The sequence below is a fragment of the Mchenga conophoros genome, linkage group LG22 (genome assembly GCF_057382185.1).
Source record: "Mchenga conophoros isolate Kocher_MC1m ecotype Shallow Benthic linkage group LG22, M_conophoros_male_GT1.1, whole genome shotgun sequence".
In the NCBI taxonomy this organism is placed as follows: Eukaryota; Metazoa; Chordata; class Actinopteri; order Cichliformes; family Cichlidae; genus Mchenga; species Mchenga conophoros.
The window spans coordinates 14,985,936-15,107,942 of record NC_140546.1 but is presented as its reverse complement, the minus strand read 5'-3'; the positions used below and the strand labels follow the sequence as shown (position 1 = coordinate 15,107,942).

General features: G+C 41.6%; 6 protein-coding genes, 5 long non-coding RNA genes and 1 other non-coding gene across 15 annotated transcripts; 7 read left to right on the top strand and 5 right to left on the bottom strand.

Moving 5' to 3' along the window:
• Nucleotides 1–10,588: 10,588 nt before the first annotated feature.
• On the bottom strand, nucleotides 10,589–25,870 carry trim46b (tripartite motif containing 46b). Of its 2 annotated transcripts, none has more exons than XM_085262270.1 (12): nucleotides 25,221–25,870; nucleotides 22,516–22,777; nucleotides 22,222–22,411; nucleotides 21,343–21,541; nucleotides 20,648–20,794; nucleotides 19,820–19,915; nucleotides 19,227–19,480; nucleotides 18,281–18,402; nucleotides 17,740–18,078; nucleotides 14,136–14,365; nucleotides 12,292–12,359; nucleotides 10,589–11,967 (listed from the first exon to the last, which is right to left on the bottom strand). In XM_085262270.1, the coding sequence occupies exons 1-12, from the start codon at nucleotides 25,311–25,313 to the stop codon at nucleotides 11,544–11,546; spliced, it is 2,424 nt and encodes an 807-aa protein (XP_085118396.1). In that variant the 5' UTR covers nucleotides 25,314–25,870; the 3' UTR covers nucleotides 10,589–11,543. The 2 variants fall into 2 exon arrangements, with proteins under 2 accessions (XP_085118396.1, XP_085118397.1); XM_085262271.1 differs by lacking the exon at nucleotides 25,221–25,870 and adding an exon at nucleotides 24,422–24,640.
• A 2,133-nt stretch (nucleotides 25,871–28,003) lies between these two features.
• Nucleotides 28,004–29,499, top strand: LOC146549129 (uncharacterized). 2 transcript variants are annotated; one of them, XR_014890476.1, is made up of 4 exons: nucleotides 28,004–28,453; nucleotides 28,598–28,684; nucleotides 28,768–28,927; nucleotides 29,269–29,499. It is a non-coding gene; the product is annotated as an uncharacterized LOC146549129 (long non-coding RNA). The 2 variants fall into 2 exon arrangements; XR_014890475.1 differs by lacking the exon at nucleotides 28,598–28,684 and having other exon boundaries at nucleotides 28,034–28,453.
• A 359-nt stretch (nucleotides 29,500–29,858) lies between these two features.
• On the bottom strand, nucleotides 29,859–38,519 carry LOC146549128 (uncharacterized). Its single transcript, XR_014890419.1, has 2 exons — nucleotides 38,251–38,519; nucleotides 29,859–32,430 (listed from the first exon to the last, which is right to left on the bottom strand). It is a non-coding gene; the product is annotated as an uncharacterized LOC146549128 (long non-coding RNA).
• Nucleotides 38,520–45,615: 7,096 nt separating this feature from the next.
• On the top strand, nucleotides 45,616–47,230 carry LOC146549127 (protein S100-A10-like). Its single transcript, XM_085262352.1, has 3 exons — nucleotides 45,616–45,773; nucleotides 46,690–46,839; nucleotides 46,974–47,230. The coding sequence occupies exons 2-3, from the start codon at nucleotides 46,711–46,713 to the stop codon at nucleotides 47,133–47,135; spliced, it is 291 nt and encodes a 96-aa protein (XP_085118478.1). The 5' UTR covers nucleotides 45,616–45,773; nucleotides 46,690–46,710; the 3' UTR covers nucleotides 47,136–47,230.
• A 5,421-nt stretch (nucleotides 47,231–52,651) lies between these two features.
• LOC146549126 (ictacalcin-like) lies at nucleotides 52,652–54,719 on the top strand. The gene is made up of 3 exons (XM_085262345.1): nucleotides 52,652–52,754; nucleotides 54,058–54,203; nucleotides 54,417–54,719. The coding sequence occupies exons 2-3, from the start codon at nucleotides 54,066–54,068 to the stop codon at nucleotides 54,555–54,557; spliced, it is 279 nt and encodes a 92-aa protein (XP_085118471.1). The 5' UTR covers nucleotides 52,652–52,754; nucleotides 54,058–54,065; the 3' UTR covers nucleotides 54,558–54,719.
• A 4,184-nt stretch (nucleotides 54,720–58,903) lies between these two features.
• LOC146549125 (uncharacterized) lies at nucleotides 58,904–59,864 on the bottom strand. 2 transcript variants are annotated; one of them, XR_014890471.1, is made up of 3 exons: nucleotides 59,660–59,864; nucleotides 59,497–59,586; nucleotides 58,904–59,419 (listed from the first exon to the last, which is right to left on the bottom strand). It is a non-coding gene; the product is annotated as an uncharacterized LOC146549125 (long non-coding RNA). The 2 variants fall into 2 exon arrangements; XR_014890470.1 differs by having other exon boundaries at nucleotides 59,497–59,864.
• Nucleotides 59,865–61,493: 1,629 nt separating this feature from the next.
• LOC146549124 (uncharacterized) lies at nucleotides 61,494–67,969 on the top strand. The gene is made up of 2 exons (XR_014890416.1): nucleotides 61,494–62,219; nucleotides 62,662–67,969. It is a non-coding gene; the product is annotated as an uncharacterized LOC146549124 (long non-coding RNA).
• Nucleotides 67,970–69,282: 1,313 nt separating this feature from the next.
• Nucleotides 69,283–73,801, top strand: LOC146549123 (uncharacterized). The gene is made up of 4 exons (XM_085261685.1): nucleotides 69,283–69,312; nucleotides 70,544–71,002; nucleotides 72,772–72,875; nucleotides 73,744–73,801. The coding sequence occupies exons 1-4, from the start codon at nucleotides 69,283–69,285 to the stop codon at nucleotides 73,799–73,801; spliced, it is 651 nt and encodes a 216-aa protein (XP_085117811.1).
• Nucleotides 73,802–85,113: 11,312 nt separating this feature from the next.
• On the top strand, nucleotides 85,114–87,173 carry LOC146549122 (ictacalcin-like). Its single transcript, XM_085262408.1, has 3 exons — nucleotides 85,114–85,218; nucleotides 86,502–86,650; nucleotides 86,864–87,173. The coding sequence occupies exons 2-3, from the start codon at nucleotides 86,510–86,512 to the stop codon at nucleotides 86,996–86,998; spliced, it is 276 nt and encodes a 91-aa protein (XP_085118534.1). The 5' UTR covers nucleotides 85,114–85,218; nucleotides 86,502–86,509; the 3' UTR covers nucleotides 86,999–87,173.
• A 5,796-nt stretch (nucleotides 87,174–92,969) lies between these two features.
• LOC146549121 (uncharacterized) lies at nucleotides 92,970–93,593 on the bottom strand. The gene is made up of 2 exons (XR_014890367.1): nucleotides 93,423–93,593; nucleotides 92,970–93,304 (listed from the first exon to the last, which is right to left on the bottom strand). It is a non-coding gene; the product is annotated as an uncharacterized LOC146549121 (long non-coding RNA).
• Nucleotides 93,457–108,026, top strand: snx27a (sorting nexin 27a). The gene is given in 14 exon segments (XM_085262100.1): nucleotides 93,457–93,915; nucleotides 96,848–97,073; nucleotides 97,506–97,698; nucleotides 97,940–98,004; nucleotides 98,712–98,816; nucleotides 98,913–98,991; nucleotides 99,276–99,439; nucleotides 100,898–100,987; nucleotides 101,668–101,817; nucleotides 102,484–102,612; nucleotides 102,877–102,936; nucleotides 103,111–103,159; nucleotides 103,624–103,674; nucleotides 103,677–108,026. Coding segments are annotated over 14 exon segments (1,713 nt in total). The 5' UTR covers nucleotides 93,457–93,604; the 3' UTR covers nucleotides 103,718–108,026.
• A 4,669-nt stretch (nucleotides 108,027–112,695) lies between these two features.
• trnak-cuu (transfer RNA lysine (anticodon CUU)) lies at nucleotides 112,696–112,768 on the bottom strand. The gene has a single exon. It is a non-coding gene; the product is annotated as a tRNA-Lys (tRNA).
• Nucleotides 112,769–122,007: the final 9,239 nt, after the last annotated feature.

The window sequence follows — 122,007 nt, the reverse complement described above, 5'->3', positions numbered from 1 at the left end:
AAGCAAATAGATCTCATTTTTGAGATCTATTTGGGTAAATAATAAAAAAGAAGCAGACAGGGTCTGCGCACCGTCAGTCTTTGGGGTTTAATCCTGTTTTTGCATTTGGCCCTGCACTTGTTACTGTTAAGCAGACATGACATGATACACACCAGACTACCAAGGTCAGGTTTCTCCATCGCCATGATAAAGTGAATCCTGGTGGAATTACCCATGACATGCCACATCATTACATACATCATAGCGTGTGCCGTGTCCTGCCTGGAATACACTGGTGTGGGCAGCGCTGTGAGCGCGTGTGACTCTCAGTGGGAACGGTTGAGCTGGCTTTTCTCAGTGTATCTCCCTGCCAGCTCCTGTTCCGTTCCAGTACTCAGGAAACCTGTCCTCCAATCGAGCAGGCCTGGCAGACACAACACAACAGCCTGTGAGAAGGAGGGGCATGAAAACTGAGAGAATGAGATATTGAAACTTGAAAAAAAGAAACAGAGTGGGATATGCAGAATAAAGCAAAAAATAAAAATAAAGGAAGACAGGGGGTGTGTAGTGAAAGAGTTATTTTTGTAAAAGAACCAGAAAGAAGGGGTGGGTGGGGGCTTTCGAAGCTGATAGGACAGGAGTAGGACCAGACACAGAAAGCTGAGAGGACCACAAATAAAAAAGAAAGGCCTGACAAAGTATGTGAACGAAAGAGGAGAGGGCAAGAGAAAAAATGAGGGGAGGGAGGGAGCAGACAAGGGAAAGAGCTTTAAACAGGGGGTGAAATCAGGAGATTTGCAGGTGCAGCTTGAACAACCAATGACCTTAATGGTGCATTAAATCCAGCTGTTGCTTATCCAGACTTTCCTCAATCCCTCTAACACCTTCAGCTGCACAAAAGCCTGCATGCAGCATCTCAGTTCTCACAATGGTGAGTGAATATATATATATATAGCAGTGCAAGTAAAAGGAATGAGAAACAAAAGCATAAAGACGGTGTGTGACAGGGATTGGCAGAGACGGTGATTGTTGAGGAGATACTTGGTATTTAAGAGCAGAAACTGCAGTGATTGTGTGACTCCAGCCAGAAAGCAAGGATAAGGCCCATAGATAAAACAGGAACAGTGGTAATGGAGCGTTGTGTTGACTCTATCTCCTTGACTTTGTCAATATTAGCCGAGTGAAAGGTCCAGATAAGAATGTGTGCTACTACAAAGCTATATAAGGATCTAGATTGGTTAGATACTAATTGTGTAATATCTCAAGTGTGTGAAGCAAGCTGGGGAGATTAAAAAAAAAAAAATGCTAAAAAAAAGCCAGAAGGAGAGAGGAGGGGGCGAGTGTGTGTGGACTGTCAAAATGCTGTTTAAGATAACAATAGAGCCTGGATTCAAAAACAGGAACCCTCTGTTTCCTGAGCTGGAGACTGTAGCTGTGTGTAATGTTGTCATTAGATGTGAGTGTTGATGTGCTTGAGAAAAAGCAAAGAGTGACCTACAGTCCAGTCCATGCACAGATTTCTTTTTTTTTTTTGGTTGGTGACCAAGAACAAGAAGAAGTGATACGTGTCTGGGAATCCAAACAAGGGGCAAAACAAGATGAAATCTCTCAAACTCAGGGTTTTTTCCATGAAAACGTGGGTTGGAAAACAACTTAAAAATTAGTACAGCCTGGCTGGAAAATGCTAAACCAATTAGCAAAGGCTTAGAGCTCATCAACCTCAGATTTACTGATGAAAGATGAAGAATCATCGGAAAAAGCATGGCCCATTTCTCCTTAAACCTCTTCAGGAACTAATTTAATTGCAATATTCATTAAAAAACTTTACAGTGTATTGACTAGAAATGGAAAATTGTGAAGTGTATTTACATTTTTAGTAATAAAACTGAGTTGGCTTTTTTTTTAACCCTCTCAGGCTCAAATTAAACTTTTTGTTGCTAATGCACAACCAAGTCCTGCAGTGGTACTTCTGAGTAAAAAAAAAAAAAACTCAAAATATGTATGTGGGGTAATCAGGTTGTTAGTTTTTAACTGTTGCAAATCGGCAACGCCTGCCTTGAGAAGGTTAATCTACTCTTTTACTTAAGTGTTTAAATGTAATTTATGTCAATGCCACAGCCTTGACGTGATGTCTAGGGGAACACTGGGAGTTACTGGAAATATGGGACCAAGCGCAACAAGGGGAAAAAGCAGCGGAAACACTCTTAAGTGTATTAAAGTATGACTTTTATTTACAGTGAGATAATTAACAAAGACAAACCAAGTGCAAAAAACAAAAGGAAGCAGATAAGTTTCAGAGCCTTCCAAGGCCAAAGAAATAAAAGGAAAAGAAAGCCCACAACGCCTAGGGAAACAAAACTCAGTTGGTCTATGGAATCAAATCGTTTCTGATGTTACCACAAAAACATGAGAAGAAGAAAGCAAGAAACAGATTGCCTCCCATGAGTTATCAAGTACTCCGGGGTCATAACAGGATACTTGTCAACAAGCTCAACAATAGATGGCACTCTGAGGATGAGTGGGACATGATGTCCAGCCCCAGTGATGGTCTGATGACCTTTTAGGCGTGGGTGATCCAGGCACTGGGGTGTGGCTGACAACCCTGAAACACAATGAGAGCAACATCGCTCGTCCAAAGAGAGGTCAGAAAAAGTGTTGTCCTCGAGGGTAACACTTCGAGTATTAAACTTTAGATGTCAGAAGTCTCATAAACAAAAAGTAACAAAAAGAAATGCTAAATGGCTAAATGCTAAAATGCTTACAGCAGAGCCTCCAACTCTATATTAGATGTTCAGTGAGGAGCACCACCATAATCCTCTCTTTTGTTAGATTTTGAGAGGCACGGAGCGAGAGAAGAGACTTGTTATATTTTAAGCTGACAATAAATGAAATGAAATGACCTGAAAGAAGAATCAGATGAAGAACAATTTTTAGCTAGGTCTTCCTGCCACTAACAGTCACTGTTACCCGTCACCACAACCTGAAGCTTTAATGTCTTTGTTTTTGAACAGTTTTCAGTCACATCTTTAGGCAGATACGTGATAGATCGAGTTTCAAGTGTTAATCTTTACATCGTGTATAATGGTTTCAAGTCTCAGTGCAACAAGGTGTGTGTTATCCCAATAAGACCATTAGTTTAGGCCTGTGTTGATGTGTCCTTAAACAAAGCTACTTCTCGGTTGTCTCCTTTGTTTTCGGCTTCAAACGGCACCTTTGTGCCCAGATGGATCATAACGAGTGAAGCTGAGTTTGTCTGCTAACTTTAAAGTTTAAGAAGAGGCTCTTCAGACAGTTGAGGTGGCTATGAATCAAAGTAGGGGCATCAGGGTGGAGGACCCGGCTACCCTTCTCATCGGGTGTCCTGGACTTAAAGTGGGACTCCTGAAGGTTTTGACATTGATAAGCACACAGCTCATAAATACCCTTGAGCCGCGATCATTATGGACAGCCAGGGCCTGTATTAAATTGCAGACATAATAGTTGTGGGATCCCTGCGCTACTTAGGGCCCACTTAATGAAGTCTCGGGCTACTCCGTTGGGTGTAAGGTCAGAGTGTGGTCAAGTGTGACCATCCTTAACCATGTGAGACCAGCACTTGCCCTCGGTGGCCCGAGTAAAGAGACACACCTGTTTCAGCTGCTGCTGTGATGGCAGCAGTGAAACAGTGGAGGAATGTGGCCCCCACCCTTCACCCTTCACCCTCCCACGCCCCCCCATTCCCTCTTCTCCTCTCTCTCCACGCTATCAACGCTGTCCTAATGAATCTCATCACACAGCCTGCGTTTGTCCCACTAGTGCTTTGTTTGTTGACCTTTATAAGACGTCATTACTTGTTATCTTCATGTGCAATTCTGCCCCATAACACAACCCCTTCAGCCACATTCATAGGCCACAATATGTGTGTGTGTGTCAATGTGTGTGTGTCTGTGTGAGTGTCTGATCAAATGCTTCTTGTCAGTGTAACAGCCATTAACAACGGGCATAAGCTTGATGATGTCCCCTTCCTCCCTCCATCCATTCTCTCCTCTCACCCTGAAACACAGTGTCCTTTAGGATTACCGTTATTGACAGTGGAACTAATTGGCACATGGCTATGAAAGTTCCCCCACCCACCCCCCGGCCATTTTAAATTGGACTGCACAATTTCCTTCAACATCTGATAGGCAAGTATGCCCACAGGACCTGAGGAGGTATTGATTATAAATGTATTAATGTGGGTCAGTGCTGTGCACGCAGCAAGGGGCGGATGATGGAGAGCTGCATGTCTAGACTGGAATAAACTGACCTCGTCTTGTGTTTACATAATTGATGGTAATGGCAGGAAGGGGGAATTCTGTCTAGTAGTCCGATCTGCTCACTACATTGTTTTCCCTTGAAAGAGGCGATGCAAACAGCTCTTTGGGAGATGCTTCTGTATTGCTAAATTAAATGCAGCTATAGACCATCAGGAAGACAAAGCGCATTGATTTTAGTGTAGACATGGCAAACTTTATTTCACTATACTGTATTAAGGAGGTCTGGGATAAACTGAAACAAGCATTAAATAGGCAGATCTGCCAAACTGAACATCAAGTTAAAGACAAAAAACTAATTACGCCCAGTCGATGGATGCGAGCATCACTGACTGCATTCAAGATATCGCTTTTGGTGTCTCATTATGCAGAGAATGACCTTTCTTGTTTCTTTTCTTGCTTTGCATGAATGGGGAAATCGCATAGATTTGGTCATCCAAGCATAAATCCATACGTTATTGATTTACTCTACAAACTAATTATGCATTTATAGCAGCTACAGAGTTAAGCTATTGCGCGGTACGCCAAATGTAATCAGCGCCTGGCGCTTGAAAGGTGAAGTAAATAATTTATTTCACATTTACAGGTCAGTTTTGCAATTGAAACCACACAAAGATACGCCATTGTTGATGCCGCTGGTGACTGCCATTGACCTTATGTTGAAATGCTACAGGTCAAGGATTGGAGGACTATGGATTTGGGGTGGGAAGTGGCAGCTCAATGAGGCCACCACATCAGACAGGCTGTCTGTCTGTCATTACCCATAAATGAAGTTGATTGGGTCAGACTGCTGCTCTGCAGTCATGCCCATCTTGACACAAGCCATATTGCCCCGCCACCCCTCTCAACCCAAAGATCACGACTGCTCAACCTCACAGAAATCTGACCCCGAGGCTCCTCCCTGCTCCTTAAGGCACCTGCCAACCTTTCACCCCTTCACTGGGTGAGCATCTGGAAGGTGATGAGGCACAGAAACGAAGGCCAGGGTGGGCTGTTGCAGGGTGGTAACAGATAGCCCTAAGGAGTCATTAGACTTCAGAAAGCTGGTCCTATTTGTTTTCACAGATTAAATACCTACTCCCCCTTCTCTATTACATGTTTTGAGTGTGTCTGTTGGTATTACTTCCCACGTCTCCTTCTTTTTGTGTTTTTTCCCCCCTTCATGTCCATCTTTCTTTAACAGTGCACACACAGATCAGACAGGCTATGATGTGTGCACAGCTGGTCTTGACAGAGCCGTCCAGGAAACGTGTGGTTTACAGATCCCCTGTTGACACGCTGATTTGAATTGCCTTTTTCCTTTTCAGAAACCTGGAATTTTTACTGTGCAGGGGACATTGAGGTCCGACTCAGCATGTTTGACCATGGTGGAAAACCAATCTCAGTGTGCTGCGTCCTGACTGACTGACTGATTTACTGAGTGGATATGTCACAGTGCATACTGTAAAGCTCAATCCAAAATCTTGATTTCTTACCACACATGCACTGGCCCCACACCTGCTCACACCATTTGTTACAAAGATTCTGTACCATTAGTTTCTTTAAAATGCTATTCCCACGCCTCGGTTTTATGGAAACAGTAATATCCAAGTTGTTAAGTTACAGGCAGAGACTACAGACATACTAAATCTGAAGCTACGCCATCCTAAAAGTTACACCTTAGGGCCAAAAGCTATGCAATAAAGTTTGGTTCACTTCACTCACTTGATTGAAAAGACAGGATTTTAATGGTTCTAACCAGTGAACCATTCTTTTCAGGTTAGCGTAAAATCAATCTGCAACGTGAGGCATTCACATTGTTGGTTTAAGAGGTTAGAGTGATAGTTCAGCATTATGCAAAATACAGTTGCTTACTTTCTTGTCAAAAATTAAACTAAAAGATCAAATTTTGTGTCTAACAGGAGGAAACAGCCACTGTGTATACCAGAGGTTTCCAGGGGTGTCATATGTGTCAAACCCATTTTAGTTCATGGGCCACATGCAGTCCCAGTTCACTGGCCTGTAAAACCCATGCATAATAATATGTATAAAATAATAATGATGATAATAAGACGAAAAACCTTGAAAATTTCCCCAGTGGAATGAAACATTAAAAAGCCCACATTTAATGAACCAGCTTTTTACAAAACAGACGACGAACAGCCTGAAGTGTCTCATTGAAAACAAAATACTCTAAGCTTAATTCAACAGTACATCTCAGTTTTTTCACATTTGCTCATCTTCACATGAAGTAGGCCACTTAGATCCTAACAACAACCAAATTTTACATCTTTATGAGTCAAATAACTTTTGTCAACATCTTTCAAAACTTGTAAAATTACCCAGACATTCCCAACCTCTGCAGTAATGCTGCAATCACCTAATTTTCAGCAATAGCATTCTCTTCCTTTGAAGTGCTGTAATTATTAATGACTTTGCTGCACTTTTACACATTGCAAACCCATGCGCTGGGTCCAATTGGATCCTTTGGCAGGCTGGCTCTGGCTCCATATGTTTGAGGCTCCTTCTCTAAGGAGTCACTACTTCTAGCCAAGAAAAAGCTTCAGCTTTATATTTAACAGACGTACATGGGAGTGGTAACTCTTAACATCTAGGCCTGTAATGTACAGTATCATGCCAAAAACATGCTAGTTGTAGGGCTGCGCGGCGTATGTGTCACGCCTTCCACTACACACTCATTGCATAATGCTAATTGTATCATTCAATTGAGAATACAAAGCTTAGTAAACAAATCCAATAGAGTGGGATATGCCACCGGAGTGTAAACATTAAATTGACTTAGCCCTGTGTCTTCCCTCACAATTGCAGTGCAGTGGGTTACAGTGGCCATATGGGCTCTGTCAAGCATTACTGTCACCCCTCATTTAGAATAGTGAGGAGAGATGGCCCTGCTATGCCCCTCAAATCCTCTTAGCCAACATTTAGCTGATTGATTTTTTCTCCCCCTCCTACCTCGATTTAGATCATCAATGCGATAAAAGCAGGAAGTTGTATATTATGAATTCCATTTCGTCTCATGTGGAGATGGATGGACGGGTAAAAGGAACATAAATGTTTCAGCAATCACTGCGTCTGGAAGAAAAATATCCAGGCAGCGTTATTAAATTTAAAGGCGGCGCAAACTCAGTAAAAGAAGCGAATGATCTGAGTGTGATTCAATCCTTTCGGCAAATAACCTGTGTCACATGGAGGAGGACTCGTCGCCTGTTGTGATTGCATATATATAAAAAGTTTGTCCGGTTATTTAAGAATAAATGTACTTCTTCAATTACATAAAAGTTTTGCTGCTGTGTTTTAGTGGGAGCTGGCAAAATCAACTTTGAATCACATGCGCATTATAATGATGTCTTTTTAAAAATTATTCACCCCCCTGTCTGTTTAATTCTTAGTGCCGGCCTCCATCACAAAGAACCATGGTAATAGTTTTGACTCAGCAGAATAGCATTAAGTCGGTTCCTCTTAAACAATGTATTCCCCTTCAGGCTATAGAAACCACTCTGTGCATTAAACAAACATCTCAGGCCTCTTGAACATGACGTTCAGCTCCATGTTGGCTGGGTTTGGGGATTCCAGCAGACCGAGTCCTATGTGTTCTCCAGATGGCACCACACACTGTCTCTCACAGATTGTATATACCCCCGAGATCCCTCATAAATTCAAATGATTGCCTCCTCCCCACCCCCATCCTCTCCCCTTGAACTATACTAAATGATGATCATGGAGATTATGTATTAGTAATTCCTGCCAGGTCTTTAAAAGAATGCCCATGCTGTGTGCTTAATACTCAAAGGAGGGATTATGCAGACCCCTACATGTGGTGTTGTGGCTGCATACCTCCAGTCAGACTAAACCCAATCTGTTACAGATTTGGACTAAAAGAAGAGAGGTGCAGCAAGCAAGCAGGGGGGTAGGTGGAAGGTTGCGCAGGCCATATTCATACTTTACAGTACATTCCACTTCTTCTATATCATGGGGGATCAGAGCTAAATCTCCCTTTGGAGGTTGTATTTTTATCTGTGTGCATAAGGACGTTAAAAAAAAAGAAAGAACCTTGGCTTGTGTCAAGGCTATACGCTTTATTATTTTTCTCTCAATCTCTCTTTTTCTCCTTCATTTTTTATTTTCCCTTTGTGGTCGAGGCAATCCCAAATCCCCATACAGCTTCCCCTTGAATGTGGGTCCAATTAAACACATATGTGGATTTTCATATTGAAGCTCATAAAAGGTAAACGGCAGTGATTTACATTACATTTACATAAGGAATGCTAAGTGCCTGCACATGTGAGGTGTTAATACATCTATCAAAAGCAGATGGTCATCTCTATTCATTGCTCTCACCCCGATTGTTTCATTGACCAAAAGAATCTCATGAGCAGGGATGTTATTTTCGAAACATGGAAAAAAACCATAAGCATATTATTTGTTATGAGGAAAGGGCAAACATCTAAACATTTGGAAATATCTACCAAGTCACCAGTCTGTTTCAACCAACAGGTGACGTCTTTTTTTGCTTTATCAGAGTAAACTCCTGTCTTAGTCACTATGTTAGCAGCAGCCTGGGTCTAAAGGGCACGTACAGAATGTCTGTTATAAGTTAACTTTTTATTGCATTTGTGTAAACAGTAAAATTTGATTTACTGGTACATCCTACACATCCTTTACAGCACATAATTCCAAGAGATCGTTTGGCAATGAATGCTTTTTCTGTGGAGTTCGGGAACTTGGCATGAGTGATCCGGTTAGACTTTATGAGTTAGATCAGCCAACGTGTAAAGGTTTGTGTGCTGTTAAGTGAATGATTTAATGCCACAGCTATCAGTGGCCAAAGTGTAGCAAATCATTAGAGGTGTAATGGTTTAAAGTCCAAAGGCTGCTCTCTGGTTGTGTCCTCCCATGTGCATTTGTGTTTCAAGATTTTCAGGCCACTTGTGTACATTGAATGTGAGTTGGCATCAGTTTGGCCCCTTAACAAATAGATGAATAATTTGTATTATGCTAAACAACCACATGTAGATATATGCCACAAGTATGCTAATGTGGTAAGCTGCGAATTTTAAACATGTTCATTTTAAAATTCATATTTAAATCCTTGCCTTTACTAAAGTAGCTTCGCATGACTTACACTTCTAAACGATCCGTCTTAAACCGAGACTCGGTCTGAAACAAACTGCTACTCTGTCTTTATGCCAACTTTCCTCTGATTGGCTGCCCTTCAAAAATGGAGAGCTTGAACACCATGTGGGTGGGGTGCCGTGTTCAGACAGAGAAATGCGTCCAAGATGACCATTTTATAGAGATTATCCCCATTTTTTGACATCATACAGATCCATCCATCTTCTTCCACTTATTCAATTCAGGTTCGTGGGAGGCTGTTGCCTAGCTCAGGTGTAGTAGGGTGAGAGTGAGAGGTTGTACACCTTGGAGAAGTCGCCAGTTTGTTGCAGGGCAACTTGAGACAGACAACCTTCAAACTCACCATCACACAAGCGGTCATTTTAGAAACACTTCATGTAGATCCAAGAGTAGAAAAAACTCTGAAAGAGTTCTGTGCCCCTCACCCCAACTGGTCATACAGATGGCCATCCCTCCCAAAGCCTGGTTCTTCCCTAGGTTTCTACAATATAAAGCACCTTGAGGCAACTGTTGTTGTGATTTGGCGCTATATAAATAAAACTGCATTGAATTGCACTTGGTTGATAGCAATTACTTGTATACATAAGCTGGCCTCATAATTTGATTTGTTTAATAGAAGCATCCACAACTGTAACAGGACATGTATGATGGAAAAAAAGGAAAAGTATAATAGGTCAACTTTAGAGATCGCTCACAAAGAAAGCAGAGCAAACTTGGTTTGTTAATTTGTTATTTATTTAATTCAAGTGATCAAACCTGTGGCTCTCTATTTTTTTTTTAAACTAAGTTTGACAATTCCTTAATTCTTCTTCATCACCTTCATCATCATAATATTTTCTTTATATGGCAAAAAAAAGAAAGACAAAGCAAATATTTCTTTGTATTTAAGAATAAGGTTAGCAGCACATTTCAGTCATTTGTTTACCAGTATCACATACCAAATAATATATGGGGAACATCCTCAGTGATTCTCCTTTCCAAATAAATGTATTCAGACCATTACAGTAACAGCGTGTGTCTCTAGTGCTTTGCTCAGAGACGGAGTACTGCTGCCCCCTAGCGCTGAAACGGCGCCAACGTTTCACTGCCGGAGCACAGTAAAGACGCCGATTAAGAACAGTCTGAAACGCTGATTGAATTCTAACAACCACGGCAACACAATGAAACAGAAGGTGAGTCTGTAATAATTTAAACAATTTGAATTTATTCAGTGTTTCCTTCCTTAATCCATTTTTCTTTTGCAAACATTCTGTCAGCAGACGAAGTTTACACGTTAATCTTCTGTTTCTTTTCATGAGAAGCGCTGCTCATTAACTTACAATCAAGCAAGGTTGGGGGAAAAAAATCCAAAGTATTGTGTGCGAGAAAACAAGTTTTCACTATCTGCCAGTCGGTGCCGTTATCAGTCAAGCCACACGCCCCCGTGAAAACAGGGAATTAAACACCCAAATGCACACACATACACTCACGCACACACACAGACAAACATCAGACTATTTGAAATCCAAAACAGCGATGCACAAACAGAAGTGTGGAAACTAGTGATTAGCTGTGCAGCAGAGGTATAATTGGAGCCTCTAATTACAGTATTGCCTCATTGTTCCTCTCTACCTCTAATTTACCACATTTACATCCCAGAAAAACAATCACTTTGGTTGGGATCATAATGGCTGAATGACTAGCATTAGCTGTGGTTAAACACAGATTTAGTTATAGATGCAATAAAAGCTCTTTTGTATTCACATAATGTTCATATCTCTGAAACAAAAGAGAACCATTAAGGACACGAAATGACAGAATAAAAGCTTCTACATGAAAGACGACACTGTGTGAAGCTATGTATACATTAGCATTATAAATGTATGCAGTATAGCCTGGCTACAAGTGCAAGCATCAAAGATATAATTACATATCAGGTGCTGGATAGTCCAGACACTACTTAAGCAGTAACTCTTGCAAAACTGCATGTAACAAAAATGTAAGAAACATAATTACATTGCATATTTGTTGCTATAGAAACATTTTCTTGTAGAAGAAAATTAAATACAAACCAAAGTCGCTGAGATGTCTAACTTTTCGCTCTAGCTTTGTAAATACTTCACAAATTAACCAAATACATTCCCGATTACCAACTTCAGATCAGCCATTATTTAAATTGGAAACTCGCGGCTGGATGGTCACCCGTCTGACCGGAGTCTGATCTGCGTTGCGATTGGCTACCAGCTCTTGAAGCTGTAGGGCCCCTCCACCAATGAAACAGAAAGCGGGGCACACGGGGCCGGTGCAATCCACGTGGCCTTCCCAAAGAGGCCGCAAGGAATGGGCATCGTAGAACGTGACGCGCCCTTTCTCAAAGTCAAGGCACACACCGAGCCGGGGCGGCAGCGGGTAAGTGAGGCCAGCGGGCGATGAATGGCCGTTGCTGTTGGTGTCCCGCTGTTGATGGTGGTAGCTGTGCTGCGGCAGGTAGATTTTACCCATCCCCATAGTCAGAAAGCAGAAGGGCGGCGCAGAATCCAGGGCATCCTCTGCGCCGCTGTCATGGCCGCTGTCTGGGTCGTAGCTGCAGAGAGACAGAGCGAGCTCTTAAGTTCTTTTCTGACCACCGGCTTTCTTTCTTTAAACTAGTTTTTGTGGTGTTGCAGTCACAGCATGTGTGACAAATGTTGGCAGGTGGAGTCAAGTATTTAGAGCCTCCTACTTTTTGCACACCTAAGATTTTGTTTATACTAAATTAAACCTAATCTGTAATCCTATTTGAAGAGTGGATCCTAAATACACATAAATAAGCATTAATATTGTAGTAAATCGTAATTTGCATGATCATCACTGCTGGAGTTAAAATCTATTAGGCTGGATCTGGAGCTGTCATATTTTCTTTGCTCACCGGGGACTGGCCATGTCTTGTGGAAGGTGAAACCACTCCTGCAGTTTGGACTCCAGGCCCACTCCCACCTGTTCCAAAAAGAAAAGAGAAACAACCATTGTGTAATTGATAAAGAACTTATTTTTATAGCAAACCTCATTTAAGTTATCCAATTTTGTCCTTATTTTAATTAAGTGGATGCATTTTAAAGAATGGATTAGCCTTTTTCTTAAAACAATAGGAGTAACCATTGAAGCTCTTTTCTGAACTGAGCAGCTACCCTTGATTAAAAACCTGGAAACTATTCTAATGCTCATCAGACAATATCTTTATTAATATATACGAGGTATCAAAACCCATCATTAAGAATACATGGGAAGCTGTTGTATGTCGCCCTTATTGGGGTAAATAAGGGTGACATATTTGATATGTCAGCCTTTTTGATATTGGCTGGGGCCTTTCTGGTACTCAGACGTCGTCCCAAGTAAGTTAAGTTAATTGGCAATTCTAATTTGTCCATAGGTGTGAAGGGTTGTCTGCCTCTCAATCTATGGCAGCTGGAATCTGCATTGAGAAAATAAATGATGTAGTTAAAACTCTGGAGTTTATATTACCTTTAAATAGAGCCATGGAGAAAAAGAGAATTACAGTTATTAGGTATATTAGTTTCAGTATAGTTTGGGTTATTTCACAAGCTGGAACCATTTCCTCATTTAGATTCGACAGCATTTCTAATAGATAACAGCAGATGGCGTAAGCATGAATTGAGGCTGCACTTTGGGGAAAGCCTCAGAGGGGATTGGCTGCGACTCCTAGACAAGGCAGATCCCCATCTACTAATGAGAGGTAAATAAATTGGAAAAGGGAGCAAGGGTGAGGCACGGAAATGAGAACAAACTGCTTGTAGTCCGCGTGGTGGGTTTATGTGTTCTCTGGGTTCGTGTCACTATTATAAGTAGATTAGGGCTCATTTTAAAAAGGAAGGCGGCAGACAGTGTGTTTAAATTCACACAAATTCACACACACTTTGTCATTTCATTCAAACATTTCATTTTGGTTGAATGAAATGACAGAAGGCTGATCTTACATTGTACCAAATATGATGAAATCACACTTTAACTTCATTAACATATCATTCCCATTGAACCTTCCTCACACCAACTCTGAGGACATTTTAAATTTAGATTTTATGATTTTTTTAATACCCTTAAAGCCGTACATCTCGGACCTCTGGGTATCACACAGGCCAGTTTGTACTTTGAGATTGTTTGGACAAAGAGGCCATTTGTCTGTTCTAGTGCTCTTCTTCAAACTAAAATAGAAACTGTTAAAAGGTAGTTTGCAGTCACGACACAAAAACATAAACATAAAAACACAAAAATTTTATTTTCCTTGAGTTTCACCGACCACATTTGTTTTTATTAGTCTTTCTTAATCTGATGACCTGTGGCCTTAAGCAGTGCTCAAATTTGGTACTTTTTTAAAGAAGATTAAAGCATTTTTAATCTGGAATATTTAGTTTTTTTTTAAAAAAGTCTATACTATACTCTACACACAGTAATGGGAATATTGACCTGGCAGTACGTTTTCATGAAATGCTCAGTTCAATTCAGTTTTATTTAAATGGTGCCAAATCACAAGGACTTAAGGCACTTTATATTATAAGTATAAATCCTGCAATAATATGGAGAAAACAGAAAACCCCAACAATCAGATTAAACCCTATGAGCAAGCACTTTGTCAACAGTGGGGGGGCGGTGGGGGGCTGAGGGGAGGAAGACAGAACAGAGACACTTTGCGGAAAAAAAGGCAAAGATTAATAATAACCAATGATTGTTGAAATGTGTGCACATGAATTCACTTGCCTTCACAAGGTAAGACCCAGGCTCCACTGAGCATGCCCAGTAGTGCCGTCCTTGTGTAATGGCTACATCCCCTACAAGTAGGTCAGAAGTCAGGTGACAGGAAGTTAGGGCGTGGTCGGCAGCCTGCAGCAGAGAGAGACCAGGAACGCTGCGGGCACAACGCTGCTCTTTGCTGACCACCAGGCGGTCGGCGTGGAGACCCCAGCGAGAGTCCAGGTAGAAGTTAAGCACTGAGAGGAGAGAGTGTGACAGAGGACACAGCAGAGGGAGGGGAGAGAAGAAGAGAATGGAGGCAAGAAAGAGGGAAAATTGAGAAAACAAAGGGACAGGTGCATACAGAGATGACACATGGGGGTTTTAGAAGTGACAGGAGGTGACAGACAGATTTACAATCAGAAAACGGCAAAGAGAAAAACAGTGAGGAGAATAAGAAGCAGCTGAGAGGAGAGCCAAGAGGGAGAGGACCACAGAGTAGGCATGCACCTCCTTCCACCAGCACTGGAAGAGAAAAGGACACTGGTCCACACAATGCACTGATGACTCAGGAAGTAAAATACAGAAGCTTTGGCAGCGTTAAGTGCAGTATTTCCACAGGAAGTACAGTGGGAAGATATGCAATAGCAGGAAGGAAACAACAGCCAACAAGGACACGAGGAATTCAACAATCACTCAAATCGATGGTTAAAAAGCCCTAGATCTGAATCAGATCCATGTTGTTAAGCCTCAGGTCTTAACAAACCGCAAACCTCATCAGCACTCAGAGAGATCTCGTTACAGGAGCTAAAGTGGGAGGCGGAGGGATGAGTGGGTGTCTAAGCAGGGGTGGAAGAACAGAGGATGTGTGGGATGACCGTAAAGAGAAACAGGGAAAAGACCAAATAATTTAGTGGTATGGGGTACAGAGATTTGGTGAGAGGATACGTATGAGTGCACTTCTTACGTTCTGTAGGAGGCACGTAGTTTGGCAGCGTGGAAGTAGCACAGTTGAGGATGACAAGTAGAAAGCTGTGAAATGGAAATAATACATGAGAGAAAGATGAGGAAATAAAGAGTAAGAAAGTGAAGACGATTCAAAAGTGAAGAGAGAGAGAGAAGTGGAAATAAGTGAGAAAGGAAAAATTGGAATGACAGAAAAGAAAAGAGAATGGATTTTTAAGCATTTCACCACAGCAAGCATTCCAATGCTTTCATTTTAAATGAAAAAACAAAAAATGGGTGCGATGTGGTGAACGTGTCAAGTGTGTGTGATGCATTTTACACTCAACAGAGGGATAAACCATCCAAATTCATATCTCCTTTCATAGTAATTATAACATATTTGATACTGTCTAAAGACCTTGGGGTCTTGAGGTACAGCAAATGTATTTGGAAGAGTAACAGAGATGCCTGCTGTATTTAGCTACGCTAAAAAAAAAAAACACAAAAGACGTTGTGAGCCAAGAACTGTTTACTGGGTGTTTACTCTGGGTATGTTTTCTTACAGTTTTACCTCCAGCATGCACAGTTACTGTGAGCTAAGTTAATGTTGGTGCCAGTTTCTGTGTTTCTGTTACAAGCAACGTGCCTGCATGGCGAGAGAAACAGACAAAATAAATCAGAAAATAAAGTCCAAGTAATAAAGCTTTCACCAAGAAAAGTGGGCTGCGTGTTTACACCGTTTTTCTTGTTTATTTATTTTCTGCAGTTGCTTTTGTTTCAGGTATTAATATTTTCATACTTTTGAGGATTATGGTTTGTACAGTGCACATTGTTAACCCTGCAAGATGTGAATGACACTAAAACACATGCAGTTCATTAAGGTGTGCTAAGAGTCTCCTGACGATTCTTCCATGTTGGGAGCTGGGACTAAAATCAGGTTGGACTGCTCCTTTAAACCAGCTCTGCATAAGAGTCTAACCTAAAGGTGTTCAAGGGAATCTGATCGCAGGTCAGTTAAATTAAACTACTCGTGGAATGTACATAACAAGCAAATTTTTATCACATTATGGCTTTTCAAGTGACTTAAAATGTGACTCTTGTCTAACAAATTTACAGTTTCTGTACAGTGCTGTGATTGTACTGTTGAAGTATTTTCCACCTTCCTGATTTCTTAGTTTCATGCATATTTATCCCAAATTTAATGTTTCAGATCATCAATTGAATTCTAATATTAGAAAAATATTACCAGAGTAAATACAAAATGCTGTTTTTAAATAGTGATTTCATTAATTAAAGTGGAAAAAGTTACCTGGACCTGTATGGAAAAAGTAATTATCTCCCTTGTTAAATCCTTAATTAACTGTGATTAACAACATTTTTTTGGACAGATGAATTTAATTTAACATGTGACACCCAGGCCCGATTGAATCAAGAATCACTTAAAAAGAAGCTGTCTGATAGTGAAGTAAGCTAAAAGATCTGAAAAAGCAACACATTATGCCACAATCTAAAGGAAAAGATGAGAAACAAAATGAGTGACATCTCTCAGTCTTGAAAGGGTTACCAAGGCCATTTCTAAGACTTTGGGCCATCAACAAACCACAGAGTCCTCCTCCACTCTTTAACCAGGGGTGGCCAGCCAAAAAAAAAGCCAAAAAACATACTGATAATCCCAAAGACTTTTGAGAAAATATTCAGTGGACTGATGACTGAGACTAAAGTTGAACCTTTTGGAAGGTTTTGAAGGTTTGCTGCTCATAAAATCCAAGATAAAACTAACATAAAAGCACTCGTGCAACAGTCAAATATGGTTGTGGTAGTGTGACACGCAAAACCCTCCAGTTTGGCAGAATTGAAACAAAAGTCCTCCAGAGCCGGACTGACTGGGAGAATCACTCACTGGCAGGTGTTGCAAAAGCTGGATTGCAGTTCTTGCTGCCATCACAACCAATGACTAGGTTTAGGGGGCAATTATTTGTTCACACATGGCCGTGTAGGCTTGGATAGCTTCCCCCCCCCCCCTTGCTGAGAATTAAAATCATCATACAAAAACGTGCTTTATGTATTTGCATCATCTTCGTCTAATACTAAAATTAGTTTGATGATCTCAAACATGTAAGTGTGACATATGAAGAAAACTAAGACAGATGGGGCGAATACTTTTACACAACAGTGTTCATACACAGCATGTTTATTATCAGTTAGCTTGGTGAAAGAGAGATACAATCATAAGGTGATAATTCTGACAAAGTCACAGTGCTTACAGAGGCTGCTTGTGCAGAAAATTTAAAAAACTTTATGCAGGAAACCATCTGAACCTTTTTGAAGCAATGCCTGAAAGTCACTGCACTTTAAACTGGGATGCAATTGCTTGGTGTCATAGTCATGATTATTAATTGGGGTAAATGTTGAGTCGTCAGATAAGATCTCATAAATAAAACATTGACTCCCAAAAATATATATGGTATAAAACTGGTTGTAGTCCAGTTTCAAGGTGTGGTTGCTTTCACAGGACAATCTGTGACATGCATGTAAACAACCTCACGTCAAACTAGTTTGACATGTTTCTGGTTTGTTTTGTTTTTTCCTCAAACAGCCATGTTGTTTGGGTGTGTTTACACTGTGACAAAGTCGTCCTGTTCAGTTGTTAATAAGGACAACTAAGAAGCTCGGTGTGTGCCCTCACCTGGTGCAGGCGGGGTGTGCAGGTACACCTCCTCACTGTACTCTCCGTAGCCTGCCTTGTTGCAGCCTCTCACCCGCAGCACGTACACGCTGTCCATTTCCAACCTGTCAATCACAGCGCTGCTTCCACTCACTTCGTCCATTCGCTGCCAGCCCCAGCGTGCAGCAGCCAGTCCTCCTCTGATCCCACCTCTGGACGCTCCTCCTGGTACTACACCACGACGGCGATACTCTACAGAAAAGTGCCAGGATGGTGCAGACTCCGGGGGCAGTCGCCAGCACAAGAACAGCTGGTCGTAGGCCAGACTACGCTGGGTATCGATCACTGGAGCCAAGGGCACTATGGCAATAACATAATGATTAGATCAAATTTTTAAGTTATGTTATATATGTAATAATAATAATTCTATAACCCACTCGCATGTAGTTGGTATGAAATTATTTAGACAGTGAATGTTTAATTAGAAAGTTAATAGAAAACTTGCTCTTACGCTATTTCATTCGTATCTTTTTTTTTAACCTTCAACTAGAACCCTCCTCACCCTGGATGAAGTTCAACTCTGTCAGGAGTTTAAGTTCTTTGGAGACGTCCAGCTGGAAGTGTCTGAATGATGGATCGGCCGCTAGTGTGAAATGTTGCAGATTCTCAATTGCTTTACTCAGCCTAGTGCAGTGAAAACAGGGAGAGCGGCGTCAGAGGAATCAAAGGCTTTCTGGAGGGACAGTGAGGAAGACTCACAGTTTAAAAGGATGTATGAAAAAGAAAATACATTAATAAATAAAAGATAAGACTGCTTTTAATCTATATTTCTATTATAATAAAAAACATAAGCAGCACATTAGTGACATCCCTTCAGTTTTTATTTCCAGATACTGTGCTGTATGTGGGGCTTTCCATATTTCCTTTCACATATTTACATTTGAACCTAGCCAGGGTGTTCCCTGCCTCCTCTCTGATGGATATTTACTTTTATAATAACAGATGCAACAATAAACTGAACTTTCAAATAATGAGTTAAGGGTATGCACAAATAGTCCCAGTAAATGTAATAAAATAGGCAGCCAGTCATAAGAATGTAGGCTCAAAGGTGCACGGGAGGTAAAACAGCTTGTTACAGAAAGAAAATAACAAAGGGGCTTATTATTATATAAATAAGACTCATGCAAAGCAACTCCAAGAATAAAAATATGGTACTGGAAACTTTGACAATACACACATTTTGTGCTATTCTTTGGATTTACTGACAACACTGCTTATGCTGTTTCTTTATTTGGCAAGATGATCAACATGAATCCTATATTGGAACCAATGAAGTTATGATTCCTATACATTCTAAGGCTGCTTCTTCTACCCTGAAGCCAAACAACACAGAGAAGAATGCAGGAAGAGAAGTCTCTGAAGATTTCCCCTCAAAAAAAGAAAGAAAGCGCTAATCTAAGATCTATTCAAATCAGAGAGTGATTACTTAACGTAAACAAAAAGGAAACCTGTTATGAGTCTGGCGAGAAGCCTGCACAAAACAGGGCTGATCTGTTTCTTTCAGCAGTTCCTGCGTGTACGCCATGAGCCCAGCGTGCTCCAACAAGCCACGTCTCTCCGCCACTTGAGCAGCCAGTGCCTCGCCTCGTTTCTGCCGTGCCCCCTCCAGAGCCTGGGTGAGCGAAGCGTGACGCTCGGCGAGAGTGGCCGTCAAATCCCTGATGCTCTGAGCCAGCTGCTCTCTGGCCGACACGCTGTTTACCTGGTGAGGAAAAAGCACAAAGACAAGTTTGGAGAACTAACACCAGGCTTCTGCTGGTACATTCTTAAAAAGGGTCCAAATAACATTATAAAACACTTTGAGAAAAAACACATTTTTGGAGTTATATAGGTTTGTAATGATATGATTAGGGATGCCAGCTATAGTAGGTAACAGGTTTACTGTAAAAGAGTCAAACAGGTTGGATCATGCATGAAACATGCAGCAGTTGTACATAGTATCCAATCCTAAACAGCCAAGCTGAACAAATACTTGCAGTAGCTGCTGACTGATTTTAATCCCATGTTCTGGGAGATTTTGTGGGCCAGAAGTATTAATCACCTCAGTCTGTGTGATGGAACTCTCCAGCTGGGTAATCTGAGCCAAAACTGTGTCCTGGTTGGACAGAATGTAGTTCATCTCCTTTGTAATCTTCTCCTGTCAAATTAACACCGAATATGTGACACAGAAACAACAAATGCACACAGATTATCAGTTTCACACAGCCACACATCTGCATTATCTTGCACACTATGCTTGTCTAACAGTTAAAGCTGCATTACTGTAGCTTTTTAAACAGCACTGCATCATTTTTATCTTCACCTTCATTGCATTTGCTGGTTGTATTTCAAATGTTAGTGAAGTGCAAAACTATTTTAGAGATCTAGACTAAGTCTAAGTGGTGCAACAATTCCTCCATGATAGCTCAGAATCTCATCTCTGCAGTCTTGCGTGAAAGACTTGGAGCAGAGTCGCTACTTCTCCAAATAAAAAGGAGCTAGTTGAGGTTGTTTATCTGACCTTGTCAGATGGCACCTGGGTGAGGTGTTCCAGACAAGTGAAAGAAGATGGAAGGATAGATAGGGACAGGAATCAAGAACCGGTTCTCTAGTCCAATTCCTTGGAATTGTTAGTCTGCCTGCCGATCGATCTTGTTTATCGGTTGCATTTGCACTTGTGCAACAATCAGCTGATTTCGGTTTGTTTGTCAGAGGAAGCAGTGAAGCAGTCTTTGACTACTATAATATATTATTTTAACCTGTGAAATGGAGGGTTTCACACTATTCACATATATGCTGGCTTCACTACTACATTCTTTGTGTGTATTCCTGCCTCTAGTAAACCTTTTACTGTGCGGGACAGAGATAGATGTCAGATTGTGAGTCAAACCTTCAGCGCTTGGTACGCCTGGGCCACTGGGAGGATTTTATGTCCGGTGTGAATGCGGCGCAGTTTGCAGAGGGGGCAGAGCAGCCGCTGACATGACCGACAATAGAACTGCAGCTTCTCCTGGTCGTGTTCTGGACAAGTCAGCACCTGAGCGAGACAGGCAAAATAGATGAGAACAATTTAATCTGAAGCACATTTTACTGATTGGAAGAAAACAGGAATGTAGCACACAAGTGTGAGTATGCTTGGGTAATTTATTGATTTGCCTTTTACTAAGCAGCAAAGAGCCAGTGGAGGGCTCTGAAAAACCAAAGTAAAGTAAATGTAAAGGGGTCTCTGTATTTTCTTCTTGTGTTGTTACAATTTAAGTGGGTCAGAAATCCATATTTTGCACATGGAAAGAAACCATAACTGTTCCATCCATGCAGTCTTATGATAATGTAGAATTACTATCCTTTATGCAACTTGAACTGTGCCTCGCATGGCAATCACACTTTCTATATAATGCAGTGCAATATAACTACACTCGATTTACCACTTATTTAACAACATATACAATTAATACTTATAAACCCTCAGCAAAGCATGTCTTGTTGAAAAGTGTAACAAAAGACTTCATGTCTGCTGTCACTTATGCTTTATTTTAGCACAAGCAGATGTGGATGAACAGTATGCGTGTGTCAGTGTTTCAGTACCTTTGGTCTGAAGTTGAGTGTAGGCTGGATGTGCTCATGCTGCGCCCGTGGCGTTCCCCATGGGTGATAGAGTTTGAAACACTCATTGCAGAAATTAGACCTGCAGTCAGCACAGCCCTTGGTGGCTTCCAGAGTTTGAGGCGGCTTACAGAATTGGCACATCACAGCCACACTGCCCAGACTCACCGTGTGTCTGTACCTGAGAAAGGTAAGCGAGAAAGAGAAGACAGACTGATTTAGCCTCACGTTATTGAGCTCGTTCCACCTTTTTTTTTTTTTTTTTAAATGAAGTGGGACCTGGCAACCAAGCAAATAAAGGATTAATGAGTTGAATATTTGGACATGAAATAAATTCTCATTAAAGGAACACAAATGTTTATAACAAAGAGTGAGTCGAGCCCATGGGTGTGCTTGAGACAAATGGTAATGAGCAGGTGATGAATGGAAAGCTGTGGAAACATGCGGTCAGCCAGGGTAGCTACAGCATGTTGCAGTGCACGCTCAGTGCTGGTTCAGCTGCTGAATACTGACAATAAGTTTTGGACCTGTTCCCATACCTTCTGCTTTTCAGGTCTAAGTCCTCTCCTTATTTACATTTGTCCATAAACATCATGAGCACTGAAGGACATCAGCAATCTGTAGGGTTATCTAACTGTTTTTGTCATGAATCTGTACTCAAATAGCATCTTTCTGCTCAAGTTAAACACAGAAAGCACTTTTTACTGCAAGTCTCATTCGCTCAGTCACATACACGATCATTTTTCTAATATTCATTCATCTGAAGGAGCTGGGGTTCGATCCATTGACCTTGAGATGGCCTGCTCGACCACCTGAGCCACAGCTCCCAATCTTCTGTTTGCAGATTGAGTCTATACTTACCTCTCCACTATACGCTCCAAGGTGAGGTTGCGCAGACAGTCAGTAAGGCCTTTCTCTCCCAGCTCAACATCTCTGCCGCAGGGGATACAGGGGAACATCATCACCAAGGGTGGACCTTCCTTACGGCGTCTACCTGGGTACGTCCCATAACCGGGAGACCGTGGCATGGATGGTGAAGGGGGGTGTGGACCTTAAACAAAAAAGTAAAACCAGTTATAAACAAAGAAAATTAAGGAAAATCATGGTTGCCATTTCTTTTAGTTTAGGTTATAAATGGAGAGAGGTACTACAAACCTGAACGCAGTACGCGGTCGATGGGCCGTTGTTCATTTTTAGGTGTGGGCCTGCGTGCCTGACGAGGTGAACGGGTGTTGGGTGTGGAGGCTGGTGAGTTGGGTTCTGGTGGAAGCTCTGGAGGCGGGTATCCATTTGCTACCAAGACCTCGGAGGCACACAAGAGACAGACGCTGTGCAGGCATGGCAGGACCACAGGCTGTTTAACTATTTCCTTACACACGGGGCAATGCAACTCATGCTCCAGGCTCTTCATGTTAGACTGTTGGAAGCAAACAAGCAAAGGATGACTATCTGCACATGGTGCTGTAGAGAAAAACAGGCTGAGTATCCAGACATCCTGAAGATGATTGTGTTTAGGAACGCAGCACACAGACACCTGACTGTGCACAAAAAAAACTTTAACTTGAATAAATGGAACTAAAATTTGCCGGCAGCATAAAAAGCTCTCAAACATGAATGCCAATGGAATTGATTAAAATCTAAAACTATCCAATTATAGCATAAAGATGCAAAATTAAGACTATGACTCAGCCAAATGTCGTTTTATACTTAAGAGCTTTGATTCTTACTTCTATACATACATTTTTACTCAGTACCAGAACAGCATTCAAGTTTTAGACCAGTCCGACTTGCAGATGTACAACTGAGGGGAAACGGCTTCACAGCAGATACCCTGAGAAATACTTAGCAATGTGAAAAAGATGTGCCACACAGGCGACACAGGGTGCCAATCTTGTTAAATATGGATTAAGATGAGGCATTAATTATTCAACCACCCATCTCTTAAATCACAGCCATGCATGTGACCATGAGCCAGTAGCCACATTTCTTTATGACTCAGAAATTCTATAACACACTTGTTTCTAAGAAATTTCGTAAAAATGTGTAGTAATGTGTAATATTAGCACGCAAAATCAGGTTTGATAATGCATTTGTCTTTTTTTATACATTACTGCCAATGCAGCACCTTCGCTTTGTGAAACTACAGCAAACAGACCTGGATGGCGAATCAAAACTCGCACCTCTGGAGCACCTAACGCGTGCTCTGCTCAAGGACATGGATCTGACAGAAAAGGACACTGACTATTGCATAAACCTGTGACTTTACCACTGCAGTCACTCTGATCTGATAAAAGATTAATTCCACTCTCATTACATCCTGGTCTGTGTGAAAAATACACAGATTTTATGTCCAGTGATGTTAAGAATAATAATATATTTTATTTGTTGTCCTTTTCCCAGTCATGAGACCCCCCCCCCCCCCTTTGCTTTGTGGATGCCCTTGACACAGAACCTACTACCAAACTGGTTGCAGGGCATCACAGACATTATGAGTTAACTTCAAAACCAGGACAAAGCAAACAGACTGACAGTGCTGCATAGGGGATTTGGGGATTGTGTCACTGTGATGTGATATGATGCCACCATCAGGGCTATTTAAACACAAAGATCATGCATAGGGTTGCAGAACAATTGGAATATTATGAAGGGAATATAAAAAGGAAAGGTCTACATTCATACAATATAGCCGGATGAAAAAATCTGTGCAGATACTGGCTGATAGCGCACCATCTACCCAATTTGCAGATAGCACCACCTTAGTCAAATTAGAATTACACGGAGAGAACTGGCGGATAGCGACGACCTGCACTGAAGTATGAAACTGGATTAATGCTAATAACCTCCTTCCTCCCTCAGTCCACCTCAGTCATTTTCTCCAATGTCAACTCTGGCCTATCTTTTTCCTCATCCTCTAGCAGCTTAGCCTATCGCATTTTCAAGCACCTCCGATTCCTGCAGGCTGAGCGCACAGCTACAAACTGTGGCTCTCTACCTCCATCTCACACGCACAGTCCGCACTGCTGCTGAGGCCGGCGGGGAAAAACAAGCAGCGCATCCTTACCTTCACCTGGAATCTAGGCGCCATGACAGCATTTCCAGGATCAGAGCAGTGTCTGTGTAGTGCAAAGAGGGGAGGGGTTTGAGCGATTACAACGACCTCTCCTAGCGCAGGTACGATGGGCTCTGGAGGAAGCGGGCTATGGCGACGGAAAAGATAACGCACGTGACTGCCTTTGACTGCTGAACGTGCTCTGTGTGCACCTCTAAGACCACTCCACCACGCTCTGTTGGAGCCGTGTCTAAAAATTACCTCTAGGTTTTAACCCTGCAATGCTTGATGCTCCCAGATGCATCGATACACGTTTTTTTTATTTGTCTCAGCAGCAGCCCCGAGTCCTGCATCTCGTCTCCATGGAAACGAGCATCCAGAGTGCCGAAAAAAGAAACGTGTCATTTGGGTCTGCACCCATGCTATTATTTTTTTAATGACATTATAATTGCCACATTTGAATGGAGGTTAAGCTCAAGTCCGATATGTAGGCTACCGACTATAGCTCATTAATGTCGGTAAAGCAAAAATCGAAGAAGATCAATATTTAATTGGCTAAAGATGATAAGAAAAATATGTTTTAGTTTTATTTTATTTCAGTGGACTTTAATTGAGGTTCAGAAACAGATAGCACACGGATTGGGCCCATGTGATAGAGACATTCCGCCGATAATTCGCTTTTTCCCTTTAAAACATGATAAAACATGATAGCTACTCTTTATTTAAAAGAAATAAATAGATACAAATTCATACTCCACGTTATATTCAGCGTATATCAACTAACAGCACAATGTCACAGATATACACTTACGGTGGCGCGAACCAAGGCTTCCATCGCTGATGTGGCTGTTTTTAAATCCATCTCTGCCATTTTAAGAGCATAGCTTCCCCCTGTTTTCATCATCTGGAAATAGATTGTGGTGTGTCCAGGCCGATGGCCATGTAACACATATTAAGAACGCGAAATATGCCGAAAATATGTCTCGAATATAGAAGCGTTTTGGATATTAATATTATTTTTTTCTATTAGATGTTTAATTTGGACATTTTTACGCGCGTTAATTACCGACTGATAATAAGCACCTTGTGCTGCTTTTAGGCATAAAAACAAAACGCTTTCTGGAAAAAAAAATCTGAATTTGTTCTTAATTTACGAGTACATCCACGCCGAATAGCTACTACTAAAAGATGCCTGTGGCTTTATTCCTCACGCAGGCATCCCTCCCCCTACGTTTCCCATCCTGCACCGGATGCCCTCAGCTGATGCGGAACACAGGGAAAATCGCTGTAAATCCAGGAACCCATTCCTTAATAACTCAAGAACGTAGTGGGGGAAAAAAACAGTATTTGTCGGTTTAAAACTGATTTCCGGGATTTAAAATGTTGTAAAGGAGTCGTTGGCCTAGACCAGGGGTGCCCAATCCCGGTCCTCGAGAGCTACCGTCCTGCAGCTTTTAGATGCATCCCTACTCCAACACAGCTGAATCAAATGGTTTGATCTCTTCAGCATGCCATCATGTTTGGCAAAGGCCTGATAACAAGCCATTCATTTGATTCAGGTGTGTGGGAACAAGGATGCATCTAAAAGCTGCAGGACGGTAGCTCTCGAGGACCGGGATTGGGCACCCCTGGCCTAGACTCTGTCGAACACATCTCTCGCGGATGATGTCAGTTTGAGCCAGAAAAAAACAATCATATCATAAGATAGAAGCTGCAACCAGCTTTTGGCAAAGGGAGTTTTATATATCTTTTATTGATCAGGGCAAAAACTCTCACTGACTTATAAAAATGTATTTTTCAGGAGCGATCACGCCAAGAGGATAGCAGAAATTGCAACAAATTTAACAGTTCTACAATGATAATATAAATAAAGATATATGCTGACGGCAATGCAGACACAGAGTAGGTAAAACAACACAAAGTCATAAATATACTCGGGAAAGCAGCTACTTTTTGTGTTTTGTATACAAACTCTTTCATAACTCCTGTTGACCAGAGGCTATTTACTAACGTAAGCAAAGATATAGTACATAAAAATAAATTAAAAAGGACAAACATCAGAAATCACTTTTTTTTCAAGTTTTAGGATCCTCAGATCAAGTTTAGTTGTTGAATTTTCTGAGGATACATAAATTTATTTTTATGTACTATATCTTTGCTTACGTTAGTAAATAGCCTCTGGTCAACAGGAGTTATGAAAGAGTTTGTATACAAAACACAAAAAGTAGCTGCTTTCCCAAGTATGACTTTGTGTTGTTTTACCTACTGTCTGCAAAATACAGTATATAATGACCAAAGTCTGGAATCTGTAGGCTAAAATACGCTACTTCAGAAAGTAGCCAGAATGAATCGTCCTACAGCTATGTTACAAACGCCGTTCCTTCGCTTGACCCCAGTTGCCCTCGTCTGCTCCCTTGCAACAATGTTCTTTTATTGAGGTTACATGAAGATACATAAGTTCATTAACATATGACGTATACATACAAACAAAGAGTACCTTGCCTGTGCGTTGTGTAAATGTGTGGGTGTGTGTGTGTGTGTGGGGGGGGGGGGGGGGGGGGGTGTCAGAATGTGACCCCATAAACGACCTCCCTAAACCTGCTGGTCTGGAAGTCCAGCAGTTCATCTAAACAAAAGGCACTCAGACTAAAACAGATATAGATATGTTTATCCAACCATGAAACAATAAGATCAAGGACCTGATTCTGGACTATTGCGCCAATTTCAGGCTTAGGGTCACTTCTGGGGCAGTTACTTCATGCTGGCACCGCCTCGGGAAAGGTATAATAACAGGCTGTACCATCTCAGTTACGCTCTTTGCCCTTGCAATGAACATGGTGGTAAAGGCTGCTGAGGTGGAGTGCAGAGGGCCGCTAACAAGGTCAGGTGTTCGTCAGCCCCCTATCAGAGCCTATATGGATGACCTCACCATTACAACATCATCAGTCCCAGGATGTAGGCGGAGCTTGCAAGGACTTGAGAAACTCATCTCATGGGCAAGGATGAGTTTTAAACCTTCCAAGTCAAGATCTATGGTACTGAAGAAGGGCAAGCTCTCAGGAACCATTATTCCATCCATAACGGAACAACCAGTCAAGAGCTTGGGGAAACTCTTCGACTCCAGCCTGAAAGACTCTAATGCCATTCAGAAGGCAAATGAGGAGCTGGGAGTGTGGCTCATTAAGGTGGATAAGTCCGGCCTGCCTGGAAGATTTAAAGCCTGGATCTACCAGCATTCCATCCTGCCCCGAATCCTGTGGCCCCTGCTTGTCTATACAGTTCTAATAACTATTGTGGAATAAATGACAATCCAACAATACAAATCTAACAAATGCAATAAGCAAAAACTGGATTGTTCTTCAAAAAGACTGCCATAGCTATTCACATGTCTCAGTGTTTCCTCCACAGGTGGAAAGTTTCCTGACAGGTGTGTTCAATAATGACCTAACCAGCTCTCTGTTGGGTGTGTAGACTACTTCCTTATATTAAAATTCCTGTTTGAACAATGAACATGAGATATGCATGCCTCAGCTGTGTTTGACTCGGTCAATGTGTTTCATTACAAAAGTGCCACTTTACTTCAAGCTGTCGCTAGCAATCAGAAAGTGTTTCTTTTTGTCTTTCGTCAGATCTTTTATTGAACTGTGCAAGTATGCTCATCAACACTAGGCCAGGGGAAGAATTATAACTGCAACAAAGAAAGACCATTATTACCCACACCTGGTCAAAATGGCAAAAAGGAAAATCAACCATACTAAAATAAGTAGGCACACTATAAGTAAACCAGTTCTGAAACTGAAGCTACCAGTCCTCCAACAGAAATCAAGTATAAGAAAGCTATACCTATTTTAGTGATTGCAGTATAAGGTGGCCTCTTGAATTTGCCTGTATGCGAGGGCCTCCAGGATGGAAGCGGTTACATATTTTTAAAAAAATGCAAACAAAGTTGCTAATCAGGAAACAGACAATGGGAGTGTCACGAACACCCTTTTGAACCTCGTGGAGGTGGTTTTCTCTTCGCTCTATTGACTCTGCTGAATCCAGGTAGGAGCAGATTCTTCTGTGACTTTTTTATTGTTTAGATAGAAACTAGACAAATTTTGTTTCTTGTGGTTGAAGATTGATCTGTAATTATGTTAAACTGGCTGGTTTTTGGTTCTACTCTGACTGCATGTATTTTGTTTTAAGGTATTTGCTTCAGTGAAGCTGCTCTTCCGTTTGACATATGTAAAACTTTTAGTTAAGAATCACATTTTTAAAAAGTAAAGAATTATTGTAAGTACAGTCTATCTACATTTCTGTCCCTCTGCCGATGCATGCCAAGTAATATTTTATGATCCATTTTATTTCTTGTCCAGATTCTTGTACAGCACTGCAAACATGTCAGACCCAACAAGACTGGAAATGGCATTGGCTGCAATGTTCAGTGCCTACATGTCCTACCAAGGAGATGACAATAAACTGACCAAAGAACAATTTCTAAAATTAGTGAAGAATGAACTACCCTTACTTTCTCAGGTAAGGGAAAACATTGTACTAATTAACTGCAAATGATCACAATAACTTTGGTGACATCCAGACACTTTTAAAGTGCAATGTAAATGTTTAAGGCATAGTTTAGCATTAAAATCTAGCCCTACAAATCTATTGAGTTTGCAAATGTATCATAACAGCCTGACTAAAAGCATGGACCAAGAGATAATTTTTTTTAAATAACTAATTTAAAAAAAACAAAGTATTATTAAACTTGGCACTTTTTTTGTTGTGCAAAAAAAGTGCAAAGGTTTTTTTTGCACAACAAAAAAACTTTGCACTTGTTTCACTTTCCAAGTTATTAAATGTTTGTTTCACCTTTGCAGGGAAAAAGTGAAGATGAGCTCTTCCAGTGTGTCGACCACAATGATGATAAACGTGTGGACTTTGAAGAGTTCGCCTCACTGGTTGCTGGTTGCGCCTGTGCAAGCCATGACGCCCTCCAAGAGGTCATGAAAGAACTGGACACAAAAGGCTGCCCAAAGTAAAGCACTGCTGATGTGGAAAGAAACCCAATATAGGCCTTCCCTGGATTCACATTAAAACAATAAAGTTTGTCAAAGTCAAAGATTGTGCTTGTTTTTTCTTTAACTTAAGGATGCATAGAAATGTTTGCTAGTTGTCTATTCACACCTCTGAACTAGTTGTTTCATGTTAGGATATACCCTTATTGTCTGCTTTTCTCACTTTACCCTTATCATAGGGTTTGAAATAAACCCTATTATAAGGTTAATGTAAAGGATTACTTTGCAAAAAGGTAATTAGATTACGGTTACTTCCCTGTTCTCTTCCACTCTATACAGCAATAACTGATATAGATGTGCTTCTGCCATAATATGTTTACAAACCCTGTGTCAAGGGTTGACAATTTGTTCAAACACAGTAAGAGAGAAATGAGACACTGGCAGACCGACTCAGAGTTTCATAGACGTGCGCACGGGTGAGAGTCTCTGAGCAGACTAACACACCGAGCACCGTTTACTCGCTTTATTTATAAGGCAAAATGGGTTACATAATACTTCCTCTTTCAACTGAAGAGGGGAGAGCTCAGGCATTGTCTTAGCTATCTAACTTCTGCACACAAACTGAAAAACAACGACACAGCAGTATTCATGCTTATCTGACATCGCAGACACTGAAGTAAAGAATGCATGTATATATCCTGTCTTTGTCAAACATCTCACACACTTAAGCAAGGAATACATTGTGTTCTTTTCAACAGTAAGCTTTACCGTGTGAAAATATATAAACACTTGATTATAAGGCATACTTGTTTCTACTTGATTATACTTTAATGATTTAACTAAAATAAAAATTCTCTTAACATTCCCTCCTGATGTTAATATATTTCACATGTTTTACTCAATGCATAGTCACTTGTTAGTCACATTTTCAACTTGCACGTCATTCAGTGAAATAATTAAACAACAAGCTTGTCAAGATTGTCATAGAGATTTTCTTCTCTCTCTCCCACACTCAGCATATCATACTGACGATAGGGATCCTCCATAACTGACTGAGCCAAGACATGGTTTCCTAACATACGCTTGAACATGTTTGTCATTATGCTTCTCAGACATGGGATAATACAAGCAATGAAAAGGCAAAATAGTAACATCACACTGAAAAGGGCCAACAGGCCTTTAATCAGTAGAGATTTCCAAGAGCCGCTCAGCAGCCAGTCCCACCAACCTTGAGTATCGGTAACGTAGTCCTGCTGCTGAGCGTCTCTCAGTTGTTTCAAAACATTCAAAGCATTTGTCATGTTTAATGAATGGATGTTATCAGGTATGTAGGTACAACATGTAGTGTTAAACAATACGCAGAGACCACCTTTCTCTGCGAGAATGATGTCTAAAGCCACTCGGTGCTGCATGACAGTGATGCGAATTGCATCAATTTCTTCATTCTGTCCTTGATTAATGCGGGTTGAAGCATTTAAAAATAATCCAAAACGATAGTCCAGGGTTTCTATCCGTAGTGCGTGTTTCCCTACTCCTATCCATGGAAACAAAGCGTGTATTACCTTCTGGCTCTTGGTCCAGAGTTTGAAGTCATCTGGTACATCAGAACCAAGATATGGATCATGGGGCTTGAGGCCTGTGTTACGTTTAGCTCTGGTGTTGCTGTTCACTGACATCTTAAAGGTGTGGTCAGATACCAGAACAGGGGCACAGAGTCCGGTGCTGTTTGGTGGCAGCATGAAATAGACTTTCAGGCCACACGCCCAAGCTGCGCCCTGTACCCAGTATGTACCTGTCGATGAGCCGATGCCATCCCAATCTGGTGCCGCCAGGATCATGGAGCAGTTTCGGTTTTGTCCTAATTTCTTCAGACCCTGGGGCGTACCTGTTTGTCCGGTTGCTCCTGTGAAGTTAAAGCACACTGGGTGTTGTATGTCAGGTGGCAAAACAACTGAGAATGATTTCAGTTTTCTATGGCTGACGTTTATATGCACCCAGTAGGCTTCATTGCAGGTGTAGTTTATATTTGGGTACTGGTGGGTGCAGTTTGTTATGTTGTAGATTAAAGACTTTACACTCTGTGGGACTATATATTGTGTAGTGTTGTGGCATGTGTTGCTGTTTTGGTCCTTTATGGATCCACCTATCACCATCACAGGTTTTCCTGGTGTTGAGCAGGTCCCGGTAATGGCTTTGTCATATATGCAGAGTGCTTCAGCCTTGGTTGGGGGTTTTCCATACACTGTGGCATGGAGTGCTGTCGTGGGCATATGTGAGCAGACATAGCAGTTTGCGGCATTGTCTTCTCTGTGCACTCTGTCATGGACATACCGGTACCATGCATTGTTCAGCCACGGGTGGTTGTGTTCTTTGTCTATCTCCTTCAGGTGCGAGTTGTCGTGGGTCCACCTCTTAGGTCGGAGAATAATTGGTACTGTCTTGTGGGTTCCACTGGGCATCAACCAAAAGAGTGTCGTCATCAGGAGGATAGCCATTAGACAGAATATGTAGCACATGAGTAGTTTTCGTTTGATGTCACAAGCGCCCAAGCACAACAGCTTTGGGGCTGGAACTGGTGCTAGCATTGATTCTGAAGCTGGTTCTTCTTCTGGATTTATCAGGTTGTTTTCCTCAGTCATCTTGTTGAGATTTTATTCAGGCGTCCCTGGTGTTATTATTGGTTCTGCTCTTCGGTGGGATAGGTCAGTCTGATCTTCAGGGCGACCAGGCACACCCGAGCTCCCACGTGAGTAGCACTGCCGAGGAAGCACAGGGCGGGAAACCCGTTCAGCCCTGTCCTCCAGCAGGGGTTCACGTAAGAGTCAGGGGAACCGGCGTCTTATTGTGGTGCAAACACTTTCTTCACGTGGGATTGATGAATCCACGAAACTCGTTCGGCTATCTTACACGCTGTGGGTGTGGTAAGTAGCACCTGGAAGGGACCTTCCCACTTTGGAGCACTCCAGTTTTTCCGCTGGAGGACTTTAATCAGAATCCAATCACCGGGGTTCAACCTGCAAGAAACTGAAGAAAAGTCACTCGGCAGTTGATTGCTTAATCTCACTTCTTTATTCTCAAATAGTTTTGTCATCCATTCTGCCATTGTTGTTTCTGCAATAGATTTATTAATTGGCTCACTCATTATGGGGAGTGGAAAATGTCTGCCATGTACGATTTCAAATGGCGTTAGACCACCTGTTCCTTGAGTTATTCTCATCCATAATTTAACCAAGCTTAGACATTCAGGCCAAGGTTTTTTAGTCTCTTCCATACATTTCCTCAACCTTTGTTTAATTGTGCCGTTAGTTCTCTCGACTAATCCTGCACTTTGTGGATGATAAGAACAGTGATGTTTTATGCTGAAGCCTAAAGCTTCAGAAACTTTACTTATTACTTCATTTACAAAATGTGTGCCATTGTCTGATCTTATCAGAGATGGAATACCGTACGTTGGAATAAAATGATTACATAGACATTTTGCTACTGATATTGCATCTGCTTTTTTCACTGGGTATATTTCTGGCCACTTGGAAAATACATCAATTATCACAAGTGCATATTTGGAGGATTGTGATTCATTTAATTCTATGAAATCCATGTGGACAGTGTGAAATGGATGCGGTGGTATAGGGAAATGCCCTCGCTTTGGACGTAGATTTCCCTGTGCGTTGTGTCTTTGGCAAATCATACATGTTCTGATAAACTCTTGTGCTGAACTTTCAAAATTTTTTGTATAGAATTGTTTATTAAGAATATTAATCATCCCTCCTGATGACACATGAGTTTTCCCATGTGTCACTAAAGCAGCAGTTCTATGCAAAGATTTTGGAAGCACTGGTTTGCCATTACACATCATGAGGTTGTCTTTTAATTCTGCTCCATCTTTCACCCAAGATTTTTGTTCACTCAGCGATGCTGTTTTCTGTGCATCTGCTAGTATTTCTAAAGGTATTAGATCTATGGTTTCTGTTGTTAAAACATCAATTTGTTTTTCTGCAGCTGCTTTTGCTGCTTTGTCAGCAAAGTTATTTCCTCTCGTAATTTCTGTGTCATCCTTTTGATGAGCTGCACATTTGCATAGTGCTAATTCTTTTGGCAACGTTATTACTTCTAATAGCTTTTTTAGAAGGTTTGCATGTTGAACTGTGTTGCCTGAGGAAGTTGTCATTCCTCTGTTATGCCATATTTTAGCGAAATGATGAACTGCTGAATAGACATATTGACTGTCTGTGTAAACATTAACACTTTGACCCTTATATAAAGTACATGCTCTGATGACTGCGGTTAGTTCTGCGCTTTGAGCAGAGTTTGAGGAGCTGAGAGCTTTTGCTTCTATCACTTTATCAACAGTTGTGACCGCATAACCCACACAATTTCTACCGTGAATGTCTTTTGACGCTGAGCCGTCCACAAAAACATTACTGAAACTGCTCTGGGGGGAGCTGTATATATCAGTGCGAGGTTTTGTATCTTCCTCTAATTTTTGAATGCAACAGTGTTGTTCTCCGTCCAGAGAAGTCGGCAAAAGTGTACTTGGGTTTAGCTGGCCACACTTCTCTATTTTTATGTGTGATTGTGTAAGTAGAATCCCCACATAAGAAAGTTGTCTTGCATGCGTGAGGAAAGAGAGGTTCGCTTGGAGCAAAATAGAGGTCACTGCATGTGGGACTTTGATGATCAATTTATGTCCTAGAACAATGTCTGCACATTTTTTAACTGCCTCTGCTGCTGCTGCGCATGCCTGAACACAGGTAGGTAATCCAGCAGCTACAGAGTCAAGTTTGCATGAGTAGAAAGCTAATGGACGTTGTTTTTCTCCAAAAGCTTGAGTTAAGACTGCTTTCATATACCCTCCTGCACCATCAACATGGAGAACGAAAGGTTTTCCATAGTCTGGTAATGCTAAGACGGTACATGTCTGCAGTGCTATTTTCAAATCAACGAAAGCTTTTTCTGCTTCTGGAGTCCATTGTACTTTGTCTTTTAATGCTAGATCTTTACCATAAATGAGGTTCTGTAGTGGTTGAGCTAGTAATGCGTATTCTGGAATCCAGCATCTACAGAAATTGCACAGTCCTAAAAAACTCATCATTTGTTGTTTAGTTACTGGTTTTGGGGCATTTTGGACTGCTATCTTTCTGCTCTCTAACAGCTGCCTGCCTTGTCCTGTCAATTTGTGGCCAAGGTATGTTACTTCCTGGCTCCACAATTGCAGTTTATGCTGTGACACTTTATGGCCTTGCTCTGCGAGATGTTGCAAAACTGTTAATGTATTTTCTTTGCACTCATCTTTTGTATGGCCTGTGATCAATATATCATCTACATACAACAAGAACTGCCCTGGGGCAGGGAGCGTACAAGATGACATTGATTTTCTCAAAGCCTCTGCATACAGAGTTGGGCTATTCTGGAATCCCTGAGGCAACCTTGTATAAGTATACTTTTGATTGTCAAAGGTGAATCCGAATAACTTCTGTGAGTCAGGGTGCAGAGGTACGGAGAAGAAGGCATTGGACAAGTCTATTACAGAGAACCACCGTTCTTTTGGTGTTACTTGATTTAGAATTGTGTGTGGATTTGCAACCACTGGAGGTATTTGCTCTGTTACCTCATTTATTGCTCTTAGATCATGAACTAAGCGATATTTTCCTGTATTAGCCTTTTTTACTGGAAAAATTGGTGTATTACACGTGGCTTCATTAGTTTTCACGAGAATACCTGCTTTTTGCATCTCTGCTATGACTGGTCTGATACCTTCTTTTGCCTCTGCACTCAAGGGATATTGTGGTTTTACAGGCCTATATGAGGTTGTAGTTTTCACCACTACTGGATCTGCTCCTTTTATTAGGCCTACATCCGTGGGTCCTTGAGACCATAATGTTTGTGGCAGCTTCTCTAGTTCTGGATGTGCTTCAATTGTTAATACTTGTCATTCATCTTGCTCTGTTGTGGCTAAATGTGTGGCTGGTGTGGCTGTCACCGGCCAACACAGCGTTAGCCTCATGCACCCAGTTCTACGGCCTTTTTGCCAGTCCTCACACTCTATTTTGTCATATCTGTCCATTTCTACATTTCTCAGCACTGTGCCTAACTCAGACCAAGGCGTTTGGTCGTTGCGTGCAACAGATACATGAGGGTTGCACATCTTATTTAAGCGCTGCACTGCATCTGTCTGTAACACTGAGCATACTGCATTACCACTCTGTGTCACATACAGGTGTTGTAGGACTAGTTTTTGCGGTCCTAGTCTGTGCACTTGTTGATCATAAATTTTGTCTGGACCTGGGACATATTTATACCACAAGGTGTTGTGATATTTTGCTGGGTCCTGTCTATGTGAGTGCTCAGGTAAGTACATATTAGCTTTGGCCTCTAATGGTTCAAGTTTTGGTAAATCTAAGGCCCAGTAATAATTTGGCTCACCTAAACCTTCACAAACAAAAATGTCTTCAGTTTGGCTCTGACTTTCAGAGAGTAGGAGTCTGGCTTTCATGCCACTTTCTTCAGGAAAAACTCCTATTTTTAATTTTGTTAAAGCATCTCTTCCTAACAAATTTAGTGGACAAGATGGATCATAGATGCACTGATTTTTGCAGGCACGGCCACTATCTCTATGTGACATAAAAAGGGGGTCGGTTAGATGCTGTTTTGTCACATGTCCTGAGGCTGATTTCACGATTAAGGTATCTTTTGAAGAGGTTAAATTTGGGACTTCTACTGTTAGGACAGTTTTACAAGCACCTGTGTCGCAAAGGAATTTTATTGGGACCCCGTTAACGTGCACTATAACGGTGGGCTTTGCTTCTGAGCCTAGCAGCAGTTGTTCAATGTTGTAAACTTCCCCTTCACTTGTTTCACTTCCCTTTTCTTGTGCTAGTCATTCATCACGGCGTCTGCGCCTGTCATCTCCACCTTCCTGTTCTTGGCTTACATTTCTACAGTTTCGAGCAAAGTGCCCGATTTTACCACAGTTATAACATCTCATATCTCTTCTATCTCTTCTTTGTCCTGCTTTTTGCTTTCCCCTACTTTGCTTAAAACCTGCCGTGTGTTGCTGTCCTGAGAAGGCTATAAAGCCTGTCTCTGGATCAATCATGAAAACTCCTTCTGTTTTTTCTTTTTGTTTTTGAATTTTGACTGCATGCTCAGCATATTGTAGGGCTTCAGGCAAGGTTCCTGTATTTTGAGTGACCCAGTGTTTGTCTACATGTGCTTTTATCTTAGGCAGTAGACCATTTAGGAAGGCATTTTTTAATTGTTGTTGAAAAGCAGACAGTGGATCGGCATCATAATTTAGCCCTGAGTTTTGTCTGAAAACTGGGCGTAGGCGATCCAAATAGTCTGATGCTGTCTCTCCTTCCTTTTGTTTGCACTCTCCTATCTTTCCATAATCTGGCCTTGGGGCTAAAATAACTTCTATTCTGCCATACAAGTTATTAAGCTCCTGTATTAATTGGGGAGTGTCTGGCCCCAACACGTCACCGTTTAAATCATTTCCTGTAAATTGACCTCTAGCTCTAGGAAGACTTAAACCTAATAAATCTTGAAAAACTTGATGCATCTCATGACCATTTAAACCCCACCCCTGACGGATCAATTCCACTGCATCTCGCCACGGCCGGAAGCCTTCTTTAAGGGGTGGCACATCTTTTAGTACATTCTCTCTGTCTTTATGAGACCAGGGTCGGAATGCATAAATTAAAGGCTCACCGTCTACTGGTATGACTCCTTGGGCGTCTGGGGGACCAGTGGGTTGACCGTACCTGGGGTTAGATAAGGCTACCATTGGAAACTGACCTACAATTTCTGTTTTTTTGGAATGACCATGCTTAGTCATAAGATCAAGTTGTTGTCTGGCCTCCATATAGGGATTTGAAACAAAAGGTTTGTGAGGAGAGCTTACAGGAAGTGCTGACGTAGGGTTAGGTGCAGCTGCTGCAGGCTGTGCAGGCTGAAGAGCATAAGGAGGGGGGTACGGTTTTTCTTCTCCTGCAGTTTTCTGTTTATCTTTAGTTTCCTGCTTTTGGGCACGTTTAGCAATGCGTTTATCGTTTTCTACCATCCACGCCTTGAAAAGGTGCCATTCTGCTAAGCGTTTTGCTTTTTTCTTTTGGCTCTTTTCCTCAAATAATTCTTTTTGTAAAGCAGCCTTTAAAGCAGTTATTGATTCTTGATTGCATTTGCCTTGCCAGGCTGGGCAATAAATTTTATGTGGATTTCTCCACCTATTTGCACTGACTCTTCCTGCATTTGGACAGTTTTTTTCCAACCATCCTTCATCTGCTGTTAATTTTACTTTAGTTTTAGAGTTACCCATTTTGAACTAATTACGTCAGAACTGTGACACCTTCTTTGGCATGAAAAAGTGAGAATGGGTTTTCGATAACAGCCTTCTACTCTCCCACTAATTGAGAGAGCGGTTATCAATTTTACGTGATGAAGCACAACCCTTTTTTCCACCTTTACCAATACGTGAGTGTACACAGGAAAACAGTTTGAGAAGTGGTTCGACCGCGTATTGGGTCGTAAAAACAACTCACTCCTCACAAACAAAGCGCGTTTCTATGATTTTTATTGAGATTTTCCGTAGGCCTATTTATTTGTGTAACACCTTCACCTTCAGCCACTCTTCTTGAGTGACCGGAAACCTGTTCCGTTGCAGCCACTCCCAGAGCGACCGGAACTTTTAATAGCGATTTTTCTAGAATTTCGCTCTTGCCTGTCGTCTTCTTAGTCCCGCATGGACACTGAGATCTGTCGGCGTACCTAGGTTTACACACTACTTAAAGGAAAATCTCAATATCAACGTATTTTAGCGCTTGGTGGAATGCGTGTCATATTCACCTCTACTGTGGCGCTGCGTTTTAAGATCCGGTGCTCATCGGGTCCTGGAGCCGTGAAGGCCGAACGCTGACCGGAGATCGAATTCACGTTCCCGGGTTTTTCGTTTTACTGATCAGATTTCTTCCAGCGCAGGCGTCACGACGTGAGGATCCGATGGAGACCGTCTGTGGAAAACTAGACGTTAAAATAACAGTCAGTTCTCCGGCTCGAAGGACCAATTAAATGTCAAGGGTTGACAATTTGTTCAAACACAGTAAGAGAGAAATGAGACACTGGCAGACCGACTCAGAGTTTCATAGACGTGCGCACGGGTGAGAGTCTCTGAGCAGACTAACACACCGAGCACCGTTTACTCGCTTTATTTATAAGGCAAAATGGGTTACATAATACTTCCTCTTTCAACTGAAGAGGGGAGAGCTCAGGCATTGTCTTAGCTATCTAACTTCTGCACACAAACTGAAAAACAACGACACAGCAGTATTCATGCTTATCTGACATCGCAGACACTGAAGTAAAGAATGCATGTATATATCCTGTCTTTGTCAAACATCTCACACACTTAAGCAAGGAATACATTGTGTTCTTTTCAACAGTAAGCTTTACCGTGTGAAAATATATAAACACTTGATTATAAGGCATACTTGTTTCTACTTGATTATACTTTAATGATTTAACTAAAATAAAAATTCTCTTAACACCCTGCCTGCAAATGCTCACGTTTTCAGAAAAATTGGAGATTAAAAGAAATTAACTGTCTCTTTATCTGAACAAACATTTTAAATGGTCTTCAGTTAATAGGTACGCTTCATCAGACACTAGAAGGCAATAAATTAGTTGCCTTCTAAATTGTTTATTACCATTAGTTGCACAGTAACCAGGTAGTCTCAGTGTGCAGCAAATGGCCTTGAGGTGCTATTATCTTTAAGAAAATAAATCAATAAATGAACAAGGATAAGTCTTCAAAACACAAAGCTTTCTTTATTTGGAAAAGCTTATACAACATTGAAAGTTACAGTAGTAGAATGAGGAAACTTTGATAATGATGACAGACATGGGAATAGATGCTCAAGAGTTCCCTCTGCTGGTGAGGAATATTTCATTGTGGTCTGACATGTTTTCAGTTTGATGGAGAGGAAACAAGATGGCGGAGTGAGCAGCAACTTTACTGCAGGCGTCCGAACTTTTTGGCTTTTTTTTGTCCTGAAACTCTGAATTTATTAAAAGCAATAACCCGTTTTTTGCGCTTTTTGTGCACTTCAACCAGCCACTGGAGAACTAACTGTAAACCAGCTTTAATTTGTAATTTGTCCGGGGTTAATTTTGATACTTGTCCTATGATCACGATGGATCATGACTACAACGTTTCGGTATTGAGGGAGGCGTGTGACGAGGAGGATATTCAAGATTTGGAGATCACTGACATGACTTCCAAGGACTCCAGAATCAACTGGGCTCACACTCCGACGAAAAGCCCTAACCCGAAGAAAGCAAGAGGGGTGCGAGCGCAGCCGCTGGAGGAGGAGGACACCGCTGCAGCAATCTTGCAAGCAGTCAATGTGTTAACGCAAAAGATGGATGAACAGACGGCGTTGCTGCGTAAGTTTGAAAAGCGCATTGACATGAACACGGCGGAAATAAGAAAACATAAAGAAAGTATAGTAGAACTCCAGGAGAAAGTTGGTGAGCTGCAGAAAGAAAACAAATCCCTGCGCAGCTCCTGTGAGGAACATGCTCGATATAAGAGGAGATGGAACCTAAGGCTGACTGGTCTTCCTGAGAAAGATGATGAAAACACGAGAGAGTCAGTTATCGGGATTCTCACCAGAGTTGTGCCCTTGTCTGTGGATAAACTGAGAGAGACTGTTGATACTGTTCATCGGCTGGGAAAGAAGGGGAACGCTGCATCTTCCGGGTCCCCGAGAGCCATAATTATCCAGTTTGGCATGAGAACGGTCCGGGACGACGTCTGGAAGAAATCGAGGCATGCGAGGGTTTGCAAGGAGATGAACATCCACTTCAAGGAAGACTTCTCCAAGGAAGATCGGGAGGCTCGAGTTAAGCTGTGGCCGCTGGTCCAGGATGCCAGGAGTAAGGGAAAGAGAGCGTTTTTGAAGGACGGCTACGCTCTGATTGATAACCAAAGAGTGGACCCGAACTGATTTTCTTTTGTGTGACCTTTTACACCTCTCAGGTATGCTGCTGTTGATTAAGCCTATTGCTTAGCATGTCATTTAATTTAAAAATTTCCCGGTTGTTAAGGGTTATTGCACTGAATGGTTATTTTATACAGGACACGGCTGCTCGTTCCTGCGTGTCTTCTTAAGTTTCTTTTTCTTTTCCCCAATACCTTTGTAATAGTGTTATATGTTATCTGTTATTTCCTTGAACGTCAGGGGGCTAAGAAACATTGTGAAGCGTAAGGCTATCTTTCTTTTTTGCAAGGAGCAACAGGCTAACTGTGTCTTTCTACAAGAGACCCATTCGGCAGAGGCAGACACAAAGTTCTGGAAAACACAGTGGGGTGAATCTGTTTTCTTTAGTCATGGTACGTCTCACTCAGCTGGAGTGATGATTTTATTTAATAGGTTTCCGGGAAATGTCATAGACTGTAAAAGTGATTCTGATGGTCATTGGCTGATGATAGTGTCAGAGATTAATGGTTCAAAATACATTCTGCTGTGTGTATATGGTTATACTAAGAGAGCTCAGAATAAGAAACTTCTAACCTTCCTTTGTGAACAGTTAGAGCAATGGAAATTGAGCTATCTTGTTGACAAAGTTGTTGTGGGGGGAGACTTTAACATAGCTCCTGATCCCTCTGTAGATCGTCTTCCATCCAGGACCTCATGCCACAGTTACGATGAAAGTATCCTTAATTTGGTCAACAAAGTTAGTCTCTGTGACGCTTGGAGGCTGAAAAATCCATCTGTATCTCAATTTACTTGGTTTAATTCATCTAATAATGGTCAGTGTTCCAGGATTGATTACTGGTTAGTCTCTAACAATTTGATCAACAACATTTCTAAGTGTGAAATCTCCGCTTCCCCTCTAACTGATCACTGTTTGATTTCCTTATTCATCTCATTAACCAAGGTGAAACATCAATCCCTTATTTGGAAATTCAACAACAACCTTCTGCATAATGACAACTTCTGCCTTGAAGTGAGAAATTTAATTGTGGAAATTGATAAACTAGATATGTCACATGTGAGCAAATGGGAATGGTTTAAATTCCAAGTTAAACAGGTAGCAATTCAAATTAGCAAATCCATTGCTAAACAGAAAAGACAGGAGCAACAAAGCATTATTGAAAGAATTAACAGGCTATGCTGCAAACAGGATTTATCTCTGGACGAACATATACAACTAAACACTTTTCAATCTCAACTAGACAAAATGTTCTTAGAGAAAGCCAATGGTGCCTATGTTCGTTCAAGAGCCCGGTGGATTGAGGAGGGTGAGAAAAACTCTTCCTACTTTTTTAATTTAGAAAAATACAGACAATCAAATAAGAAGATTCAATCACTGAATATCAAGGGGGTTTTGACTGAGGACCATGACAAAATAAACGTGGAAATACTTCATTTTTACAGTAACCTTTACAAGTCAACCTATTCAACGGAGAATGGCACTGTGTTTCTGGAAAGTCTTAGAGGCCTTAATGGGACATTGGATGTGGATATAAAGGTTCGTATGGAGAGTAAACTTGCAATCGAAGAGCTGGACAAGGCAATCGGACAAATGCCCAGGGGCAAATCACCAGGTATTGATGGGCTAACAGTGGAATTTTACTCCTTTTTCTGGCATGACATTAGATTAACTCTTTACAGTGCTTACTTAGAATGTATCTCATCAACTAATCTTTCACCTACAATGAAACAAGGTTTAATCACTTTAATTCCAAAACCCAACAAAGACAAACTACTTCTGGATAATTGGAGACCCATAACCCTTCTGTGTAATGATTATAAATTACTGGCTCATGTATATGCGAACCGATTAAATGATTGTTTAACACATTTAGTGGATGAATGTCAGTCGGCGTTTATAAAAGGAAGACATATACACAATCACATTAGATTGATTTTTGATATGCTTGATTATCGCCAGTATATAAAGACAGAAAGCTTAGTGTTGTTTTTGGACTTTTATAAGGCTTTTGACACGGTTGAACATCCCTTCCTGCTTAAAGCCTTGAATTTCCTGGGTTTTGGGGATAACTTTTGTAATGTGATCAAAATGTTTTACAGTAACATTTCTAGCTCTGTCTCGCTTAACCCTGGAATGACACCTAGGTTTGAAGTGCAGAGAGGTATCCGTCAGGGATGCCCTATTTCCCCCAAATTGTTCATATTAACCACTCAACTGCTGGCACTTATCATCCAAAAAGACCCTGATTTGTATGGTATTAACATTTTTGACAAGGAATTCAAAATAAGCCAGTTTGCTGACGATACTGCACTGTTTTTAAGAGATAAATCCATGGTAGCTAAAGCGCTTAACACTATCTCATTATTCTCCCAGGCGTCAGGACTATGTCTGAATATTAACAAATGTGAATTGTTACCAATTCACACGTGTTCTGATTCTAATATAGCTTCTATAAGAGTTGAACTGGAAGTTAAATATTTAGGTATAGTGATTTCTAAAAATATGTCCCGAAGAGAAGACAACAACATCTGCAATCGTATCGTCGACATGAAGAAATCCCTTAGTCGTTGGTTGACCAGGGATATCACTATATTTGGCAGAGTCATCCTTTCCAAAGCTGAAGGTATCTCTAAATTAATTTACCCATGTCATTCTCTTTATGTTTCTCCCCAAAATATTAGGAAAGCCAACTCAATTATTTTTCAATTCCTATGGAAAAACAAAACCCACTATATTAAGAGATCACAGTTGGTTAAAGATTATGAGAAGGGTGGTGTCAGAGCCTTAGACTTTGAATCAATGATCGGAACTTTTAAGATCAACTGGCTCAGAGCTTGCTTATCTCAGTCTGATTCCATGTGGTTTCATATACCCAGATCTTTATTTAAGGAACTAGGAGGAATTGATTTTCTATTAAAATGTGACTTTGAGACTAGTAAAATACCTGTTACACTCTCTAATTTTCACAAACAGATTCTTCATTTTTGGAAAATGATGTTTACACACAACTTTTCTCCTCATATGTCGACCCTATGGAACAATAGAGTGATAACTGCTAACAAAAAGACATTATTTATCAGGAACTGGTTTGAGAGTGGTATCTTGTTTGTAACTGACTTGCTGGATTTGAGTGGTGCTCTATTGGATTACGTGTCTTTCTCAAAGAGACACAACTTTAATTGTCCATTAAAAGAATACAGAAAAGTTTGCTGTGCTATCCCTTTGGCCCTAAGGCAGCTGATACGCAACACAATGCTACACTCTGAGGTCAATCCAGCGCTGCCAAACCTAAAAATTGGTAACTGCATCCTAAATGATAGTAAATGTAACAATAAATTTATCAGTGTGAATTTTAAATCTATTCTTTTCCAGGGGTTTAACTCAGGTAGATATTTGCAGGCCCTTCATGGGGACCAGTCACTCATGGAAAAGGCGTTCTCAAAATTCATTCAGTGGCCTGTCTCCCCAAAAGTAAAAGAAACTCATTTCAAGATAATTAATAATATATATCCTGTGTCTGAATTTTTAAAGAGGAGGTTTAAATTTGAGGTTAACCAGTGTGCATTTTGTGATTCAGCCTGTGAAACATTACACCATTTGTTTTTCTCATGTCCTGTGTCAGCTGCCTTTTGGTTAGAACTACACAGCTGGTTATCCCTCAAGATCAACGATATTCCCCAGTTTAGTATTTCTGATATTATTTTCTATATGGCTAAACAACATCCATCTGTCTCTACTGTGATTAACATTGTCATCCTGTTAGGTAAATACCATATACATTGTTGTAAATGGAGGAATAGAAAACCATCCTTTACTTGGTTCATCAATGACTTTAAACATTATTTCATGTCACTTAAAAAACTGAAGTCAAGCAGATTTGCCGCAATCTATGATGACATCTCCCATTTGCTACTGTTTTGATTATTACCTATATTGTGTATCAACCTGTGCTCCTTTTAATTTCTTCCCCATTAATACTGTGGATCTTTTGTCTAGCCCCCTCCCCCCATATCCTTGCTGTTAGTTTTGTTGTATTGACTATGTTTTTTTTTTTGTTTTGTTTTTTTTTTTATCCTCCACGAGAGTTCATTTGCACTATAATGTATTATTTTGTTTGTGACTGTATTGTTCCAATTGTTAATAATAAAAAAAAAAAAAAAAAAAAAAAATGTTTTCAGTTTGATGGAAACTCAGTTTACAGCCCACATCAATGCTTCCCTGAGTAGCAGAACAGACATATGACTACATTGGTAAAACTGATACAAGAAATCACTGCTAAGGGAGTCTGATAATAAGAAGAGAACTGCTTTAACCAAGAAACAAAACTCTGGAAATCTGGACTGACGAGTACTGTACTTGTAGCTCTTTCAGTTAAAATTATGTATTTATGGATAACAGCAAGAAAAATACCGATCATTGATACATAGCGTGATCAAATAGGTTAAAATAACAAAAGTTGAGTGCAGGAAAAATTGCAATGAGGTATTTTGGTGATTTTTATGTTCAATTGTGTACTTTTTCTCCTTTGTTAGTAAAATGAGACACAAACCTCTAAAAAAAAGAAAAAAAAAGACAGAACCGATCGAGTTGTTATTCAAATACAGCTTTAACACTTGGCTGCAAAGCGTGCCATTTGTAATACCCTGTTTTCACCACAATGTGGCGCACTGTATCCACCTAGCTATCTGTCGTCCATCTTTGATATAAAACGCTTTTCAGGATAATAGGAGTAAAGGTTCAGGTTATGATAGGAATATAAATGCAGATAATATGAGACAAAACAGTCCTTGAAGCCACACTGGCTGGATTGCCTCTGTTGTGGATGATAGCTCTAGTTTGCAGAATTGATCTTGTACTCAGCAGAATGCTGCTGATTGGCTCTTCTTTAGGTATCAGTTAGTCTTACAGGTAAATTACAGATTTTCGAAATTACAGTAAATACTTTTTAAAATCCCTTAAACCTAAGGTGTGTTTATTATGAGAGATTAACATAAAAAGGTAGAGCGTGTGTGTGGGAGGTGGGCGGTGGAGAGGGGCGGAGGGTCAGTTAAACCGGTAGCCTAAACTTTAATGAAACTTTATCTTAAATTCCACAAAAACGGCTTTTAGCTCTTCTATCAGCAGCAATAGTAACTTTTTCCTTGTTTTTAAATCAGATGACTGAACTTAAGCTAAAGTCGTACTAATATATTTACTGTCCTATTACAAACCTTTCCAGTGTATTAACTGTTCAGAGAGTCCAGCGTCTGCAGAGCCACAGTGTGAGTCAGTGCGCACAGCCAGGGCGGCGCCTGACTATAAAATCTCTGTTGCTTGTTGCAGACGTCTGAACATTTGCACCTCTTCTGTTGCCACGTCCCAGCAACTGTACGGTAAGAAACTTTCTGCTCTTGTCCTACAGGTGTGGCTTTGCCACGATGTTTTTTTTAAATATAAACTTTAGTTGCTAAAACATACAGATATACAGCTAGGAGGTGTGAGAATAGTGTTTCATACTGTTTAACCTACTTTAATCCGCTCCCAGTCACTGCTTTGTATTTACTGAAGCTCCCTCTGTGAATTTCTAACGGTATCTAACGGATCCGTGTATTTCCTCTGCTGTTAACTAAGTTAGGCTCCAACTTTTAGTTAGTTTATCTTGTTTCTTTCTCTTGTTTTCAATCTTTCACTATAATTACACTTTAATTGTTTTTCCAGTGTTATGATTATTTTTATTAATAAAATATATAATTAACATTTTTACATTAAGCTCTGATTCACATTTAAGACAGTTAACTAGGTCTCCATATAGTAAATATAAGCCTTTGTAAGGGTGTGGTTGGACTGTGGGCATGTACACACATGTGCTTGTTCCTGCAGTGTCCTATCTCATTACTCACATTGAATCCCACCATTTTGGGTCTAACTTTTTTCAGTTCAAGTTGTTCACATTTTCCATTCTCTTGCGCACAAATAACACACCCTCCCTCCTACTTCTCCTTTCTTTTAACTCTTACAGCTACAAAGACAGTAACTCAAATGTTGAGATTTTCTGTATTTTGCACAGTGGTTTACTAAAATTTCAATGACATACCTTTACTGTCTTCCCACGAGCATCACTCATCAGTGAGAAGTAAAACAAAGACCCAAATGTGTCAGTTCCATCAATAATGGATGAGTTTAACAGCATCTCAACCAAAGCAGCTTTCATAAATGCTTTCTATGGACTTGTTTGGAAAATGTCAGCTGAAGTTAAACTGACTTGCTATCAGTTGTCATAGTCAACATTTTCTGAACATTGTTTTTCAGTCTAAACACATTCCAGCAACCATGCCTTCAGAACTGGAAAACTGCATGGAAGGACTCATCAAGGTGTTCCACCGTTACGCCAAGGACGGTTCGCTCACCCGGCAAAACCTCAGACAGCTAATGGAGGCTGAGCTTTCCAGCTTCCTTAAGGTGAGATGAGACCAAAACGTAAATTGTGCAATCACACTGCGCATCATTTACACACTGTAATCCAATACTATGCCACTTCTTGTGCAATCTCACTGTTGCTGATGTATCCTCACACACCCTTTTTTTAAACACAGTGTCAAAAAGATCCTGCTGCTGTAGACAAGATCATGAAAGACTTGGACGCCAACGGTGATGGTCTTGTGAACTTTGAGGAGTTTGTTTCTCTGGTTGTTGGACTGTCTGTTGCATGTGAGCAGTGCTATCAGCTGCAAATGAAAAAGACTGGAAAGAAGTAGGAAGTACAACAGTGGAAGAGAAGCGACCAAAAAGCATTGCTTTTTGTTTTTTTTTTGTAAAGTTTTGTTCATTAAAAGTGCTGAATCATTTTAAATCTCTTGTGTCTTGTGTTTCCTAACTATCTAATCTTTAAGTTAGACAGATTTGTCCATAAATCCCCTTCAACTTTTTATACATGTGTTTTTTTTAAGCAAGCACCAGAACCATTTCCATTTGAGAAGCTGGTAAAGCTTAATCCAGACAGCTTTCTCTGTTGGCTTTGTAACTGAGTGAGTACTTTATGTTTCCCCGAGTGTTAAAGGGCAGATGAGCCACTCCCTCCCAGACAAAGTCCCTGCTTTATCACTGCTCTGAGGAATCTGCTGAATGTTGTAGGCATGAACACACCTCTCTCAGTGAGGCATAAACTCTCAGAGGATGTTGCAACTCTATGAATAAAACGGGTGATAACATTGCCTAGTCAGTTTGATTTGTATTTTGCAAGCCCTCAACTGACTCACAAGAACAGCACATCACTGTTCTTGTGCAGATCACAAAAATCCCACCATGTTTCATGTCTGGTGAAAGTTGAATAACACCAGAGAAAGAGGAACAAGATAACCCCTTCACCACCCGTCTCTCATTATTCTTACTGAACAGAACAAATATCTTTTCTCTAAAACGAAGTCTTCCAGGCAGCCCTACCTCTCAGGAATGCTCCAACAATCAAATCTGTTATTGGTAGACTGTGAGCCACTGTTTACTATGATGGCCTGCCGATCCCAGTGAAGTCATCAAAGCTTTTACTGCCTGAGAAAAGCCTGCCTGAAAGGCTAAGCCCAGGAGGAAGAGGTCTTCTTGAGCTCTTGGCAAACACCGCTTTGGGCAGGGCTTAACTACTGGTTTGTCAGTGTTCATGGATACTGGGAAAACACTGAAGTTGCTATGTGACTATGTGATGAGTCTTAAGTGTGTGCGTGTGTGTGTAGCTAAAGTTTGCACCACTTGGTTTACAGAAGCACCACACCCATGTGACCCACAGCTGAGATTCCGAGACTGCTGCTTTTTCAGTGCATTTCCTTGTGTTTAGTGCCTCCTGCAGGCTATATGTTTATCATGTTGCCTAAAAGAAAAGAAAATCATCATTTGTCTAGATTAATTACTCTTTGATCTTACCAGACGCTGATCGGTGACACCACTGTATGTGTCATGTCTAGTTTTCTAACACAGACTTTCTAATATAGTAATAATGAAATTTGTCGCAACATTTTTCTCACTGAAATAATCCTGCATGCTTTTGGTTTTAAAGTTGCTCAAGTCATTCCTGGCGGGGGCGTTCTGTGGTGTGAGTTCGGGGTGTACCAAATATTCACTGTGGCATGCCACGCCCATCTTGGACACACCAAAAAAAAAAAATCCCCTCTCTGTGGAAACTTGTTAAACAATAACATTAATGTCCAAAACATACCAACCATCCCCAACGTCCAGTCTGCATGCAGATGTTGCCATGGGAAATAACTATTGTGAACCTGATACTGATTCAATTCACAGTTACATTTAGTTGTATGTTTTTTTTATTCCCAGTGTTCAAATGTGAGCATTTGAAACCAATAGACATTTAAATCCCACAGTTTAAAACCTATACTTGGCACTTTATCCAAAACATTAATATCACCTGCTTATTGTTTTGTAGGTCCTACTCAAGCTGCCAACACAGCTCTGTCCCATTGGACCTGCGTGTTTGGGAGAGGAAACTTTGTGTCCTGCTTGATTCATCGAAGCCCAGCCCTGCATCCCACAGGACACAAAGTATCCACAGCAGGGCTGGGCTTCGATGAATCAAGCTTGTTCAAATTGCAATCTGGGTTTTGGAGTTGTACCCCCTCTTCTGCCTTCAGGGAGTGAAGGCAGAAGAGGGGGTAGAAGGTTATATTGAAAAAGGCAGGGTCAATACATTTCACCTGTCAGTGGTTTTAATGTTGTTGCTGCTGCTATGTAAAAATGGTAAATGGCCTGTATTTGTATAGCGCTTTACTAGTCCCTAAGGACCCCAAAGCGCTTTACACATCCAGTCATCCACACGCACATTCACACACTGGTGATGACAAGCTACATTGTAGCCACAGCCACCCTGGGGCGCACTGACAGAGGCGAGGATGCCGGACACTGGCACCACCGGGCCCTCTGACCACCACCAGTAGGCAACGGGTGAAGTGTCTTGCCCAAGGACACAACGACCAAAACTGTCCAAGTCGGGGCCCGAACCGGCAACTTTCCAATTACAAGGCGAACTCCCAACTCTTGAACCACGATCGCCCCAAAATGTGTATTTTATAACCTGATTCTTCTGTTTCACTTCTCTTCTGTTCTTTTATTGATAGACACACAGAGAGGGAGCTTTGAACCAGTTGAACTGACAGAAGTTGACACCAAAACAGGTTACCAAAATAAAGTGTCACGGACCCGGCTCTGGAGGACTCGGGGGTCCGTGAGCAGTTTGGACTGTTGTTGTTATTATTATTATGATTATTATTATTATTGTTGTTATTTGGTGATGTGTGTGTCTTTCTGCACAATGCTGTGTTAGTCTGTGTTCCACTCATTATATGTATAGGCAGGGTGTGGGTGTGTACATGTGTGGCTGGAGGATGGAGAACAGCCACATGCAGGCCTGATGGGTGTGCCCCTGCAGGAGGACTGGCCACACCGGAAGTTCCTGCCACACACCTGTTGGTGATCAGGGCTCGTTGGGGGAGCTACTTAGGAGAGTGTTGGAGCTCCCACCGGCGTGGGATCATTGAGTTGTCTACCCAAGTTAGTGTGTCTCTGTCAGCGTACAACGGTGCTGTTCGTGTATGCCTGCCGGGGTTGGTGTTGATGGCTGTTTTTGTGGTTTTCCCCCCAGGTGGAAGAGTGGACCAGAACGGCAGCACACACAGGGTGTGCGAGAACACAACAGCGGGTAGCACGAGCACAGACTTTGGAGGGGAGCACACACACACAGGATTCAAGGGAGCAACGGGGAGTTATTGTGTTTACAGCCTTCGCTGTAAATAAAGTGCACTGTTTGTATTGCAGAACCATGCGTTTTGGGTCCTCATTCCCCCATATCCCCATGGTCTGCCAGCCAGACCGTGACATAAAGAGCCTATGACCTAAAGGTTTAGGTGCATACATGCAAACTGCAAACATGAGACAGTGGTAAAATCTAACCATGTACTTCTAGTTAAGTATGTTTTGAAGAATTTGCAAGTTTTCACCCACCTTAAAAAAACCTTGTTTACAAGGCAAGGTTTTCTAGCGCAGTGTTGTATGCAGTTTTTTATGTTATAATAAATTTAGTGCATGAAGTTGAGTGTTTTACAAATGAGGCACTAAATTTATTAATTGAATAAACAACAACCAGACTGGCTGTAAAGGCCTTGAACATCAATACATGGAAACATTAATTTACTCCCTCCAGCTAAAGTCATGACATATGAATGATAATATTATGCATGTCTTGTAGCCTTTCACTTCAGTTTTTACTTTTGATACTTCAGCTGATACAATGAAGATGATAGATGCACATATGCGTACATAATTTTAGAGCATCTTTTAGTGCAGTTCTGTTGAGGTCTTTTTTTTCTATTATTAGTGTTACCTTAATAAAACTCTTGAATACTTCCTCCAGTCATTTCCTGTGATTTGTATCTTAAACTGTCTCTGCTGCATACCTCCAAATAGTTTCCCTCAATGGGTACTTGTAGATGCATGACTTCATTATTTCTATAATCCTAGCTACAAGGTTCTAGGGTGACATTCACTATGCAGCATTTGCATGACGTATGTCTTTCTGAAGAAACAACTTACATTAGAGCACACATGGCTGGAGCTGGACACTAAAAATGTCTGTTTGTAACCACTAGATGGCACATATCTGTAATTATAGTGTTAAAAATTGGTCTGAGTGAGTGTGATTAAATCCACTCCAGTTGTACTGAACAAACAGTTTTGTGTGTATCACAGCTGGATATGACACAGGATGTGGTGACCATGGATACTCCCTCCATTATTTGGTAAATGTGAGTGAGTGAATAAGATCGAGAAAAAGGCGACAGGAAGATGTGTGACTCATGATTTCCACACAGTGAAGAAGGATGGCACAATGTTTAAAAATGCTGTGAATGATGGTGACAGTGAATTCTAACCTATCATCTGCTTTCAGCTGCGCTTTGAAGTTGTTAATTACAGGACTAAACAACGCCCAGACCAATGCCAGAAATATCTAATTCAAGTTATGCAACAGGCCACACGGACAGGGAGAAACAAACATGCAAACAGAGTTGCCACAGTGCAGCTTTTTTTCTTTTCTTCCTTCCTTCCTTTGCTTTTTTTTTGGACTCTGTGACTTTGGTTTTGGGGACATGACTATGAGTCACAGCCTCTCTGCAAAATTGTAAAGAAGAGTGGATCCACTCACAACCATAACAATCAGTGCTAGTGAGTCACTGTCCCCGTGTTTTTACTTTAACATAATGTGCATCTCAAACAAGTCAATAAAAAAGAAAAATTTTAATTACATACAAAAGAAACACACCAGAAATTAGTTGGTACAATTAAGGGTTCCTGCGATGCACGTTTTGCTTAAAACATACGTAACTGTTCATTTCTTTGGTCCTATTGTGCCAAGCGGTAAGTTTTTAAAAAGAGGAAGTGGGTTTGGTCATCCTGTTAGAAAAGTCAAAAAGAATTTTAATGCATTTGTAGAAAAACGGCATTTACATAATAGCACAAATGCTTCAAAATCATGTATGAAATCTTGTAAAGATCAAAGTTTCTTATTCGGGGCAAAATTACTTCTAAAATCTCTAAAAGCAGATCAAACATTTGTCCCATGACTCCACCACCAAAAGTCACAAGAAACTCGTTTATGACGGAATGAAATGTACGAACCAAACTGTGGACTTTCTTTTACAGAATTAACAAAAGTGACTTTCAAATGGAGCACAAAACGTGATTCAGTTCACATGTAAATGCTGCTTCCCTCCTTTCATCAGCAAAAGCCTCGAAGAGAGATGTCACAAAATGCTGCTCATGGGGTTTCCCCAAAATATAGTCACATAAAGTCAATCAAATGGGTGAAATAAAAAACTGTAAATCAACAATAAACATAACATTTTTATAGTCTTGAATCCATCACTGCAAAAAGGGTATTTTGTAAGACTGTTACATGACCATTATTTATTTAATTTACTTTAATAGTCTCATGCAAAGAGTCCTCTTAAAGACACAGCACCCCAAACTTTACATTTCATATTTTATTGTCTTTTGTTCTGCAGCAATTCCAGATTCAAAAGCAGTCCTGAGATCATAACGTCAGAAACATTTTGTAAGACATGCTGCAAGTTTTTAGAATTCTCCAAATCCTCAAATTCAAACATTCACTGTAACAGCACACGAGTGTCGTGTTTGTTAAAGAATATGTTTTAAAAAATGAAGGAAGGAGGAGTGGTTGGAGATGAAAGGAGCATTCTAGAGGGAGGGGGGAGGGATACTGGGTGTGGTGATGTATAAAGCATCTTTGCCACCCATTGGTTCATCACAACAGCTCTACCAAGATCAACAGTAGCCTCCAATTGTCTTAAACCTCAGCACTGGTGAGTAGAAAATCCTACAAGTGCTTTTTTTGTTTGTTATCTGCTTTTATTTGCTCGCTCTGGAAACCTTTCCTGGGTTTTCTTGATTGTTTGTTTGTTCATTTTGATCAAGCAATGCTCATTACAGTTAGTTTTGTATGAATGCACATTAAGAATTAGCAGAAAAGTATTGATGAACTGCAAAGTTTGTCACATCCATGTGGACTTTAATGTTTAAACTTCTCTTCTTGCTTATGAAACTTGATGCTGCAAAAGACTGAGCTCATTTTGTCTAAATCCCACTAACTTGTTTGGAAACTCATTTTTACGGATGCATTAAAGGGTTTTTTTGGTTAGCAGCACCCCTCGATTCTCACCTTTAACTGCAACCTAATTGAGGAATGAGGTTTTGTGCTCTCTTTCCTTGTAACTCCCTTCGGTTTCCAAACTCTCTGATGCCAAAGTTTCCTCAGCTTAGTGTTCCCTAAAGAGGGGAAAGCACTGTATGACTCACAACATAACCACTAGCAAATCTCTTGGGTTTATACAGTCAAGTGGAAAGAACGCATAATTTAGATATACTATGTTAGAAGAACAGACATCTGATGTTGCTTTGGGGACTTTAATTAAGCTGCAACCTGCTTCCTTATCTCCTTCTGCTGTTGCCATAACAATGTCCTGTGTCACTTGGCAGAGACGCTACATTAGAGACCGCTGAAAAGGGAAATAAGAGTGGTGGGGCCCAGGTGGATATCTTGAGTTTATTTTTATCAAGCTCCACTGAGAACCCAGAGAAACTTTGGCAAAGACAAACAGTAATATCAGCCACTGTTTTCTGCTATGACCTCCAGTATGCACTTGCACATGCATATGTTTTACTGCATGTTTACATATATAATTCCAGAATTTAAATATATTAGCAATTTAATTTGCAGAAGTGGTTCAAAAGTAACTGAAAGGAGCTTCATTGCATCATTATTTTAGGCAAACCTAAAATGGACCTCACAGGGTTAAACGACTCAATCTCTTTCACTCTGGTTTTACCAAACAGGCCCTGCCTATTCCCCTTTTTCTCCCTCGTTTACTTCTAAATAATTCCTCGTGTTCCAAATATCAATGATGTCCTTTGTTAAGATCCTACATTTGACCACAATACCACGTGATTCAGCCTAATCTGCACCAGATAATGAGTCATAGCAGAATTATGTGTAAACGTTATTCAGAGGAGGCATCTTTCTTTAATCAGTGTGGATTTCCTGTATAAACAAATACCACTGCAGTCTCAGACGTAACATTTTGTTTTCCTTCTGTCTCCCTAAACTAGCCCTAATCATGTCTGACATCCAGAAGGCTATGGCACTGCTCATTGGCGCCTTTCATAAATACTCTGGCAAGGAGGGAGACAAACTCACCCTAAGCAAGGGAGAGCTGAAGGAACTTCTTCAAAATGAGCTTGGAGACATATTTGGCGTGAGTGGTCTCTATCCTCCCTCTATCTCACACCCAGTAGGTTGCCTGAAAACACTGCCATACTGATGCAGAGCTTTTACTTTGAGAGAGTGGAAAATACACAGATTTTCCCCTGTGGTTTGCGCAACTATTTGGGCAGAAGTAGGCTGAGCAGTTCTTTGTTTTATGATCACTTAGTGTCTAAATTCAAGCTAACACTTTTCTCCATTGCAGAAATCCACTGACAAGGCAAAACTGGACAAGATCTTCAAGGATCTGGACGCAAACGCGGACGGCACTGTGGATTTTCAAGAGTATGTCACGCTGGTCGCCTGCCTCACTATGCTCTGCAACGATTTCTTCACCGAAAAATAAGGATCCAAGCGCCACCTTGCGGCCAACTGAGAGAGCTGCCGTTCGGTGACAGGAAGTGTCCCTTGACAGCTTTTTTGAAAAAGATATAAACACAAATATATGACACTGAATTCAAACTTGTACTGAAATCCAAAATGAAATAAATCTTTTTTTTTTCTCTCTCTGAAAGACTAGAGTTGCATTTTGTGCATTCTTTAACTGGGAGAACTATTTGTTCCAGTATTGAGCAATTGCAGAATCTTTGGAAGGCTTATGATAACAAGAATGTTTGCCTCGGAAATCAAAATCTTTCTATCAGCAGAGTTCATGCTTTGCAGCTGAAGTATCGTCTAAGTTTCCTAAAGTGTCTTCAGGAAAGGAGCAATACCACTGCAAGTTCTGACAGGAAGGATGTCACCAACGCTGACAGAGATGCAGAACTGAAAATATCTACCAGAGCAGGCTTTTTGAAGTTGCACTGAAGAAACTTTTGAAAGAAGCAAGAACACAAGCCTGATCTCACTAATAAAAAGTGAACTTCTTAAGCAAAACATCCTTATTATTATTATTATTAACCTTTATTTAACCAGGAAAAGTCCCATTGAGATTAAAAACCTCTTTTGCAAGGGAGTCCTGGCCAAGAGGCGACAACACGTTAAAATTACAAAGTTACATACATATTATAAATAACAATTACATTTTAAAAACATTTTTCTCCGGCTCTCTCAATCTGGACTTAAAAGCATTTAATGAAATAAATGCTTAAATTTAACACACTCTGGGTTTCAGTTTGGCAAAACACATGTTGCATGAAGTTACTTTAATACTAGCAACTCATTTGAGCCCCAAGCCTTGAATCATTTGGGGTCTCAGAAAACTTTAGGTTTGTTTTTTTAGGGGTTTTTTTTCCTTCTGAAGCTTTAATAGTCTGAGGGCCTAAAGTGATGTTACGATACCCATGGCCATTGTTGAATCAGTTTATTGACTTTATGACACGTTTCTGCTTGTGCTGCTATTATGTTACATTTTAGCCAACTCCATTACTCTGTAATTGTAGTTTGAAGTCACATATTCTTGCTTTAACTCAGGTTTCAAAGTCGTCTGCAATAACTTTACAGAGACACAGCAGGTAAAATAAGTACAGAGCACATCCCCGGTTTTCTAAGTAAATATATTTCTAAAGGCGTTTTTCTGCCCACCAGATGTTGGTAACAACCCATTCAGTTCACATGCGCAACAAAAAAAAAAAAATCACACAATGAATTAAGATATGTGTAATCTTCAGAAATGACACAGGGGGGAAGTATTGAATGCATGAAGAAACATTTCATGTGTGGATGTGATCGGTTGTTACTGACATCTGGTGAGAATTTCACATCAATAACACCTTTAGAAATATGTTTACTTAGAAAAGTGGTGACATGTTCAACACTTATTTTAACCACTGTACTTTTTTGATTGTTTGAATTAGCTACTCTGCCTTGGTCACTAGTTATTCTTCAAAAATAGGGTGCTGTGCAAAAGTCTTAAGTCAACCTCCATTTCTTCATATTTTGCTTCCAAACAGCCAGACTTTTTTCAGTCTTGAACAATAGTGCTTCAGACTTTCTGAAAGTGTCCCTGGCCTTTGAGTGGCTCCAAAGCCTCATTAGAAATATTCTCAGTGGAAGGAAGCTATAAAGAAGTCATTCTTAAGATAGGAAAACAAGGAGAAAAGACTGCTATATACTAAATTACACAAATATTAGAGGGGGACGGTATCTTGCAACAAAACTGTGATGGACAATAGAGAGAAAAACAACACACAAAATATTTTTAATGTTATTAAAGAGACCTGGAGAGCTAATCCTGAAGACTACTTAAAGAATTGACTAGAAAGCTTCCCTAATATGCCAAAGAATAAAGGTGGTCATACCAAAGGGTTTTTTTTATCATTCAAACTCTGTTTTTGTTGTATGTGATGTATTGTCTTAGAAAAAACATAAAGGACATGGACATACAGCACATGACTCCACATGACACATTGCATGTGTAACATTTAAGTAACTCCTGTAAGACTGAGAATGAATTAATACTTGGGGCATAATATAGCATTCCTGTTTATTTCATAGCTTTTGTTTCATAGTTGCATAGTGTGTGTTGCACTGCTGCATATACAAACCCATGATTCAGTATTTGTAAAACCACATTTAGCAGCAATAACTTGAAGTAATCACTTTATCTATTTAGTATGACTTCATCGGTTTCTTGCACTGCTGTGGAGGAATTTTGGCCTACTCATCTTTACAATGTTGCTTCAGTGCATTGAGGTTTGTGGGCATTTGTTTTTGCACAGCCTTCTTAAAGTGCCACTACAATATTTTTATCTGGCTGAGGTCTGGACTTTGACTGTGTCATTGTAACACTTTGAGTCTTTTCTTTTTCATTTATTCTGTTGGAGATTTGCTGCTGTTCTTATATTTATTGTCCTGTTGCATGATCCAGTTTCAGCCAAGCTTCAGCTGTCAGACAATTGGCTTCTCAATTGACTCGAGAATACTTTGGTATACAGACGAGTTCTTAGTCAACTTAATGACTGCAAGGTGGCCAAGTCTTGTGGCTGTAAAACAAGCCCAATCACAATCATCACAATCAGTGGTTATGCACCTGCGTCTGTCTCTCTAACACAAAAAGAAAAAAGAGTCACACCACTAATTAGAAGCTGGAGATTTCAAACATCATTACTTGAAAAACAAGACTTCATTAATTATTTTAAAAAGCAATGGGCAATGTATTTCGATAACAGGAAAGATAGTAATGCGAGGAAAATAATATCTTACTGTTCACATAAGATAAATGTAGCGAGTAAAAGCCACCGAGTAACCACTAAGGGCCTCTGTACTACTCGTGCAAACTTTCAGCCCCAAAGCTCTTACAGGAACGAACCCAGAATAAACGGGACAAGAGGGTAAGTATAAGCGAGATACGTTACAGTTTATTATTTTAAAAGAAAACACAAAGGGTTTGCAATAGGCCTAAAACATCACAATAAAAAGGTCACTAAAGACCACAATATAGTCTTATTGGTGCAACCTGCCAGCAATGCAACTATCACCCGAGGGCTTGCTCTCCCCGGCGGTCCCAGATGTTCGCTGCTTTAAAAGAAACAAATCCACCCCAAATAAATACGAGCCCAACAGAGCACTTATCGCATGCACTAAGTGTTTTAGTTCAGGCAATAATTGGTGGCACTAAAATCACTCTTAATAAAACTTATTCACCGCAAATCCACACAGAGCACCTCTAAAAGATCTAATTCCCCTAAGGTAAGAGCCCAGCTCAGGGATTGCACATTGCCGGACTAATATTGCACCAGCCCAGTAGAAATAAAAACAAACCCAGCATAAAAAAATCGGTTTTAAAGGATGACCCTACTCTAAAACCAACTTAGGAGAAAAATGCAACGAAAAGGAGAAGGAGGAAAAAACAGTGACAAATTCACATGTGCAGCCTGTCCTGCAGGAGGCAATACAATATAAGCAACGTTATGAGGGCCCTCGCACCCCAGCGCATCGAGCCACGCCCAACACCTCCACCCATCACGTCCAATCTGATGTCACATTGATGGAATTCATGCGTAGAACCACGAGCTAAGATTTCATCTCATTCAATGCTGATTATAGTCGTCCCACTAGGTGGCGCTCTAACCATTACTGACAAATCGCTTTTTTAGCAGCAAAAAGAATTTTCTGGCACAACTTCACCTGCTTCCAAGGTGCATGGAGAGGACAAAAGAATTCACAAAGCAGGAACTCCAGCAACACTTGAGGGAAGATGAACAACTTTAATAATAGACCTATTATTAAAGTTGTTCATCTTCCCTCAAGTGTTGCTGGAGTTCCTGCTTTGTGAAATTGCTTTTTTTAAACATTTCTGAGCTTGACTCTTGACTCATGTCTGCGACGTTTGGGAGAGATTGGACATTGTGTTTTTGAGTGACAGCAGATTACTGCTCTTTGGTGAGTGATTGAAACTCCACGTGCTGCCATGACCACCCCGTTTCCCTAAACATAAAAAGCTTTGCAATTTAGCACCACAAAGGTCTTTAGGTTCCATGCACCAGAGATCACGTCATTTTGATGAAATCCCAAGGAAGAGTTAGTCAAAGTATGAGGCCTGAAAAGAGGGGAAAATGTCGCCAAAATTATAGTAGTTTTCGGGTAATAAGCCACTACTTTTTTCCCACACTGTGAACACTGCGGCTGATCACCTCTTCACTGGGGTGAAGAATTTGGGCTGCTGGGGCATGGAGGTACAAGAATAAATCAATGTACATGTGACCCGTGGTAGGTACCTATTTAAAATAGGACAGAGCCGTAGGCGCACAGTCAGTTTAAAAGAGTTTAATTTTTAATACAAAATAAAAGAAACAGTGTAACAGCAGCACCTAAAAACAATTAAAAACGTTACCTTATTAAAAAAACCGATAAAACTGTACGATTGCCCGTGAGGCAGGACAAGCGCTGCGGGGGAACAGTTTAAAAACAAATCGACATAGCACACAGGTTAAAAATGGACGGCAACTCACACATGACCCCAAATGGGTAAAACACTATAGAAAAAAAGGCAAATCTTCGGTGCCGTCTTCACTCGGGCCCCCCGCTGTGCATGCAAGAGCGGGGAGACAAAAAAAAAGGATTTGTTTTCCCTGCAGCGCCTTCACCGCCTGCGAATCAATCTGTGGTGCCTACTGATACAGAAAAAGTAAAACAAAAAAACAAAACCATCGACAGCCGCAGCAGTCTGTCGGCTTACACCAGTTTAAAACAAATTAAAACACACTGATGTGTCGGGTCCTTTGCCCGCAGCCAGAAATCCACCTGGCAAAGCAGCAGCTCGGTACTCTGTGAATAAAAGGCAGGAGATCACTAGCTGGACAATAAAACACAGGAATATTCCTCCACTGAATTGGTTTTGTTACCTGTCCACAAGTTCGTGTCACACCCTAATAAATGTGGGTCAGTGGCGATGAAGTCCACTATACCGTTCTCACGGGAGCAATGTTTCCCACCTACAAGGGTGCAAATAACTGTAAACCTCTGCCAACAGCCAGAGCTCAAGTGGTACATTTTTGTGTAACCTACCCTTCTAACAGAAGTTTAGGGGAGGACGCGTATCAGACTTTCATAGTTAAGAAACACCAACTTGCCCAACTCGGACCAAGCACTCGCAGCTTCAGGTTTGCAAAGGAATACCCAATTGCCCACACCTGCGCTTATGAAAGGAGCGAAGACCAGCTCCGCCCACCAGGGGCGGTCCCAAGTCTCCAGGTCTCACCTGTCACATACACATCATATTCATATGAGTACGGTTCTATTAACCACCATGCTGTACAGCAGCGGTCCCCAACCTTTTTGCGCCACAGATCAGTTTATGTCAGACACGGAGCGGCCTTTAAGGTATCGCGGATAAATACAACCACATAAAATGATCCGACCAAGACAAAAACTGTGGCATCGTGAATGTACTGTGTAATTGTGTAACTTTATTAGCAGCGTCCTCCTGAAAATGTGCCAAATTGAGAGTAACATCCTCCTCTCTGCCGCTTAATGCTCTCTTGTCGCTATGGTAACGTGTAAATATTTCTTTCAAAATAAGACGCACAACTACAACAAGGGAAAAGACCCAGGGAAATCGAGTTAACAATTAAAAACCCTGAAAACCATAAATTTCACCGCGGAGCCTCCACTCTCGTGGCCTGGTACCAAACGACTCACAGACCGCTGCTGTACAGAACCTGTGATGTCCAGACGGTATTCCTCTGGTGTTGAAAACTTTTGGGTTTAGTGATTAACATAGTTGCCATGGTTTCCTTTCTTCTCTTATTTGTTGTGTGTGATCAGGACAATTCTGGGGAAGATGGGCCTGCAGGGGAAAGTCACCCCCTTGCAGGCCAGAAGACATGAGATAAGTTTAAAGAATACAAAGTATGTATGTTAGGTATTTTGATACCATAGTAGCATTTACAGGATATTGTTTTATACAGGAAAACTGTTACTCAATAAGGCCGATCTACTAGTTGTTTTTCTCTTTCTCTGTGACCCAAGAATTAATGTGTAAGACTCACAAGCTGGTACCAGAAGGTCGAAAACACCACAGAGATGAGACCACTTCCTTACTCCCATCCTCCCTTTTTCTTTATCTCCTGGAAAAGGCTCGTTAAAGGCTAGGTGGTTTGTTTCAGAATTCACTGATGAAAGAACTCTGTATTTTATGTCTAGGAGTGTATTTTGCTGGGATGATCATAAATTGTAGCTGAACTGATAAACTACACAAGGGATACTTTGTTCACAAGGCAGGAAGACGTTTCCTTATTTGGTCTGTACCGGTTTGAACTGGGAAAGCTGACACACGAACCTTTTTTTCATCTATATAAACTGCTGTGTATCAAATAAACCTTTGAGTCGATTTGGGAAGACAACCTGAAGCAGTCTGTGTTTCCTTGTTCTCCCAAGCTGCTCCCGACGTCGTAACTAACCCAGCTGAATGGCATACCTGAGTGTTACTTTAAATAATTAGGAATCTTAGAAGGAAAGGACAGAACTCTGCTTATCGCTCACGCCACGGAGGAAACCCGGGAAGGCAATTTCCTTCAATTTTGGTGTCAGAAGTGGGATCCTGACAGAAGGTAAATATGTGTCTTTCATATTTATATAGAGACCATATTATACCTCTCTCAGTGATCGATCCATAAAAAAACGGGATATGCTGACGAAGTTTCACTTAGTGATCCAGAGAGATACACTGACTGACTTCCTCAGTCCCCGAATAAAGTAAATTAACCCTTGTGTGGTGTTGGTGGACACAGGAAGTTGCCTGTTGTCTTGAATATTTTAATTTTGTTTAAAAATAATAATAATAATTAATTGTTTAATTAAACGTACGTTAAAAAGTGAGAAGTTGCTCACTTAGAAAAGTGACACAGAAAGTTGCCTGTTGTCTTAAATACTTCTCGTTAAGTGAGAAGTTGCTCATCAAAGAGTGACACAGGGAGTTGCCTGTTATCTTGAAACGTACGTTAAAAAGTGAGAAGTTGCTCACTCACAGAAAGCTAGTAAATAATTAAATTTAATTTTGTTAAAAAAAAAAAACGAAAGAAAACTGAAAACGGGTCTCACAGACCCGATTACCATACAAGGGTTAAAAGCAGTAAATTAAAAGCAGAAAGACACAGGAAGTTGCCTGTTGTTTTACGAGAAGTTGCTCGTTAAGCGAGAAGTTGCTCGCTAAGTGAGAGTTGCTCACACAAACAAAAAATTGCTAGCAATAAATTTAAAGTGACCTCAGCTGTGCCGCAGCGAAAATACTAACATAAATCCTCCTAGCGTGTAAACCCCTCTGGAAATCACTGAACATGGGTCAGAATTATTCAAAGACCACAGACAGGTCCGATAAAAAATCTAAAGTACCTGTAAAACCAAAAATTAATAAAATACAAAATAAAGTCTCAAATAACGGCTCAGTATAACTCCCATTTCCGGTTACGTGTAACCTACGTCCGCGAATCGGTGAAGACGTCCATGATCACGTATCCAGAACATGCGGGAGTGCTTATGTGACTGACTTTGTTTACAACTTAAGAAGTTCAATGCATTCTAATTTATTTCCGGAGCCTTATCCCGAACGATTATCGCCAGAAAACAGGTCAGTAGAAATGTTGAATATCATTTGTGATAAGAAAAGTAGTCTGCTTAAAAAGTCCTGTAGAAAATATATGATAGAATGCCGCGACGTGATGCATCAAATGTTACCGCTATGGACAAAAGGAGGGTAAATAATGACAAAGTCGCCGATTTCTTTAAGAATCTAAAGAAATTCCTGCTAACAATGTCCAGAGACAAAATTGACTTAAATGCAGTAACTATGTGTAAACAGAAGCCTGATGAATCTATCCTAGTATTCATGAAACGCTTTATGCACTGTTGGACAAGCTAGAGGTGCAAATTTAGCTCAGTTTTCCAGCAGCCGCAGACACCCAGAGCAAAAATAAATTTGTGTATTTCATTTAACATAAAGGGTGAAATGTTTGCTGACACTGATAACAGCTTATGTTTTCTCTGCCCTATGTACCGACATGATGGAGAAGGAACATCCTCTGTGTCAGCTGGACCCTCAGCAGAGAATGAACTCAACATCCTTTTTGTCCGGTACTCTATGTCACACACTGTGCCAAAAAAAAAAAAAACGTGTACAGACGCCACTAACAGGTAATCCCATGACTGGGAGCCACACTTTTGTTTCTCTCACACTGTTCAACAACATGATAACTGCTCACACAAGTGAAGGTCAAACAGTGATTTTGTCACATAACTCAGACATAGGTTATGATATAACTACACCATGTCGTCACATAGATCTAACCTATCCTATCCACTGTACTATTTCTGCACTTACGTTGCCAGCTGAATACCAGAATATGACATTGTGGTCTAAAAGTGAGAATGATATAGGATTTATTGACTGTACACTTTATCACGTACACCTATTAAAACACAACAAGCAGTATATGTCAAGCAGCATCCCATTTCCACGGAAAAAGCCGCAGTCCTAGATGTCATGATAGGAGATTTATTGACTACAGGAGTAATAAAGCCCACACTCCTGTCAATCCTGTGCCAAAGCCTAACAAACCTGGCGTATGGCGTTTCATACAAGACTTAAGGCAAATGGATGCAGTCAACATTCCTCTGCCACCTCTCGTTTCAGATGTTCACAGCATATTGACATGCATTGCATACACATTTTACCGTGGTGGATTTATGCTCCGCTCCTTTTTCTCAGTACCTGTGACACACAGCCGTTATTTGCATTCACACATAGAAATAAGCAGTACACTTGGACTCGTTTGCCCCAAGGCATGATAGACAGCTCTGCTGCTTTCTCAATGGTGCTGCACTCCTCCAGGGCTGCACCCTGATCCACATGTGGATGACCTCCTCCTCTGTGCTGAAAGTGAAAAACTGTGTCAAACTGCTACACACATGCTTCTCCAGCACCTCCAAAAGACTGGCCACAAAGCATCTGCAAAGAAAATGCAGTACTGTCAGACTTCTGTTCAATATTTGGGATTTACACTGTCTCACGGAAAACGTTCCATGACTGCAGACAGGGTCAAAGCTGTGACCTCTGTCCCTCGTCCCACTACACAGAAGGAAATGTCGTCCTTCTTAGGCATGGTGAACTATTGCAGACAGTGGATACCAGACTGTTCTTTTCATGACCACATTCTGCGTGAATGCTGCAAAAAAGACAAGCCTCCTCGAATACTGTGATCCACAGAAATGACTGTCTCTTTCAATGCATTAAAGGGAGTGCTGACCTCCGCCACTCAAAGGTGCTGCCTGAATTGTTCAGGAATGCCGGCCTGCCTGAGGGCAGTAGTAGCTTGCTCTATCATGATAAGGGACTGCGGGAAGCTCACACTCTAACATGACACTATTCTATACACCAATCACCAGGTCACGACCATTCTAGCAAACATAACTAAACAGCATATGCAAATCTCACTATAAAAGCGAGCAGCACACCTGATTCGCCAGCACATTTATTGATCCTATGCTGTGTTCTTCTGACCGACAGGATGGCTCAGACAGGCTTGACGTTCATGACTGCATGACACGTATACAGGAATCCACAGCACCACGTCCAGATTTAGAGCAAACACCTATCCCAGACTCAGCCACGGTTTATGTGGACGGGTCCTGTTCAAGGCCGAATGACAACTCATTTCTTTGTGGCTATTCAGTGGTAACAGTGCCTGACATCATACTAGAGGCTCACTCATTACCATTTCACTCAGCACAAAAAGCAGAGCTCATGGCTTTAATACGCGCCTGTGAGCTACATTTGGATAAGCATGTGACGATTTACACAGACAGCCGCTATGCATTTGGCGTTGTGCATGACTTTGGCACATTGTGGAGACAGAGAGGATTTAGATCTGCTGATGGAAAATAAATTGCTAAATTCTGATTTTGTTCAAAGACTTTTTCAGGCTATACAGCTACCATCGGCCGTTGCAGTTGTAAAAAACGAAAGGACACAGTACAGCTGACACAGACGAAGCAACAGGTAATGCCTTAGCAGACGTGACAGCCAAGGCTGCAGCTGCATCACAGCTCCCACCTCCGCAGGAAGTATTATCTGTGCCCCTACAGCTGCCACTTGTTACACTCCCAGACTATTTAGACACAAATGTTGATTTAAAATTCATACAAGAGCAAGCCTCTGCATAGAATAATGACTGTACCTTAGATGACAGAGATGGCTTATACAACATCTTAAGGGTTTGATTGCCCTCTCATATTCCCTGATGCCAGTCCTTGTCCGACATTTTCACGGTGTGAGTCATGTCGGACAAAGAGGGGTAATAGGGGCAATAAAATCAAGATTTGTAATTGAGAAAACATGACATGCAGTAAAAAGCATATTAGCAACCTGTCTAACATGTGCACGAGCTAATGTAGGAAAACCAAAAGCGAAACATCAGCATTTACCACAACCAGATTTTCCATTTCATACATTACAAATTGATTTTACACATATGCCAGCACAAGGAAGCATCAAGTACTTACTGGTAATAGTGGATCAATTTAGTAAATGGGTAGAAGCTTATCCAACCTCAAAAGAAACTGCAGAAGTAGTCTATCAAAAGTTGAGCAATGAAATAATACCCAGATTCGGAATACCTCACCAGATTAACAGTGATAGAGGATCTTCATTCACATTAGAAGTAATTCAAAAGTGTGCTAAAACTTTAATGACCTGGGTCAAATTACTTCCTCAAGTCCTCTGTGAGATTGGAATGACTCAATCTGCAGTAACCAAATTATCTCCATTTGAAATAAGACTATTTCCAACACCATGGTCAGCTTCCAGAGGGGCACCGCTAGTAGAAGGTGATGTATATTGCATTGTCCACTGATGTTCACAACCTGGTAGAAAAACTGAATAATAACTATCAGAAAGTTTGTCTCTCTCAGCTTTTCCCCTCCACAGTTCCACCAGTGGAGACAAGGAGACGCATGTTGGAGAAGCCACTAAAACCAAGGACACTCTGGGAGGCCGCGTTTTCCAGCCCCCAGGCTTTACTGGCAGTGACGAAGAACCAGCATCCTCACAGACGGACAACCTCAGTGGATTCATGCCAGCAGGGTTAAGACCAGCCCAATCGGACCATCTCAGGCGTCGGATCAAGCAGACGACATCTCCGGCGAGCCAGCGCCCGGATCCAGTGCACACACGCAATCACTGATTAACACACAACGTCTGAAAGAGCCACAGCAAGGTACTCAAACATCCAGCAGGAACAGAAAGCCAAAAGTACCACATGATGTCTAACCTGATAAAGCCAGACTCATTCCATCCTGATAATGGAGAAAATGAAATGCCCATTGTCATCATACGACGCTTATTCAATGTCTCTCGAACCTGGGACCAGGCCAGGAGACGACTGAAGAACTGTTTTTCTTATATATTTAGGTTATTTATCATATCTATCGCATTAACCTTAGGATTTCTCTTTGCTATTTTGTATTGTAAACTGCAACCATGTTCACATTTCTGCAGGTCATATTTTGGTGACTATACCTCATGCTCCATTTTGCAAGACACCTACTTAATGCACTCCTCACGTTCCCTAAAATCAGTAAATAGCAACATAGACGCCACTAATAAACCATTTTATGCACCCTCTAGAACAGGAGCTAACGCCTGGTATGAAAATGCCAGAACAGCCGCTCGTGATTTAGGAAACAGTAACTGTTATGTCTGTTCAAAGGCTAATCCAGAACAGGTAATAGTAGGATACCCCATATCCGGTTTCCCCCTCACTGAGGGACTAGAGAAAATCAGCGGAAATAATGCTCTCTTTAAAGACGCTTTACAGTTGACTCTGAGCCCTCTCGACTGCCTACTTAGACACACACACACACCAACTAACCCTGAGACTCCATTAGGCGAATTATTGAAGTTATCTAATGACACCGCAGGGACCTGCGCCCCAATGAACCGCCCTAAGAATAGGTTAAAGCCCTCACTGCCCTTAGGACAGATCCCTCTCCATTTTAATACTAGTATGATATGTCTGCGCAGACTAAAGTTAACTGGCCCAGACACACACATAGATTATACAAAGGATAACTATACATTCTTCTCTGACTCCCCAGGTGCACGCTGTAATGAGACATGGCTAGCTGTCTCTGTGGCTGAAGTTGTATCATATCTGGAGGAACACACACACAGTTCAAGTTCGAGCAGAGACTCGATCATTGTTCCCCCAGACGGTGTATTAAATGACACTGACTGGGGGGAGTTAGTTAAATCACACATGGTCACGCGCCTGACCAGACCAATCCCACATGCTTATTGGTTGTGCAATAATACCCTTAGATTAGCTTTACCTGTTAATTGGACCGGTACCTGTGGTCTAGTAACCGTTGATGTATGCTGTACTTTCATTCCCAATAATACCGCTCCTAACGGTTCATTCACACAAGCTATGAATAAACTTGAAGCATTGCAGATAGAACTAATTGCCAATACAGGTCACGGTCAGTGGCTACATAAGTGGCTACAGGACACGTTTGGAAGATGGAAGGAACTAATTGTAGCCTTTGTAACCGTTGCAGCATGTTTTTGATGATTATTGTCTGTTGTGTGGTACCCTGTGTACGTTCAATGATAACCCGTATAGCTACTAGTACAGCTACTTCAATGTATTTGCAATTGGCACAAATTGACCCAGATTATGTGTCAGATGTTACCAATGATGTTCCTGATGTGTATATTGAACATTAGGTTGTGAACTATTACATTTTATGATTTGCTTTTTATATTATGTTATTACATTTGTGATTTTTCCTTTCTATTTGAGTTATTATTTTTAAAAATAATAAAAGAGGGGAACTGTTAGGTATTTTGATACCATAGTAGCATTTACAGGATATTGTTTTATACAGGAAAACTGTTACTCAATAAGGCCGATCTACTAGTTGTTTTTCTCTTTCTCTGTGACCCAAGAATTAATGTGTAAGACTCACAAGCTGGTACCAGAAGGTCGAAAACACCACAGAGATGAGACCACTTCCTTACTCCCATCCTCCCTTTTTCTTTATCTCCTGGAAAAGGCTCGTTAAAGGCTAGGTGGTTTGTTTCAGAATTCACTGATGAAAGAACTCTGTATTTTATGTCTAGGAGTGTATTTTGCTGGGATGATCATAAATTGTAGCTGAACTGATAAACTACACAAGGGATACTTTGTTCACAAGGCAGGAAGACGTTTCCTTATTTGGTCTGTACCGGTTTGAACTGGGAAAGCTGACACACGAACCTTTTTTTCATCTATATAAACTGCTGTGTATCAAATAAACCTTTGAGTCGATTTGGGAAGACAACCTGAAGCAGTCTGTGTTTCCTTGTTCTCCCAAGCTGCTCCCGACGTCGTAACTAACCCAGCTGAATGGCATACCTGAGTGTTACTTTAAATAATTAGGAATCTTAGAAGGAAAGGACAGAACTCTGCTTATCGCTCACGCCACGGAGGAAACCCGGGAAGGCAATTTCCTTCAATGTATGTGTGTTATCAAGAAGATAATTCTTATGAACACAAGTTAATAAATGTGCAATTACTAAGAGTTGTTGTAGTGTTGTTATTTGCTTGCTGTCATTTTTGATTTCCTCTGCCTTTAGGATTGCAAGTATCCAGGCTCAGGAGAGGGGGTCAGTGGGAAGCCCACTGATGCTACTTGGCCCTGGTTTGCCACCTCATGCATGAGGTGATAGGACAGATGCCTTCCATTAAGCCTCCTGTCCTAATGTCCTCTCTCCCTAAGGACAATCCAGGGCCAAGCACAGCAGTGGGTGACCAAAACGACAGCGATGACGAAGCGAGTCAGCCACTTACGACAGGGAGAAAGAGGAAAAGAGATGATGAGCTGCTAGACCTCATCAGAGAGGACATGAGGCAGCAAAGAGAGGCTGAGGAGAGGAGAGCAGGGAGAGGATGGACAGACTGTTTTCACTTCTAGAAAGACTAGTTCCCAAATGAGTTATGTATTGAGAAATGTATTTATTTGAATATATTTGTTACATTGTTATATGTGTTGCATTGGTTTAAAGGTTTTATGTTATTAATAAATTGATTCAAACAAACAGTAATTGTCACTGAACTCAATTTGATTTACAGGCATTTTTATGGAAGAAATATAGTATCATCAGAATTCAAGTATTTTTAGACATTGAATTTATGACACTGAATTTTTATCCTCCAAATTTCCCTCCAAAAATATTCACCTGCAAAAATTCACCTGCAAAAAATTCACCTGCAAAAATTCACCTGAAAAAAATTCACCTGCAAAAATTCACCTGCAAAAATTCAACTGCAAAAGTGATGAACTTTAATGACCCAAGCCAGAGCAATCAGCACCAGATCGAGTCGAGTGGCTCTCGGCCAATTAAATTACGCTGTTTGATCACATGACACCGTTAGCCAGCAGTTTGTCTCCTAAAAGAGAGCTGTTTAGAGGTGAGTGATTAAGTTTTTCTCCTAAATAGAGATCATTACAGAACGCCTAGTCCTACTTAAAATCCCATTTATTTATTTTTTATCATCTACTCGAACTAAGGAAAACGTTTGACTAACTCAAAGACAATTTCCACGCCTCCCATGCCTGTCTGCAGAAGCAGTTTTGAATTTAGGAGCGCCAAGATGGCAGCGGCAAACCCTGGCGGCTCTCCGGTGAGTATATATTTTTTTTTATCTTCAAGTTTGTCTTTTGAAACCTTAATTTTATTTAAATCCGTTGCTCACGTATAAAGTACACAGACGGGGTCTTTGCTCAACTCGTCTGAGGCGTGTCTCACTAAGCGCTACATGCTAGCATCCTGCTAACCGAGCTACCCTTTACATGCTGTGCTTTAGAAAATAGGATACTCGTTAAAAAAAAATACTCCGCAGATATTGATAGATAGACGAACACTGCAAATATAATGTTGGAAACGAGAACGGCCTTTGGTGAAGGGGTAAAATACACCATGAATAAAGCCATAGAGTGAATGGCTGCCATGGTTGCAGAACAGCCTGATTTAATGACAAGAATGGGGAAGAGTGAGGTGAAGTGAACCAAAGCCACAAAACACGGTCAGACAAGGCGGCAAAAGGGCAGTGATCTGTCCGTCAGTATGAAGTTGGTGTGTGCTTTGGTGAACAAAAACTCCAGACCGGTAGCAGGAAGATGGGAGACTCGTGTTTCACTGGAATAGTGGTGAATTAAAACATCCTTTGTTGGGGACATTTCGGTGTAAATGCATCCATACAGGCAAGACAGAGGCAGACCAGACAGTGAAGAAAACAAGGCAAACATTAGAAATATTAAAACGGAAATATAGGATTGAGTTGAGGCCCTTGCAGGCTACCCACAATTTCCCCAAACTGAGCCACCCATTAAGAAATTCATTCTCACTGTTTCATAAACAAAAGGGATTAAATTTGACAATATCAAATTTAATTTTCTGACCTTTTCATAAATGAAACACGCTGCCAGGCAATCTGTTTTCGTTTTTTTTTCATCCATTCAGAGTATTCGTTGGGAACACTGAACTCAATCATTTCCAGCTTTCTTCATTAAGTTTTGGTTTGGCTTTGTTCTCAAAAACATTTAAATAAAACAGATAAAATAGAAAATAAAGCTTTTTCTCTTGCGAGCTCAATTTTTACTGTGCTATTAAAACAAAAGATGTAAGAAAATAATAAATAAAATCCTAACCAGAAAATCAAAATACTGCAACAAATGGCATGAATTAAAAAATATACTTTTTTCAAAGAACCATAAGGAAATATGATAAAATAAACATTGGAATCTTATAGCCTAAGAATATTCAGTTAACGTAACTAACCTTGTGTTTTTAACTCACTTTTTGTTGGTGATTTAAAAATTACAAAAATAATTCTACTTTTTCCTCTCCTTTAGGATCTTCTCCTACATCATATTCTTCTGAGACTGCGTTCACGTTTAGAACATTGTCTTGAACACCTTCCCCTGGATCTGGACTTTTTAGATTTCATTTGCACCCAGGAACTAGTTTCTCTACAAGCTTTGTCTGGTCAAGTAGATGCATTATGTAGTTTACATACTCTGATAAACAGAGAAAAGGATAAAATGAATCTACATAGTGCTGTCATTCAGTTTGAGTGGGGACCTACTGGGCGACTAAGAATGGCTCTTTCCCCCCATCATCTTAACAGTCTTCTGGAACTGAACTTGTCCATCCCAGCCATTGCTAAAATTTTGGGAATGTCAAGAAGCACAGTATTCCGACGCATGAATGAGTTCAATCTTTCAGTCAAAGCACTCTATAGCAGCCTGTCAGATGAAGAGTTGGACCAATGCATTACAGACATAAAATCCAGGCAGCCTCACGCTGGATACCAGATACCGGATTTCAAATGTTTATTTGCATGACGCACAAACAGACACAATTGAAAGGTACAAATGTGTTGTGCATGAAACGAATTCAAACGTGGTGCAGATGTGTGTCACAAGTTGATCTGGCTGTAGGCTGTGGCACTTGGCCAGAGGTGGCGCTGGTTGATTCGAGTCCATGTTAGTGCACACAGCATTTACATTTATGTGTCACGGCTGCACAGCAGTCGTGTGGTGTATTGAAAAAAGGATCCAAAATGCAGGTACCGGCTGGGGTGCGAGTGAGTGTTTATTTACAGCAGTGAGAAGGTGACAAAACAGGAAGAGCAGAGCGGGGAGTAAACAAACCTAAACTGGGAAAACTAAAGAACAAAACTTAAACCAAACACTCACGGGAGGAGGAGCGAAATGCACAAAGAGAGATGGCAGAGAGACGCAGAATGAATACCAGGTAACAGAATAATGCAGACTGACATGGAACTAAACAGACGACGCGACAGAGAGCACAGGAAAACACAGGGCTTAAATACACGGGGAGTAATCAGGGAATGGGCCACAGGAGGGAGACACAGCTGGGAGCAGGGGAGAGGTAAAACTGAACACACTGACATGAGACATGAACTTTCAGAATAAAACAGGAAACTAACAGACACAGAGAATCAGACAGGACACTGAACTTGACAGGCAGACTCATGAGCAGACACAATAACACCATGGACAGACAGAGGGAACACAGAGAAGTGGGAGCAGGCAGGCAAAGAACAGAAACCTAACAAATGGCAAAATCACAACAGAATACACACTCGGAATGAACAAAAGCATAAGGAAACACAAAACACTGAGTCCTCAGACTCAGGACCATGACAAAAACACTGAGTCCTCAGACTCAGGACCATGACAGTACCCCCCCCCCCCTCAAGGGCTGGCACCAGACAGCCCAACAGAAACACAAAAACAGCCCCAACCCCCCCCCAAAACCAAAAAAAAACAGAAAACGACCCGACCAGGGCGGGCGGTGGGGGCCCAGGACGGAGGGACATAGTCCAAAAAGGCCCAGACGGACAAGGTCAGGGGGCCGACCCGGAGGCCAAAACAGTTCAGTTCCGGGGGCCGACCGTGTGAAAGGCAGCGGCAGTGGGGCAGGTCCGGAGGCCGGCCACGCAGTAGGCAGTGGTGTGGAAACAGTTCTGGGGGCCGACCGTGCGGACAGCAACAGCGGCGTGGAAACAGTTCTGGGGGCCGACCGTGCTCACGACAGCAGTGGCGACAATGCAAGTCCGGAGGCCGGCCACGGTGGCGAAGACTCCCAACATGCGGCCTGGCAGATGACCGACGATGTTGAGGCGGCAGCTGGGGACCAGAAGGCTGCGTGGCCCCCGCAGTACCAGGTGAGAAGGAGGCCGGACCAGACGAGGCAGAGGCAGAGGCCGGACCAGGCGAGGCAGATGGGGAAGCAGAGGCCGGACCAGGCGAGGCAGATGGGGAAGCAGAGGCCGGACCAGGCGAGGCAGATGAGGATGCTGAAGCAGATGCTGGACCAGGCGAGGCAGATGAGGATGCTGAAGCAGATGCTGGGCCAGGCGGTGAGGATGCTGAAGCCGGACCAGGCGGAGGCAAAGCTGAAGCCGGACCAGGCGAAGCGGGTGAAGCTGAAGCAGATGCTGGACCGGGCGAAGCCGATGATGCTGAAGCCGGACCGGACGAAGCCGATGATGCTGAAGCCGGACCGGACGAAGCCGATGATGCTGAAGCCGGATCAGGCGAAGCTGAGGCAGAGGCTGATGAGGAGGCTGCTGCGGGCGAGGATGATGAGACTGCAGCTGGCGAGGATGATGAGTCTTGGGGCTGGACGGGCTCCTCGGGCCCTCCAGCTGACGAGGCAGCAAGCTGGCTAGGTTCTCCTGAACCTCCAGCTGACGAGTCTTGAGGCTGGACGGGCTCCTCGGGCCCTCCAGCTGACGAGGCAGCAAGCTGGCTAGGTTCTCCTGAACCTCCAGCTGACGAGTCTTGAGGCTGGACGGGCTCCTCGGGCCCTCCAGCTGACGACACAGGAAGCTGGGCGGGCTCCTCGGGCCCTCCAGCTGACGACACAGGAAGCTGGGCGGGCTCCTCGGGCCCTCCAGCTGACGAGGCAGGAAGCTGGACGGGCTCCTCGGGCCCCCCAGCGAAAACAGTCTCAGAACCAGTGGGCACCGGAGCCCCTGGCACACACAGGACAGAACCAGCAGGCGCGGGGACCTCTGGCAGGGACGGAACAGAACCAGCAGGCGCACGGGCCTCTGGCAGGGACGGAACAGAACCAGCAGGCACACGGGCCTCTGGCAGGGACGGAACAGAACCAGCAGGCACACGGGCCTCTGGCAGGGACGGAACAGAACCAGCAGGCACACGGGCCTCTGGCAGGGATGGAACAGAACCAGCAGGCGCACGGGCCTCTGGCAGAGACAGAACAGAACCAGCAGGTGCGGAGACCTCTGGCAGAGACAGAACAGAACCAGCAGGCACACGGGCCTCTGGCAAACACATGGCAGACTGCAGCTGCACAGAGCATTGAGTCTGCTCAGGCAGCGACGGCTGGGTGCGGTCCTCAGCTGGCTTCTTAACCGCCAGGGGTCCAGAGTCTGCTGGGGGCTGAGACCCAGCCTCTGGGGAGGCCCTGGGGCGAGTAACAGTCTCTAAATTAGCCAGTTTCTGAGAAACTAGAGTGGTTTTAATGCGTTTGTCTCTCCGCTCAAAATGGGTGCTAGGAACGGGGTTCAAAATGGGTGGCACAGACACAGCGTCCAGTATGGAGGGAGCGGGTGACCGGGCTAATGGAATAGATGCAGGCTGGGCTAATGAACTGGCTAAAGGCTGATGTACAGGTTGAAGTGAGACTGGAATTGGTGGTGGAGTGGATGAAACACAGTCAGTTACTTGTGAGAGGTTAGTTACCACGAAGGTAGGTAAACACCGTGTACTGTCTTTACCCTCCCCATGAACAGCCCCAGAAAACACAGTCCCAGAAGCACCAGCGTCCTTAAAACTCACCACAGCTGGTTGCACAGGAGTCCCTGAATCCGGCTGTGGGGTGAAGCGCCGGTGGCGCGAATGTTTCCTCCCCACCGCTGACGGCTCCGACAGGCAGGGAAAAACCTCTGGGGGGTCGGGCCGTGAAACCTCCGGTGGGTGAATCTGAGACGGATGCTTTGTGGCGGTCATAGTCCATTGTTGCTGGGCAGAATCCGCTACTTCCCGAGCTTGCACCGCTTCCCGGGCTTTATGCAGCTCAGCGATTAAGTCTGTAAATCCCCGGACCTGGTGGAGATAAGGATTTCCGGCCAGGATAGCCTCAACGGCATTTATCCCCACAACCTTCGCTCGTGCATTGGAGGTGTGGGTTACCCAGTCCACCAGGCGTAGGGCACATGTGAGGTCGCTCTCCCCGGCCAAGACCGCTGGATCCATCTTGTGGTCGCGTCGTACTGTCACGGCTGCACAGCAGTCGTGTGGTGTATTGAAAAAAGGATCCAAAATGCAGGTACCGGCTGGGGTGCGAGTGAGTGTTTATTTACAGCGGTGAGAAGGTGACAAAACAGGAAGAGCAGAGCGGGGAGTAAACAAACCTAAACTGGGAAAACTAAAGAACAAAACTTAAACCAAACACTCACGGGAGGAGGAGCGAAATGCACAAAGAGAGATGGCAGAGAGACGCAGAATGAATACCAGGTAACAGAATAATGCAGACTGACATGGAACTAAACAGACGACGCGACAGAGAGCACAGGAAAACACAGGGCTTAAATACACGGGGAGTAATCAGGGAATGGGCCACAGGAGGGAGACACAGCTGGGAGCAATAAGGCTAACGAGACAGGGGAGAGGTAAAACTGAACACACTGACATGAGACATGAACTTTCAGAATAAAACAGGAAACTAACAGACACAGAGAATCAGACAGGACACTGAACTTGACAGGCAGACTCATGAGCAGACACAATAACACCATGGACAGACAGAGGGAACACAGAGAAGTGGGAGCAGGCAGGCAAAGAACAGAAACCTAACAAATGGCAAAATCACAACAGAATACACACTCGGAATGAACAAAAGCATAAGGAAACACAAAACACTGAGTCCTCAGACTCAGGACCATGACAAAAACACTGAGTCCTCAGACTCAGGACCATGACATTATGTTAGACTACTTTTAATTAACTGCTTTGAATGAAAGAAAAAAAAATCTTGTTCATGACCTGTGTAGTATGTTAACACCAGTGTTGGGACTAACGCGTTCGCGTTACAGTAATCACATTATTGTTGTGGTAACGAGCACGGTAACTAGTTATTATGCCAAAATCAGGAACGCGTTAGTCGTTACTGGGATTTAGATAGGGTCGTTACTCGTTACTTCGTGTGGGGGTTATCGCGGAGCTTCCACAGATTCAGGCCAGCAGGTGGATGACAGAAAGGGGACGCAGAAGGAAGAGAGACCCGAGGTGGCCGCCGGTCCCAACTTCAGGTAAGAAGTTATGACCTGCAGTCTGTCTGGGTCAGATATAAACCAAGTTTAGGTGGAGTTTATTTTCGTTATTCTGACTTTTTCATACTGCGTACTAGCTAGCATGACATACAGCTGGGTGGGTGCTATGATGTTAGTGATGTTGAACTTTATTTTGTTCATAAGGATAATTATTAGAGTTGCCAACCTCCCGTAAAAAACAGAATCGTCCCGTATTCAGAGAAAATATCACGAGTTTTGTACAGGGAGTGCAGAATTATTAGGCAAATGAGTATTTTGTCCACATCATCCTCTTCATGCATGTTGTCTCACTCCAAGCTGTATAGGCTTGAAAGCCTACTACCAATTAAGCATATTAGGTGATGTGCATCTCTGTAATGAGAAGGGGTGTGGTCTAATGACATCAACACCCTATATCAGGTGTGCATAATTATTAGGCAACTTCCTTTCCTTTGGCAAAATGGGTCAAAAGAGGGACTTGACAGGCTCAGAAAAGTCAAAAATAGTGAGATATCTTTCAGAGGGATGCAGCAGTCTCAAAATTGCAAAGCTTCTGAAGCGTGATCATTGAACAATCAAGCTTTTCATTCAAAATAGTCAACAGGGTCGCAAGAAGCGTGTGGAAAAACCAAGGCGCAAAATAACTGCCCATGAACTGAGAAAAGTCAAGCGTGCAGCTGCCAAGATGCCACTTGCCACCAGTTTGGCCATATTTCAGAGCTGCAACATCACTGGAGTGCCCAAAAGCACAAGGTGTGCAATACTCAGAGACATGGCCAAGGTAAGAAAGGCTGAAAGACGACCACCACTGAACAAGACACACAAGCTGAAACGTCAAGACTGGGCCAAGAAATATCTCAAGACTGATTTTTCTAAGGTTTTATGGACTGATGAAATGAGAGTGAGTCTTGATGGGCCAGATGGATGGGCCCGTGGCTGGATTGGTAAAGGGCAGAGAGCTCCAGTCCGACTCAGACGCCAGCAAGGTGGAGGTGGAGTACTGGTTTGGGCTGGTATCATCAAAGATGAGCTTGTGGGGCCTTTTCGGGTTGAGGATGGAGTCAAGCTCAACTCCCAGTCCTACTGCCAGTTTCTGGAAGACACCTTCTTCAAGCAGTGGTACAGGAAGAAGTCTGCATCCTTCAAGAAAAACATGATTTTCATGCAGGACAATGCTCCATCACACGCGTCCAAGCACTCCACAGCGTGGCTGGCAAGAAAGGGTATAAAAGAAGAAAAACTAATGACATGGCCACCTTGTTCACCTGATCTGAACCCCATTGAGAACCTGTGGTCCATCATCAAATGTGAGATTTACAAGGAGGGAAAACAGTACACCTCTCTGAACAGTGTCTGGGAGGCTGTGGTTGCTGCTGCACGCAATGTTGATGGTGAACAGATCAAAACACTGACAGAATCCATGGATGGCAGGCTTTTGAGTGTCCTTGCAAAGAAAGGTGGCTATATTGGTCGCTGATTTGTTTTTGTTTTGTTTTTGAATGTCAGAAATGTATATTTGTGAATGTGGAGATGTTATATTGGTTTCACTGGTAAAAATAAATAATTGAAATGGGTAAATATTTGTTTTTTGTTGAGTTGCCTAATAATTATGCACAGTAATAGTCACCTGCACACACAGATATCCCCCTAAAATAGCTAAAACTAAAAACAAACTAAAAACTACTTCCAAAAACATTCAGCTTTGATATTAATGAGTTTCTTGGGTTCATTGAGAACATGGTTGTTGTTCAATAATAAAATTATTCCTCAAAAATACAACTTGCCTAATAATTCTGCACTCCCTGTATTGATGTAAAAAGTAATGCAGTTTGTCCCGGATTTCAGCTACAATGGAAAAGACACAAAGCTGGAGTTATTCCGTGTTTGCTGCACAGCTGCCTCTTCTTCTCTCACCCTCTCTCTCCTGTTTCTACTTCAATCATGAAAACTGATCAATGATCAGCTGATCGGCTTTTCTTTCTTGTTTGTTTATCGAAAGAAACCATGCCGATGTCGCGTTAAACAACAGCAGCACGTTTAAACTTGATCAGCTGTTGTTAGAATTTATTTAATATTACTTTCTACTATCAGCTGATGTTTGCTGGAGCCACAGCCGTAAAAGCTGCTGGTCATGATATCGGTTTGGTTATCTGGTGAGAGGGAAACATGAAGATGAAACCAGGAAATGTTCTTACCGAGTCATCAGAGCTGAGCATGTGATGGAGAAACAGGTTTACCTTTTAGGTGACATGAATGAGTTGAAGGGAAGTTATGAACTGTTTCTGAGAGACAAATAACACCAGGATCCTTTTTTAAGTAGCTGACAGCTGGTAACTGTGCAGGGGCGGGTCTAGCAAAGTGTTGCCAGGGAGCCAGGTAGGGCATTAACAGGGAGAGGGGGGCACAAGGAAATACTTTTCTTTCTTATTCTCATTTAAAATGTCTAGCTTTTAAAAAATAATTATCTGAATCTTACAACAAGCGATTGATAGATTGATACATATATACCATCAAGACAGTGTACATCACTGTCACAACAGCGTTTGTTTTCATTCAAAGGCTTTATGATTTTTCCTATAATGGCGGGCCAATTTTTTGTCCCAGTCCAGCCCTGTATGCAGCTCATCTGCAGTCTAGTGTTGCCTACATCTTCCTACTCGGAGTGCAGAATTTCAGAGTTCTGAGTACAATCAAAAGCACCACGACTGCAGTTTTTGTGTTCGATGTAAAAAGCGCACATGACGCTGTAACGTAGGCTAGAATCATGGCAGTGGTCAATGACGGTCCAGGCGTGGGATTTCTCTCGTGGAAATATGCACATTATTTTATTTTATTTTCTATTGGTAGGTGGCACAGTGCATTTGTGGCAAGTAAGCAAGCTAGAAGACTGGTAAAGTTATGGAAGCAACACATTAACAAGAGAATTCTGAGTAAAACCAAAGTTACTTTCCCTAGTTACTTTGAAAGTAACGAGTAACTTGAAGTGGCTGAGTTACTTTTGATAGAAGTAACTAGTACTGTAACTAAGTTACTAATTTAAAGTAACTTACCCAACACTGGTTAACACTATTGGAAGTAAAAACTAACAAGCTCTGACTTAAGGCAACACAAGTGAATAAATTAAATAAAAATAAAATAAATATAAATGTAAATATATAAACACTTCTACCTCTGAGTTAAGATGGAACAGGAGGGTATGGAATTAAAACGCTATGTCACCTGACCGTAACTCAGGCGCTGACGGTGAGTCCAGGCCCTTTGAAAAGGTTGTAGGGTGCTTAAAAAACAAAAGGGAGGAGAAAAAAAAAGGGGGTTTGTCGTCTGTGTAAGGGTGCTGTGTTGATCCAAAAGTCAGTCTGTCTCAGTTACTGTGTGGGCTGCACAGTAGGGTGGTTGTCGATGTATCGCCAGGCCTCTTCAACGGAACATAGCCACCTCCTCTCTCCTCCGGCTAAGGTGATACGGAGACGGGCAGGGTATGCCAATGAGGGCCTCAGGCCTCGATTGTAAAGCTCTGCCATTACCTCTCTGTACTCGGCCCTCTGGTTTAAGATTTTGGGGCTGTAATCCTCCACGATGCGAATCGGCTGGTCCGGTAGTTTAGAACACCCCTCCGACGCGTCTCCCTGATAATGAGCTCTTTGGTCTGAAACCTGTGGAAGCGTAGAATCACTGATCGTGGTCGGTCGCCCGGTTTCGGCTTTGGGGCTAATGTATTGTGAGCTCTGTCAAGTTCTGGAGGAGATGGAAGTATGTCATCGCCAAAGATTTCACAGAGGGCAGCGGCGAAAAAGTCAGTTGGGCGGCCACAAAGGTCCTTCAGAGCAGGACTGACTGGGAGAATCACTCACTGGCAGGCATTGCAAAAGCTGGATTGCAGTTCTTGCTGCCATCACAACCAATGACTAGGTTTAGGGGGTGTTATGGCCCAGGCCATAATGTGTTTTGGTGGCTGTTTCTTTTTCTGTGTCTTTAAGTCTTTGCAGGTCCCTGACTGGATAAGCTGACAGCTGCTGATTGGTCCCCTGATCATGTGGTCGCTTTCAAAATCCCTCACCAGCAGTTGTCCCGGGGCAGCAACTGACAGCAGCAGCAGACCTGACCCTGGCCTCCAAACTCTGTGATATTTGTGATTCTCTTGACCTATTGAGTTTGTATATAGTGTGTAATTTAGCCTTCACTTGTAAATAGCACCTTGTAAATAGTCACTGAAGCCGAAAGGGTGAGCTGCCTTGTTGTTTTCTGTATTGTTCCCTCCTGTTTATTCAGTTAGGGAGTTAGGCGTAGCATTTGTCTTTTGTTTGTTCTTTTCATCACGTAGGGTTTAGGTAGCACCTCCTTGACTGATTAAGCTGGTTTTGTTTGTTATTTTGGCCTTTGTTCACCCCGGAGTCACGCTTCAGACAATAAACCACTGTTCATGAAGCAATTGGTTTTCCCTCTGTGTATGGTTTTGGGGACCAGGGCAGGGTCAATCCTTTTCAACTCTTATGTTATGTTCTTGTACCCCTAGACTGGGGCGTAACAGGGGGCAATTGTTTGTTCACACATGGCCGGGTGGGCTTGAATAGCTTTTTCTCCCCCTTGCTAATAATTGAAATCATCATTTAAGAACTTTAAATCATCATACAAAAACGTGCTTTTTGTATTTGTATTATCTTCGTCTAATACTAAAATTAGTTTGATGATCTGAAACATGTAAGTGTGACATATGAAGAAAACTAAGACAGATGGGGCGAATACTTTTACACAACAGTGTTTATACACAGCATGTTTATTATCAGTTAGCTTGGTGAAAGAGAGATACAATCATAAGGTGATAATTCTGACAAAGTCACAGTGCTTACAGAGGCCGCCTGTGCAGAAAATTTAAAAAACTTTATGCAGGAAACCATCTGAACCTTTTTGAAGCAATGCCTGAAAGTCACTGCACTTTAAACTGGGATGCAATTGCTTGGTGTCATAGTCATGATTATTAATTGGGGTAAATGTTGAGTCGGCAGATAAGAGCTCATAAATAAAACATTGACTCCCAAAAATATATATGGTATAAAACTGGTTGTAGTCCAGTTTCAAGGTGTGGTTGCTTTCCCACGATAATCTGTGACATGCATGTAAACAACCTCATGTCAAACTAGTTTGACATGTTTCTGTTTTTTTTTTTTTTCCTCAAACAGCCATGTTGTTTGGGTGTGTTTACACTGTGACAAAGTGTTCCTGTTCAGTTGTTAATAAGGACAACTAAGAAGCTCGGTGTGTACCCTCACCTGGTGCAGGCGGGGTGTGCAGGTACACCTCCTCACTGTACTCTCCGTAGCCCGCCTTGTTGCAGCCTCTCACCCGCAGCACGTACACGCTGTCCATTTCCAACCTGTCAATCACAGCGCTGCTTCCACTCACTTCGTCCATTCGCTGCCAGCCCCAGCGTGCAGCAGCCAGTCCTCCTCTGATCCCACCTCTGGACGCTCCTCCTGGTACTACACCACGACGGCGATACTCTACAGAAAAGTGCCAGGATGGTGAAGACTCAGGGGGCAGAGGGCAAGGAAGGAATCAACAAACGCTTTCAGGAGGGACAGTGAGGAAGACTCACAGTTTTTTAAGGACGTATGAAAAAGAAAAATTAATGAATAAAAGATAAGACTGTTTTTAATCTATATTGCTATTGTAATAAAAAGAATATAAACAGCACATTAGTGACATCCCTTCAGTTTTTATTTCCAGATACTGTGCTGTATGTGGGGCTTTCCATATTTCCTTTCACATATTTACATTTGAACCTAGCCAGGGTGTTCCCTGCCTCCTCTCTGATGGATATTTACTTTTATAATAACAGATGCAACAATAAACTGAACTTTCAAATAATGAGTTATGGGTATGCACAAATAGTCCCAGTATGTAATAAATTGGGCAGCCAATCATAAGAATGTAGGCCCAAAGGTGCAAGGGAGCTAAAATAGCTTGTTACAGAAAAAAAATAACAAATATGGTACTGGAAACTTTGGCAATACACACATTTTGTGCTATTCTTTGGATTTACTGACAACACTGCTTATGCTGTTTCTTTATTTGGCAAGATGATCAGCTGAAAAACAAGTCAATTATAAAACATGAATCCTATATTGGAACCAATGAAGTTATGATTCCTATACATTCTAAGGCTGCTTCTTCTACCCTGAAGCCAAACAACACAGAGAAGAATGCACGAAGAGAAGTCTCTGAAGATTTCCCCTCAAAAAAAGAAAGAAAGAAAGAAAGCGCTAATCTAAGATCTATTCTCAATTCAATTCAAATTCAATTTTCTTTATTGTCCCACAAGGGGAAATTAGTTTAGCAGCAGGAGGATAAGAACAACAGAACAATACTATAAAACAATAATAACAATAATAATGATAGAAAATTCAAGGACAATTATTTGCCATTAAGGAGACAAGACGCAGTAGGGATAAAAGAGACTCTCTATCAAATCAGAGAGTGATTACTCAACGTAAACAAAAAGGAAACCTGTTATGAGTCTGGCAAGAAGCCTGCACAAAACAGGGCTGATCTGTTTCTTTCAACAGTTCCTGCGTGAATGCCATGAGCCCAGCGTGTTCCAACAAGCCACGTCTCTCCGCCACTTGAGCAGCCAGTGCCTCGCCTCATTTCTGCCGTGCCCCCTCCAGCCTGGGTGAGCGAAGTGTGACGCTCGGCGAGAGCGGCCGTCAAATCCCTGATGCTCTGAGCCAGCTGCTCTCTGGCCGATACACTGTTTACCTGGTGAGGAAAAAGCACAAAGACAAGTTTGGAGAACTAACACCAGGCTTCTGCTGGTACATTCTTAAAAAGGGTCCAAATAACATTATAAAACACTTTGAGAAAAGACACATGTTTGGAGTTATGTATGAAACATGCAGCAGTTGTACATAGTATCCAATCCTAAACAGTCAAGCTGAACAAATACTTGCAGTAGCTGCTGACTGATTTTAATCCCATGTTCTGGGAGATTTTGTGGGCCAGAAGTATTAATCACCTCAGTCTGTGTGATGGAACTCTCCAGCTGGGTAATCTGAGCCAAAACTGTGTCCTGGTTGGACAGAATGTAGTTCATCTCCTTTGTAATCTTCTCCTGTCAAATTAACACCGAATATGTGACACAGAAACAACAAATGCACACAGATTATCAGTTTCACACAGCCACACATCTGCATTATCTTGCACACTATGCTTGTCTAACAGTTAAAGCTGCATTACTGTAGCTTTTTAAACAGCACTGCATCATTTTTATCTTCACCTTCATTGCATTTGCTGGTTGTATTTCAAATGTTAGTGAAGTGCAAAACTATTTTAGAGATCTGGACTTAGTCTAAGTGGTGCAACAATTCCTCCATGATAGCTCAGAATCTCATCTCTGCAGTCTTGCGTGAAAGACTTGGAGCAGAGTCGCTACTTCTCCAAATAAAAAGGAGCTAGTTGAGGTTGTTTATCTGACCTTGTCAGATGGCACCTGGGTGAGGTGTTCCAGACAAGTGAAAGAAGATGGAAGGATAGATAGGGACAGGAATCAAGAACCGGTTCTCTAGTCCAATTCCTTGGAATTGTTAGTCTGCCTGCCGATCGATCTTGTTTATCGGTTGCATTTGCACTTGTGCAACAATCAGCTGATTTCAGTTTGTTTGTCAGAGGAAGCAGTGAAGCAGTCTTTGACTACTATAATATATTATTTTAAACTGTGAAATGGAGGGTTTCACACTATTCACATATATGCTGGCTTCACTACTACATGTTTGCTTTGTGTGTATTCCTGCCTCTAGTAAACCTTTCACTGTGCGGGACAGAGATAGATGTCAGATTGTGAGTCAAACCTTCAGCGCTTGGTACGCCTGGGCCACTGGGAAGATTTTATGTCCGGTGTGAATGCGGCGCAGTTTGCAGAGGGGGCAGAGCAGCCACTGACATGACCGACAATAGAACTGCAGCTTCTCCTGGTCGTGTTCTGGACAAGTCAGCACCTGAGCGAGACAGGCAAAACAGATGAGAACAATTTAATCTGAGGCACATTTTACTGAGTAGAAGAAAACAGGAATGTAGCACACAAGTGTGAGTATGCCTGGGTAATTTATTGCTTTGCCTTTTGCTAAGCAGCCAAGAGCCAGTGGAGGGCTCTGAAAAACAAAAGTAAAGTAAATGTAAAGGGGTCTCTGTATTTTCTTCTTGTGTTGTTGCAATTTAAGTGGGTCAGAAATCCATATTTTGCACATGGAAAGAAACCATAACTGTTCCATCCATGCAGTCTTATGATAATGTAGAATTACTATCCTTTATGCAACTTGAACTGTGCCTCGCATGGCAATCACACTTTCTATATAATGCAGTGCAATATAACTACACCCAGTTTACCACTTATTTAACAACATATACCATTAATACTTATAAACCCTCAGCAAAGCATGTCTTGTTGAAAAGTGTAACAAAAGACTTCATGTCTGCTGCCTCCTCTCTGATGGATATTTACTTTTATAATAACAGATGCAACAATAAACTGAACTTTCTAATAATGAGTTAAGGGTATGCACAAATAGTCCCAGTAAATGTAATAAAATAGGCAGCCAGTCATAAGAATGTAGGCCCAAAGGTGCACGGGAGGTAAAACAGCTTGTTACAGTAAGAAAATAACAAAGGGGCTTATTATTATATAAATAAGACTCATGCAAAGCAACTCCAAGAATAAAAATATGGTACTGGAAACTTTGACAATACACACATTTTGTGCTATTCTTTGGATTTACTGACAACACTGCTTATGCTGTTTCTTTATTTGGCAAGATGATCAGCTGAAAAGCAAGTCAATTATAAAACATGAATCCTATATTGGAAGTTATGATTCCTATACATTCTAAGGCTGCTTCTTCTACCCTGAAGCCAAACAACACGGAGAAGAATGCACGAAGAGAAGTCTCTGAAGATTTCCCCTCAAAAAAAGAAAGAAAGCGCTAATCTAAGATCTATTCTATCAAATCAGAGAGTGATTACTCAGTGTAAACAAAAAGGAAACCTGTTATGAGTCTGGCAAGAAGCCTGCACAAAACAGGGCGGATCTGTTTCTTTCAACAGTTCCTGCGTGAACACCATGAGCCCAGCGTGCTCCAACAAGCCACGTCTCTCCGCCACTTGAGCAGCCAGTGCCTCGCCTCGTTTCTGCCGTGCCCCCTCCAGCCTGGGTGAGCGAAGCGTGACGCTCGGCGAGAGCGGCCGTCAAATCCCTGATGCATGACTGTTACATGTCATGCATGCGGTCATGCAAGACTGTTACATGACCATTATTTATTTAATTTACTTTAATAGTCTCATGCAAAGAGTCCTCTTAAAGACACAACACCCCAAACTTTACATTTCATATTTTATTGTCTTTTGTTCTGCAGCAATTCCAGATTCAAAAGCAGTCCTGAGATCATAACATCAGAAACATTTTGTAAAACATGCAGCAAGTTTTTAGAATTCTCCAAATCCTCAAATGCAAACATTCACTGTAACAGCACACGAGTGTCGTGTTTGTTAAAGAATATGTTTTAAAAAAGTGAAGGAAGGAGGAGTGGTTGGAGATGAAAGGAGCATTCTAGAGGGAGGGGGGAGGGATACTGGGTGTGGTGATGTATAAAGCATCTTTGCCACCCACTGGTTCATCACAACAGCTCTACCAAGATCAACAGTAGCCTCCAATTGTCTTAAACCTCAGCACTGGTGAGTAGAAAATCCTACAAGTGCTTTTTTTGCTCGCTCTGGAAACTTTTCCTGGGTTTTCTTGATTGTTTGTTTGTTCGTTTTGATCAAGCAATGCTCATTACAGTTAGTTTTGTATGAATGCACATTAAGAATTAGCAGAAAAGTATTGATGAACTGCAAAGTTTATCACATCCATGTGGACTTTAATGCTTAAACTTCTCTTCTTGCTTATGAAACTTGATGCTGCAAAAGACTGAGCTCATTTTGTCTGAATCCAACTAACTTGTTTGGAAACTCATTTTTACGAATGCATTAAAGTTTTTGGGGGGGTTAGGAGCGATTCTCACCTTTAACTGCAACCTAATTGAGGAATGATGCGGTACAGGTTTTGTGCTCTCTTTCCTTGTAACTCCCTTCGGTTTCCAAACTCTCTGATGCCAAAGTTTCTTCAGCTTAGCGCACCCTAGAGAGGGAAAAACATTGTATGACTCACAACATAACCACTAGCAAATCTCTTGGGTTTATACAGTCAAGTGGAAAGAACGCATAATTTAGATATACTATGTTAGAAGAACAGACATCTGATGTTGCTTTGGGGACTTTAATTAAGCTGCAACCTGCTTCCTTATCTCCTTCTGCTGTTGCCATAACAATGTCCTGTGTCACTTGGCAGAGACGCTACATTAGAGACCGCTGAAAAGGGAAATAAGAGTGGTGGGGCCCAGGTGGAAATCTTGAGTTTATTTTTATCAAGCTCCACTGAGAACCCAGAGAAACTTTGGCAAAGACAAACAGTAATATCAGCCACTGTTTTCTGCTATGACCTCCAGTATGCACTTGCACATGCATATGTTTTACTGCATGTATACATGTATAATTCCAGAATTTAAATATATTAGCAATGTAATTTGTAGAAGTGGTTCAAAAGTAACTGAGTAGCTTCACTGCATCATTATTTTAGGCAAACCTAAAATGGACCTCACAGGGTTAAACGACTCAATCTCTTTCACTCTGGTTTTACCAAGCAGGCCCTGCCTATTCCCCTTTTTCTCCCTCGTTTACTTCTAAATAATTCCTCGTGTTCCAAATATCAATGATGTCCTTTGTTAAGATCCTACATTTGACCACAATACCACGTGATTCAGCCTAATCTGCACCAGGTAATGAGTCATAGCAGAATTATGTGTAAACGTTATTCAGAGGAGGCATCTTTCTTTAATCAGTGTGGATTTCCTGTATAAACAAATACCACTGCAGTCTCAGACGTAACATTTTGTTTTCCTTCTGTCTCCCTAAACTAGCCCCAAGCATGTCTTCTAGCATCCAGCAGGCTATGGCACTGCTCATTGGCGCCTTTCATAAATACTCTGGCAAGGAGGGAGACAAACTCACCCTAAGCAAGGGAGAGCTGAAGGAACTTCTTCAAAATGAGCTTGGAGAGATATTTGGCGTGAGTGGTCTCTATCCTCCCTCTATCTCACACCCAGTAGGTTGCCTGAAAACACTGCCATACTGATGCAGAGCTTTTACTTTGAGAGAGTGGAAAATACACAGATTTTCCCCTGTGGTTTGCGCAACTATTTGGGCAGAAGTAGGCTGAGCAGTTCTTTGTTTTATGATCACTTAGTGTCTAAATTCAAGCTAACACTTTTCTCCATTGCAGAAATCCACTGACCAGGCAAAACTGGACAAGATCTTCAAGGATCTGGACGCAAACAGGGACGGCACTGTGGATTTTCAAGAGTATGTCACGCTGGTCGCCTGCGTCACTATGCTCTGCAACGAGTTCTTCACCTAAAAATAAGGATCCAAGCGCCACCTTGCGGCCAACTGAGAGAGCTGCCGTTCGGTGACAGGAAGTGTCCCTTGACAGCTTTTTTGAAAAAGATATAAACACAAATATATGACAGTGAATTCAAACTTGTACTGAAATCCAAAATGAAATAAATCTTTTTTTTTTCCTCTCTGAAAGACTTGAGTTGCATTTTGTGCATTCTTACATTAACTGGGAGAACTATTTGTTCCAGTATTGAGCAATTGCAGAATCTTTGGAAGGCTTATGATAACAAGAATGTTTGCCTCGAAAATCAAAATGTTTCTATCAGCAGAGTTCATGCTTTGCAGCTGAAGTATCGTCTAAGTTTCCTGAAGTGTCTTCAGGAAAGGAGCAATACCACTGCAAGTTCTGACAGGAAGGATGTCACCAACGCTGACAGAGATGCAGAACTGAAAATATCTACCAGAGCAGGCTTTTTGAAGTTGCACTGAAGAAACTTTTGAAAGAAGCAAGAACACAAGCCTGATCTCACTAATAAAAAGTGAACTTCTTAAGCAAAACATCCTTATATCATACATCCTTAAATTTAACACACTCTGGGTTTCAATTTGGAACCCATTTCCACACAATGAATTAAGATGTGTAATATTCGGAAATGACACAGGGGAAAAAGTACTGAATGCATGAAGAAACAAGAAACATTTAATGATGGGCAAAACTAGCGAGCTCTCTCGGGCCCTTTGCAACTTTATTGTTGCAAAACATACTGATTTCATTGGTTAAAGAAGAATTTCTAAACTACTGAAGGTTTCAGTGTTGGGGCCATAATCCGAAAGTGGAAAGAACATAATTGCAGCATAAACCGGCCACGACCAGGTACTCCTCGCAAGATTTCAAGCAGAGTGTCATGGTCAGTGGGGGCAGACCGTGTGGAGAGTGTGTGTGGTGGACCCAGGCGCGAACACAGTTGAGGAGATGGGAGTGAACTTAAACTGAGAGTGAGCCTTTATTCAGGCTGATGCAGAGGGGAGTGGACAAAACATAACAGGGACAGAGACTGCAACTAACCAAAAACCTAAACAGGAGAAACACTAACCTGACTGAAAAGAATAACTATGATCACTGTGAACAGAATGCTGTGCAGATGCATGGTAACTGTGAACCAAATAGCGTGACGAAACAGACATGAACACGACCTGCACGGAACCTCATCGTGCGGCTGCATGAAAAACAACATAAACCAAATGGCAAACATGAACTGCACAGACTCCTGAAAAACACTTAACTTGACCAGGGGGCGGTACACAGACGACACAACAGCAAACAAAGGAAGACTGAGGACTTAAATACACACATGAGGTGATCAGGGGAAGTGGAGACACATGAGAACACAGCTGACTCGAATGAAACATAATGACAATACAGGGGAGAGTAACACTAACTACAATGAACAAAGAACACCAGACTCTTACAAAATAAAACAGGAAACACGGAGACATAGACATGGAGATAAAACATGAGATGAACTTAACCACAGACATGAAACATGACATGAATTTACTGAGTACGGGGGGAGATGACAGAAATAACTAAGAAATAAGGTCTGAACAGCAACCTAGAAATTAACTAGTTTGACAATGAATACAAAAAATACATAAAACTCAAACACTGGGTCACACGACCCAGTACCGTGACACAGAGGAGTGAAAAGAATTATCTGAAGAGTTGAAAGGAAACAATAGTTAATGCACTCAACCACGTTGCCCTGTATCCATGCTCATTGCTGAAGAAAAAGCATGTTAAAGCATGTTTAAAGTTTACTGAACAACATTTAGATAAGCCTGTGAAATACTGGAAGAAAATCTGTGAAAATCGCCGTGATGTGGGACTGTTTTTTATCGTACGGTACTGGCACGTTTCATATAATCAAAGGAAGGATGGAAAAATATACCGAGACATTTTTGATAAAGATCTGCTGCCATCTGATGAAGATGAAATGCAGACAATGATCCCAACTACACAGCCAAGGAAACTCTCAGTTTGTTTCAGAGGAAGAAAATAAAGCTGCTAGAATGACTCAGCCAATCACCTGACCTGAATTCAATTGGAAATCTATAGAAAGAACTAAAGATCAGAGTTCAGAAGGGGCTCACGGAACCTTCGGGATATGAAGACTGTTTGTGTGGAACAATGGGCCAAAATCACACCTGAGCACAGCATACGACTAGTTTCTCCATACAGGAGGCATCAAGAAGCTGTCATCACCAACAAAGACTTTTGTGCAAAGTGTTGAATAAATTTCAGTAAGCGTGTTCAATACTTTTTCCCTGTGTCATTTCTCAGTTTTATACACAGTTTAAGGATATCTGTGGTTTCATTTCTTTGCATGTGTGGATGTGATCAGTTGTTACTGACATCTGGTGAGAATTTCACATCAATAACACCTTTAGAAATATGTTTACTTAGAAAAGTGGTGACGTGTTCAAAACCTATTTTAACCGCTGTACTTTTTTTGATTGTTTGAAAATTAGCTACTCTGCCTTGTTCGCTTGTTATCCTCCAAAAATAGGGTGCTGTCTTGAGCAATAGTGCTTCAGACTTTCTGAAGGTGTCCCTGGACTTTGAGTGGCTCCAAAGTCTCATTAGAAATAGTCTCAGCGTAAGGAAGCTATAAAGAAGTCATTCTTAAGATAGGAAAGCAAGGAGAAAAGACTGCTATGTACTAAATTACACAAATATTATAAGGTGAAGGTATATTGCAACAAAACTGTGACAGACAACAGAAAAAAAAACAACACAAAAAATGTTTTTTAGGTCATTAAAGAAACCTGGAGAGCTAATCCTGAAGACTACTTAAAGAATTGGCTACTCTAACATGTCAAAGAATAGGCGGTCATACCAAAGATTTTTGGATCATTCAAATTCTGTTTTTGTTGTTTGTGCTGTATTTCCATGTAGCTTTGTCCAGGTCTCCATAAATCACTGCATCTATTTCCCATTTTCCTAGAAAACCATGACAACAGCACATGACTGCACATGACTTTGCATGTGTAACATTTAAGTAACTCCTGTAAGACTGAAAATGAATTAATACTTGGGGCATAATATAGCATTCCTGTTTATTTCATAGCTTTTGTTGCATAGTTAGAGTGTGTGTTGCACTGCTGCATATAGTATTTTCAAAAAGTTATCCATCTCCCACTTTTGCTACTTTAATTGTACATTTTTTCTTGAAAATTAATCAATGAATGAATCTTTGGAATTCTAGGCAATCGTTCGCAGTACTAATACGATGGATATTTGAGTCATGTGAAAAATAATTTCTCACAGGCTTCTATGCAGTCCTGTGAAAAAATACCTACAACCCATGATTCAGTACTTGTAAAACCACATTTAGCAGCAATAACTTGAAGTAATCACTTTCTGTATGACTTTATCGGTTTCTTGCATTGCTGTGGAGGAATTTTGGCCTACTCATCTTTACAATGTTGGTTCATTGTAAAAGTCGCCTTGAGGCGACTTTTGTTGTGATTTGGCGCTATATAAATAAAATTGAATTGAAATTGAATTCAGTGCATTGAGGTTTGTGGGCATTTGTTTTTGCACAGCCTTCTCAAAGTGCCACTACAATATTTTTATCTGGCTGAGGTCTGGACTTTGACTGTGTCATTGTAACACTTTGAGTCTTTTTTTTTTTTCATTTATTCTGTTGGAGATTTGCTGCTGTTCTTATATTTATTGTCCTGTTGCATGATCCGGTTTCAGCCAAGCTTCAGCTGTCAGACAATTGGCTTCTCAATTGACTCGAGAATACTTTGGTATACAGACGAGTTCTTAGTCAACTTAATGACTGCAAGGTGGCCAAGTCTTGTGGCTGCAAAACAAGCCCAATCACTATCAGCAGTTTCACCGTGTCTTCTGTGTGAAACAGGAAAGATAGTAATGCGAGGAAAATAATATCTTACTGTTCATATAAGATAAAGCAGGGATTAAACGCTTTTATTAGAAGTAGAACAAAAACAAGAGAACAGTTAAAACTAAATAAAGAAAAAACAACTACAACTATTTATTCTATGAAGGATTCCACTGGGAACATTACTCATGATCCACAACAAATAAATAAATCTTGTAGTCTTTTATGAAGCTTTATACTCCACACAGATGAATCCTTCCAGCGCTGACATTGCAGAAGATAAATCTACCGAAACTACATGACAGATTGTGGATCTGGATTCACCTCTTTCAATGTCCAAAATTCCCAGAAGCCCCACAGCATCTCCCAAACAACAAAGCCCCAGGTCCACATGGTTTTCCAGCAGAGTTTTACAAAGATTCTGGCCTACACTAGCACCTATTTTTTTTCAGTCATCACCAAACCCTCACTCTGCCACCGTTGTGCTTGATAGTTGGTGCGAGTTATTTGTGCTGATATGATTTGTTTGTTTTTTGCCATATCTGAGTATCATGGCCTAACATCGCCACTTTGAATTTGTGAGACCTTCTCATGGCAACACTTCTAAACAAGCTGTACTTGTTCATTCTTTTTCTATTTGTACTGTCATGAACTTTAACATTTGTTCATGCTAACTAGGCAGAGTCTGAGATGTAGTTGATGGACTGTTGCAGTTTCTCTGAGCATTGCACTTTGGCAAGAATGTGGCATTCTTTTAACACACACCTGAATGCTCCAGACCAGGAAACTGCCAAAATATCTGCTTTTATAGAGGTGCTCACACTTGCTGATGATCATTTAATCAACCGCATTTGATTAGCAGCAACTAGCTAATACTTGCCCTCTGGAAACGGTAAGAGTTTACTTAAGTTTTATATGTCTGCAAAAACTTTTTTAACATGACTGCATATTATTCTACCGTAGTGCATTGTTGGCAATAAAGACAAGTCATGTGGTTTAGTGGTTTACAACCTGCAAGTTTTCATTCCAATCAAATAAGACAGGAAGTGACAGCTTATCTCTCCCTCAGTACTCTAAAACAAGGAATCAGCAAATGTGTTGTGCAATCTTGTTTAGCAGGCTTACACAAGATAACATAAAACAATCAGCTGTTCAGCATAAATGAGAAAGAAATGTTGAACATTAAAATAAGACAAGGTTGTGAAAAGTATTTGCTCCCTTCTTGATTTATTTTATTTATTTATTTATTTATTTGCCTTTTTGTCACTCTTGCATGTTGCAGATCATCAAACAAATTTTAATATTAGACAAAGATAACCCGAGTAAATACAAAATGCAGTTTTTAAATGATGATTTTATTTATTAAGGGGAAAGACTAAACAAACCTGGTCCTATGTGATAAAGTCGTCGGCCTTTGTTTTACCACCCTCGGTAGCAAGAACACCAGAGGAAAAAAGTAATAAACATCCATCAGTCTGCAAAGGATCACAAAGACATTTCTAAGGCTTTGGGACTCTGGTGAACCACAGTGATACTAGGACTCATTACATCTGGTGTAAAGCTACAACAGCATTTAATAAAAAGAATATCAGTCAAAGCAGTCAAACATGGTGGTGGTAGCATGGCAGTCTGGGGTGATTTGCTGCTTCAGGACCTGGACGATTTGCTGTAATTGATGCAATGAATTCTGCTCACTACCAGTAAATCCTGAGGGAGAATGTCCAGCCATCAGATCATGCTCTGAAGTGCAGCTGGGTTTTGCAGCAGGACAAGCATAAAACACACCAACAAGTTCAGCTCTGAATGGCTCAAAAAGGACAAAATTGAGATTTTGGAGTGGCCTAGTCAAAGTCTCAACTTAAAACCATTTGAGATGCTTTGGCATGACTTTAAACGGGTCGTTTAAGCTCACAAACCCTCCAATGTGGGTGAATAAAAACATTTCTGCAAAGAAGAGTGGACAGATTGGACTCCAATCCAATGCTTTTGTGAAAGACTCACAAAATTGCAGTTCTTGCTACCAAGGGTGGCAAAACCAGTATTAGGTTTAGGGGGTGAGTGCAGGGTAAGGTAGGTGTGTTTATTTTTTCTGGTAATAAATGAAATAATTATTTAAAACTTGCATTTTGTGTCTACTCGAGGTTATCTGTAATATTAAAATAATAGAAGAAATCAGAAAAAAGCTAAATATTTTTACAGCACTATATGTGTACATGTCTGATAAAATGCTGTACGTATTTATAATTATAATGTCTTTATTTCTGGATTCCTCTGTAGAATCATAACTAAAATTGTGGGAAAAAAATACATTTATATTTCTCAATAGTGGTTGGGTCCAGTGCCTCTCATCCTTTAACTCCTGCCGTTTGCAAAGTTTGCAGCATCATTTAAATGCAATCACTGGCACTCTTTGTCTGTTAAGATAAAACAGAAAGGGTTTAGTAGAAAATAAAGGGATTAAGAATGCGTTTTAATCAACAACGACATTGTTTCATTCAATGCGTTGAATGGAAACGAGAGTAAACAACACACTTTCGGTGACGCCTCCGGCAGGTCACGTTGCATGGCCGTGTCCCGTGACGCTGCCAGGGGGCGGGTTATCACCAACAGAGTCGGTCTGTGGAGCTAACCTCACAGAGAGGATCGGAGCCCGAGTGTTGTTTTGAATTTGCTGGAAGACGCCGATTTGGAGAGGGGTAGTGCCTGTGAATAAGATGGCGGATGTAGGAGGCGATGAAACTCGGCCCGTTCTCCCTTCGGCATCCCGTAACGGTCCGGTTGTCGGTTCGTCGGCTGGCACCGCGGGCCACGGCGCAGCAATGGTCACATCGGGACCGCGGATGGTCAGGATCGTCAAGTCGGAGTCCGGCTACGGGTTTAATGTCCGCGGTCAAGTGAGCGAAGGAGGACAGCTTCGGAGCATCAACGGGGAGCTGTACGCCCCTCTTCAGCATGTCAGCGCTGTTTTACCCGGAGGTGCTGCGGACCGAGCCGGGATAGTGAAGGGTGACAGGATCCTGGAGGTGTAAGTCAGCTTCTGTCCCTTCCAGTTAGGACGCGGAGTTAGCAATTGGAGCTAGCTACCCAGTTTAGCCTGTGTGGATCCAGTTTCAAGCATGTGTTATTCCGTTTTCGAGGTTTGCTTCTTGTTGCCATTAAAGTAACTCACTAGTTTATTAATTATTCAGCTTTGGAGCGTTTTGACCTGAGTAAATATTTAAGGCTTTAGCTCCGGTGAGATAACTAGAAAGCTAACCAGCTTACATAAGTTGGACAACAGCCTGTGCATGTTGATTAGCTGTAGCTCGCTAGCGAGCCAGGTAGCTAATGTGTTTGGCTAGCTCCTTGCTCAGTGTCAGCTCCAGCGGGAGATGTAGGACGACATTTAGACGACAGTCCACTTTCCACTGCGTTGTCATATGCATAATAGTGTTGATATGTATTCTTAGCCTGTGAAATGACAGAGGATGGCAGTGTTGTCACTCAAATTCAGCATCATATGACAGGAGTGTGTGGTCTTACTTGCTTTCACTAGCTAGCATTCGCACCAGCCGTGCTGTTTACATGGGAAGTTTGAGGTGCTTTCTATTGATTTTTAGGGTTTGCTTTTGTTCTATCGCTATATGTAACCTCGAGTGGGTTTGATATACGTGAAGAGATCATTTTAGAAGTGCTTTTATGTTATCTATCGTGCCAGCATTCGTCAAGTCTGCTTTCAAGTCTCTTTCCATTTATTAGCGTTCGGTGAAACACTGCTTCCCTTTGAGTCATAGCTGGCATTTAAATGTAACAGGAAATGTGTCCATACACAGAACCTGTAATAATGTCAGCCAAGTGAACAAATCTACAAGCAGGAATGTAAAGCCCTGGCCTTCAGTAAAACCTGAAGTGTTAATGGTAATAGAGCAGTTCTTACAAACTTTTTTGCTTACGTTTAAAATCAGTGTTTAGTTAGTGTGAGTAGTGTTGATGTCACTTGACAGTGGAGCAATAAAGCTGTCTTAGAAAAAGGAAGAACAGAAACGGTAAAGAAGGAACACTGCTCTCACTTCCATTTGCTGAGGCATCAGCATGTTGTTTTCCGTTGGGTTTTTTTATTTTTTTTGTTTTTTTTACTCATTAGTTCTTTCTGCTGTCATATGATAGCGGCAATACTTATCATGTGACCTGTTAACCCGTTTGACCATTTTGCAAAAAAAAAAGCCTCATAACTGGACTTCAGCCGGTTAAATATGTTAGTTGTCAGCATTTTACTTAGCAAACAAAGAAAGCCAGCAATGTACTTTATTTACAGTAAGCAGCTCAGGTGGTGTTTCTTGTCTGAGTGTATCACTACTGCCTGAGTGAGCATAGTTGTTTTGTTTTTTTCATGATTTCCTTAAAAGACAAGAAAAAGGGGAAACAAATAAAAATGACCTTGCTTCGCCCTTGTGTGTGTTTTTAGAAGATAATGCTGTGTTCAGTAAAGTTCAACTTGTAAAACATTATATAACCAGGAAGTGAAACTAGTGATCGACAACCTCTTTTGCGAGAGCATCCTGGGCCCACATAAGCACCGTTAACCTGGTACGGTTTTCTGAGGTGGGAGAAACCAGAGCAGCTGGGGAAAAACCCACAGAATCATGGGCAGAACATGAAAACTCCCCACGGGTTTGAACCTATGACTCTGTACTCAGAGTGTAAACCACTGTGCCTCCCAGCTGCCAAATTAGGGGATCAGTTGACTGTTAATCAGTGAGCTTTTATCAGTTTTCACCAGCGACTTTATTTTACAGTAAAGAGTAACAAGTGGAATGGCTGATAAAAAATATAATTAATAACAGTAAAAGCCTGCAAGACACACATATCTGCTCGCATATAATTATTTTATATTATTATTTCTTTATTATTGTTAGTATTATTTTTAGCTCTGAGTAATATTTCATCAAACAGTTTCACTAAGCAATTAAAAGTATTAATACTGTTTTTATTTCTGCCTTAGCCAAATTTACATTGTAGTCATGACGACAGTTTCACCCTTTTGGTTCTGTCCCACCCTTAATTTGGCTTTTCACTCAAACAACTCAGATCAGCGCCCCCCATCACCCCACTCCAAATCTTCTTCTGTTAACTATTATGTACACCCCTTCTTTTTCTGTATGTTTAACTTCCTATTTTAAGTCAGTGACACTACACAGATAAATGCTACGTCTAACATGGCAATCAATGGGCAGGCCTACGCCTACACTTTTCTTCGCCCCCTCCTTTTCAGTGTCTGTCCCACAGTTTCTCATTGGAAGATTAGCAAAGACACCTGATGCTTGTGCCATCTGCTCTCAGCGAAGTCAAAAAGGCACCAGGAGAAAAAGGACATGGGAGCCAACCTAATTGCTTAAGCCTCACAGCCTTGTGTTAGTAAATGGGGAACAATGGGCTAATATTACCAGACAGTATGTTAGGACAGTGCGTACATTAGCAGCTAAAAGAGTACCAGTTTTATTCGAATGATGTATAGATTATACTGTGTTACTGTAATCCCAGCTGCATTGATCTGTAGCAGTAGTGACTGCATTAAGTGCATCAGTTATCAGCTGCGACATAACCAGCCCGCACCAAGTGCAGTTTATCTATCAGTGTGGTCGTTTCTCACATTCCAAATCCCTTCGGTCAAAGCTTTTTTTAAAGTTTGTTTTGTACCAGTCTAGCTTTAAATTTAACTGCTTATAATAGTGACAGGTCCTTTTTTTCTTTTGGAAGATGCATTGATTTATTGTATAGAATTGGAATCTGGAGAGAGTTTAATATCTCTCCAGAGGTATTTTTAAATGCTTTGAATTGTATCCGTCATTCCCTTTTTTGTAGAGAGTTGAATGAACTTCCAATTCAAATATAGTCTGAATGTGTGAGAACAAGTCAGAGCTGCTTGTTCCTCCCCTTTGCCTCATGTTTCTCCTGCGCTCTTTCTCTCTTTTTTCTAGTAATGGCGTGAACGTGGAAGGTGCAACTCATAAGCAGGTGGTGGACCTGATCCGTGCTGGGGAGAAGGAGCTGGTTCTGGCTGTGCTGTCTGTTCCACCTCAGGAGGCTGACGGTTTGGAAGGAGGAGAGGAAGTCCAGCCCAACTACGACTACAGTGACAAGCAGGCCGTGCCCATTTCTATTCCCACATACAAGCACGTAGAACAGCACTCCGAGAGGTTTGTGGTAAGTGCTGATTTGACAGTTGACATGTTTCCGCCTGGGACTGGGCTTCTCTGGAAGGGTGGAGAGGGCGGCCACGAGTGTGTGTGTTTGCCTGATTTTTAAAATACTTTTGGACCTGTCCGTCTTCAGTTTTAAGTGGAATAACATGTTTGAGCTTAAGCGTTCGATCTAAAGACAGTTCTTAAAGATCTTTCAACCCATCTCACCTCAGGAGGTGGTCCGTCCTCCCAAGGCAGCTGTAGAGGCAACACTGTTACCTTAAATTCTTTCTTGAAAAAAACAAAACAGAAGAAACGGCTTCCTGTGGTTGCTCTAAACATGTTTTTTTAATGCTGTGGTAGAAAGAAAACTTTTAACCCTCTGATGCAATCATTTCCTTCTCTCGGTCTTCTCTAAAGTTGCTTCATGTTTTGTTTTTTTTAATGCATCTAGGTATACAATGTGTATATGTCAGGGAGGCAGCTGTGTTCAAAACGCTATCGTGAGTTTGCCATCCTGCACCAGAACCTGAAAAGGGAATTCTCCAACTTCAACTTCCCAAAGCTTCCTGGTAAATGGCCCTTCTCCCTATCAGAACAGCAGCTGGATGCACGACGTAGAGGCTTGGAGGAATATCTCGAGCGAGGTAAGATGATTTGGACAGATCACTAGCTCTTCTGTCCCAGAAGAATTAAATGTATTTAAATATTGAATATGTAGTTAGGATGGAAAATACACCATGCACCCACTGTTATTAGTTTTCTAAATTACACAGTAAATCTAAACACTGGATTCATAGTGTTATTTAGCTGCCCTTTGTTTATTTTATTTACCTTGATTTAATATATTGCTCGCCATTTTTCTTTTCCCTTCCTATTCGTCTCTAGTGTGCTCTGTGCGGGTGATTGGGGAGAGTGACATCATGCAGGAGTTTCTCTCGGAATCAGATGAGGTATGCATCTCATGCATTATTGTTGTAGCAATGCGACTTTTTATTCTGGGTGTTGAAATATTGCGGCTTGAACTTTCTTTTCCTACCAAACTGTTAGGACTTGTGACTTTCTGAATTGGCACAGTGCTCAACAGTCCATTTTTTTGTTTATTATATTATATTATCAGATATGTACTATCTTAGTTAGAGATTTAATTTCCGAAGATGTTATTGTTTGTATTCCATAATTATAGGAATTCAAACTCAAAAATGGAGGGGGGGTTTCAGCATTGGATCTGACTCCAAGTCTCTTAAGCTGTATTTAAACTGTTCTGGCCCATTTTGAGAATCATTTAGTATCATTTAGCTTTCACTGGTTAAAGGGAGCTTAGTTGAGAGCTGTGTTGGCCAGTGACGCAGGCTGGAAATTGGTTACCTTGCTGGTGTTTTAAGGAAGTGCAGCAGCAAAACAAATACCAATACACTGATGTAATCCCACATTTAAAGAAGCGCAATTTGGGGGATTAAGACTTCTTGCCGATTGTAAGTCTTGTTTGGCTATGGCTTGTTGGTTTTTTGTTTGTGTTTTTTAATCCACAAGTACTTAGTGGTAACTTAGAACAAACAAAGGCTTGCATATTCAAACAAGCACGTACAAAGCCTCATTAATCCACTGGGGTAAACACCGCTCTACAGCTGTTCTCATTCTGTTTGGCTTCACTGTACAGAACTACAACGGCGTGTCAGATGTAGAACTGCGGATAGCCCTACCAGACAAGACCACCATCTCCGTCAGAGTCCGTAAGAACAGTACCACAGACCAGGTGTATCAGGTAAGACCACTCCCAGTTGTACAGCTATATTGTACAATATTTTCCATCAGTGTTTTTTTCCCCACAACTAACTGATGTTGTGTTGATCTTCTGTAGGCATTAGTGATGAAGGTTGGGATGGACAGTATTATGGCGAGCTACTTTGCTCTGTTTGAAGTTATCAACCACTCCTTTGGTAAGAGCTGCACGTGTGTTTGTTGCACTTCACATGGAAAGATGTCTGACCTTTTTTTCACATTCTCTCCTGTTTAATTTGCACATCCTGTTTCGGGGGTTTATGACATGACCACTAAAAATAAATAAAACCCTCTGAATTTAAATCACTGGGCCTCTGGGTATATGAGTAATCATGGGCAGCAAGGGCAGGTATTTTGGTATAGGTTACTAGTATGTTGGGGGTTTTTTTAAGTAACAAACCCCGTTCATCACCCTTCTCCTTCTACTCGGTTTTTGTTGCAGTGCGGAAGCTGGCGCCTAACGAGTTTCCCCACAAGCTATATGTGCAGAACTACACGTCGGCCGTCCCGGGGACCTGCTTAGCACTCCGCAAATGGTTGTTCAGCTTCCAGGAGGAGGAGTTGCTCAGAGACAATCCGCTGGCACTGCACTACTGCTTTCACCAGGTAATAACAGTAATTGGATTCCTCTTGCCGTGGATTTCGGGGAGCTGAACACAGTGATTTGATTCAGAGTTTATTCTTCTGAGCTGAAAATGCTTAAACATATTGAGGGAAAGTTGGTCAATTACACTGCTGATTTACACTAAACTGATCATACTGGTCTCAGTGGCTTCATAGTGTAGTGGTTTACACATTGGCCTAACGAGCAAAAGATCCCTGGATTGGTCCTGACATGCAGGGAATGTTCAGGGCCAGACTTGAGCCTGGATCCCTGCTGCAGCCTTTAGCATAAAGGTCACTTGCTCAACCAGGTGAGCTACTGTGGCACCTGCTAGCTGCTTTCTCACTTTGTGATGACTGAATTATTTCTAGCTTAGGAGTATTTTCTGTTATAATTCTGGACACAGACTATAACAGAAACCTTTACCTATAATGTCACCCTAATAAAAGAGCGCTTGGAGATATCATACTTCTTCCGAGGCTGAAAAATTCCCTTCACAAGATGGGTGAATGGAGTCTCTGTCTTTTTTTCCTTTTCCTGAGGACATCAAGATGATCCCCAGGTTCTTCTTCTTTCAGCTAAATATGCGTTTATGGAGATACGATGTGAAATGTCCATTTTTGCCTTGTCTTACAATGTTATTAAAATGTCTGGATCCAGATCTGGGTCGACACCCAAAGTTAATAATTTCTCAGCTGGTCAAAGCCCCACCTCGGGTCAGTTTTCATGCAAATACATCCACAAAAACCTCCACAGTTTTTCAAGTAGAAGAGGTGAACTTGAGAAAAATACTCCTCATTTAAATTCACTAAAATTAGCTTCAGTACCCACCTACAGGCTGTCCACTGACCAGTAAAGGTCACTAGCTGAAGCATGATAAGCATGCAAAGTTCAGCAGTGACCCATTAAAGCGTGCCTCATGAAAAAGAATCACACCAGTGTGTGCGAACCTGCAATAACTCCATGACTTTTGTGGGGTTTGTCCAAGGGGGCAAAGCTGGGAACACAATGGTGACATATCACCCACTAAGCTGGTAAAGATTGTTATATCAGTGAAAAGCTGTTTTTTACACACACAGTTATGAAGTACACTTTCATTTATTTGTACCTGGCAAATATAACTCTAATATTCTCACACTCTCAGAAGACAGCTGAGAGAGAGGCTGAACAGTTGGTGCACAGCTGCCTGCTGCAGCCAGAAATGACGCTGTGAGACGAGAGTGAACCAAAGCATTAAAGTTATGGGCTAGGAGGCTGAAAGTCATTCAATAAAATATATAGAAATGCATTGTGACTGCCTAAAAATGCACATACGTAATTTTTACGGTCATTGTTTGAATTTTCTCACACAAGGGAGAATGTCTTCATGATGAATGGCCTTAATGTATATATGTGTTTATATTTTATGACCTTAAATGATAAATGTTGTGTCTCCCCATCCCCTCTCCCTGTTCGTGTAGGCACTGGATGATGTGAAGAAGGGATTCATAAAAACAGAGGACAAATCCTACCAGCTGCAGAAACTGGCAGAGCAGCGCAAGATGGCCACGGTCAGTACCACAGACCAGTCTTTGTTCAGGAAGGGGATTGGAATAAGTACACTTTGTGCCTGCTGACCAGCGCTATCACCAAAACACTACCAAATAAAAATGGACAGTCTCAGAAGCCTTTCACACTTCAGAATTCTTCCCTCTGTGGTGTAAAGAGAGATAAAGGAATTGGGTGTATTTGAATATTTGTTGAACATTAACTGAAAGTGGCATGTGTGTAAATTTGGATGACATTCGCAGCTATGTTACTGCTTTCACGCAGCATTTCTGAGGCTTTGAATGTCAGCCTTAGAAGGAAAAAGGTTCATTTATTTGTTCATTCACGTGTCGACAAGCAATCTAATAGCTCCAAATGTTAGGAAGTATTCAGCATGGTTTTCTAAACTTAAAACGAAATAAAAAGCAGAAAAATTACATATACTTTACTTGGATCTACAGCCGTGTTTGTATGACAGAGACACGTGGACGTGAGTGCAGTGTTATAGTTCATCCACATTGTGAGTCAGTCTTCACAGCTCAAACTGCAAGCTCTTCTGAGACCGTCAGCTCAAATGTGTTAACAATAAAAAAATAGCATTGTCACATCAGTAATGAGATTTCTCATAAGTTAACTTCTTTCCTTAGTGTGTTCTGTGGAGGAAAATAAAGTTGACTGTTACTTTTCCTCTATAATACCGTAGTACCTGAGTCTATTGCGGACATGCGAGGGCTACAACGAGGTGGTCTTCCCCCACTGCTCTTGTGACTCCAGAAGGAAGGGCCACGTCATCACAGCGATCAGCATCAATCACTTCAAGTTGCATGCTTGCACTGAGGACGGCACGCTGGAGGTGAGCATTTAAATAGATAACGTTTTATATTTTTAAGCTAAACGTCAATGCAGTGCTCCCTCGCTAGTACGCGGTTCACCTTTTGCGGCCTCGCTGTTTCGCAGATTTTTTTTGGTGCAATTTTGCATGCTTTGTTTTTTTTGTTTGTTTGTTTTTTTACAGCGCATTGTGTTCTGCGTCCTGATTGGCTGTAGAGCATTGTCAGTCAATCTCGTGCCGTATCTCCTGCACAGTACAGAATGTCAAATTTACATACATCTTCGATCGCTAGCAGTGTGACTCTGAAGTGTTGTACTGTATGTTTGTAAGTTTTCTCCCCAACACGCAACACTGTCGACGAAATGTTGTCACCTTCGGGTGCCTTTGGTTTCATTCTATAATACTGGACTTATTTTTCTACAAGGTTTGAACTTTGAGAGTGTTTAAACAAGAGATAGAAATGTGAACATGTTCATGCCTGTCTGAGAAAAGTGTATAAAGTGTGTAGTGGGGTTTTTTACAGCCTTATAACATCTATAATTATTGTAAAAAATAAAGTTGGCTACTTCGCGGATTTCACTTATTGCGGGTTATTTTTAGAACGCAACTCCCGCGATAAACGAGGGACCACTGTATAGATTTCTGTGCATGGAGCTTAACTTCTATCATCTCTTGTTTCTCTCTCAGAACCAGGTAATAGCTTTTGAGTGGGGGGAGATGCAGCGCTGGGACACGGACGAGGAGGGGATGGCTTTCTGCTTTGAGTATGCCAGAGGAGAAAAGAAACCTCGCTGGGTCAAGATCTTCACTCCGTATGTAAGTGTACACTCAAGTGTGCCATTCTCTGGTTTTTTTGTTGTGTTAGCAGCTTTTAGAGTGACACACCTTGATGGGAACAAACGCTTAATAAATAGGAAAATCCCCGATTTATTAATCAACCCACTTTCCTTCACGTGTAATAAAATCTTTAGTAATGAGAAGCAGGAAAAGTAAACAGAAACATGACTTTTACACAGTGACTCTCCTAATTGTGGTGTATTAGAAGCCTGGATTACAATAACGTCTACTTTTTCCTCCCAGTTCAACTACATGCACGAGTGCTTTGAGCGGATCTTTTGTGAGCTGAAGTGGAGGAAACAGGTAAGAACCACTCCTTTCCTCTTTCATTCTGGGAAGCATGCAACTCTATGCCAGCTTCGGTTTTCTAAACATAGCCTGTTCTTGTATTCTATTTAAATCCAGGAGCCTTTCTTTAGTCTTTGCTTTAAAATGATTAGTCTTATATTTCTGGTGTATTGATTTCTTTGCTCTCAGGTTGAGGAAGAAGCGTCTGATAAAGACAACAAAAACTGCAGCAACAACGGTAAGCAGTAAGCGTTTGTTTGTGCTCCTTTTTGCCCTCAATTCAAAGAGATAAACAGCATCACTGAAAGATTAGAGCCTCCAATTTGATCAGAGGCAAATCATAAAGAAATTTGCATTCAGATCTGGTACGGAGTTATGTTTTGATTGATGGCACACATCAGGCGGCATGAATTATGCAAAAAACAAAGGAATCCAATATGACAGAAGTTAAAATGTCAAGGGCAGGGATAAGATTTAATGCATGCTTTTATTTTTGTGCATTATGGTAAAGGTTTACGTGAAATGTAATGAAATATGGACAAGAGACCACAAAGGCAGGAGGATAACAGACAGCTGAGGCCTGAGAAAGCTGAGGACATTCAGATAAGAGGCCTTCAGGATGCTGCACGGGGACTGTGCAGTAATTAATTCACACCGTCTTCAAACTTCCTCCTATTCTGAATCGTCTTATCTATGTTGCAGAGTTTCTGCCTCCTCTGGAGACGCAGCAGAAGGGATGGCGCCACCTAGGGGGAGAGATTGCAACTTCCTAAAGCCGTCACTTGTCATCACTTGAACTAAAACTGGTCCACTTGCATCATCACAGCCACCCCAGAGAGAGCCCATCGACAAACACAGTACTGAGTGACAGACTCGAGGCGAACCCTGCCCCAAAAACAAACTGGAAGTGACCGACTTGGGAAATTGGATTATTAACACTTGCCGAACCCAGGGGGACACACACATGTAGACACACACATGAAAACAGTAGGAAGAGCATCGAAAGAAGATAAACAAGAGCCAACTTTCACGTCACTTATTAGATCCTCCATAGTGTAACTGTTGTTTTCCTCCATGCATCTGCCCCATGATGTGAGGCAAGACATGAGAGAATTCTCACCACAGCGTGTGATTGGTCAGGGTCACCACAGCGCGAAGGGAGCGCCGCAGTGAAACGCAGCTTGTCGAGAGAGCTGACAGTCCAGAATTGAGGTTGCGACGTTCGGTTTTTCCAACAGGACCCATCCAGATCCCGCGGCGGTGACCTTGTCTGCTGAACTGAGCTGAGATGAAAATAATAATGGAGGGAAACAGAAAAAAGTTCGGTGGTTCTTTCACGGTTGCGATAAAGGACGAAAGTAAAATCATCCTTTACGCCGATGCTGGACATTAACACAGAAGTTGTGTTTTATGTCTCTGGAGTCCTCTGTTTCATCAGAAATCATAAACGGCACAAATGTAACTACATGAAACGGATGTTGAGAGAATGTGTTTGTAATTATTTGTATGTTTAACAATCTTACTTCTGATAAAATATAGATTAATATAAGAGCTGTAATAACTGGTTTCTTGAGATAACACAGTGAAACGCTAACTGAATTTCATTCGAGATGCTATAACTAATTTCCATTTTTCACCTTGACTACAGAGCAACATCTGTTGGCAGTCAGCCCGTTAATGTTAGTATGGCTACCCCCCCCCCCCCCCCCAGTGTGTGTTTTGTTGTGGTGAATTTTGCAGGGCTTGGAAGCTGAGGAGAGGAGGCGTTCTCATTTTTAGCTCTGTGCAGGAGTAATTTCTGGAAGAAAAGGTTGACGGGCCAAAGCGTTTGTTTGTTTGTTTGTTTTAAATTTCACACCTTTATATGTGGGCTGTCTTGTCGACAGATTGTCAAGGCGAACAGGGAGTTTTGATTGTAATGCCTGCAGTTACCTGAGCAGGCAGCAGGGAGCAGCAGAGCATACGTATGAGGAGTCTTCTCAGACTTTCCTAAAGACCGATGCCTCTGGCTCTGTAACTCACCCAAAAGTATCACTCCACTGCAATTTGTCCATTAACCAAGAGTCAGGAGGATAGATGGGGTGTGTGCACGTGTGCTGCAGAAAGTAGATGGTGCATAAGGTTGTGTGAGCCATCAGCATACATAGCAGTGCAGTCATCTGTCCCCCTCCTGCTGCACCTAAATGAATACAGTATTAGTTGTGTATGTGTCAGTGTAATATAATATAATTTCGTGATTATTTTACAGTTCAGGTTTACTTGTGTTTCTCTTTATCTCTGTCAAAGTCGGATTTTACTCTTCTCTCACCTGAAATATGTAGAAAGCAGATTTACATGTTGACAAGAAAGAAAAATCACAGATTCTTTCCATACATGTATTGATTTAAGTTTTGTTTAATCTTACCAAGGGCTACTAGTTTATCTTGGCATTGGGTGGGGAAAAAAAAGCCAAAAAAAACCCTGAAACTGACACTAATTTTTGGAGCGCGGGTCCAAGTTTTCCTTTACGCTGAAGTTGAAATTAGTTGAAACAGTTCAAATTAGGTTTCGGCTATATAATTGTTCATTTTAGGCCTAGGTTTTAGCCGTATATTTGTTCTCAGTCGGTTACCTTGGGGCATGTTTGTGTGCTGTGCCAGAGTGTGTCCTCTGTGTTTATCATTGACATTGCTGATAAGCTTTTAGGCTCTGATTGGCCGCGTCTGATGAGCTGCCGGTGTCAGAGCCAGCAAATGAAGATGGGGGTTTTGTATCTGTACGACAGCAGAGACGCCAGACAGATGGAGACAAATGGGGAAGCGTCTCCTATTGTCTAGCAAACATTCCTTGCCGCTCACATGCTTTTTCAGCGTAGCGCACATACGCGCACCCCCCCCACCCCCAATGCCACCAGTCCAGCTCCCTGCTACTCTCACAAAACTGTTGCAGCCGCACAAAATATTTTAATTGCAGCCCAATTGTTGCTTCTGAGCACAGGCCTCAGTTATACAGGAGTTTATAGAAATACATACCTCAGTGTAGTATCATGTTTGTTTGTTCTTTGCAACACATCACAAGTAGCTGGAATAAGAGGGGGGAAAAACTGCAATGCAGGATGGGCATTTTGACAGGCAGAGTAATAGGCAATTTAGAGATGGATGACATAAGAATCAAAGCTATTCAACCATGATGGGGTTTTTTATTTATTTATTTTGGGGTGGGGGGTATAAGCTAGATTGTGTGCTTGCGTGCAGGTTTGTCTGTCCTCTGCTCGTACTCTCTCCAGGTTGGTCTCCCATCAGCGCAGGAGATGCGGTTGCCGTGGCAGCACCACGTTGTCTCCACACGCTCAGTGCAGCCTCTGTTCCTTTTATTCCTGTCAGCTAACTGACTCGGTCCTCCCAATAATGTATTCAAAGCGGTGTGTTTTTACTGTTTGATGTTTGTTCTCTGTCCCCGTGGCTCGTGCTGCTGTGAATAGGCTTTTAGAAAGCTGCTGTTTTCCCTGTGGTTTTTTTGTGTTTTTTGTTTAGTTGTTTTTTTGTTTTTGTTTTTTTCCTTTTCTTTTCTCGCTGGTTCGGTTTGTCTTGTCTGCACCAGATGCCATCTTAAGCTCAGTCACAGGCAGGTGTGTGTACCCTGTGAGCTGTTGTCCGTTGGAGACGTTTCTTCTGCGAGCTAAATGTCATAGAAAGCAGCGCGTAGGTGACAGCTAAGAGATGAAGGGAATGTTAAGAAGCATGTCTTTGTACAGTCGATCTGTGTTACTTTCTGTTTGTCAGCGTATTTGCGGTGCCGTGGCCCACCTGGGCTTCAAAGTGAGTATTTAATTATGAAGATGAGATAAAATTTTCACACAGTGCTTAAGCTTTTAACATCCAGCAGGTCACCGGGGACCTGGTTGCGATTTATCTGCATGTTAAACGAGCACATTTCCAGAACCATTAACATTCAGATTAATCCTCATACGTCATTTTTGTCCTCACGGTTCTCCCAATCTGCTTTTTTTCCCGCCATTTGGCTATGCTGTTGTCCCCGTTGTCCTAGCACTAGGTCACCAGCAACCGGGGTGGATTGTAAGAGGTTAACAGATGATGTGAATGCAAACGTGGTGATGGCAGAATAAAAAATGTCCATGCGTGGACTGCACACGAGGGCTCAGAAAGTTTGTCTTCATCACTAACCAGCACTGAAACGCTCATCTACATGATACTGTTGCTATAGTAACACATCAGTTTTCTGAGTCTTGTGTGCCAAATCAGTGCTGATTTTCATAACATCTTTCAGTGGCAGATAATATATGAAGGCCTGTTTGTTTGAACGCTGCAGCGTTTCGATTAATCTGTTTGAAGTTTTGATTTATTTTTTGTTTTTTTGACTTCGTCCAGAGGTTATGTTGGTGTCGTCAGCAGCATTTTTCTGTAAACTTGATGTCTTTGGACCTCTGGAATGCACATCTGGGTCAGAGCACATTAGCTGTAGGCTTGTCTGTTTTTAGCTGATGTGTCCTCCCTATGACTAATCTGAAGGGTGGATGTAATTGGTGTTCAAAAAGTGCTGGCCTCCATGTGATTAATTTCTCTTCATTGCTTACAGAGACGGGGGCTTTCCCATTGCAAGCTGACACCGACGTTGATTACAAATCTAAGCCTTGTTGCTATCTCCAGCATAACCTGTAAATAGCTGTTTTAAAAAGTAAAAGAATATTCTTCTGACAAAAAAATAATAATAATGCACTCTTGTTTCTCCAACTCAGAACTTTTTATTTATTTAAAAAAAAAAAGAAACTATAAAGATTGGGGAAATTATAGTGTACAATGTTAGAGCCACCAGTGATCTTTTTTTTGTGTGTGTGTTTGTGTGCGCGTGTGTGAGTGTGTGTCGAGGAGGGGAACGTTTGTGAAACACACAGAGAAAAGGTGTTTAAAAGAGAAGCGGTGTCTCATTTACTGTATAAAGACATTAACACCTGAGGCTTAAAAAAAAAGGAAAAATGGAGAGTTTTATATCTAAAATTATCCAGGAAGGTTTACTAACCAGTGTAAGAAAAAGAGAAAAGTTTTGAAAATGTTGTGTAGAGTAATAAATTGTAACAATATTTTAAATAAAGTTATATATTGGGAAAATATCCTATTGATCTGCTTTCTTTTACTCCCCTCAAAACGTACACTCATCAGCATCAACTGTGCCCCGCTGGTGCTGGCTTGGACCCCCTTCTTTTTCATGGCACAGTTTCAGTAAGGCGCTGGAAACATTCCTGACATGATAGCATCACACAGTTGCTTCAGATTTGCAGTAGCCTGAGCTATTGATACAAAGCAGGATGCATCCATGCTTTAATGTGTGTACCTAATTCTGATCCTACCATCTGAATGTCACAGAAGAAATCAAGGTTCAGCACACCAGACAACATTTTTCTAATCTTCTATTAGCCATCTGCTTCAAAGTTTGACATACCGTGCGTTCATAGATGCTATTCTGCGTACCTTGTTTGTATCACGTGGTTATTAGAGTTCCCGTTGCCTTCCTACTAACTTGAAGCAGTCTGGACAATCTCCTGTGACGAGTGGCCTCAACAAGGCATTTTCACCGCCGCTTACTGGATATTTTCTGTTTTTCAGATCATTCTCTGTAAATCCTGGAGATGTTGTGTGGGAAAATCCCAGCAGATCAGCAGTTTCTGAGGTACTGAGATCAGACTGGCACCAACAACCATGCCACATTCAGAGGCCCTAATATCACCTTTCTTCCCCATTCTGATGATCCGTTTGGACTTCAGTAGATTGTCTTCACCATGTCTATATGCCTACATGCACATAGTGGATGCCACAAGACTGGCTGATGTGATTTATAATAAAGAGTAGTTGAACAGGTATACCTAATAAAGTGGCTGGTGAGAGGATAAATTAGCTTCATGGAGTATTTTCACTTGCTGTTAAATGAAATGGCTCTCAGACCGTTCTAGCAGTGTACAGACTCTTCCTGTCTGGTAAGACCTCGCTAATGTGAAGACTGTCCACCTATAAAGACACAGCAGTGCTCATCTCAGACCGATTAACTTGTTGAGGAAAAATATGAGACCACTTGAGAGGCTTTAAATGTCTTCATATTTAGATTAGTCAAAATATTATTCAGGATATATTAACCACATCTATAAGCGTTTCTTTCCTGAGCTGCCCAGCATGCTGCTGTTTCAGGTACATTTCATTCATGCCTTTTATTCATCTCTCAGGCTTACATTAACTGCCCCATTTGGAGGAATAAAACCTGTAATTTTTTTGCGTGTGTCGGTGACATTTATGCAAATTCAGTTCAAACTGAGCCGCTGATTGTAAGTGGTAAGTTCAGAGCAAAACAGTTTGGCACAGAATGACTGAGTTAAAGGGCCGAAGCTGATCTGACAGCAATTTTTGTCTTTATATGCTGCAGTGGTTACAAAGTGAAGGCAGGCTGTTCACGACGAGGAACAAATGTGACCGTTTGCTGGCAGGAAACATTTCAACAGCTAAGGAGGTCTCGGATGAATAGGAAGTATAATGTCACAACTTTTTGGATTTATTTATAACTGTCTTGTGTGTTTGTCCTCATCTTTAAAAAAACAAACAAAAAAAACCACACATTTGCCTCCAAATTAGCCTCAGGTTTGTAGGAACAGGAGAGGCCCTGTGCAGCATGTTACAAGTCCCAAGGCAGCCACTAACAAGTCCACAGGCACATTATTCTGGCAGAGAAACGAGCACAGTGACATTTTGATGGTCACATGCTGCTCAGATCTTAATGTTGTTCACTGTGCTCAACAGGAGCTGTCGAGGTCCGTTGGGAGGCAGGGGGAGACTTGAGGTGAGGCATTATTCAGACCAAAAAATACAAGGTCTCTTAATGCACCCTGTGGAACGGAGCCCATAAAATGTTGTGTGTATTGGCACTGCTGAGGTGAAAATACTCATCTCATTAGAGCCATCTCACGGGGGCGCTACGTGCTGACTGCAGGCTGCCACCCCTACTTTACCACCTGCCCTCACGACTTCATTTTTCTTATGTCCACCTCCCCAGTTGGTAATGCTCGTTATCTATCACATTTTAATGCTGGCCTGCCATTAATCCTAATTAAGAATATATGAACTGCTACTGGCAGTTTACACAGAATATTTAATACTTAAAAAGATGATTATCTGTAGCCAAAGTTACCAACTGTGCTTGTCATTTAGCTCCGTAGCCTCTGATTTCCTTCTTCTAATCTGAATAATTGTCTTTATTATAGGCCTCATCTGATAATTAATTAAGTGTTGGAACTGACTCCCTAGCAAGCAGTATTATGAGGTTTTTGAAGGTCAAAGTTTATTGAGAGTAATATGCGGTACCTGAAGTTAATGATGGTGAAGATTCCTTAAAAACAAACACTGAGTTGATATTTTGTCAAGAAAATTCTCTAGTTTGACAGTCAAAGGTAAAAACATGTGCTCAAAGACTGTATGAAAGTACAGCGTTCTCTGTTGATATTATTTCTGTTTTATGACTTTTTATATTGCTGTGTTGTAGCACAAAGACATATACAGATAGTTATTTAGAATATTAAGAATTTTAAATAGAATAGAATTCAACTTTATTGTCACTGCACATGTCACAGGTACAAGGCAACGAAATGCAGTTTGCATCCATCCAGAAAGTGCTTTAGCCATGATACAGATATATTACAATATATATTAGCAATAATAATATATTAGTAAGTAAGTATATTACAGAAATGGGTCTATTATGGTATGTTATAATGTACACGGTATGAAGGTATGTTGTGAATATGCTATAAGTATGTACAGGCTGTAGTGGGTACAGGCTATGAACAGGATATAAATATGAAAAACTATACAGAAATGTGAACTATGCAAGTTATAAACAGTTGTAGAATTAAAAATTATCGTATTGTACAGAATGATTATTTATACAGAATTATACAGTAGTGCAGTTAAGATAAGTGAGATATGTGGATAATTTCTACAGAGTGGTTGTGAGTGGTGGTTCAGTCCATGTTATTATTGTGTGTATGAGGGTACAGTTGTCCATTGTGTGTGTGTGTGTGTAGGTGGTTGTGGGTGTTTGTATGTCCAGTCCATGTGTTTAATGTGAGTCAGATGTCAGGAGTCTGACAGCTGTGGGGAAGAAGCTGTTCCGGTACCTGGTGGTCTTAGTCCGGAGGCTCCTGTAGCGCCTCCCAGAGGGCAGGAGGGTGAAGAGTCCATGTGATGGGTGACTGGGGTCTTTGATGATTTTCCCAGCCGTTTTCAGACACCGCTTCCTGTAGATGTCCTTTATGGCAGGAAGTGGTTCTCCGGCGATGTGCTGGGCAGTTTTCACAACCCTCTCCAGTCCAAGGCAGAGCAGTTCCCGTACCAGACTGTTGTACAGTTGGTCAGGATGCTCTCGATAGTGCAGCGATTTCACCAGGATGTCTGAGGACAGGTGGGATTGTAGATGAGCAGCGGTTATCCAGCCGGACATGTTGGGGGCGGTTGGTCAGGAAGTCCAGTATCCATTTGCAGATGAGGGAACTGATGCCCAGGTCTGTCAGTTTCCTGATGCGTTGCGAGGGATGGATTGTACTGAACGCTGAACTGAAGTCTATAAACAGCATTCTGGCGTATGTGTTGTTGTTGTCCAGGTGTGAGAGGACAGAGTGCAGTGCGATGGAGACTGCATCCTCTGTGCTCCTGTTCTGACAGTATGTGAATTGGTGGCGGTCCAGGGTGGGGGGGAGACAGGATTTGAAGTGTGCTAGGACCAGCTGCTCTAAGCACTTTGTGATGATGGGGGTGAGTGCTACTGGGCGGTAGTCATTGAGGCTAGATGGGTTGGAGTTTTTGGGTATCGGGACGATGGAGGTGGATTTGAAGCAGGCCGGTACCACAGCATGGGCCAAGGACAGGTTGAATATGTCTGTGAGCACTCCTGCAAGCTCCCCAGAACACGCTCTGAGAACACGCCCGGGGATGCCATCAGGACCTGCAGCCTTGTGGACATTGATCCTGCTCAGCACCGCTCCTACATCGGTGGGGGAGAGAGTCAGAGGTTGGTGGCCTGGTGTCATGTCTGCTTTGGTTGTGGTTGTGGGGTTCCCTCGCTCAAAACGAGCATAAAAGTTGTTGAGCTCGCTGAGAAAGGAGACATCAGAGGATGCGGGGGAGGGTTTGGTGGTCCTGTAGTCTGTAATGGTCTGGAGTCCTTGCCACATGCGTCGGGGGTTGGAGTGGGAGAAGTGTTCTTCTACCTTCTTTTTGTAATGGTGTTTGGCTTTTTTGATGCCCTTCTTTAGATTAGCCCTGGCTGTGCTGTAGGCGTGTGCATCTCCTGACCTAATGGTGGTGTTGCGGGCCTTCAGGAGGAGACAAACATCCCCGTTCATCCAAGGCTTCTGGTTGGGGTACATGGTGATCCGTTTCTGGGTGGTAAATGGTAATGGTAAATGGACTGGTTCTTATATAGTGCTTTTAAGATAAGATAAGCTTTATTAGTCCAACAGGTGGGAAATTTGTTTTCTACTCATCTGAGCACTCAAAGCGCTTTATACAACTTGGGCGTTCACCCATTCACACAAGCACATTTTTCTAAGTGCTTTATAGCTAACATTCACACACACTCATACTCCGATGGATGCATCGGAGAGCAATTTGGGGTTAGTATCTTGCCCAAGGATATTTGGCATGCAGACTAGGGGAAGCCAGGAATCGAACCACCAACTTTCCAATCAGTAGATGACCTGCTCTACCACCTGAGCTACAGCCACCCTCAAAAAAATTTCACCGCCCAACGTGGGGCTCGAACCCACGACCCTGAGATTAAGAGTCTCATGCTCTACCGACTGAGCTAGCCAGGCGCTAGACACTGACACTGTCTGTAGTTTTGGAGATGTAATCCAGTTCAGATGAGGCATACTGGTCCAGGTCTGTGTGGGTGAACGTATTCCAGTCCGTGTTTTTGAATCTGTCCTGGAGAACTGCGTCTGTCCCCTCTGGCCACACTCTAATTGTCCTCACAGCAGGTTTCACACGTTGGATGAGTGGTGAATACCAAGGTGTGAGGAACAGGGAGAGATGGTCCGATTGTCCAATGTAGGGGAGGGGTGTTGCTTTGTAGGCTCCAGCCAGGTTGGAATAAACATGGTCTACAGTCTTGTCCCCTCTGGTGTGACAGGAGACATGTTGGTGGAATCTGGGGAGGACTGTCTTTAAGTTTGTGTGGTTGAAGTCGCCAGCAACAATAGAGATTGACAGACAACGTGACTTTCGCGCATTGCATTGTAGGTACAAGTGGCAACAAAATCAAAACACTGCATCAAGCGCTAGCATTTCCAGCACCGGTAATCATTAATTCTGCAGTTTTAATCCCTACTTGCATTTTATTTACCCCAAAAACAGTTATGTACAAAACGATGCACGGCAGGTCCATACAAAGACAGACTTGACGAAAAGGCAAAAAAAAGTATGAGGAAAAAAATCAAAGGAGTGAAAGGGTCAGACCCATAAAAGCATACAGAGTGGAGTAAGGACGTTAGCGTGCTGCCCAACTTTCATCACGCACATTATTATTATTATATGGTCCTAAGTGTGAGTGCATACACTCACAAAATGTTTAGTAACTTCAGATCCCTGCAACAAGCCCAGGTCCAGTTTACTTTGGTGATTTGGACTATTCCATTTCACAGCTGTTGTTAGATTTTTTTTCTTTATCTCCTGTACAGGCCAACGCAATCTAATTGTCGTTTCAGGTTGTAGTGTTACACAACATTTTCGGATCTAATAAAAAAAAAAAAGAGTTTCGTAATTCATTCAATTATTGTCTTTATTTATAACTGGCATTATTATTTCATTCTATTATAGAATCTTACAGGAAAGACGCAAAATTGTATTCCATTGTGCTTTATTAGCTGCTTCGGTGAAAAACAAATCAACAATGCAACAAAAAAACCCCAACAACATTGCAAAACAGCATACTGGAAAACAGTTATTCTTCAGCTGATTGCTTCAATACAACACTTGAGCACATATATGCGGGACTTTTCGTGTCTGTTTTGATCTCGCTCTCTCTCTTAACCGATTAAATCTCACTGTGGTAGCAGCTTTAAACTCGGTATGACCCAGGTTGATAGAGGGCGTCCAGTCTGGATTGCATTCCAGCATTTTGTAGGCTGGTTGTCCTACAAAACACAACAAACATTAGCCCGCAAAGCCACCGCGAACAAAGCAGCATAGTGCAACAAATTCAATTAAAATTAAGACTTATTTGTAACCTACATCAACAATTATGTTGTGATAAATTATGTAATAACTACAACAGAAGACTTACCTTTGTGGAAATGCTTGGAGCAGACTAACATGTGAGCTGAAGTGTTCTGAAACGTTATATTTGGTCTTCGAATGGCTGCAATCTTTGTTATTTCGGAAACACGGCTTGAACAATTTCTTTTCCACGACGGAATCCGATAAGAAACGATCACTTTGCCCGTCGGCTTCCCGTGGCTGTCATGCGACCGGCTATTGCAGTTAATAATACAACAGCTTCTTGCCATTCTTTGTGTTTCTTTTTATCGCTGCGTGACTGTTTTCATGTGAAAGCCCGCGTGCGCTAGTACCGCTCGCCACTCGTACCCACAATTCTTTGCGGTTTTACCCCGGAAATGACGTCACATTTTCAATCTCTATAAAAGCAGCCTCGGGGTGTTTGTTCTGGTGTTTGTTAATGGCTGCAGAAAGTTCTTTCATGGCCAACCTAGCATTAGAGTCAGGGGGGATATACACTGCAGTGAGTATGATAGAAGTGAGTTCTCTGGGGAGATAATAAGGTCTGCATTTGACCATTAAAAACTCCGCTTTAGGTGAGCAAATAATATTTTGATATAAACAAATGCACGGCTGTATGTACTGGTCTTTAGCTTAACACAAACTCAAAAGAGTCTAGAACAATTTCGATATTTTTCTCTATATATTTTACTCTGCCAAAGAAGCTTTGCTTTATTCATGGTACATCATCATTTATGGGCCTTTTGTGGACCTTCATTTCATCTACTGTGTGAAATAAGCAGTTTAGCTCCTCCCCGATTAAGCCAAGTTTAAACTGCTGCTGGGTTTGGCATCTGTGTTTATAGCTATAAATGTTGTATGGTATAATTGTGTACAGTTGCTACTGTTTGTAGTGACGATAGGTTAACAAATGAGTCTCTGTGGCAGAGGTGTGGACTCGAGTCACATGACTTGGACTCGAGTCAGACTCGAGTCATTAATTTTATGACTTTAGACTTGACTTGAAAAAATGTTCTAAGACTTGTGACTTGACTTGGACTTTTACACCAATGACTTGGGACTTGAATTGGACTTGAACCGGTTTACTTGAAAAGACTTGATATTTCACCCCAAATATAAAATTTAACATGCATATTATATAGAGATTGAAAATGTGACGTCATTCACGGGTAGAACCGCAAAGGATTCTGGGAACTCGTGGCAAGCGGTACTAGCGCACGCAGGCTTTCAATTAAAATCAGTTATACAGCGATAAAAAGAAACACAAAAATGTCAAGAAGCTGTTGTATTATTAACTGCAATAGCCGGTCACATGACAGCCACGAGAAGCCGACGAGTAAAGAGATCGGTTGTTATCGGATTACGTCGTTGAAGAGAAATTGTTCGAGCCATGTTTCCGAAGTAACAAAGAGGCGACTGGATTGCAGCCATTCAAAGACCAAATATAACGTCCCAGGACCCTCCAGCTCACAGGTTAGTCTGCTCCAAGCATTTACACGAAGGTCAGTCTGCTGTTGTAGTTAATACGTCATTTTCACAACATAATTAGTGATATAGGTTACAAGCAAGTCTGGCGCTGAACAGAAATTGTCGCGCTATGCTCCTTTATTTATTGTGCATAAATAGTAAATTGTCCTGACACAATATTGCGTTTCGCTTCTGTTATTATGGTACATTGACAAAAACATATACTTTTATTCACAGGATAAAACAGGTTTTTTGTATCACTAATTGCCCAGTACGATTACAGCATACAGTATTATTGTCACTGCTACATTTCTGTAACTCGTACCAGAAATTATTTCCACTACTAATTGATTACCGTTGAGCTCAAAGGTCCTATTAATAAACGGTTAAGGAATGTGTATTTATGACGACAATTTGTGAGACTGGTAAACTTATGATACGTACGATGGTCTTTCGTTCTACACGGTGCATTTCAAGGTCCTGCACCCATCCGTCGGTAAACTGTACCTGGGCTTGTTGCAGTGACCGGAAGTTACTAAACTTCATGAGTGTATGCACTCACTCCAAGAACCGTATGATTATAAATATGCATATAAATATGCTAAGATGAGATAGCTGACTTCATCTAACTAGCAAATGTTTTCCAGGCTATGTTGGTGATACAGTTTTTTTTTAATGTGTATGATATTTTTGTCATGCGATTTTAAAGCTGGTCCTACAACCGCATCCAAGAATAACATGCAGCTTATCTCAGAACTGTCGGTGAAAATTATTCTTGGAGCTAGGTTTAATTGAGCTGCATTTTAAAGAGGTGCAATTTCACAATTTGTGTATATTTTCTAAGTTCACTATTTTGTCATGTGTTGAGAAAAACACAGATTTTAAAATTACATGGTCTAATATTTACATTTAGCATAACTGCAACATTATTTTTTCGTTGTTTTTTTTAAAGACTCGAAAGGACTTGAAATTCAAAGTTTCAGACTTGTGACTTGACTCGGACTTTTACACCAGTGACTTGAGACTCGACTCTGACTTGCCTGACATTACTTGAGACTTGACTTGAGACTTGAGGATAAAGACTTGAGACTTACTTGAGACTTGCAAAACAATGACTTGGTCCCACCTCTGCTCTGTGGAGTTTGCAGATGATGTTGTGATCTGTAGTGAGCAGGTGGAAGTGAGCCTGGAGAGGTGGAGGTATGCCCTGAAGACAAGAGTAAAAGTCAGGAGAAGCAAGACAGAATACATGATGCATGAAGATGGAGACAGGTAAAGATGCGAGGAGTAGAGCTAGTGAAGGCCGATGTGGTCAAACATGTAAGGCAACAGACTCATGAGAGAGAAAGAGAGCGCAGGCAGGGTGGAGACGAGCATCAGCAAGAGTGAAAGGAAAGTTTTAAAAAATGGTAGTGAGACCTGTTACGATGTGTGATTTGGAGACAGTGGCACAAACAAAAAAAACAAAAAAACAAGGAGGCTGAGCTGGAGGTGGCAGAGTTGAAGATGCTAAGATTTTCATTGGTAGTGACCAGAATGGACAAGATTAGAGATGAGTACATCAGAAGGACAGCACAGGATGGAGACAAAATTGGAGAATCCAGGCTGAGATGGTTTGGACATGTGCAGGGGAGGGATAGTGGATATACTGGGGATATTATGTTGAAAATGGAGCTGCAAGGCAGGAGGAAAAGACCACAGAGAAGATTAATGGATGTAGAGGGCTGGTTTCACACAAGAAAAGAGGATGGAGCCAGACTGAGCCACTGTGGGGACTCCTTAAGTGAGCAAGGGAGTCTCCTTTAAGTATATTTAATAAAAGGCTAGCAGTTGACCTTTAATAGTGCAGTATTTTTACACTGACCATTGATCCTCAAGTACAATATTACAGTATTGCTTCCACCATTGTTTACTGAAATTCACCAATCAATAAGTAGTATAAACAGTCCAGAGTCAGACCAGAGTTGAGGGCTAAGATGGAGCTACAGCAACTGTTTGATCGATCAGATGTGGTGGTGGTGGTGAGGAGGAGGAGGAGGAACAAGAAGGCCTGTCTGCCGAACAGTCAAGCCACTTTATCTGTCAGGTTGGAACAATGTCCTCAGACCCACAGAGTGGCTGCTTATCTTGTGGTCACACCTGAGGGAAAATGTGTTGAGTCCACTTAATGTCCACTTGTGTCGAAGTCACAGTGAAACAGTGTGGGAGTCTTTTCGATGTGCCATTCTCAGTTTAACACAGAGCCATCTGAGAGGATCTTTACTCCTTGATTGATTCTTTCTGTGTCCTTTCTGGTGTATTTTTTTTCAATGTGTGAAGCAAATAGCTTTTTTAATTTAAGTGTTCTCTTCTTATTTTGTAGTTTGACATCGTAAATAGTGTTATATAATAACGAAATGCATAATTAAAAGTAGTTGGAGTATCAGGTCACTACACACTGCTTTGGGTTTGCAGTGAATTGCAGATTTTCCAGAGAGCAACAACTAAACATAAGACAGTCTGTTATTGCATAAATATATCCCACAAATCACACCATTATTTAGTTTACATGTCACAAAAAGACGCCAATGCTTACAGTGGTCTTCTGAAGATTTAACTCAAAACTTAAATGCAGGATATTTTTAAACAGGAATCATGCATTGTAGGGGTTTTTTTTCAAATGAGATTAAAAAGCCAGGAGCTGTCGAATAGGTGGGAGATCTAATCATATAACATTAGGTCAGAATATTTCTGCTTCTGCTGCTTTAAGTTTAATTTCTTTTCTGTATTGGTTTCCCAACTTTATCAAAGTGAAATGTCACATCAATGGAGAGCACACTGAAAAAGATGACTGAAGAGATTAGTCTCAGTCCATTATTTCTGTTTAAAAGTGGAGTAAAAACTTCTAAGGATTCATGTCTTTGCCAGTGCTCTATGATCACTGAGTATATATTTGTTGGAAGGATTTTTGTTTTGGCATGCTGAGAGTATCTCCCGCTAGTCAGTGAGCTTAGAATATAGCAGGCAACTAGCCAGTAATGTAAAGCGCAGTCAGCCACCCCTGCCTTATTTGTTAGGGGTCCGTGTTCCTCGTGCAGACACCTCATGTCCACTTAACCTTGTGACCGCAGCAGCCCAGGCTGGTTAAACGGCGGTCTGTAAAGTGAGTGGATGTGGCTTGGCAGGATTAATCAAGTCTAACGACACATCTGTAGGTAGGCTCACTGGGAAGAGTGAGCATCAATCAAAGTCTGGAGCATCTCTCTCTCTCTCTGCTGCATCGACCAGTGCTTTGGGCCCTTGGTAATTAAAAGGCATTGATTGGCTTCAGCCGCAAGATGCTGGGATGCAGTCAAGCAGCACAGCGCAGTGGGATGCTCAGAAAGAACAGGTGTGGTTGTTCATGTGTGGGTGCATTTGCATGTGTTTACACATGTAATTAATGTGTTATAGCCACGCAAATGTCAGTAGTTTTGTTGTAGTTTGCTTTTAGCTCATGCAATAGATGTCCTTATGCTTTAAGTCCTTTTTTTCTAGCTTAACTTGTTTTCTTTCTGTTTGATTTATAAACATTGCAGTAATTGCATCTTTTTAGCTTACATAAAGCTGGCTGCATGTGCCTCTAGTGAGGTTTAGTTGACTCATCCATTTGATAAAATCTGAAGCCTGAGAGAAACCTTTAGGTCTGTGTGCCCTTATTAAATGAGAATCAGGAGAGAAAAAAACAAAAAGCGAGGGAAAAAACACGATTGATTCTGTGCATATACCCGAACCCTGAGGCTCATCTTCCCCATGGACACACACAGTCCTCGCACACTCGCTCTTCTTTTATTCCATCTGAGTGAACACAGTAAATCTAAGTGCTGCCAGATTGCTAGCGCTGCACATTTGTCGACCCTCAAGTTGGCTCATCAAGCAGGGAGCCTTGCCTTGGCTGAATAAGGACCAGAATACTACTATAAATACACTCCCTGACTCTTTACTCAGTCTGACACACTGACTGAGTGACAGTGAAGGCCACACATAAACACTCAGAGTCCCCTTTGATGGGTTTATCGATGTGTTAAAATACATAGTGGTTTTTGTTTTTGTTTTTTGGTGCACTATCCTTTGAATTACTAGGATTTCTGCAAAATAATCCTTCAGATCCTCTCTTCTGTCTTCAGTTTGATATTACATTCACTCCAATTTGCTGCCTATAGAGGTTTCCCAGATAATTACTAGAGAACAAACATATTTACAAGAGTCTAATATCGTTTAAAGTCTATACTGATGCACTAATAAGCTAAAAAAAAAAAAGAAAAAAGCTGGATTTAGCAGGCGTTAAAGGGTTTAGCAAAGAAGAAGTAAAAGCTGTACAGCCTGTTCCGTCATTTGTCGTGTGGAGGGGGAGCACTGGCTGTTTAAAAGATGCCTGTCTCACTCCATCGTTTGACCACAGCTTGACAATGATGATAATCCCACCCGTGGCGCCGAGTTTTAGTCTTCCTGCTGTGCTCATAGGACCGATTAACGCTTTGATCGAAAAGCCTCTGTTTAATGTCAGGATGGCAGATGAATCATTAACCCAGTGGAGTGGACTGATTCGAGGTCTAAATCCAGGCAGAAATTCAGTAACTTGTGATCTTATTTAGCAGATATTCCCTGTAGCTGTCCTGTAGCTGCTAATGAGATGTCTGAGGAGATGAGGGGGGATATTGGATCATTCCTCCCAAAAAAACTGTCTGATTTCATCAATATTTTGAGCATGTATTGACTGAACAGCAGTCTTCAGTTCAGGCCACAGCATCTCAATTCGGGTAAAGTAAAGAATTTGGCTTGCCTTTTCCAAAACATGAATTTGTGTATTTTGCAAACATTATGTTGTTGATTTATTTATTTATTTTATTCCTAAGATGCTTCAATCCAGGACACATCTGGGTCAGGGGTGTCAAGCATAAGGACCAGAACCCAGAGGACATAAATTTGAGACGTTTAACTGTATTTTGATGTCATTTCAGAGTCGTGCTGGCAGATTTCATTCATTTTCTTCATAGAAAATTTGAGACATTCTGTTGAAATTGCACTTTTTTATGCTGTATTAAGATATCTCAAGGATTATATGTCTAGTTAAACTTCTTAACACTGAGAGAAAGATGGTTTTTGCTGCTCCAGCCCACAAGATCAAAGTGGGCTGATGTCTGGCCCACAATCTAAAATGAGTTTGACATCTGTGATCTAGGTGGTCTTTCACAAAGTTAACACAAGCAGCTTTTTCCTTTGGTATTCCTCAAAGTGGACACATGAACACAGGATTTAGCTGGGTTTTGGAACTTCTGCAGGTGCTTTGCTGTTATTCCTGGCTAAGAGGAGTGCACATGGTCCTGGCGTGATCTCTGCAGGATGCCCACTCTGAGCGACAACAGCAGCAGCTCACACTTTCCTCTGTTTGTTTTTAGAAATGTTTTCGTAGCATTTTCCTGCTTTGTTCATCTGTACAATACCAAGGTCCTGGGAAAGTTGCTGTGATAGAGCATTGATTCACACGAACAGTCTTCCAGGAGCAGAGCAGACTTTGAAGGCAAAGTCAGTCCTTTTATTTTTTGCTTTGAGGTTATTTGACAGAAAAACAGAATATTGTGCTCATAAATATACACTGATTAGCATGTAATTATGTTTTCCATCACCTGATGTGTTCTCACAGATTTCTAACTATTCTAGCAAACATAAAAAAAGAGCAGGTTCAGTTTATTTGGAGCTCCCATGTTTCCCTGCCATCATGAATACGGTGGCCAAGATGAACATCTTAACATCTGCCTAACTGTGTTTTATGTATGTTGCTTGAGACCAGCCACATATGTAGTACACCAAAGGCAGAGGTGTGAAGGTCCTCCAGTCTACTGGTTTCCTTGCATATCTCTCACTCTCTCGCTCTCTGTCTGTTGTCACTAAACATACCTTGCTTTGTGGAGGTGTGTCTTCCACCGGTCCCAGCCTATCTGCACCTGGGCTAAATACCACACCTGCCAGGGATTTGGTCTTCAGCCAGTTTCCATTTAAAGCAGAAGAAGATATTCATTAACTGCCAGATTGTTGACTAAGCTAGAGTCCTGTCGCCCTGTAGCCCTCACCTCAGTAGTGATGAAGTGCTTTGAACGCCTGGTCAGAGACTTCATCATTTCTTCACTACCAGACACACTGGACCCACTACAGTTCGCTTACCGTCCAAATCGTTCCACAGACGATGCCATCTCTCATCTCCTCCACACATCACTCACTCACTTGGACACTAGAAGGGGGAATTATGTTAAAATGCTCTTCATAGACTACAGCTCTGCATTTAACACCATAATTCCCTCCACACTCACCACCAAGCTGGAGCATCTGGGAC

Bases quoted from the DNA above. Each gene is read 5' to 3' on its own strand.
- trim46b (XM_085262270.1), bottom strand. From the start codon at position 25,313: ATGATGAAAACAGGGGGAAGCTATGCTCTTAAAATGGCAGAGATGGAT. The intron at 14,366-17,739 runs GTGAGGGCACAC...CTCTCCTCTCAG, and splicing joins GCACACCCCGCCTGCACCAG to TGCTTAACTTCTACCTGGAC. The intron at 11,968-12,291 runs GTGAGCAAAGAA...GTCTCTCTGCAG, and splicing joins CAAGACATGGCCAGTCCCCG to CTACGACCCAGACAGCGGCC.
- LOC146549127 (XM_085262352.1), top strand. From the start codon at position 46,711: ATGCCTTCAGAACTGGAAAACTGCATGGAAGGACTCATCAAGGTGTTC. The intron at 46,840-46,973 runs GTGAGATGAGAC...TTTTAAACACAG, and splicing joins AGCTTTCCAGCTTCCTTAAG to TGTCAAAAAGATCCTGCTGC.
- LOC146549126 (XM_085262345.1), top strand. From the start codon at position 54,066: ATGTCTGACATCCAGAAGGCTATGGCACTGCTCATTGGCGCCTTTCAT. The intron at 54,204-54,416 runs GTGAGTGGTCTC...TCTCCATTGCAG, and splicing joins AGCTTGGAGACATATTTGGC to AAATCCACTGACAAGGCAAA.
- LOC146549123 (XM_085261685.1), top strand. From the start codon at position 69,283: ATGGCAGCGGCAAACCCTGGCGGCTCTCCG. The intron at 71,003-72,771 runs CAGATACCGGAT...AAGCTGAGGCAG, and splicing joins GGCAGCCTCACGCTGGATAC to AGGCTGATGAGGAGGCTGCT. The intron at 72,876-73,743 runs GCAGCAAGCTGG...AATGGGTGCTAG, and splicing joins CGGGCCCTCCAGCTGACGAG to GAACGGGGTTCAAAATGGGT.
- LOC146549122 (XM_085262408.1), top strand. From the start codon at position 86,510: ATGTCTTCTAGCATCCAGCAGGCTATGGCACTGCTCATTGGCGCCTTT. The intron at 86,651-86,863 runs GTGAGTGGTCTC...TCTCCATTGCAG, and splicing joins AGCTTGGAGAGATATTTGGC to AAATCCACTGACCAGGCAAA.